Genomic DNA, 121,896 nt, shown 5'->3' on the forward strand with positions numbered 1-121,896 from the left:
CAGCGAAGGACTGAAACAAATGGAAATCCTTAGAGGAGGATTTTGTCGAAAGACAAACTGTTAACGGGAGTTTTAATTTAAGTTAATTTATAGTGTTCTTACATTCTTACCTCTATTGTTATCATTCTATGTTTAGTTAAATAAGTTAAAATCTAAAAGCAATAAAGGTGTTATATATTTATTTATGTTTAACACGACAGGGTATCGAAGCGAATACGGTGAGAGTGAAGAAGTCGGAACTAGAATGTATATTGAACATGCTGGACGCGGAGTCGGATCGGATCATGGACGGCTACGGGGGGACCGGCGTGTTGTACGGCGGCATGCAGGAACAAAAAGATGCCAACGAAAACAGTGACGAAAACATCTCTGTAAGCTTGCTTCAATTAGTTAATGAGGATGCTCATATTTCATTAAAAAAAAGCATACAAGAGCGAGAAATGAGGTTTTTAAATTCAATTAATTAAACATGTTTATTTTATAAACAAGCTTTACATCTATAAGATACACAGATCTACAGATATATTATTTATATGATATGGTGTTGGGTATGGCAGACTTGTTGTCGATGCCGGTTGAATATTTATCATTTCGCCATTAAGTAATCTATTGCTCACTTTAAATATGCTAGTTTAATAAATAAGAATTTAAAAACAAAAAACCCAAGCGTTTAAAATAATAATAAAGATTCTATAAATTTAAAATCGGTCCTCAATATGTGTTTTTTATTTATTTATTTATTTATGTACACACAGAAAACAAGACACAGTACAGAGTAATAGGAAAATTATGTACAAAGGCACTGCTTCAAGTTTCAAATCAATCCGATGTTTTGAAGGAAGTGAAAATCATGTTCCAATATTCCATTACATAGATAGGTACATCCTGAGCTAATAAAAACTTGTTAAAAAGATAATGGAGTTTGCAATGAAAATTTGTTTCTGTGATCGTTTAATTTCGTGAATTGTTTTAAAACACAATTTATGATTATATCGAGGGGTGACACCTATTTGTTTTGGTTTAAGCAACTACATATCGAGGGGTACAATATAAGACGCATGTCTTCGCTCGCCTTTTATGTTATATATTCTATCAACATTGTGTGTAGTAAAATTTGTTTCTAGACGCAAAACGATAAAGGACCTTTGATGACAGAAGAGGAGCTTTTGGACAACTTAGGGAAAATGTTGTTCAAACTGATTGATTCAGACACACTCGAGTGCTTCGGTTGGCCCGACGAGCCAGTTGATGTGGTGAGTCTTTTAACAAATATTTAAGTAAACGTGAAGTGGTTAACTATGATTACATCGTCTCAAACTTTTTCGTCTGTGTGTTGCATGTCGCGTGACGGTCGGCCGCGGATTAGGGGTAAAGTGAAAAGCGCTCGTGAGAGCAGCCAAGGCCAATATGGCGGCGCCTATAGTTCGCAGCAGCTGATCGTGTAGTGTATAGACTATTACTCATTTGTGCCTGTGCTCCACGCTATTTTGTTTGTTTGTCAGTGTTTAATGTAAATTTTGTTTGTCAGAGTTAAATGTCTATAATAATAATGTGAAAAAAAGTTTCACTTTTACCGTGGTTTTATAAAACCACACAATCCTTTTTTTTTTTTTTAATAATTCAGATTGGTTGATTTGCCCGATCAAAGATCGCTAGCGAACGCGGGGTATTGCAGTATTTACGGTGAGCTTGGTAAATGAATCTTTTTCGTTTACGTTATGATAATAGTTTAATTCCGTTGCGAGATCTTCTTGCATTCTGCACAACTTTTAACTTCAACTAAATAGAATTTATTTTTTGTTTAGGTGTTAGAGAAAGTGATCGAGCACTGCGGAGCTAAACCAGCGGATCGCACGATGTGGACGCGCATGCAACGCCTCCGAGAGAACACGAAGCATCTCTTCCTGTACGTGATAGACGACAAGAACATCGCCCGCATGCTGGACACGCACACCATAGACCAGATCGTCAAACATATACTCGCCCAAGTCAGCGACACCGACAAATGATTATGTTCGACTTCAACAGTGTGCCCCTTAACTTATTGAAGTCGCTGGAGAATCCGCGGCACTGTCATACTGTACACGCGCGTGTCTCGTGGTAGGACCTCTTGTGGGTCCGCGCGGGAACACTATCAATCGATAGGTTGTGACTTCAATAGAGCGATTTAGGTTGAAATAACAGATTATTTCAATTTGCATTTTGCTTATAAATTTGAGTATAGTAACACAATTATTTTATGCAGTTGTATATCACATAACAAAACGTGATATGTGAAGTGATATCATAATATTATGTAGTTTAGCTCGGTAATTTATTAAAAGCGGCATAATATACTTGTTTTTTTTTTCCTACCTAAGCTGGTAGCCTGGAGCGGCTATTCCAGCATAAACGTGGCTAGGTATACTTGAGTTGGTGCTTCCCATATTTAGAGAGTAGGTATAGTATCAAAGAACAATGGCAGAAATGTATGGGACAATTGTACCACTATATTCATGTTTTCATATTCATGTATTCACTACTATTTCATGTTTTTTCATATAGGTTTATTTATTTGATAGATAATATTTAGATTGTCGAATGTAATTTTAATTATCAGATTTTTAGAACTTTGGAAACATAGCTATTGTTTTTTTTTTTTTTTTTTTTTATGATTGAAAATTTTCTGGTGGCCCGAAGGCCTTTCCAGTTTCACCAGGACAGGTGGGCGAGCAAAGGCTCAGCCAAGAGGGATGGGATTTGCTAACAACTGCCCGAGCGCCTCCGAAGGAGACCTAACAACTCAAGAGCAATTGTTTCGCGAATGAATCTACTACCGGATCGGAATCGCGACCCGCTGAGAAGATCCGGGAGAAACTCAGCGGGCTGATGCATGGGTTAGGTTGCACGTCGACCTCTTTGTCGAGTTCGACGAGTACGGTTACCGGGGTCTCTAAGCCTGCCCCTAGTATTAGAGCTGAAGGCATCTAATGCAAAGGTTATTGGAACGTGTCTAGGGCGTCGACGGTGACTGGCTCCTGCATGATCAGGATTTGGGGAGTAGTCAGCGGCGGCTACGATAAGGCGATTATCATGACGCATAGCCTTATCGAAGTATCGTTCCGACGCTGACTTCATGTATTTCCGAATTGATTCGAGGCCCAGGTCGTCGTGTAGGTCAACGTTCCTCGCGAACCACGGAGCCCCGACAGCTAACCTGCAAAAGCGGGATTGTAGGGATTGGAGGGTGTCTATGTGTGTGCGGGCCGCGTGAGCGAACACCACACTCGCGTAAGTCATGACGGGATAGCTATTGTGCCTTCATACGTAGTGAGTTTTTAACGGGAACGCAGAAATGTCATGTGACGCTCTTAAATTATATTCAATATTTTAATGTTTTGTGGTGTTATATTAATAAATGATTTTCTTAGCATTTTATGTAATTTACTTTAGTCAAAAACTCAACCACACACATAATTTCAATACCTACAATGTACACACCAGTGTGCTTAGTGCGAGTTTTGTAACGTTCTCACTAGCGAGCCAGTTTGCTCAAATTTGTATGCAATTGGAACAGCGCCCCTAGCGGCAAACGTACTCGGTGTTATTTTGTGAGTGCGAGTTCATATTAACGTTGTGATCTCGTAACCGAGTAATTTTACCGAAATGAGTACTACGAATGACATTTGTGCGAGTGCGTGTTACAAATTAGTGGATTTTAACGTTTCGATCGAGTATTTCTTTAGTAGTTTTATTTTTCCAACTAGAGAGGCAAAAATATCATGCCATAGAGCCTAATCTTTTTTTATGAAAAATGATAATATGGAGTGAAATGGATTTGATTAATTTTAAGCATTAATCAATTGGCATGGAATGAAATGAAATGAGATCAGATAATATGGGATAAAATATAATCTCTGCAAAATGCTGATTATATACTGAGATTTTTTTCAGTGGACCTTTTCGAAGACTTCGAGAAGCTACGTCCAGCGGTTTTGTTTAATTTTTTTAAATTTTCGCACTTTCACAGATACTAAGCAGTTAATAAACCCACGTTACTTTGTTATTGCACAGATGGGTGGACGAGCTCCCGGCCCACCTAATCTTAAGTGGTTACCGGAGCCCATAGACATCTACAACGCAAATGCCGCCTCCCACCTTGAGATATTAGTTCTAAGGTCTCAGTATAGTTACAACGGTTGTCCCACCCTTCAAACCGAAACGCATTACTGCTTCACGGCAAAAATAGGCAGGGTGGTGATACCTACCCGTGCGGACTCACAAGACGTCCTACCACCAGTAATTACAAAAATTAATTTTGCGGGTTTGATTTTTATTACATGATGCTATTCCTTTACAGTGAAAGTCAATCGTAAACATTTGATAAGTACGTATTTCATTAGAAAAATTGAAACCCGCCGGCGGGATTAGAACACCGGTGCATTGCAAGATACGAATACACCGGACGCCTTAACCTTTAGGCCAGGACGGTCTCAAAATTACACTTATACACGAAGAAATATTAAATACGCATTAACTAAGAAACAATAAATAGACAAAATAAAACAATTCACACAATTTAGCTCCTCGCGGTCCCTCCAAAATGTCTTTTCATCTTTTTTTCCTAGTTGTTCAATTGTAAATGAATAAATCAAAATCAAATCGAGTTTACGTTCTATACGGTGAAAAATGAAGAATTGTGAGTGTGAGTTGAGATATGCTACTCGCTTCGCAGGGCGTTTATTCACCGAGAGCAGCAATAATATTATTTCTCGTATATTGGTAGCACGTGATGTTTTGGCATTAGACCGTCTAAATGAAATACAACGCATTTTAACAGCATTTTAATGGGAACCTACTACTTTCAAAATTATTCGGGTAATGTCACGTGTTCAATACTATTTTGTACCTTTAGAATTAAAGTGGCTCAACCCAAAATTCTTAGTTTCTGGTAAACTTCAATATTGTAATACAATAATTGTATTTTTTGAGTTTTTCGGTTTAAACACTTTAAGGCATGCCATTTTATTTGAAAAAGACAGAAAGAGTACTTTGTCCTTTTCTAGACTAAAAGAGACTGTTTAATTTTATAAGCTGATAGAATAATATAGAAAAGAATAATAGGATACCCTCTAATCGTCACATTGGAAAAAGGTATGGCTTTATCATTTTATCATTTAAATTATTTTTTATTGCACTTATAAAACTAATTTAATTTACAATATGTAACTACATATATCTATAACTAATCCGTACTTGTCAAATTCCTCATAAATTGTCAATATTCTTAATAAAATTCCTATTAATAATATACAAGTGCAAATGTTGAGCTGCTTGCCAGAAATGATATAATAGTATTTTGTTTTTTTGTTGTTTCCTTGTAGGCTGCCTGTAATAATCTAAATCTGTGTGAAAGGCAATAAATGATTTTATTATTATCTACTAATGGTAGTCCAGTGGTCGAAATTCGACCATAATTTATTTAAATTTTAAGTTTGAACATTATTATAGTTCTATTGTCACCTTTCTATTATCATCATTTCTATAATAATCATTGCTCTATGTCGCCAAGGCTACATTATAGAAAAATAATATTAAAGACAAAAAATATTAATCTATTCTCAATTTGACCACAGATTGATAAATCAATAAACAAAAAAAGTATAAATGCATGTGTGTGTGTGTGTGTGTCAAATACATGGTAATGTGTGTAAGGTTTTTTTTTATTCATTTAGTTTATTTTTTTATTGTTTATGCACAATTAAAAAAAAAATTAGCAATCTGCACTACTTCTCTATATTCTCTATGAGTGTGGGAAATTTCATACTTCTCCGTCCGCGCAATTTTCGTAAAAAGGAGTCCAACATTTTTGCTGCACGTATTACCTACTTAAAATGTAGGTTCTTAATAATAATACATAAGTGTTTTGAAATATAAAACTAATCTTAAATTTTTTAGTTATACCACTTCCATTCTAAGGGTGCAATTTCGTAAACAAACTTTGCCGTAATGGCGTAACCTTTAAAATACACGAAAACTGCCCAGCATAAACATATTTTTTAGTAACTTTAATAGAAGTATTAGAATTAGAAGTTTATTATAGAATTTATTTAATTGTAATTACATATTTAGATATACTTAACATAATTAATCTTGGAATAGGTAATTATTTCAGCTTTTTTTAATTAAAGAAATTATGTTTTACATAGGTTTAATCTTTTACCCGTTGAACGTTTATAAAATGATTGTATTTACGGTAATAGTGTTGATGATCTTCATTAGGTGGCCCAAATATACTAAAATTATTACGAGCATCCATCCTTATTTATAAATGTGTAAAGAAGCAAAATTATTATTACATTGTTCAAATTTCTATATAATTTATAAATATAAATCTGTACGTATGTACCTGTAAATATGTATATTGCGCGCGTGTGTGTGTGTGTGTGCGCGTGTGTATGTGCGTGTGTGTATATATTTCTATAATAGATAGATACACAGTGTGCAATTCATTTCGAAATTATTCTTGCCCATCTAATGGTTGTCTGGAAGAGATCACTCTTAGCGATAAGACCAAGAAAAAATGTTTCACAATATTTATTCATTTTGTGTACAATAAAGAATACTCTTGCACTGGTGGTAGGACCTCTTGGGAGTCCACACGGGTAGGTACCACCACCCCGCCTATTTCCGCCGTGAAGCAATAATGCGTTTCGGTTCGAAGGGTGGGGTAGCCGTTGTAACTATACTGAGACCTTAGAACTTATATGTCGAGGTGGGTGGCGCATTTACGTTGTAGATGTCTATGGGCTCCAGTAACCACTTAACATCAGGTGGGCTGTGAGCTCGTCCATCCATCTAAGCAATAAAAAAAAAACAACTCTATCTCGCTCTCTCTCTCATCAAACAACTCTTTAAAAAAAAGCAATGATTTAATAAGAATTAAATGAAAAAGCAAAGAATTAATATGTATTTACAACTAGCTAGACGTCTATAAAATTTTCTAACCGAAAAAATATATGTGTATAAACCATTAGAATAGATAAAACCTTAAAAAACAACATTATTATTAAAAACGAAAGAAAAAATCTTGATATTGTATTGGTTTCACGGCAAAATTTTTAGTGACTACTTAACTTGCTTGAAAGTGAAGAAATACTCTCAAAATCCATTAATTTGTAACTCGCACTCGCACATACAATAATCGAGAGGCTCACTTCGGTAAAGCTATTCGATACATGAGACAGCAACATAAACAAACCTTCTCTCTCCCACAAAATGAGATTCATAAGCTTACCACTAGGTGGCACTGATACAAACTCACACAAATTAAACATAACATTAACATCGACTGAGTAATTAAAAAAACTCGCACTAAGCACAGGTACATTACCCATTACCCGACTAATTATAAATATCGTTAGAAAGCTTGGCATTTCAATTAAACGCCTTAAAAAAAACTTGCATGCTACCAATATAAAAGAAAAAATTATTGCTTCTAAAGATGAATAAACGTCCTGCAAATCGAGTAACTCGCACTCAGAGCTGCGCACGTTTCACCGTGAAGAGCGTACACTCGATGCGAGTCATTCGATTCGATTTTTGAAACTCGCACTAAGCCTACAGTACACAGAACTGTTAATGCTATCACCATAGATTATACACTTAATGAGCTATCACTATATTTTTTTAAAACAGTGGAACCGGCACACCATTTTTTTGTCGATTCATCCGTTTGGACAGGCAAAGGATACACAGCCCATACAGCCAAGCCTTCCAATTATTTTTTAGCAAAAAGTCATTTTCATTAAATCTATACTGCTGTAGAGGTAATTTTTGTCTGTCTGTACAGTATCGATTGCATTCTGTTTAGTAAAGCAGTTTCTCCTAACACATGGCAAGTTTCAAAAACTTATAATGCGTTTTGTTATCAATGATCAACATTTAGTTGCTATCTTTTTTTCAAATGTTTTTTTTTTTTTGTTTTTACAGTTTTAAAAATATAATAAATACACGAAAATATTTGGATTATTAAATATACTCTTTACAAATCAGACAACTTTTATAAGGAAACAAAAACTGCCGTTCATCTTTCACGATATCCCAGAAAAGTTTTTTTAATTAATTTTACTACGAACATTTTACACGGTTTTAGAACATACTTCACGGGTATGATAAAATACAAGCATAAGTAAAATTGAATCTCGGTTTCATGAAAAAATCGGATCTAATTTTATTTGTGTGATGTGATAATAATAATTGACACCTCTGGTTTTTATTTTGGCATATCGGAGTAATTGTATTTAGTGATCAGACTGTGCCTTTACTTTAGACAAAAATAAATGTTTTCTGATTAAAAAAGACAGTTTTCTATACTAATATTATAAAGAGGAAATATTTGTTTGTTTGTTTGTTTCGAATAGGCTCCGAAACTACTGGACCGATTTGAAAAATTCTTTTTCCATCAGAAGCCGACATTGTCCCTGATGAACATAGGCTCCTTTTTTATTTATTTTTTATTTTTTTTTTGGTTTCATTTGTGTTTTAATGTTTCCGAAGCGAAGCGAGGGCGGGTCGCTAGTATTTTATATAACTATGGATTCTAAATTTAAAAAAGGAAAATTTGGAATGGTTCGAATTCAGTGACATTGCGTGTGCGAAGTGTAAATAGCTACCGTAATTACATTCGTTCGTTCATAACGTTTCCTATGTTTTCCAACGTAAAGCAACGTTCGTTTTACATGCTGTTTTATGGTCTCTTCTTTATTCATATTAGGTTTTCCATTACTTTGGGTTAGGTTAAATTTCAAGGTTAATAGCATTTTTAAAGTAATACGTCGTTTTTTTTTAAATACAAAATTTGAAGCAACGTTAGTGTAAATGAAATAATATATTAATAATAATTATAGCATAATCATAATTAATATATTTATAATAAAATAAAAAACTCGTGATAGAATGTATGTACACGCCATGCGGTTATTGCTTTTACTGGTGCTAAGGCGAAATGCGAGTCTGCACATGTAGGTACCACTGTTCCGACTATTATTGCATTTTTTTTTTTAATGGAGGGAGAGTAGTTATACAAGTCTCAAGGCCCGTGACAACATTCACTTTGTGATGTAAATGATTTCCGGTACCAACGCTAAGTAAGCGTGTGCAGATATAGAGTACAATAACTACATAGTATAAAACAAAGTCGCTTTCTCTGTCCCTATATTTGTCTGTCCCTATGTAAGCTTAAATCTTTAAAACTACGCAACGGATTTTGACGTGTTTTTTTTTAATAGATAGAGTGATTGAAGAGGAAGTTTTATATGTATAATAGCATCCATTAAATAGTGGAGAAATGCTGTTATGTTTGAGGTTTCTAATGTGATGTAAATAATCAGTAATAAAATTTCATGTTTCCGAAGCGAAGCGAAGGCGGGTCGCTAGTAAATAATAATAGGCCATGAACGAACTCGCGCGGCGCTGAGCAGATTGCGGATTCTAGAAATTGTAGCTTTTTAAACCATTGTAAACACATGTAAAGTATTCCTTAAGATTATCTTATTAAGTAATAAAAGTCAAATATTTTTAATTATTTATTAGTAGGTATACATTTCAATTGGTATGGCGAACATCAATACTAATAGTACCGAAATATAGACTTACTCATCTAAACATCAAAGAGGTAAAATCCCTAAAAATATATTTATCCAAATAAATAATGATAACAATTAAAAACATACAAAGTAAATAAAATAAAAAACTTAATAATATAAACAAATGTAAATGCAATGTAAACAAATATAGTATCTGTCACTGGAAAACTAAAGAAAACAAGCGTTACCATTTTTTCTTACAAACTTGTCTGTAATAAATTTGGTATGACTAATATTAAAATATTTTTTAAATCCACTAACATTTATGAACTACGTTATTATGATTATAGCAGAAATATGTTTGATATACAATAATAATGTGTTTGTTATGACATCTCAAAATTTCAAGATGAAATCTAGTTTTATCTTCTAGCTTATGAATTTCAATGGTTTCTCTGAGTATAATGGAGATTCTTAATAGTAATTCACATAAATTTGTGGCTTTTGCCCGTTAAGATCTTATGTAGTTATATTCTGTGGATTTTCAGTAGGTATATTATTTACCACAGTTTACGTATATTTGTAAAATTTATTTTATTTATAAATATTGTAGGTAAATGTATTGAAGGAATAAATACAGAGATAAATAAAAAAGCAGCAGAAACTATAAATTTCCGTCACAAAAGTATCGTATCATTATTAAAAATAGTATCCTGGAACATTTATAAATATCATTAACATACGTTTTGCATTTAGTTATAAAATGCACAATGCATGCAATGTATAAAATGAGCACTTTATAATTGTGTAAATAATCATGTCATTGACGAACAAATTAGAAACAAACATAAAACATACATACGATAAAATAGTAATGTTCCGAGAAATCTACAATAATATTTATATTATTTAAAACAACATTCAGACACCAGTGTTCGGTTTGTTATCCTCTAAAATACCGAGTGTATCAAATCGAAAAGAGCTATTTAAGATCCGGTTAAGTATTGCCTGCAATCTTGACCTTTGGGATCTTTTGTGAATATTATAATTGTTGATGGTGACGAATTTAAAAGAAGTTATATATAATATAAAATATACCATGAAAAATAGACATGCCCATTTTCTGCAAGCTCTCTGACTTGTCTTGAAGTAAAAATGTATTTATAACCTGCAAAACTCAAAATGGGGGTAGTTGAGATTTTGATTGATGTTTCTCAGTGTGTGTGTAACGGGTACATATCTTTGAATTCATCTTCCCAGTTCTTAAGCAAGTCCTCCAAATTTCTTTAAAAATAAGCCTGTAACGGCTAAGTAGTCTCATCCTCAGTTCTATGAAATTATTTACGAATAAGTTTTAATACCTAAACCCGTTAAGGTTTTAACATTACACGCGTGTTTAGCCAATATCAATACTTAATCTTTAGGTTTATTACACAATGGTATCATGACGTCACACGTTGATTTCGACACAGATCCGTTTATCAGTAATGTTTAAATAAATTATTGATAACTTTAATTGAGCGTATTGTGTATATTGCAGTATGTACTATACCGGTGTTGATGCTATCACCGGTCTTGATTCTAGATCTCTTGATTCATCATATGGAATCTGTGTCATATGTTATAATGATTTTGTTTTTATTACTATAAAGTTGTTTTCATAAAACACCTAAGCCAAAAAGAGGTAAAATGATTATTTAACTTGTTTCTTATTCATTTCTAATGCATTTTTACTTTATAGCTAATATTGAAAACATGGTTGCTTTCATTATACACAACCAGTTTGTGGACTAAAAAACTTATCGCACTTGTTAAAAAATAAAGTAGGAAAGAAAAGTTTCTTATTATGGTGTATTTTGCGTTTTGTATCTGGAATCTAAATGTTGTCTTAATTGTTAGAATAATTGCAATAGTTGCAATAATAAATTCGTAACTAATACTAATTTAATAATAATTCATATCTCCCGATAACATGTCAGACTCTTCAGATTCTTCAGCCATTGTACTTCCATCAAAATTCTGAAATATTCGTGACACTAATTAAAATTCAAACCCCTGATGTCATAAATGAAATTCATATGAGATGCTTATGTACAAAAAAAACCAAAATATCTTATTCAACTGAAATAAAAAGTTTACATTTGAGCTGTTAATTATAAAAAAATATTTACCGTTTCATCAGTGATACCCGGGTTACAATGCTCGGTCTGAAAAACAAAAACCAAACATCACATGACTTCTCTTATCAACACAGCAACAACGCATAGCTACATATATTTATAATAACTACAGTGTGGGTTATTTAATATTGCATTTATACTTTTTTTTGCTGCAAACTTATGTAAGATCATAGTGAGCTAGAGAGTTTTTATATGCCAATTACACAGAAACTAAGAATTACTTAGCCTTGCCTCCCATACTAAACGCAGGGAGACGAAAGTAATCCATGCTAGCACGTACACAAATATGTTTAATCATCATTGATCTAAGCCAGCGGTCGGGGCACTTTTTTAATTATTACCCCAAAATATTTTTGTGTAAGATGATATTATCGCAGGGCGAAGAACAAAAATAAACGAAATCGCTTCTTTTTAGTATCTTTCATATTATAGCCCCCATGATAATTTTGAAAAGAAAACAACAACTAAAAATTTAACGATTCTAAAGAAGTTTCACTTCTATATTTTTTTTTACTCACAAAAGTTTCATTTTTACCCCCTAAAATTTCATTTTACCCCATTTGGGGTAATTTACCCCGGTTCCCCGACCGCTGATCTAAGCAAATTAAATAATGAATAAAAACAATTCGCAGTGCAAAGGTCAAATTCAAACATACATCAATAAGGCTAAGCTTTAAAATTTTATAAAGGCTTTGTTATTACAACAGAAATAGCCGGAGCCGAGATACAAATAGGATTCCATTCAAAGACTGGAGTGGTTTTAACGCTAACTCATGATTACATGCCAGAAAAAAATAGTACCTGTTGGACAGGATATGACTAACAGCACAGTTGCACTAGCGATACGTGCGTCTTATCTGTGTTAGTCCAGGAGTTCATGAAAAAAAATAACGCTTCATTTTATTGCCATAACAGTTCACATATATTTATCAAGTGGACTTTTTTTTTATTGCTTAGATGTGTGGACGGGCTCAGAGCCCACCTCGTGTTAAGTGGTTACTGGAGCCCATAGACATCTACAACGTTAATGCGCCACACACCTTGTGATATAAGTTCTAAGATCTCAGTATAGTTACAACGGCTGCCCCACCCTTCAAACCGAAACGCATTACTGCTTCACGGCAGAAATAGGCAGGGCGGTGGTACCTAACCGTGCGGACTCACAAGAGTTCCTACCACCAGTAATATGTTAGACATGTTAGAACCACTTTTTTAAATTAGTAACTAAACCTAACATATGTTTTTTTTTAGTTGTTGAATTGAAAGAACGGACAGCCTGATGGACACCAGCAATGTCAGGGCAGTATTTTCCTACCTTCAACTACTTTTTACATTTAATTTGAAAATATATTTCCGGCAGCTTTGATGATTTTCAAAAAGGCATATGAAAACTGAGATTGAAAATTTATTGATCAATTCTGACCATGTGAGTGCAGTTAAGTGAGTCTATTTTGTATTGAGACACCTAAGGACCTGGAACTTATTATGTACTAAGACGGATGACACCTTTGTTCCTGTAATTATAGAATCCAGTAATTATTTAAAACAAATTCGCTAGTTAGTTGAGCTATCATCTAAACCGAATGAACAGATACGCACCACAACTTCGACGAGCAGCACAAGTACTTCATTCAATTTAGTGTTCTTTTTAGTTATTTGCCCCACGCGATGATTCAAGTCGTCTGTGTCTTTTATCATTTTCATGATTTTGTTTTTGTTATGCTGGAATCTGATACAAAAAAAAAAACTGACATTCAAAATTTAAACATATAAACAAACAAAATAAATAATAGTTTAAAAAAACTAAAAATTTAAATTTATTAATTAATTTATTTATTTTTTAGTTGAATTTTATATAAAGCGTGTTTTTTAGTTTTTTTTAACTATTATTTATTTTTCATTTTTTAATTGAATTCCAATTTTTCAATTTTTTTTTCTTTTTTTTTTTTAAATATTGAATTGTCATCGATCCTCAATAAATTTACAAAGTTTGAATAAAATCTGGCCGTTTAAAGTGGGTCAAAATCGCATCTAAAGGAGTCAGTTACAAACATACAAATATACAACCATACATAAAGGTGAAGCTAATATAAAGCGTGTAAAAATGGATTTTCTCTAAAATCGGTTTATGGACGATATTTTTGCGTGATAACATCAGTAGCAGAACTATTAACATAGTTAATACACGTAATATGATTTAATAGAACTATTCGTATTGCTAGCGCTGACGTCACGCGAGAAGAGACATAAATTTGTCACAAGCCAACGCTTGGGCCGATCGCGCCCCTCTAGCTTGCATGTTCAGGCTTAGGCGGAACGTTACATTTTTTCGTGCGTGCATTTCATTTTCATCGATTTTACCCTCAGACACAGCCCACTGAGTTTCTCGCCGGATCTTCTCAGCGGGTCGCGTTTCTGATCCGGTGGTAGATTCTGCGAAGCACTGCTCTTGCTAGGGCCAGTGTTAACATCGCTCCGGTTTGAGCCCCTGAGCTCATGTATTAGTTAAGGTTACGCTGAAATAGCCTCTCAAGGCTATCAGCATAGGTAGGCATAGGTATAAAAAAAAAAAAATTCGTTACACAAACGAATTCATTCAAAACATGACATTTCATATTTCATTCAGCACATTCAAAATTCATTCATTCAAATCATTTAACATTTCAAAATACAATCATTTTGATAAAAAATAACCACCATAAATTTTCTTCACACATTGAACACGTGTTACCTGAACTCGTTGACGTCACAGTTTCTGCATTTCTTGGATCCAGCCGTTTCAGCGTACTCTGCGTACTCGTGCGTGGGTTGACTCCCTGGTAAACGAACCAAAAAAAATAATCAAATTTCACTATAGATTTAGACACCATTTATACACAAGTACCCTACAAGATATTATACACAAATAGAAAAAACAATCTAAAAAAATATTTGTGTGAAATTTAAATTAATACACGCAGTCAGCCAAACTGTAACCGTTTTTAACCGATTTAGAAATAAGAAGGAAGTTCTGAGTTCGACTATAACACACTCATATTACACATCAGAATTTTTTTCTAAATGAATGCGATTTTTATGATTCTTTTTTTTTTTGAGAGCTTCGTCTCATGATACCGTTTAAATTTTATCAAGACCCGACCAGTAGTGGCTTTTGAGTGATCCTTTTTTGTATTTTTTTTTGGTTATAGCTTTGTATTATTGGGAAATGTACATAATATGTATATATAATGTGTATTAGTGTGTATAATTATTTGTCACGTTCTACAGCTTAAATCTTCTGACGGATTTCAACTATGTGGTGTGTTTAGATTCATCTTAGCAGTGACGTTGTTTAACATAGTATTTATTAAGAAAATAAATATGCAAAAACAAAAAATAGAATAATAATTATTCATTGCAATCTCTCATATAGAACATGTAACTAAATTATTTAGTTATAATCTGTCTCTAATGAATGTTACTGATTAATAAATTAAAATTAGGATCGTGCGTGAGGAGGTGATACCTACAGAAGGGCTGTCACGACACTCAGCAGTGAAGTAATACAACGCAAGGAGGGGAAGGAGGATAATGGGGGATGAATGTTGCAATGAGTGTGTACCTGCGACACTGCGTCGCTTCACCATCGTCTTCATAACCCAATCTATCCTCTACAGCAAGCGTCGGTTCAAGGCGTAGAAGAGCCTCTGTCCACCGCAGTTAACAAAAAGATTAATTGGCAGTATTCTATGTGTCTAATATCCTTTACCACTTACCGGGTTCTTCCATTTCTGTCCACTGCCTCTTCGTAGGAGACATTACAGTGGCGTATGGATTTTGCACTATAGGCGTATTGGGCGGAGCGTTTGGGTAACCTGTGCTCGTACTGTAGATAAAAAAAATTCAAAGTAGCTACAAAAATGTATCATTTATAATCTGTGCTGCGAGGCTAAGGCTGTCCACTAATGTTAAGTTTGAAATGCTTAAAAAAGTAGATAAGGTTTTAGTGACAAACACAGCCACCATGCCTAAGCTAGACGCCAAGATCTTTTGATCTAATAAAAGAAACTTTGTATACCGACATTCATTGTAACAAGTTAAGCTTCTCGTTTTGGACTTTTTCTTCGATAGTATAGAGTATGCTTTAATGTACACAATTTAGAATTAAAACCAATTAAAAATATGTTTAATGAACAGTTTTGTTCGGGTTTAATAGCGATGATTGTCTTCGTGTCAACTGAAAAGTTTGTTTCTCTATCTTCCAAATAGACTTTCATTGACAGGCAGTTGCCTATATTACTGGAATATTAACAAAAAAAATGCCTCAACGTATGGTCAAATGGCGTTCAACTCACCTGTGAGGATAAGATGGATGCCCACTATAATATGCCATCTCGGGCGACGATTCTGAAAAATAGATTTCCAAGTAATAATAAATAGTTTCATACGAAATAAATGCGAGATATTTTCGTTGTGAGCGAATCGAGAATCGAGTAAAGAGTACTTACTGTCTTCCATTTCCGGCCATTGCTTCTCGTATGGATTTTGCATCATGCTTATATTCGAAGCATTTGTGTACATCGGAACAGAAGTGGTGCTGTAGACAGAGAACGTTTTTATAATTTATGTTTTTTGGGTCTCGAAGGTTAAGCAAGTAAAATTTTTGCTAAGGCAAGATAATATCATTGTTGCTGAAGTTGTTTGTTGCATATCATTGTTGTTGATGAAGGTTAATTGTGGATAATATTATTGTTGGCGTAGACTTGAAAATTATCCAGTTTTGTTTGCAGTCTAATCAGATTAGCAACAAGATTGTGAGCACATAACACTCGTGGGCGGCTTGCCGTAGTATTTTAAAGTGATGTTTTAAATTTGAGCATTCTGAGAGTAACGCGCCCAGTTACTTTTAGTTTTCAGTATAAATTCTTCGATTATTTGAATCTAATTATTTTAATATAGCGTAAAACATACCTATGAGGGTATGTAGTGCCGGTATAATTCGCCGACAGCTCGGATGATGTTTCTGAAAGGGATTTTACGTAACAAGTCATAACAATTTTAAACCACTATTAAGGATATATCGTAAGTCGAAGTGGAAAGATATCCATCGATCTACTAGTAATGGCTGGGGAAGCCGTTCTATAATACAATACCTAATCGGGACCGTGACGTCACACTTCGACTTCGACATTGTGTCTTAAAGGAGGATGGCGGCATTCGTTCGAAGTGAATCAGGAAAAGTGAGGTGATTCTCACTCAGCGTATCTTTTTTTTTATTGTGTAGATTGGTGGACGACCCCACAGCCCACCTGGTGTTAAGTGGTTATTGGAGCTAATAGACATCTACAACGTAAATGCGCCACCCACCTTGAGATATAAGTTCTACGGTCTCAAGTACCTATAGTATCTAGCGTGATCTAGGTTTTTTTTTTCAGGAAATCGAATTCGTCGAACCTACACACGAGACCATTCATAATAACTCTCGAGAACAGACGTTACGAAAACCGGTGACAGAGTGGAGGTGAGAGACAGTACAAAAACGGTGGACTTAATAGCCAACCGAGGAGGTCCTTCAAACGAGGCTTGTGGAGAGTATTAAGCGGTAGGCAGCGACTTGGCTCTGCCCCTGGCATTGCTGAAGTCCATGGGCGACGGTAACCACTCACCATCAGGTGGGCCGTATGCTCGTCTGCCTACAAGGGCAAAAAAAAAAAAAAACCATGTCCACGCCCCCGACGTCTTCCCTTCGATCATGGCGGAACTGAATTGATCGGACTTCTAAAGAGCCTTAAGAATCGAGTTTTCCCCCGCCTTTAGAAGTTCAGTATTTCATTTATATTATAACGTAATATCGTACAGGGTTTTGTCCGGAATATCTTCGTTAGCGTAATCACTCCTTTTAGTCATGAACAAGAACACTGCTGCTCATTCTTCGCTCAATCTTTTAGTCGTATTTTACGACACTTCCCGGTATTACTGTGGTAATCCTATTCGAGATCACTTACAACACGCGCGTAGGGCAGCAAACAATAATATTTTACTGCTTATTTTCTCATTTTAATCCTATTCGAGATCACTTACAAAAGATACAAACACGCACAAAAAGCAAACAATATTTTACTGCTTATTTTCTAATTTGCTTTTTGAAATCGGAGGGTGAGTGACTTAGCATTTGACTTTTATTTGGTTCGCCATACGATCTATAGTGTAATTTTACCGGTAACGATTTTTTTTTAAATACATGTTACCGGATAATATTTATGTTATAAATCTAAATCTTAAAGTATCAGTAATATACTATTATTATGTATATTTAAATACCATCCACCACGATAGTATATAATTTTTTACCTTTGGTTTTAGCTGGAGGTTGGACTGTTTTTTTCTTGATATGGCTCAATGTATTTGGTGGTAAATAGCCCGTTCTGAAGAAATGTTCTTTCTCGTGCACTGTGGCGTGAGCATATGAACATTCTGCACGTGTGCACTTTTTATTTTCAAAATCAATACAGAATCTGTAAACTCCTTTAAGTTGGGAATGTATTATTTTGTGGAGATATCTACATGACGCACCACGATTGCAAGTGTTTCGCACAAAATTACGACACATGGTCTCTTCGACGTCATTAGGCTTTTCATAATTCTCAGTTGGATCTTTCTTGATATTTATGGTTATTGAAGGAGTATCCTCGTCTTCATTGATTTCCTTTTTGAAATTTGCAAGGAGTGGTTCCGGCGGCGGCAGCGGTGGGCGGTTAGGTAATGGTGGATGAACCTTCTCTGTCTGCTCATGTTTCTTTCTTTTCATCGCTTCTGCTTCTGAGATTTCTGCTACTCCATGATATTGGGGCGAGTGACTCTCCTCCCCGAACTTGTATTTTAAGTATTTTTTCATAAGTCTGAAGTTCGGCGATGGCCGAAAATTGACAGAATCTTCATCCCCTATACTCGGGAACTTTGTATTGCCTAAAACGTAACAAATATGTTATTATATATATATTGTTTACTTACCTTTAAGTGCTCTCTAGCCCAGTTAAGAAACGAAAGCGCTTGCGCTTTAAAAAATAAATCTGGCCAATCGTATATTCTATCGTTTCGTATATAATTAGAGGCATTTGAACAATCACATCGCTCGATAAAAAAAGTACAGCGGACTTCTTATCCTTTTGGGGCATAACGACTTCATAAAATAGTATTAATAAAACAAAACTATAAGGTTTTTTTTAATGTTTCGCGTTTCTGTTCTTCATTTAAAAAAAAAAACTGTTTCGATGGCATCTAAATTTCCAAAGTAAATAGATCATGCAATGAGCTGGAGTGCATGTAGTACAATACTAAAACGGATCATCTCCAATCGCAGATATCCGCTCGGCCCTTGTTATCGCATCCGTTTGCGCTAATGGAAAAAGGATGTGGAGCTCGAATCGCCATTCGCTCCGTACTCAAATCTTTGCTGAATCGTGACTAAGGATACTTCAGCTTGTGGGTGACGAAGGTGCTTTCTACGATAATTACTGACACCCTATCAGAAAGAAACCCACAAAGGAGTGCTGGGTTTTTTTATTGCTTAGGTGGGTGGACAAGCTCACAGCCCACCTGGTGTTAAGTGGTTACTGGAGCCCATAGACATCAGCAAAGTAAATGCGCTACCCACCTTGAGATATAAGTTCTGAGGTTTCAGTATAGTTACAACGGCTGCCCCGTTCTTCAAACCGAAACGCATTACTGCTTCACGGCAGAAATAGGCAGGGCGGTGGTACCCACCCGTGCGGCCTCACAAGGGGTCCTACCACCAGTACAGCGTCTGCGACGTGGATTCGGCACAGCATATGTTTGCGATTCTTTTCGCACGGGACGGGCAGCAATGTGTCCTTATCACTAGTACTACAACATTAGTTCGGTTGCAAAAAAAAGTTCCAGCGATAATGTTTAACGGGTCAAAATTCTCCGATACTCGGAGCTTTTTCGTATCTAAGAATGACAGGTAGCCCGCAGGCTTTTCCGATTTCAACAGGACAGATGGACGAACACGGGCACAGCAGGAAAAGGGTTGGGTTTGTTAACATCTGCCCGAGTGCTTCCGGAGGCTTAATAGCTCGAAGGCAGCTGTTTCGCGAATGCACCTAATACCGGATCGGAATCGGAACCGGCTGAGTAGATCCCACGAAAAACTCAGCGGGCTAAAAATAAACAAGATAACAAAGACAAAATTGTGACAATCATATGTCACTGTTTCGTTAAAAATATGCTAATCTCATCAGTATTTGATTACAATGGAAAACACTTTATATCAAACATTTAAAAACTTAATGGTTTTTTTTAGTATCCACAAAATGTACTAATACGTAATTATAACTCATTGTAAACTAAGTATTTTGGGTATATTAATTCTACGTTTAAGAGCGACACTTATACCTACCTCATATGTGCAATTGTCCTGTGTAGTTGCCGTCGTCTAGGAAGCCTTAATTTAAATTTGAGCCAATAAATTTGATATAAATCCGTGTCAGAAACTGAAGTCAGGCGCCCAGGATCGGTAATGCGGCGGCGCAAAGTGATGGGCGTGGCGAAATCGTAGCGTAGGGCGCAGCGATACTGCACATCGTCAATACAGGTAGACTTGATTGCAGAATATCTATATTTGTTGATATAACTAGTGACGTGCATCGCGGTTTTTTATTGAATATTGTACAAATTGTACATTAATGTATTTGGTACGTGATAAACGTAAAAGAAAAACCAATCAATGGTCTAAGTATTTTTTAATGGCACCGAAAGAATATTATTAGAATCTACGCATCGCTTATCGCCAGGCTGTTTGTTGTCGTTTTTTATATAGTCGAGTGAACGAGCTCACAACCTATCGGTGTTAGGTGGTTAGGGCCCATAGACATCAACAAAGTAAACGCCGCCATACACCTAATAAGCTATATCGGCGCAACCCAACCTTCAAATCCGAACGCATTGTTGCGAAGTAATTTTTGAAATGACACAATACAACTTATGTATGGCAGTATGAGATAGACGTCGTATGTCATATAATAATATATGTATGTACTTATAAGTTTGTATATATACGCACGTACATACTTGATGTTTAAATATTTGAATAATCAGATAAAACACAAATGATAGCCTGGACCCCAACTATAATTCTTTGCCGTGTAAAAACAGAGACAAATACACTTACATATTTATATTTTATATAGTTTGAATATAAACAACCGTCAATGATACAGGATTTAAATGTACTAGAGGTCCCGCAGTAGTCGAAATTCGACTATAATTAATTGAAATTGTAAGTTTGTACACTATTATAATCATAATATTTTATACTTCTATAATCACAAATTTCGCCAAGACTACACTATAAAAAATAATAACAAAGACAAACAATATTTAATCTCAATTTGACCACAGACGTCAAGAACAAAAGTTTGACAATAAATAGTATGCTTGCGTGTGTGCGTCAAATACATGGTATGTAGTGTGTGTAATGTTTTCTTTATTGATTTAATGTATCTTTTATGCATTATTTAAAAAAATATTAGCAATGTGCACTTCTTTTCTTTATTCTCTATAAGTGTGGAAAATTTCATAGTCCTCCGTCCGCGCAATTTCCGTAAAAAGGGATACAAAGTTTTTGCTTCACGTATTAATATATAGATAACAAACATAATCAAGACGTTGTAGGTAATGGCCACAATGTTTTGATTACGTTTATTATGAATTTTGTTAAAGAGTCCTAATAATTTTTTTACAGAAATGGTATAGAAATTATATATTTATTTATTTTTTGGTGAATGAGAACAGTTTACACTGTGTTATTTTTATAATGTAGCCATGATATTGCCTTCACGGACTTTTATATTTTATCTTTATTGTAAACAAATAACACAAAGATAAAAATATTAATATTACATGTACAAAGACGAATTTAATTATGTAACAAAGACGAAACAAAGACGGAGCGACAACTATAAAGAAGGGTAACGACAACAGAAATGCAATATTCACTATTTATGTATATATGTACATATATATAAATTAACGGATATTTATGATAACATACATATAGTACAGGATAATAAACACTTAGTGTCCGATCTTTTTAGACTGGGAATGAGTGTAATATATAAACCTACCATAGAGAAATTGGGACAGACAATAAATTACTTGTTATGTGCGAAAAATATAAACGCAGATTTTTTTTTATGACAACACACAAAGACGACCGTTCACTTACGAAAAAGCCTTGACGCTACCGAATCGATAATTACACCAATTCGGCCTGGAAATCCAACAAACGGTCATAAAACCGGAATCGCGATTTTTTTATTGCTTAGATAGTCGGACGAGCTCACGGGCCACCTAGTGTTCAGTGGTTACCAGAGCTCATAGACATCTACAACGTAAAAGCCGTCACCCACTTTGAGACGTGAGTTCCGAGGTCTCACCCTTTTAACAGTACAACGGTTGCCCCACCCTTTAAACGGAAACGCATTACTGATTCACGGCAGAAATAGGCAGGGTGGTGGTACCTACCCTTGCGGACTTACAAAACGTCCTACCAGAAGTAATCACGCAAATTATGACTTTGCGAGTTTGATTTTTATTACACGATGTTATTCCTTCATCGTGGAAGTCAAACATGAACATTTGTTAAACACGTATTTAATTGAAAAAATGATATCTGCCGGTGGGATTCGAGCGCCGATGCATTGCTACATACGAATGCACCGGACGTTTTATCTTTTAGGCCACGACGACTTAGAAAATAAAACCAGACTTTGAAACTTCGAAACTCGAGAACTTCGTAAATTTAAAATAAAACCAGATATACTGATTCTGAAAACGTTCCAGTTTTTTGGGCCGTATGGCAAACCTCCTAAGGGGTCCCGGTCACCCAGGAGGCACGCGGTATATGTAGGACTGCCAAGATGGTGTAGGTCACCTACTACAAAACTCCCCTCAACACTCGTCTTAAATCTGCGTAATTATGGTATAATAATGTTTTACTGGGGTTAGGACCTCTTGTGAGTCCGCGCAGGTAGGTACCCCCACCCTGCCGGGACGCCTCCCTGGGACCTGGAGGCGGAGGCGCTCGCTGCCGATTATGCGTGGCGTTGTGACCTTCGCGACAGGGGGGAACCACGTCCCGGAGAAGGAGCAATTAGAGCGCGGAGGCTCCAATCTCGGCGGTCTGTGTTGGAGGCGTGGTCTCGCCGCTTGGCGGACCCGTCGGCCGGTCTCCGGACTGTCGAGGCGGTGCGCCCGGTCCTCGCGAAATGGGCGAACCGTGACCAAGGGCGTCTCACCTTCCGGTTGACGCAAATGCTTACCGGCCATGGGTGTTTCGGCCGGTACCTGCATCGCGTTGCCCGGAGGGAACCGACGATGGAGTGTCACCACTGTGACTGCGACGAGGACACGGTCGAGCATACGCTCGCATATTGCCCCGCATGGGTGGAGCAACGCCGTGTCCTTGTCTCGCAAATAGGACCGGACTTGTCGCTGCCGACTGTCGTGGCTACGATGCTCGGCAGCGATGAGTCCTGGAAGGCGATGCTCGACTTCTGCGAGTGCACCATCTCGCAGAAGGAGGCGGCGGAACGAGAGAGGGAGAGCTCATCCCTCTCCGCACCTATCCGTCGCCGCCGAGCCGGGGGCCGCAGAAGGGCTTTTGTCCGACTTCGGCCCCTGTAAGAGGCGAACTCCCCCCGGTGAAGGTCAAGGGGCGACCTGAGGGGGTGAGGCCGCGCGGCGCGCTACCAGCACTCTAGCGCGCTGCCATGGAGTAAATAGAGCGACCGGTCGACGGTGTATCGCGTCCCGACCCGGCAGGCTGGTTCTGGTCCAGCGGGGTATTCCGGGACACCAGCGGCACCGTCTGGGCGGCCCGACGGGCTGCCGTACCGAGACGGCCGACGTTTCAGAGCCTTCGATTCGCCTCGAAGGCTCCGTCGGCTGGGCGTCCTTGGGGTGAGCCGCGCCGTCTGGTTGTAGTGTTGACCGCGGTAACCCCCCTACCTCATCCGGGTTCTGACCTCGGAGGGGATCGGACGTCGGGTGTAAGAGTGCAGGGGAGTCGTTTAGTGGGTGGGCCCTAAAATCCTTGGTCCCGCGGTCTGCTCATAACACCATGCAGATCGTAGAGTCTCACATACCCCGCGCGCCCCTTTTGCGCGGGGACCTCGTAGGAGGTTCGGCCCTCTACCCGAAAAAAAAAAAAAAAAAAAAAAAAGGTACCCCCACCCTGCCTATTTTTGCCGTGAAGCAGTAATACGTTTCGGTTTGAAGGGGGGGCAGCCGTTGTAACTATACTGAGACCTTAGAACTGATATCTCAAGGTGGGTGGCGCATTTACGTCGTAGATGTCTATGGGCTCCAGTAACCACTTAACACCAGGTGGGCTATGAGCTCGTCCACCCATCTAAACAATAAAAAATAAAAAAAACACTTTTTTATCTTTTTACAAAACAACTTATCTCTACGAAAACTGTCTGATCTGTTTAGTATATCTTGCATTAATTTTATTTCCAATAGAAAAGCTCTAAAGGGAAAATTCGAATTCAGGATAAAATTGTTGGTTTGTAAATATAGTTACAAAACTATATTTCAATAAATATCGAGGTGATCCTTAAAAAACTTAAATTGCTCCTTGTGGCTATATCGGACTTTGAATCCTGAAGACGTTTTTTTTAATGGATGTTAATTTAATGGATTTTAATTTGCACAATCAAGGAATAAAATATAAAGACAAAAATCTAGATATGGAAAATCACTTGTCTTGACTACCTGCAAGTTACCTTAAGTAGGTACCATTTTCTTGCCTATTTCTGTCCAAAGCATTAATTAGTTTCCAATTTATATAAAGGCTTTATGTGAGTGACCATGTACAATGCTCATTTCCAATGCTCTGTAGGGGTAGATCAGCTGATAAGCTTTCATACTCACAATGTAATTCTAAGCATAGAAAGTGCACAAAGAAATATGCTTTACTCCTATCTTGTATACTGGTAAAACTGACTCATTTGAGAAATCATACAGACTAAAAATATATGTATAATTTTGTTGATTATTGCATATATGGGAGACCTTGTGATTATTGTTACTGGAAAATTCAGAGGTGATCCAATCCACATTAAAAAAACAATGACCAAACCATATGACCTACTACACAAATGTTAGGCATTAAAGAAGGCATATTCACAACTTCATTCACTGGTGGTAGGACTTGTACTGGTGGTAGGACATCTTGTGAGTCCATACGGGTAAGTACCACTACTCTGCCTATTTCTTTACGTAAAGAAGTAAGTCGTTTCGGTTTGTAGAGTGGGGTAGCCGTTGTACTGTAAAAACTGTAATCTTAGAACCAAAACTCAAGATAGGTGATGGTATTTACGTTATAGATCTCTATGGGCTCCGGTAACTACTTAACTTAAGGCACTTAAGCAATAAAAATAAATAAACAAAAGGCAAGTATCTAAAGGTCATTTAAAAAAACTTTAATTGGAGTAGCATAACAGTAGTACTTTTGGGATTTTGAATTTATTTTAAAGAAATCTATATATATTTAAAGATTCTAGACAAAACATGGGGATCGCACACATGTCACATATTTGTTCTATAGCCTTATAATGAGACCCATGATTAAATATGGCACATTGGTAATTGACAACAATAATGGGTAAACTTAACCAGTTTCTAACCTTGTTCGGTTAATACAAGATGTTTAAAAAAATGCCCACAACTGCACTAAAACAAAGTCAAAATATTCGTCTATAGGACTTTTATATTTAAGTACAAACAGCTTGTTAAGCCTTTAAATTGAAGAATGTAGGCTCACGAAGCAAAATCTACAGAATTTCATTACTTTCAAAGGGTAGAGAGACCCAATACAAAACTAAAGCTAAAAGATTGCTAAAGTGAAAAAAACTAAGACATATCTAAGAGTATAATCAAACTGTTATAGCTTACATCTCATCACCCCAATGATGGGCAGTTAGGATCAAGGATCAAAGTTGGGGGCTCCTAAAATGTACCTTCATTCTATACCTAGTTAGTCTAATTCTTTACAAAATATTGACCAACAGATTAGTTAAGCGTATTCTAAGATTTGGTTAAATATCAATATAAACAATCAGTACAGAAGCTCAATTTTTACTTATTAAGAAGTGGTAGGGCGCTTTTAGCTTGCACGAGCAGGACCACTATCGTGCCTATTTCTGCCGCAAAGTACTAACATTAGGTGAGTCGTGAGCTCGTTCTTTCGATATAAGCAATAAAAAATTAAAAACAATAGGGTTTACCTGTTTCTGAAATTTGCATTTATTTCTTTTATCTCTGTAACTTATTATTTTATTGTCTTTCTTTAAATTCACAACAACAACATTATTTACAATTTACATACAGCACAGAATACAGATTAGGCAGGCACTTTGTGGTGGACAATATTAAGTGTATAATCTATGTTGTGGACCATAGATTAAATAGATAATGATGGCTTAATGAATTTGGCCCCCTCTTTTGATTTTCGGTTTTTTTTATTATTTTTAATAGTTTGTTCGTCATTTGTTCGTTAACCGCGATCACGTGCTGCGGACGTCGCAGCGCGGCGACATTCTCGCGGGTCTGCGCATGGCACCACCCCCATGTAGAGGCGGCGCGCCACCTGATCGGGACCCCCAACGATAGGACGAAGCCGGCTGAAGGAGCCGGCCGTCGCCATCAGTCGAGGGCCCAATTTCTCAAAGTGAGCGCGGAAGCTCCACCGACCACGTCAAACCGAACCCTGTGAAGCATTTTTTTTTAATTGTTTTCTCATAATACAGGATATTTTTATTAAAATAATCTTTACATAAAACTTCGCAGTCATACACAAGCACTGTAAAACTTATGTTTTGCACTTCCTTTTTAGTATTTATTTCAATTTTTGGAGTTATGGAAAATACTTAAGTAACTTTTAAAATAGAGACTCTTCTACTAATTATATAAAGTTCAAATTCCGAGCCTAAATATTTTTGTTGATAGTTACTCCTCTGTTGCCCTGAAATTTAATGCTTCCGCAAGATTTTTTACTCTCTCTCAGATCACACTTTTGACCCAGAATTTGAATGATCTGCTAGCAAATATGGACTATTTTGCAGATGAGAGCATATGCCGCCGGCTACCAGTTTGTCTTGGGGCACATATAAAGAGAGACTGCCAAAACCTGGGTTCGAGTTGCCGAATTCTTTATGGCGGGGCTTAATATAGGTTTCATATAAATATAATTTCAGTCATGATTTGAATTTGAACAGTATACGACTCTGTCATTTGTTTAAAATCCCGATTTCACGATTCGTTTAAAATATTATTATTTAGTTCTACGGTGGTATTTTGATGCCCTCTGTGTTTTGTATTGCTTAGTCAAAGATAAATTTCCTGAGACGCAGTTGTGTAGCGATCTTAACTCGCACCCGGGGTACAATACCTTTTTTGCGCTCCCTCTTCCCCCTTTAAAGCGTTGTGGGCTAAAGAATAAGACGTCCATTGCGTTCGTATCTAGCGATGCAACGGTGTTCGAATCCCGCAGGCGGGTACCAATTTTTCTAATGAAATATGTACTTGACAAATGTTCACGATTGACTTCCACGGTGAAGGAATAACATCGTGTAATAAAAATCAAACCTGCAAAATTATAATTTGCGTAATTACTGGTGGCTGGACCTCTAGTGAGTCCGCACGGGTAGCCGGCGAAGGCGGGCCCTGGCGGTACCTGGGTCCCCGCCCAGCAGGAGTGGAGGAGCTCGTTGGGGTTTAGTCGGTAGTCATTATGCTGGGTGGGCTTGGCGAGTACCGAGCTTAGCCCAGCGCGCCTTTCTAAAGGCGTAGTCTCCTATGACTAATTGGACCTCGGTTCGCGATCTCTCCCTCTTTTTCCACTGGAGGCGCGGAGTCCGACATAACCCGGTCCGAACCCCATCGGCAGGGTATCCGTAAAGACTGGGATTCCCCATCGATACCAAAAAAAAAGGCGAACATGTCGTCGTCCGCGCACAGCAGCCAGTGCACCGCTATGCCTTCAGTCAGATCCTACCCGCATCAACTACCGCCCGTTTATGTTTTGCTCCGATAAAGTTGTGTGTGTACCACCTACGGCATTTTCAAGATAATTTTGCGTGTATACAAGTTTGAACACAACAACAAAAACAATATTCGGACTGTCTTCGGTCTACCGAGCGATATCACCTGCTCAGTGGAGGATTTTCCCTCCGTCGTTATACCTCTAAAATTACATTTATTACATTTACACTGGCACTAAATTTAAAATATATTGTAGTCATTAATAATAATAAAAAAAAACAGTAATTTTTTAACTATTGCATAGCTTTTAACACGGGCTTTGAGCGCGGCGACCGAATCAAGAAATTCCGTAACGAAAATAAAAATTAACATCCCCAATTCGCCTACCATATAACTCGTGTTCAACGAATTCACACGTTGCGCTTGTGTAGTGTTTGTAAATAAGCGCGCGGTGTGACGTCGCATTGCATGCGCATCATGAAAATTCTGCCCATCTCTCTCTCGCGCGGTTTAGCTTATGAGTGTGGAAGGGACAGTTAATGTTTTGCTTTTGTTAATGCTTATAAATTAGTGTGGTCTTATTTTATTATTGTTTTAATATTAAATTATTATTGTCTTATTATAATTCTATAAGTTGACAAAAAATGCTATGCAATAGCTTTACCGCGGCAGTCCTCGCGTGCCACACCTGTTTTTTTGTTTTGCGGAACATTTAGCGCCCATTAGTGTGTAGCCCATCATTATCAACTGCAGCAGCATGTATCTATCGTTCTTGAACACGTGGCCGACATATTCTATCTTGCGCTTTTTGATAGAAGGCAACATATTCCGGGACATATGAACGCGCTGAAGCACGGTTTCGTTCCTGACCCTCTGCGTCCAACTAATCCGTAATGGGCAAAGTGGACGGAAAGAGACGTGCTGGGCGAAGAAAGAAGTAATGGCTCCGGAATATCCGGGAGTGGACCGGTATTGCCTCCGTCGAACAGCTGTTCCGGCTGGCTACTGACAGAAAAGAATACAGGAAGCTAACGGCCAACCATCAGGATTGAAGAGGTACTGGAAGAAGAAGAAGTGTGTAGCGTTCGGGGTATGACGCCTTCTTTGACACCCCCCCCCCCCTCTCTTTTTACCTCTTACCATAGGGCACTGAAATGAACATCTATTGTCTTTGTTCAAACTACGTTTGACGCGAATCTTCGTCAGTAAGTAGTGACTTACTTCTGACATTAGTAATATCCACTGTCAGTTGGGTTGTATGATTGTGGCACTATAAGAAAATTAAATTAAAATAAGTGTCAAAATTCACACTTTTAGGCGGGAGCGCAAGGAGCGAAGTTATGTGAATTGTTTTATTTTGTCTATTTATTGTTTCTTTAGGTTTAAATGCGTAATTTCGGTGGTTTAACTGTTTACTGTAACTGTTTAGGATCTATCAAAGTAGACAAATATGGGAAAATGAAACAAAGCCGCTGGACGTAGCTTCTCGGGATCCTCCAAAAAGTCTCAACACCATTTTACTGAGATTATATTGCATCCCATATCATCTCATCTCATAACATTTTATTTAATTTCATGCCAATTGATTAATATGTTTTAAATTATTTCGCCTCTCTTATTGCATTAACAGGGTTCCGTCTTCATGGAAGACTGCCCACGTCCACCCTATCCCCAAGAAGGGTGACCGGTCGGATCCATCGAGCTATAGGCCTGTCGCGATAACTTCCTTGCTTTCCAAGGTGATGGAGCGAATAATAAATATACAACTCCTGAAGTATCTGGAAGATCGCCAGCTGATCAGTGACCGACAGTACGGTTTCCATCACGGTCGCTCAGCTGGCGATCTTCTTGTATACCTTACTCACAGGTGGGCTGAAGCCTTGGAGAGCAAGGGCGAGGCTCTTGCTGTGAGCCTTGATATCGCGAAGGCCTTCGACAGGGTCTGGCATAGGGCACTTCTATCGAAGTTATCATCTTACGGAATCCCCGAGGGTCTCTGCAAGTGGATCGCTAGCTTTTTGGATGGGCGGAGCATCACGGTCGTTGTAGACGGTGACTGTTCTGATACCATGACCATTAACGCTGGCGTTCCACAAGGTTCGGTGCTCTCCCCCACGCTTTTCATCCTGTATATCAATGACATACTGTCTATTGATGGCATGCATTGCTATGTGGATGACAGCACGGGGGATGCGCGATATATCGGCCATCAGAGTCTCTCTCGGAGCGTGGTGCAAGAGAGACCATCAAAACTTGTGTCTGAAGTGGAGAACTCTCTGGGGCGAGTCTCCGAATGGGGTGAATTGAACTTGGTTCAATTCAACCCGATAAAGACACAAGTTTGCGCGTTCACTGCGAAGAAGGACCCCTTTGTCATGGCGCCGCAATTCCAAGGGGTATCCCTGCAAGCTTCCGGGAGTATCGGGATACTTGGGGTCGACATTTGGAGCGATGTCCAATTTCGGAATCATTTGGAAGGCAAAGCCAAGTTGGCGTCCAAAATGCTGGGAGTCCTCAACAGAGCGAAGCGGTTCTTCACGTCTGGACAAAGACTTTTGCTCTATAAAGCACAAGTCCGGCCTCGCGTGGAGTACTGCTCCCATCTCTGGGCCGGGGCTGCCAAATACCAGCTTCTTCCATTTGACTCCATACAGAAGAGAGCCGTTCGGATTGTCGATAATCTCATTCTCACGGATCGTTTGGAGCCTCTGGGTCTGCGGAGGGACTTCGGTTCCCTCTGTATTTTGTACCGCATGTTCCATGGGGAGTGCTCTGAGGAATTGTTCGAGATGATACCAACGTCTCGTTTTTACCATCGGACCGCCCGCCACCGGAGTAGAGTTCATCCATACTACCTGGAGCCACTGCGGTCATCCACAGTGCGTTTCCAGAGATATTTTTTGCCACGTACCATCCGGTCATGGAATGAGCTCCCCTCCACGGTGTTTCCCGAGCGCTATGACATGTCCTTCTTCAAACGAGGCTTGTGGAGAGTATTAAGCGGTAGGCAGCGGCTTGGCTCTGCCCTTAGCATTGCTGAAGTCCATGGGCGATGGTAACCACTCACCATCAGGTGGGCCGTATGCTCGTCTGCCTAGAAAGGCAATAAAAATAAAAAAAAACTTCATTTCATTTCACTTCATATAATTATTTTTAATAAAAAAATTATAAAAGATTAGGACTTATGGTATAATACCATTGCCTTTCCAGTTGGAAAAACTACTAGTCAGTAGTCTGTCAAAATTCTTAATCAAACTATTGAATTTATTGAAATTTTGGTATTAATTTTTTTAAATCTAGCCGAGTATGATCTCGTTTATTCAATAACAATAATATCTTATCTACAAACCGCCTCTCAGCTTATTGACTTTTAAGAATATTTTTCGTTTAAGCGCTGATTCAAGTCCTCATGCAGCATATTTTACGTAGAGGTCCTCTCTATCTATGAACTTTGCTTGTAATGGGAATTATTTTGCGAAAGGAATTCTAAATGTTTGAGTGACCTTTTTGGGGTAAAAGAAATAAATGCGAAGCTCAGACGCAGGTAAGAATAAATTGAATTACACTAGAGGTACAATGTATTGTTTTTATCTAATAACATAATTTTATTTAATAATAATAGCGACCCGCCCTCGCTTCCCTTCGGAAACATTAAATTTTATTATTGATAGTCGAGTCCCGCGATGTTACCCGAAGTTATTGTCGTACCGCGGGTGATGCCGCGGGGCGAAGCTAGTCTAAAAAAATAGCCTAAGTTATTCCTTATATCATCAGTTACCTATCAGTGAAAGTCCCGTCAAAATCGGTCCAGCCGTTCCAGAGATTGGCTAAACTTTCCTTTTGGGTCCGTCGATTTGGAAGTTCACAATATTAGTTGTAGATAGTACTCATAAATAAAAATCTTTTTGCAAAATTTCAAGTTGAGGAGACTCACGGTTCACGAGATATAATTTTTTCAAGTTATCGTAAATATTAGAAAAATCGTTAAGGTAGATGTCACATTTAACGTTTCACGTTCCATTCACGGTAAGCGTGTATTTTGTTAAATTTTACGTCATGTTTTTACCGAAATATATTTTATTATTTTAACATATTCACATAGTAAATTTGTTGTAATTAATGTGTATTGTAACTGTTTCTGTAATAAGCAATTATATTGACTTTTTTACACAAAAAGTAACAAAATTTTGCTTATACTGTAGAACGAAACATGAAATGACGCATTTTTTTAATAGCGTCTTTTTATCTGTCTCTGTAAGAAAATAACTTTTTAAATAAGATTTAAATATTAATCAGTAAATTGCTCGTGTTTTTGGAAATAAAATTACAAAAATATTCGAAAAATATCGAAAACCGAATCAAATCAAATCAAATCAAAAAAGTTTTATTCAACATAAATGAAAGTACATACTTGTTGAACGTCAAAAGAATTACCGCCAATTCACAAGAATTAGCCTCCGTCCTGAGAAGAATTGGCAAGAAACTCAGCGGGCATGTTTTTTTTTTTTTTTTTTTTAATATTAGATTTTTATTTTTATTTTAAATATTATTATTTTTTAAAATATTCATATTACAATAAGTAATTATAACATAACAATTTTACAATATTGAAATTCCCGGAGCGAGCAACTCATTCCCACTTTGTGCAATCTTCTAGATAATCATTGACTTTATAGTAAGCTTTATTGCACAGATGTTCTTTAATAGTTTTCTTAAACCTATGTATATGTAGGTTCTGAACATCTTGTGGGATTTTGTTGTACAGGCGCACAGACAAACACCCGAATGAATTTCGTATCTTATGTAACCTACTCATCGGCACAACAAGCTTGTGTTTGTTCCTAGTATTTTTATTATGTATGTCCGACATCTTAGGAAACTCCTCAATATGTTTACGAACATACATCAAATTTTCAAAGATGTACTGGGATGGCATAGTGAGAACTTTAATTTCTTTAAATTTTTCCCTCAGGGATTCCCTTGAGTGCATGTTATAAATAGCACGTATAGCTCTTTTCTGCAGAATAAATATCATTTCTACATCGGCCGCATTGCCCCATAGCAAAATGCCATAGGACATGACACTGTGGAAGTAACTAAAGTAAACTAAACGAGCCGTGTCCGCATTTGTTAACATTCTAATTTTTTTTACTGCGTATGCTGCAGAGCTAAGCTTACTCGCCAATTTATGAATATGAGGTCCCCACTGCAGTTTGGAGTCCACTGTTATACCAAGAAATACGGTTGACTCAACAAGCTCCAATGATTCCTCAGAAACAATTACATTACTATCTACTTGTCTCACATTTAAAGATGATTTAATACATTTTAAAGTAAATTTAATACATTTCGTTTTCTTACTATTCAATAATAGGTTATTGATACGGAACCAATGAACCACACACGAAATCGCATCATTCACTTCGTCATAGACTTGTAATTGTCGTTTAATTTTAAATAATAAAGATGTATCATCTGCGAATAATACGACCTCGTGTCGGGACTCAATAAAACTAGGCAAATCGTTTATATATATTAGAAATAAAAAAGGACCCAAAATGGAACCCTGAGGTACACCCATTTTCAACGTGGTGCCTGAAGATCTATTTCCTTTCACATCTACTGTTTGTATCCTTCCTGATAAATAGGAAGTAATAAGTTCCAATGCACCATCCCTAATACCATAGTGATGTAGTTTCCTCACCAATGTTTCATGTTCAACACAGTCAAATGCTTTGGATAAGTCACAGAAAATTCCAAGACAATCATGCGATTCCTCCCAAGATTGAAATATATTTTTGATTAGATAAGCACCTGCATCAGTTGTAGAGCGACCCCTTGTAAACCCGAATTGTTTATTATGAAGCAGGTTATTTGAATTGAAATGTTCTAAAAGTTGTGTCAAAATAATTTTTTCAAAGATTTTACTCAACGTAGGGAGTACTGAAATAGGTCTATAGTTAGAGGGGTCATCAGTACTACCAGATTTAAAAAGAGGAATCACTTTACTATGTTTCATTAAGTCAGGAAATACACCACACTTAATACAATCATTAAAAATACTAACAAGATGAGAAGCAATAATGTCTATTACAGACTTCAAAACCTTTACTGATATTCCCCACAAGTCAGCTGTATTTTTTACATTAAGGCTATTAAAACTTTTTATTACATTGTTTGAATTAATTTTCTTAAATTTAAAAATTTCATTGCATTTCTTGACATGGTTATGCAATAATATTTCAGCTGCTGTGGGGGATGAATTTAGAGATGTGGTAGTTGAAACTGGAATGTCAGAGAAAAACTTTTCAAAAGCATTAGCCACATCTTCATGACTAGTTACCAATTTATCGTCTATTTTTAACGAGAATTCTTGATGGCTATTTCTGACTTTTCCACTTTCTCTACCAATGATGTTCCAAGTCATCTTTATCTTGTCAGGGGCATTTTTGATTAAATCACTTAAATGTAAAGATTTTGCCGCTAAACAAACTTTTCTAAATAGTTTGGAATAGTTCCTGACATATTGATGAAATGTTTTATCATTATTATAAGCTTTTTCAGAGTACAGATCATACAATTTTTTTCTACTTTTGTACACTCCGGTGGTGGCCCACTCGCTGAACACCGTTTTGTTTTTTAATGTTACAGTTTTAGGAATAAATACATCAGTAAAGACCATATTAATTCTCTCAAACATATTCTGGTATGATAAATTTGGGTTTTTGTTATAAATAATTTCTGAATGTTCTTGCTTAATATTATTTCTAAACTTCTCAATTCGTTTTTTATTAATAGGAACAATCACAAGAGTATTTTTATCTTTAGAATTCATAATAGATTCAAAAGACACAAATTGTCCACTATGGTCTGATGTTATTTGATTAATAATTTTTTTGTTAATCGGTGTTACATTTGTAAATATGTTATCTAAACATGTTGCCGATGTGGTCGTTGTCCTAGTAGGCTCTAGAAATAAGTTTGGGAGGTTATATGACTTTAACAATGTTCTGAATCTAATAGTGGTATTTGTGTTTTCTAAAAGATTGATATTATAATCACCACATACAAAAATTTGTTTATTAGAGACAAAAAGCTTTAGCAATACATTTTCCAAAATATTTTCAAAAGAATCATATAACGCATCAGGAGGTCTGTACACACTTACAACAATGAATCGCTCAAGCTCTACACAGGCCATTTCAATAATCCGTTCCACAGAGAGGCTCACAATGTCTCTACGTTCCTTACATTTATAATCTTTATTAACAATGATCAGTGAGCCACCTCGTATAGCATTCTCTCTGCAGAAGGAACTCACAACCTGGTGATTTTTAAAATTACAATTTAATTCATATTTTTTAAGCCAATGTTCAGTTACACATAGAACATTGACTTTATTAAAATCTAGGAACAAATCAATTTCAAGTTCTTTACCCATCAAACCTTGTAAGTTCTGATGCACCAGGTTGATCACAGTTGTTTTCAAAGAAACATTATTGGTTGATGGGTTGTGTCCAAATAAATCATGTTTACTGCAAGAGGTAAACTCTGTTGTCTTAGGATTTAATTTAAATTACTTGGAACGGATTCCAAATTAATAAATGTCATATTTTTTTCCTGCTCAAAAGAAGCAGTAGGTTGATTAGCCAAATTCATGGCTAGATAAATATGTAAAAAATAATGTAGCGAGTTTGCTACTTGTCTAAAATTGTAGCTACCTAAATAGTATTTGTTAGGTTTTGTCATAATAATACATTTATTTTTTATCATGCAATTAATGTCAATAGTATAGAATGTATTTTCTGATTTGCATGGTGTCATGACATAATAATTATTTACATTAGAAACTGTTTGCATGAAATCATTAATGCTATGTCTTATTTTATTTTCTGCTGGCATACTCTGAATAAATGGAAATGCAAACATGATGATCTTTTTCACCTGTAGTGTTAATAATTGATTTATTTGATATTTTATATCTCTTATATCTGCATTTCCCCTTCTCCCAATCATTATAATTATTGTTGTGTTAGGGCAATGAGTCACATTTAAAATTTTATTAAGTATGTGGGTACATGAAGCCCCAGGATCCCCTCTTTCCACCTGGTCTTGTCTGCCCTACCCCTAGAGTGTATATAAAAAACCGGAGGCGCGGAGGGAGAGCAGTCCTCGCCTGCTGTGACGGAGCACGGAAATAGTGCGAGGCGGAGCGGCTGAGGTTCAGCCGAAGCTGCGGAGCGGAGCACGAGTGACCGTGCTTCGGCACGCAAGGGCGGAAGGGCTGCTCTTCCCGCAGCGCCGGAGATAAGGCGGATTCAAACTTAAGCTCTCTTGGAATTTAACTAAATAATGCAGTTTTCCTTCCTTTCCTTCCTTCATAGCCATGGGGATCGGCAGCTTGGTGATGGTGCAGTGGTAAGCCCTTACGGGGTGTAACTCCCTCCACAACTCCAAAATAATGGACCATAATTGAAATTTTAACCCTATGTTGACTAAATAGTGCTATTCTAACCTCAAAACATTAACCGTGGATATCTTCATAACCATGGAGTTCCGCGGAGTGGAGATGGTGCAGGGGATTAGCCCTTACTCCCCTCCCTCCCGACTCAAAAATTGATGGACCCTAACCTAAATTTTAACCTTATTTTGACTAAATAGTGCTATTCTAACCTCAAAACATTAACCGTGAATATATTCATAACCATGGGGTTCCGCGGGGTGGGAATGGTGCAGGGGGTAAACCCTGCTTAATATCTTCATTTTTTTTTAATGTTGAGCAAATAATTGCCCGGCACTGCGAATCCTTGATACCTTTTGTGTCCTACGTGCTACAACAATAAGCGGGGTAATTGATTAGTTAATATTTAGTTATCTTACGTTTCAGGCCAGACAAATTTCCAGAGTATAGGGGATGAAGATTCTATTAATTTTCAGCCATCACCGAATTTCAAACATATGAAAAAATACTTAAAATGCAAGTTTGGGGAGGAGAGTCACTCGCCCCAATATCATGCAGTAACAGAATTCCCGGAAGCAGAAGCTATGGAAAAGAAGGGAAATGAGCAGACCGAGAAGGTTGACCCACCTTTACCTAACCGTCCACCGCTGCCGCCGCCGGATCCACTCCTTGCAAATTTAAAAAAGGAAATCGTCAATGAAGAATACATAGACACATCTTCAATAACCATAAATATCAAAACAGATCCAACCGAGAACGATGGAAAGCCTAATGACGTCGAAGAGACTATGTGTCGTAATTTTGTGCGTAACACTTGCAATCGTGGTGCGTCATGTAGATATCTCCACAAAATAATACATTCCCAACTTAAAGGAGTTTACAGATTCTGTATTGATTTTGAAAATAAAAAGTGCACACGTGCAGAATGTTCATATGCTCACGCCACAGTGCACGAGAAAGAACATTTCTTCAGAACGGGCTATTTACCACCAAATACATTGAGCCATATTAAGAAAAAAACAGTCCTACCTCAAGCTAAAACCAAAGGTAAAAAGTTTATATGGAAACCATATTTCATACTTCAAAAAATCTACTATTCTTACTAAGTTTAAGTCCCGCAGCTTCATCTGTGTAGAATTGATAATTCAGAAAGAATGACCCCAATGTAAGGTTTTCTTCTATCACTTCGGTTCGTAAAGTGCGAATTGATTTCAATAACTGAAGACACTGTTTACTTATTCAAAAAATCTACTATTCTTACTAAGTTTAAGTCCCGCAGCTTCATCTGTGTAGAATTGATAATTCAGAAAGAATGACCCCAATGTATGGTTTTCTTCTATCACTTCGGTTCGTAAAGTGCGAATTGATTTCAATAACTGAAGACACTGTTTACTTAATATAGCAGAAATACTTTTTGTTTTCTGACTCATGTTATGTCATGTCCATAATAAAAAGTAATAATACATCTTTTGAAAAAAATCATCAAACTCTGCTCAACTATTTTGGTGTGATTTAGTAACAGACATTAAAAATTTAACATTTAAATTTAAAAAAAAAAAGCATTAACGTTTAAAATGTTAGTCTGGTTCCGAACATAGGTCACGGATAAAATTCTCTTTTAAATCAAAGATAACTTTATTGAGAGCTCTCAGACAATTCAAAACACAAACGTGACCACATGTCTTTCTATATATTTCCTACGAGTATAACACACTAGTTGCATTCTAATTCGCCTTGCATCGTTGTTTGCTTTGATAGTTTTTCTCATTTCGCTGTTTCACATCTCCGTTACCGCGCTCGTTCCCCCTTATACATGCCATACTCTGGGCTCTAGAACGCATTTGTAACTTCCGAATGTTCGGGAAATACTGTCTGTTGTTCGTCCGCCCCTTACTTGTGGTCGCGCTATTTAGGCGGTGGTCTGCGGTGAAGGTCACGGTGCAGCCTAAACCGGGCCGAGACGGCGCGTTACACTACCAGCACGCAAGCTCGTTACCAAGGAGTAATATCATAAGCGCGACCGGTTTGCAGTGTTTCGCACGGCAGGCTGGTTCTGTCCTAACGGATACAGTACCCCACCCCCCTAGACACCAGTGTGGTGGGGTACCGTCGGAGCGAACTGAAGGGCTGTCGTACCTCGGAGACCTGCGTTGTTAGTCGTCGATGATGGCCTCGAGTTCCTTACGATCGAGCGTCTTCGGAGTAGCGCTGCGAGTGCGAGTGTTGACTTCACACTTCGATAAAGCGGCACGACACGAGAACCCTCTCATCGTGGCCGCCGGTAACTACATTCCCGATCCTGTGGAAAGAATGGAAAGCAGTCGACGTCGCCCCAAACACGTCATTTCGGATCCTCCCGATCCACTCGGTCACCGTTCTCAGTAAATTAACCCTCAGACACAGCCCACTGAGTTTCTCGTCGGATCTTCTCAGTGGGTCGCGTTTCCGATCCGGTGGTAGGTTCTGCGAAGCACGGCTCTTGCTAGGGTTCGTGTTAGCAACGTCGTCAGGTTTGAGCCCCGTGAGCTCACCTACTAGTTAAGGTTCCGCTGATATAGCCTCTCAAGGCTATCAGCTTAGGAAAAAAAAATGACTTCAGCACCCCTTGCTCAGCCCGGGTTTGATCCAAGGCGGAGCTCGGACATCGGGTGAGAGAGTGCAAGAGAATTCGTTTGGTTGGTAGGGTCCTAAAAACATCCTTGTGCCTGCGGTCCGCGGATCCACATCCCCTGCGCGTTCACTAGGCGCGGAAACCTTATTCATGAGATTCGGTGACCTGTCCAAAAATAATAATAATAATAATAGGTATTCTGGCATATTTTATGAGTCATCAAAGCTTTGTTGACACATTATGCATTAACGTAATGTCGATAAGTTTTAAAATCTAAAAAAGATTATACCTCTAGTCATTTATGATGATTTCTGTGAATTGTACAAATTAAATTTGTAGATTCTATTCAATATTCATTTTTTTCGGATTTACCGTTTGCAATAATAGTTAGAATACAATCGAAAGTCTGCAAGCTGCATAAAATTACATTGTCTACTAAAATTTATTTTCAGCGACGACACCAAACATGTCGGCGCCTTATAGTGCTGATCAAACATTTCCACTGGGGTATGTTGTTCACTGCTTAGTTTATATTGGTTGTCTACGAAAGCCGATGAGCCTAAAGCCTACTAGCTTGTTAATGGTTATTGTAGTTTACTGACGTCAGCAAATATGTTATGCCTACACGTCAAAACTTTTTAAGAAGAACACAAAGTCAAAGCATAGAAATGAGGCGAAGGTGAATAAACTCATTTAAGATCAGAAATGGTGTCTTGTATCGTACTCTAAGTTTTGATTCTGGGAACTATACCAGCGCTTAGGGCATTGGAATGGGATTCCATAGACAATATGAATGCTGACATCCACTTAGAGACACGTCGAAGTCACACTGCATTGTTTAACGGCTAACCGTGATCTTTGTCTTGTCTTGCTTAGTAAAAAAGAACCTAAATTTCAATTTCAAATAATTATTATTACGAACAACTTTTTACAGTATTAATACTGTTCCCGCCTACCCAAATACAACCAATATGAAGATGATCCAAAATCCATATCCTGGTATGATCTCACCCACGACCAGGCAGTGGCTAGGAATGGAGGAGAGTAAGTTTTAATAGACAAAAAATTAATATCATAATATCATTTAAATGTTATATGTTTCAGCGGTAGGCAGCGGCTTGGCCCTGCCCCTGGCATTGCTGAAGTCCATGGGCGACGGTAACCACTCGCCATCAGGTGGGCCGTGTGCTCGTCTGCCTACAAGGGCAATAAAAAAAAAAGGTGCCTTGTAGAACGGCACTGCGTGATAGTCTCGTGCTATCGATGTTCGATGATTATCCGAAATATATAATGGCGTCTATTCGTAATAGCTGAATTAATATTAAATTGATGTTGAGTGGATGTTGCGTGGTAGCGGTTACCAGAGCTCATATCCATTTAAACCTGAATGCTGCCACCCACCTCGACATATAAGTCGAAGTCTCAACTGTGTTCGATAACATTTGTAAGTAAAAACATGTATTGTAACAACAAAATATATCGAAATCGCCGTGCTGATATGGTGGTCCGAATCGCAGACACTTTGAAGTCGTCGTGGCCTAAAGGATAAGTCGTCCGGTGCATTCGTATCTCGCGATGCACCGGTGTTCAAATCCCGCAGGCGAGCACCTATTTTTCTAATGAAATACGTACTTAATAAATGTTCACGATTGACTTTCACGGCGAAAGAATAACATCGCGTAATAAAAAATCAAACACCCAAAGTTATAATTTGTGTAATTACTGTTGGCAAGGCGTCTTGTGAGTCCGCACGGGTAGGTACCACCGCTCTGCCTATCTCAGCCGTGAAGCAGTAATGTGTTTCGGTTTGAAAGGTGGGGCAGCCGTTGTACTGTAAAAACTGGGACCTTATTACTGGTGGCGGCATTTACGTTGTGGATCTCTATGGGTTCCGGTAACCACTTAACACCGGGTCGCCTATGAGATCGTCCAAACCATCTGAGCAATAAAAAAAAATCTTTCCTACACTATCACTATCATAAAAATCGGAATTCACGACCGCATGTACTTGTTCTAGAACATCTATCCTTCGATTAACAGCCAAAACATCTTAAAATGAAGAATTTAGGATTAGAACAGAATCATATCATATTCTGTTTTACCTTCATATCTCGACTACTCGTACAGAAATACCTTGAAAAGAAATATTGTGAAGATCGCGTGAAATAAATTAAAATTTTATTAAAGCTTGCATCCGATGCTAAATATTTTGAAAGCTGTATTTAAAAAAAAACCCGTTCAATAACTTATTCCAGAAACATCAGAGCTGTCGGCGAACTATAGCGGCACTACGTACCCCCATAGGTATGTTTTGTGTTACATTAAAATAATTATTATAACTTACAATGTATTGGTGTCCGTATTTTATACGTATGTGTCAACCCTAGATCCGTGTTCAGTAGAGCTTTAGACGATGATGAATGTTGTCCGTCCTCATTATAGGGATGTTCCGAATAAAATATAGATATTAAATTAAGAGTTTATAGTCTATTTAGTGTGACATAGCTAAACTAATAGACATCACAATGCCACAAAGTCTCAATCCGTTCCATCCTTTCAAACTGCAAGAGATGGAACAGATTGGTTTGAAGCACATGTCTGCTTCAGGGCAAGAACAAACAGAAGTTTTACGTTAGGTTTTTTTCCGGTTTCGGTTTTATCGTTCGTGAACACACGCTTAAATAAATAGAAAAGATACTATAGCAAATAGGAAATTTGGTACCTGCCTGCGGGATAGTCACATCGCTCCATACGACCACACCGGGCGTCTCGTTTTTGGCCATGACGATTTTTGATTATTAATTAGTATTAACACGTTCAACGTCAAATGAAAAATCGAGTATTTTCATTCAGGCCACGATGTTCACCGGTTAGCCTTATCTTACTGAACCGTTCGGGCGATGAGGGTCGCCCGTGAGCCGCGTGAGGGTTTCAACGTAAACGCTTCCTACAAGCCACAGGTTGCAGCTATCAAACAAAACGCGTATGATCTTCCATGCAAATTTTTTATAAATTTTAGAATGAAAATATGAAGTTAATAAAAATTACTGATTCCCTGATTTTGGCGGCCCGAATGGTATAGTACGCTAGGCCCACCGGTGGGTCGTATAGAGTTCAACGTGTTAATAGTATTTTCTTAGAGAAGCTGTATCTGTTGTAAGAAAAGGAGGAAAAATCTTAACACCACTTTTCCCCGAATCTGTTATTTTACGAAAATTTCACAGCTATAGTACAAACGTGTGCAGTCTCAGAATCTTAGTGAGGTTTTCAACACCAGATATTACAATAGTTCCCTGTCTGCAGTGCTAGCACCATCCCGATGTATACAAACACGCCGAATGTGAACGTGATGCAAAACCCATACGCCAGGCAATGGCCAGAAACTGAAGACAGTAAGTAGTAAGAATTTTTGCCTTTACTCTTCACCTTTATTAACATAAATTTTCACTGAAATTTAAAATAGTACGGCTTACGGCCGATCTGTGTGCATAGTGCGAGTTTTTCAACTTCTCGATCGCGTAAAACTTAACTCTTTGTATGGAGTTGGAACAGCGCCCCTAGCGGCAAAAGTACCCGGTGCTATTTTGCTAGTGCGAGATGTGTGTTGACGTTACGGTCTCGTAATCGAGTAACTTTACCGAAGTGAGTGCCTCGAATGACGTTTGTGCGAGTGATGTGAAGTTGACTTTTTGGTGGGAACGCGAGGAGTGAAGTTGTGTGATTTGTTTTATTTTGTCTATTTAGTGTTTCTTCAGGTTTAAATGTATAATAGCGGTGATTTATTAACTGTTTAATATCTGTGAAAGTTTACAAATGTGGGATAATTAAACAAAGCCGTTGGACGTAACTTCTCGGGATCCTCCAAAAAGTCCACTGAAAAAATCTCAGTAAATGACCACCATTTTACTGTGAATAAATTTCATCCCATATCATCTCATCTCATTTCATTTAATTTCATCCCAGTTGTTCTCAAATTAATCATCTTCATTTCATTTAACTTAATATTATCATTTTTCATAAAAATAAGAATGTAAATTCAAAGAAGATATTACTTAAAGGTCATAGTTACCAGGTCATAAAGTCCCTTAAAAAAAAAAAAGTGAAGTGAAGTGAAGAAGTACTCGATCGAACTGTCAAAATCCACTAATTTTTAACTCACACACACACAAACGTCATTCAAGGTACTCACTTCGGTAAACTTACTTTAAATATGAGACAACAACATTAACAAACCTTCTCGCTCCCACAATTTAGGATTCATAAGTTTACCACTAAGCAGCGTTTTACAATCTCATTTATATTAGAGTTAATATTAACATCGACCAAGTACCTTGTTATAAAAACTCGCACTAATCACAGTGACATTACCCATCACCCTACCAATTAAATATAATAACCAGTCCATATTCAATACCCGTTAGAAAACATTGTATTTCATTTGACTGGTTTGAAGAAAAAACACCACGCGCTACCAATATACTAGGAAAAATTTCGCTGCTCACGGTGAGTAAATGTCATGGTGTCCACTTACAGTCAGAGTTATTTTCATCGTGAAGAAAATACAATCAATTTACGCAGTGGTTAAATTATTTGAATTATTTGACGAGACTCTCAATAAGCACACTGTTATCCAGACGACCCACTTCTGTATGATCAAATAACTGATATTTAAGGTAGGTCCAGAGATCGGAGTACTATAGTAGGAATGCGACATTTATGTTGTTGATGCCTATGGGCTCATGTACCCATTTAACACCATGTGAGTCGCGAGCTCGTCCACCAATCTAAGCAATAAAAACATAATTAGTATGGCAAACCTGTTTTACTCCTGGCGTTAGTCCATGCCATGTATGCGAACCGCTTCAGACGTACATATTACTATTGGTTTTTCCAAAAGACGCTTCAAAAGAAAACTTATGGAAATGTCAAGAAATTTGGTGTATTTTTTGTTCAAAAGCACGAAGCAACACCCGTAACTAACTTTTCAGAATCGTCGACTGTGATGCACAATCCATACGCCAGTGTGATGTCTCCTACGAAGAGGCCGTGGACAGAAATGGAAGAGCCCAGTAAGTAGTAAAGAATATTCTACACATAGAATACTGCCAGGTTATAATTTAGATTCTACATACGGTCTTTTGTCTGCCATACTGCATACCACCAAAAGGCGAATGGTTGCCTTTTGGATGCCACAGCTAAGGGCTCCTTTTAAATCTTATTTGAAGAATGAACACTCGTCCGAAACTGTGGAAAGGAGTTCATACCAGAGCAGAAAGATGCGTGGTAAATGTGAGCACTTGCTTGAATTTAGCAGTTTAATGGGGTAGGGATTAACTCTTGATTAGGACACTCTGTGTCTGTGTAAGTGTGATGGATCGTCTAAATTTATGAGTGGCTTTCGTCTGCATAGATACTTTACATTACTCTACAGACTAAATATTAATTGTCTGCAGAGAGACTATAAAAGTGTGGAGGGATACACTGTCAAACACACGAGTCGCCCGGCAGATATGAAACAATTAAATTTTATCGTAATTTTAGACTGGAATTCAGGTTAATAATAGCTATTGTGTTCGTTTGTAATAAATATTATAGTATTCGAGTATTGCATCTTGATCATTGAATATAATTTAAATTCGAATATATTATTCCTTAATCACTGAGACTTTTGCCTTGCCTTTTGTTGTGACGTTCCGAAAATATGACAATTGACAGTTTAAAAAAATTAACACAACCTCGTCTTTAAAGAAAGTAGGTAGGTATTGTAGGTAATACAAAAATCGACACCAGAGGAGCAAAGCGGCATTGAGCTCTAATGTTTTTATGTTTAAATATCGAAAAATATATTAAATGCACATATGCAGTAACTCATAACACCGTTCAGTGTAAATACATTTGATTGAAGATCTGAGTGCTGCTTGACAATAAACGAAGAGAAGGACGTCGCGACATTAGAAGTACCACTCAAACACGAGTACGTCGGTATACTAAAATCAAAATAACATTACGAATTGTTTTACATTTTCGCAGGCTTTGCGGGTACATTGCGGTACACACGCTAACTACTATTTAACTGGTTCTTACTTGAAGGTATTTTGTCGGGCCAAGTCATCAGAGGGGTTGTATGCTCGTCTGCCTATAGGAACATTAATTCTCAGATTCGATATTGTTTTAATAATTCATCAGTTTTGCAGGATAATTAATACATGTTATCCTATATAAATTGTGCTCCCACTTAACTTGTTCTGCGTACTAATTTAGCTTTAAATAATGTAGCGTTTCTATATTATATTGTTTAAAAATTTATCTATTATATATAAGTAGACTATTAATGTACAAATGTTATATTATTTAAGTTACATTTCGATCTAGTATCATTACAGTTGCCCACCAGGAACTTATTCATATAACCTGTTCATTTATAATAGACGTGACCGTTTATCTTTGGTTTTTATTTTTCAGTGATACAACCCACACGCGAGTACGCAGAGTACGCTGAAGCAACTGAATCTAAGAAATGCAGAAACTGTGATGTCAACGAGTTCAGGTAACACATGTTCTTAAATGAAGAAAATTAATGATATAAAATGTATTTTAACAATGCAAAACAAAATAAGGGCGTCTGTTTTTAATAAATTCAATGATTGCTTACTTTGAAATTACATTGAAAGCCATTGCAAAATTGCAATAATAATGATTATGTATTCTAAAGTTTTTGCAAGTTGTATACATAACATTTGCATGCTGGATAATTTTCGTTACGAACTATTCTTATTTGTCAACATTTTAATATTGTGTGTCAATTTTTCTGTAAAAAATATTACTTGAATTTTATTTATGAAATGTAAAAGTAGTTTTAATTATGACTAGCGACCCGCCCTCGCTTCGCTTCGGAAACATTAAAACACACATGAAACCAAAAAAAAAATTAAAAAATAAATAAAAAAAGTAGCCTATGTTCATCAGGGACAATGTCGGCTTCTAATGGAAAAAGAATTTTTAAAATCGGTCCAGTAGTTTTGGAGCCTATTCGAAACAAACAAACAAACAAATCTTTCCTCTTTATAATATTAGTATATTTTAATTATGATGTAACATCAAAAGCTATATTGTTTCTGTAGTAGGTACATTAAAAAAAAATCGTTTTTTCAACCAGGTTGCAGCATAATAAAAACAAAATCATAAAAATGATGGAAGACGCGGATGATCTGAACAAGCGTGTCGGGCAAATAACTAAGAAGAACAATAAACTAAACGAAGTTCTTGTTCTGCTCATCGAAGCTGTGGTGCGTATCTGTTCCTTACATTGTGTACTGCAGTCAAATGTGTTCTGTATTTTGACTCTAAGTGGATTACTGAAGCCCTTAGTCATTTTAATGCCACTAAGGCCATTAAGGTATGAATTCGAAGTCTCGACTGAATTGGAGTCTATGAAGACTTAAATATTGATCCAATGCAATTAATTATTTTAGTTACAACGGGGTTTCATAAGTGGAATGGTAAACGTTGGGTTTTTTTTTTTCAGTGGTAACACAATAATTAAATGTAAAAAGCAATTTAAGGTAGAGGCTGTACTTTGATATCATTAATGGCCATCATGCTGTCCATACATTTTGGTCACCTACAATGAGTAATTAATTACCTGTTGGACAATGAAAATTTAGCAGATTAGAAAATTAAATATTTGATTAGTTCATTTTAATCATAATAGTAAATATTTGCAACTGTACTTTCTGAAAGCTATGTATGTGTTCTCATGTTCTCTTTGTTCCCAGGCCGAACACTGCAACCCAGAGGCTAGCGATGAAATGGTAGCTATATAAGTTTTCAATATTATTTAAATACTATACCTTTTATTACATTTTTCTTCAAGCGATTCGGTTCTCTTTATCACCCCACCCCATTTTAATATCGCAAAATATTGTACAATGTATTGGCGCCAAAATGAGACAACTCAATGAGCAATCATATAAAAATGACAGATTCCAAATTCAAATGTAATATTTTGTTTATTTTTAATTCTAACAGTATTTATGGCCAGACTAAGTATATTCGGCAAAATAAGTTCACCTTGACGGTCGCCTCTTTTTTTTTTTTTATTGCCCTTGTAGGCAGACGAGCATACGGCCCACCTGATGGTGAGTGGTTACCGTCGCCCATGGACTTCAGCAATGCCAGGGGCAGAGCCAAGCCGCTGCCTACCAAAAAAAAGCGAGTCATAGTCATAAAGCGAAATGACGCCATTCATCATCACATGAGATCTAAATGTTATTTACATTTCAATAAGGACTACCGGAACTTTCAAAGCCAGAAACGACGAATGTTCGTTCGAGTACACAAATGAAACTTGCTTTTCGTGATACTGCGAAATTGGCTTATCTGTGTGCTTAGTGCGCGTTTTTTTTATTGCTTTTTTTATTGCTTAGGCGGACGAGCTCATAGCCCAACTGGTGTTAAGTGGTTAGAGCCCATAGACATCTACAACGTAAATGCGCCACCCACCCCGAGTTAAGTTCTAAGGTCTCAAGTATAGTTACAACGGCTGCCCTTGTAGCTATTACTGCTTCACGGCTGAAATAGGCAGAGTGGTGGTACCTACCCGTGCGGACTCACAAGACGCCTTGCCAACAGTTAAAAACGTTTTTAACGTTCTCGATGTAAAAGTTAAGTTGGAATAGCGCTCCTAGCGGCAAACGTAGGCAAACGTACCAACCAATTCCATATTATCCAAATCTGAGTTAAGTTTTACGCGATCGAGAACGTCAAAAACGCGCATTAAGTACACAGTTATAAAAATGGCAATATAATATTACATAATGTAGTAGCTTAATGTGTACTAAAACCCATGTAATGCAAACAAATACCTGTAAAATTAAAAAAAAAAAATCATTTCCATTACCCTGTACTGTTAACGTTGTTGTTGTTGTGCTGATACGTTTAGGTCGACGCTTACATGCGATGGGTTTTTTATTGTTATCCCGCCGCTTCTGGATAGCATTTAGGTCGGCGGGATATTGATTTTTTGAAGTTATACTTCTTTAGGCGCGTTATGAAAAATTGATGAGAGTGAAATTTTACGATGCGCGCGTACCGTGACACAAAATTAACAGAATGAACTTGCCCACTAAATCGCTCATTACAATACGACCGACGTAACTTGGCGAGTCTGAATATAGCCGCAGGTGAACTTTCCGAACCGTACCGAGAATTACCGAATTTATACGATGTCAAGAAAAGGGATGTCTAATATGCGTGTTTGAGGATGTTGTTTAATCGATTTTTTTTCAAATTAATTAAAATTTAAATTAAAAAAAAGAAATAAATTTAATAAAAATAAAGTATAACTTCTTACGCGCGTACATAAGTACACGCACCCTTTTTTTTTTCATTCATGTCATATGGGTTGGAAAATACAAAACAAATAAATAATATATACAGTCAAAACCGTTTACTGCGACATCGTTTAATACAACATGCCGGTTATAATAACCAAGAACAAAGGTCCCGGCTGAATGCCATATGACCGCCTTATTAAAAATATTGCTTTCTACGACATTGGTAATAACGACATACCTCATAAAACGACCACATTTAACTAATATTTCGGAGAATTAGATCTGTTAGAACGACCGGCTAAGCTGTATTGTAAACAATTTGAATAGGTATCCACATTTGTATTCAATGGCTTTTAAAATCAAGAAAGAAAACAATAGGATTTAGTTTAGTGTAGGGTCTTTTCTAATTCTTAGAAACAAAACACGCGCATGCGGTAGTCAAAGCCCGCTTCTTCATATCTCTTCAGTTAGTTTGTTACTTATCTATACACAAGACGCACCAAAACTTTGTGGAGTTATTCGCGAAACTTTCAAAATGTCGCAAAGAAAAAGAAAACAAATTAATATTGTAAGAAAAATCGCGTATTATGTAAATATATCTTTCCAATAATTCCCTATCGATTTGTTTGTACTTGCACGATACACATTAAACATCACCGGTTGTTACGACTATCGGTTTTTACGACTGAATATGAGCAGTCCCTTCGATGTCGTTATAACAGATTTTGACTGTACGTCCTTTTTACATCTTTGTATGAGATATATTTTGTCGGTTTCAGAGTTTCGAGCATAACGCAGCACAAATAATGAAGAATGTAATGGCTGCAGAACGCGGAGAGTCTAGTATGTCACCGGAAGACATGTTCTATGATTAACTTGTAAGAAGTTACAAATTATTATTGCAATTTGCAATTATTATGACTGTTAAAATGACATCCATTTACAAAACGCGTAATACCACAACAAGGTGGTTTTATTTTATTTTATTTAGTATAAGTTTTTTTTTTACAAAGACAATTTTATTATTTTACTGTCGTTTTATTATCTTATAAACTGACTATGTGTAATCAAAAGTAATCATGTTTTCAGTATTGGTTATTGACTAAAATATTTCACCTATTGTTGTGTAAACTTGCGAATGAAAAAAAACCGAGGCTGGCCTTTGAGGGTTTCTAAAGAAAAATGGATATTTTATAGCACCCAAAATTAACTTCAAAATATTAGATTGCATTATATTGATTGCATGAGTTATGTGTAATTACCTATGTGGTAGGTAATTGGTTTTAGATTATATTTGTTTCTTAGTTTTCTTTGTCAAGATAAAAACTGAATAATATGCTAGAATACATGTTTCCTTATTTTTCATTAGCACATTCCGATTTAAAATCGTATTTTAATTCATGTTATTTTAGCCAGATATCTGATAAATCCTCTACTATATATTATTTAGTTTTTTTGTATTTAAAATATATAACATATTTGTTTATTTATTCGAGCATAAGTCTTACCTAATGACAATAAGCTTCACCTTCACATTGAAGATTATGATCCTATAAATTTTGTACTGTTTCTCCAGCAGTACATAATATAAAAATAAAACAATTTTAAGTGTACCCTGAGTTGATAAACGATATTTTTAAGGACTGGCAATATGTTTGTGTGAATGCCTTTAAAGAATCTCTATGTTAATCGCTAAAAGATAATATTTAGATTTTATCTATGATTTTAGAGTTTTTCGCAAAACTTTAACGTGAATAAGTGTAAACCTTAATGTAGGGGTCGTAGTAACAAGTACTTCATGCATTGATCTTCATGAATTAGTAAAATGTTTGTAGGAAACAAAAAAAAAACAACTATCTCATTCAGGAATTTTAAATGGCATTGCGTTTACACGATTGTGTAGGTATTTTCTTTTGTATTGTTTCACACTAGCTATCATTTAGTTCTTCGATTAATTATATTTTAATTATTTCATGTTTAGATGAGGAAACATTGTATCAGTGATCGCAATAATACAAACGAAATGTAAACACGCAATAAACATAATATAAAAATCAGACTTATTATTTATGCATATAGCAATAATATGTACTAGAATGTAAATAATACGCAAATACATATTTTTTACCATATAGGGAGTTAGTTTCATCCACTCTGGTTTTTTTTTTTTTTTTTTCCTACCTAAGCTGATAGCCTTGAGAGGCTATATCAGCGGAACCTTAACTAGTAGGTGAGCTCACGGGGCTCAAACCTGACGACGTTGCTAACACGAACCCTAGCAAGAGCCGTGCTTCGCAGAACCTGCCACCGGATCGGAAACGCGACCCACTGAGAAGATCCGGCGAGAAACTCAGTGGGCTGTGTCTGAGAGTTAATTTACTCGTCGAGCCCTTCGTCGCAAGCGACGGGCTCGACGAGAACGGTGACCGGTGCTTGAAGTACCTAAAAGCTCCGTTAGTGGATCGGGAGGATCCGAGATGACGTGTTTTGGGCGACGACTGCTTTCCATTCTGTCCGCAGGATCGGGAATGTAGTTACCGGCGGCCACGATGAGAGGGTTCTCGTGTCGTGCCGCTTTATCGAAGTGGCGCATCGACGCCGACTGTAGATACTTACTGATGGACTCTAAGTCCAGGTCGTCATGGAGGTCGACGTTCCTGACGAACCACGGGGCTCCGACGGCTATCCTGCAAAAACGGGATTGAATAATTTGGAATGACTTTAAGTGAGTGCGGGCCGCGTGAGCGAACACTACTCTTGCATAGGTCATGACGGGGCGTATGCAAGTTTTGTAGAGTGTCACCTTATTTCTAAGGGACATTTTACTTCGCCTACATATCATCGGGTAGAGACGTCCTAGAATGAAGGCGGCACGGTCGCGTACCGTCTTAATGTGAGGGCGGAATGTCATCCTACTGTCGAGGGTGACGCCTAAATATTTGACCTTCGGGGCCCACGGTATGGGCTGGTCGAACATCGTGATTGGGCGAATGGCGGGGGCGGAGGTGTTGACGCGCCTAGTCGGGAGGGGGATGCTCAGCGTGGTGTTCGGAGGGCGACCCCTTTTGAAGAGCACCGCTATGCTTTTCGTGGGGTTGATGTCGATGCGCCACTTCCGGAACCACTGTCCCATGGTGGTAGCTGCGGTCTGAAGTCGTCGATGAAGCAACGCCTTCTTCCTACACGAGTAGTAGATGGCGGTGTCATCGGCGAAGAGCGCCAGATGGGTCTCCGGAGACCGGGGTATATCATTGATATACAAACTGAATAGTAACGGGGAGAGGGCGGAGCCTTGCGGGACTCCGGCTGTGACGTGACGGGGCCGGGAACGCGTTCCCTCGACTCGATATCGGAACGAACGGTTCGACAAGTAGTCTCGTATGATGAGCACGAGTCTGTCTGGCACTCCCATGTTATACAGTTTGTATATCAAACCGGTGTGCCAGACTTTGTCGAACGCCTTCGCTATATCGAAGAAGAGGGCTCCTGTCGGAATGGCTGAATATTGTAAATAATGTTTAACTACGACCTGCTGTATCTTTTTTTAAATTTCTCTAAATTAAACCGGTTGTCTGGAGGAGATCGCTTTTAGCGATAAGACCGCCTATTGTACAATTATGCCTGGCTGTTTTTCAATGTTAATTGTATTTTAGTGTGCAATAAAGTAAACTCTCTCTTTAACACGTGAACCAAAAAGGAATTAGCTCCACACGCCATACAAAAGTGTTGACACTGGCATGAATTATAAATATGCTTCTCCATCCATTTAATGTTATCGTATCAGGAAACACAAGAAGTACTGTTTTCGGTATCGTAGCGATTCTCCCATACCTAGTACATTAATATTTAATTTACACCTGATGGGTGTATATTGTTTCCTTTTCTCACATTTGTACACTTTCACAGATGCTAAGCAGTGAATATACCACCGTTATTACGCATCTAAACCCAAAGAACCTTAAATTATACACTTGATATTTGAGACAAAGAACCACTAAGTTAACAAAATAAAACGATTCACACTACTTCGCTTCTCGAGCTCCCGCCAAAAAGTCTGTAATACACTTGGCTATGTTCTGTTAAACACTGCGAGTACAGTAAGGTGCGACGTCAATTTAATAATTTAATTTTTATGAAAGAAGGATTACAGGTGGCCAGTAAGCTTTTCCAGTTTCACCAGGACAGGCAGCTGCTTAGCGAATGAATCTACTACCGGATCGGAATCGCGACCCGCAATGATCGGCGAAAAACTCGCGGGCTGATCTATGGGTTGGATTGCACGTCGAACTCTGTCGAGTTTTTATTTTTTTTTATTGCCTTTTTAGGCAGACGAGCATACGGCCCACCTGATGGTGAGTGGTTACCGTCGCCCATGGACTTCAGCAATGCCAGGGGCAGAGCCAAGCCGCTGCCTACCGTTTAATACTCTCCACAAGCCTCGTTTGAAGGACATGTCATAGCGCTCGGGAAACATCGTGGAGGGGAGCTCATTCCATAGCCGGATGGTACGTGGCAAAAAAGACCTCTGGAATCGCACTGTGGATGACCGCAGTGGCTCCAGGTAGTATGGATGAACTCTACTCCGGTGGCGGGCGGTGTGGTGGTAAAAACGAGATGCCGGTATCATCTCGAACAATTCCTCAGAGCACTCCCCATGGAACATACGGTACAAAATAGAGAGTTCGACGAGTACGATTATCAGTCCCTAAGTCTGCTCTTTGTGTTAGAGCTGAAGGTGTCTAATGCAAGAGTTATTGGATCTGATGGATCCGTAAGGACGTGTTCAATTTAGTATGGAGGGTAATAAGTTTAATTATTTTTGAGTAAATGAAAATCGTTTTTCAAGCAATTTAATGTATGTATATTAACTTAATAATCGAATTATTGAACTGATGTTAAAACGCACGGTAAAAGTGATTACGTGATCAAACCACTTGACCACTTGACCTCGAAAACAATGTTCACAGTAGAAAAATGACGACGATTTATGACGTCGTTACCCTAGGATACAACTTAGGTACTCTCATCCAAAGCGGAACGAACACTAAGAGCACTGAACATTGCGGGTAGTATATTTTTAAATATTAAGTGTAATAACTGCAATTTTTTTTCCTACTTTTTCTAGTAACCTTGGGGGGTCATACTAGATTCGTCGAACGAGTGGTGAGTTCACGGGGCTCTAATCTGGTGACGTTTCTAACACTATTCCTAGCGACTCACTGAGAAGATCCGTGTGCTTAGTGCGAGTTTTTTAACGTTCTCGATAGCGTAAAAGTATATTTGTATGGAATGGGATCGTTTACCTACGTTTGGCGCTAGGGGCGCTGTTCCAACTGCATACAAAATTGGGCTAACTTTCACGCTATCGAGAACGTTAAGAAACTCGCACTAAGCACACCGGCGAGAAACTTAATGGGCTGTGTCTGTGGGTTAATTTACTCGCCGAACCTTTGGTTTGGAACGGTGACCGGCTATGCAGTATAATTCCGAAATTGGTATACTAAGCGCGCTGTAGCATGATGCGGGTGACAGTTGCCTGTATGACGTTGACAACTGTCAGTACCACAGGACTAGGAATGTGACGTTTAGCTTGATCTCAGTGTGTCGCGATTCCGATCCGATCCGGTAGTAGATTCATTCGCGAAGCAATTGCTCTTGAGTTGTTGGGTCTCCTTCAGAGGCTTAATGGTAGTTTTCCAATTACAGAGCATAATGCGACTCAAGCACGCACAATGCCGAATTATGCTGAAGCTTAGTTGAGTATTATGCCGCATAATGCGCTCTTGTGCTGTAATTGGAAAACGGCCATATTGTTCTATACGTACAATTGCTTATATAGCACCCATTTTGAAGGCACACACATAAACATATATCTATCTCGTTCTTACTCGACACTGTAACTCGCAAGAAAACAATATAACAGTATTTCAGTGCGTACATAAAGTGAAACATGAATACGTAAATGTCTAATGAGGCAGAAAATCCGCTAAACATGGCGCACCAAATGTCATTGTCACGTCAGTTCAGCCGTCTGTTTTGGGTTGTACATTATTTATTGACTTTGATATCGATTTAATATGATTGCTTAATAATATTTCTTATTTTATCATGCTACCCCGCTTAAAATATACAAAAATAATAATTAAAACATATTTTATAGGGTCTCAAGATAGTCGATGTCCCAAAATTATTATCTATATATATTTAAATTCATTATGGAGCACTCATCCGAAAAATCGGACACAATTTTTCGGTTGGAATCTATTGATCATGACACTAATCATAAATACCTCTTCATCACTCTCATCCATATCACTCTCAAGTGAGAGTAATTCAAATGGTGCGGCGCACCTACCTTGAGGTGCGTTGCGGTACGGTGCGTAGCGAACGTTTCATAACTACGATTAATACATGTTTGTAAGAGATTGACCCATTTGATAATCGATTAAATACTCTTTTTTAGAGAAGAAATCGATTTTGATTGCAATCGAGACCTCAGTTCAAAGGGAATCAAACTCTTTTAGTCTTTGCTTGGTATTTAATACTATGCTCTAATCATGTCCGCATGTCCGTCATGTTCAACGCGTTCGTAGTTCCTGCATAACAGTACACTTGGAATGGAAATGGAACTGTCTGAACATGTTAATTTTGACAACTCGGATTGAATGATATAGTTCCACATGAGGACATAGTTCCAGGAACTATTTCGGTCCGGAACTACGCATGTCTAGTATTTATTATGTACTGATCTGGGTATTAAAAAATTGCATAAATTATGTAGCACAACCAGCCTATTTCATTATTTTCGATCAGTCCCCTTTCGTAACGTTTGTATAATCTTGTGTTCGGATTATTCTGAATTCAGTGCACTAAAAGCTCAACGTTAAGTATTGATATAATTTTATATTTTAACATAGATTAAACGCATATAATAAAATTAGTCTGTGTAGACTTTAGATCACTAACGTCATTTCCACCAAGGTATAAATTTCGTATAAACTAAATTCTATTATTATTCTGAAATATAATAACAACTAATAATTATGTACGGTAGTGTTCCTTTAATTGTTAGGTTACTAGCTTCGTCAGTATCAGTTGCCAACCGAGCTGGGAAAATCGTTCGCGATGTAATGAGCAAAGGGGAACTTGGTATAGTGGAAAAGGTAAGATGTTAATAGTATTTTATTCGTATTCCAAAATTGAAACCGACAATTGAAGCCCAGCACACAAATCTTACTAGGTGCCCATGCTTATGGTTCTGGGAGAGCTAATATGTATGAACGGTGGTGACTACTTACCGTCAAGTAGTTCTCTAACGTCCCTAATAAAAGAAGGGAAACATTTTTTGCAATACTGAATTATGATATGTTTAGTTCTCTAACATTCCTAATAAAAGGAGGGATTTTTTGCAATACTTAATTATGATATGTTTTAGGGTAAAGATGACTATCAAACAGAAGCAGATAGGTCTGCTCAACGCTGTATTGTTGCATCACTTGCAGCTCAATATCCTAACTTAAAAATAATAGGTGAAGAAGATAGTCTGGAGGATGAGGTAATTCATTTGAATAATATTGTTATGAGTAATATAGCTACTGAATAATATTTGTAATACAATAATGACTGAATGTGGCCTTGTATTACCTTTGATCACTTATAGAAAAAATATCCTTTCTCTTAATGAAGGTAATATTTGTTTGTATTTAATTTGACATTGAATATACAATTAAATTGTAATAAAACTATTGTAGTCTATTAATGTAATTAAAATTTGAAAATTCAATCAATTTCAGGGTGAAGTTGTGAGTGATTGGTTAGTGAATGAAATAGATAAGGAAATATTAAAATTACAATGTCCTCCAAATCTTCAAGAAGTCAAGGAAGAGGATATTGTAGTGTGGGTGGATCCACTTGATGGAACTTCAGAATATACTCAAGGTATACAATTTAAAATGTGTTATGGTTGTACATTTGTAAAAGAAAATAGAAAAGAAAGTCCCCTTCTCTTTGATTTCATGATATAGAAAGTGTTTTATTACATTATGTAAACAATTCTAGGTGCCCTAATGTTGAAGAGAGATCCATGGGAAAGATGGAAAATGTACTTAACACATCCATTTATTAGTATGAAGTGGTATTTAAGCTTACTACAAAACAATTATGGTAATAAATTAAGAGATTAATCGAAACTGGATTATGTAATCATGTATATAATATAGAAATTTCAGAACAGAAGGTCATTTTACTTTTTATATTAAATTCTATGCTATGCAAAAAGTAAAGTACTTATTGTAAATAGCGTAATGATTGCTGTTATACTGTTATTAACAAGGTTTGAATAGTTAAAATTACAAACATTTTCTTTGTGTTTTCCTATCAAAATTATGCATGCCATATTTAATTTTAATAGTTTTGTCCTAAACAATCTTTGTAGTAATTGTTGTTGTTTTTTACCAGTGGAATTATTGAAACATTAATGTTGTAATTATTATTTGTTGCAGGATTCTTAGAACATGTGACTGTACTAATTGGTATAGCTGTGAATGAGACACCAGTTGCTGGTGTCATCCATCAACCATACTATAAAAATATAGTTGAAGGTGACAAGAAAATTGGTAGGACAATTTGGGGACTGCATGGTGTGGGTGTAGGTGGATTTACCCCGGCTCCTCCTCCTGAATCCATCGTAATTACAACTACTAGAAGCCATTCGAATCCTGTTGTGGAGGAGGCACTAAAAGTTATGAATGCTTCAAAGGTGCTTAGGGTTGGTGGAGCTGGTTACAAGGTATCTATACTACTGTGAGATTCCTTTGAACTAATAAGACACTCAAAACTATGTTAAAATAAGAAAAGTTAGTATATATATAGTTAAAAACACAGCCACTTGAACTATGTTATGGTTCAAAGGTCAATCAAATACTTCAAAGCAATTCAGAATTCTGATGTCTGTGGTTTACACTAACAGCCATCAAGCTGTTGTAGGGTAACACTGATATAGCCTCTCACAACTATCAGCATAGGTAGGAAAAAAACGAAATAAAAATAATCATAAAAACACAATGGGTGAGAATACAAACAAACCATGTCATAAATAATAGTAATAAAAGATGTAAACTGACTATTCCTACAATAAAATATGTACTATTGTATGTTTGTTTAAAAAAAACAAAAAACAAATGGGTAATTAATGGAACATTTACTAATTTTTATCTCAATGTTACTAAATTTTAGCCTTTTAATTCTTATGAAACTGAGGTTTTAAATGTACTCTAATACTTCATGACAAACCAAAGTTTACTTTCAATTGGTTCATGCGTGTAATATTGTTTCCAATCTTTGTCAAATGATTCTTTGCCAAATGATACTTTAAATTGATGAAACTCGAAAATTGCATTTCCAACATAAAAATAGACATTTTTCGTTTTTTGGAGATTCGTCTTTGTAATATTTGTATTGTTCTAGGTCCTGCAGTTATTAGAAGGAAATGCATCAATATATGTTTTTGCTAGTCCCGGCTGTAAGAAATGGGATACTTGCGCACCTGAAGCGATTCTTTCCGCAGCAGGAGGGAAATTGACTGATATACTTGGTAACTTTTACAAATATGGAGCAAATGTTACTAAACCAAATAAAACTGGTGTGTTAGCTGCAGTTAATAACGAACTACACAGTTACGCTTTAGAAAGAATACCTGAAAAACTACAAGAAACTTTAGCAAATAAGTAGGTTTGTACATAATTGTATGACAATTAATGAAAATCATAAATGTTTATTATAAAATTGTATTTAACAAACAAATGAAAAGATAACATTGTGAATAAATTATGGTTCAAAACTATTACATGGCACTTAGTTTTTTTTTTTTAATACTAAATGTTACAGTTTGCTCTTTTGCTTACTTAACATGGTCCTCAGCTCACGACGCAGTATTTTCCCTGAAGCATTTTTTGGTATTTCGTTGATAAATATTACACCTCCTCTTAAATGTTTGGCTGGTGATAGCTGTTATTAAAAATATATATCATATCATTTTCACTTTACGAGCTTAATAAATCGGTACACTTTAATTAAAATAAGGTACTGAGATTGTTTAAAAGATAAATAACTTTTGAATATATATTTTTATCTACCTATCTTAGTAACCTTGAGGGGTTATACTAGGTTCGCCGTATGTGTAGGCGAGCTCACTGGGTTCTGCCTAGCGAATTTGCTAACACTAGTACTAGTAAGGGCATTGCTTCTCTGAATCTACCACCAAATCGGAATCTTAAGAAGATATGGGCGAGAAATTCAGTGGGCTGTGTCTGTGGATTATTTTTCACGTTGAACCTTTCATCGCATTCGACGGGTTCAACGAGGGCAGTGACCAGTGTTTCAAAGGCCCAAAAGCACCGATAGTGATTACGGGAGGATCCGAAATGAAGCCCACTGAGTTTCTCGCCGGATCTTTTCAATGCACTGCTCTTACTAGGGCTAGTGTTAGCAACGTCATTAGGTTAGAGCCCCCTGAATTCACCTACTCGCCCGGTGAATCTAGTATGACCCCCCGAGGTCACTAGAATAGGTAGGGAAAAAAAATGACGTGTTTTGGACGACGCAAGATAGGGTAAGTAGTTACTTGCGGCCACGATAAGAGGATGAATTAAATAAAGCCGTTCTGTTCATATAGGGGCACTGACAAATGCTGCATCGAGATGCGAGAGTTTATAGAAAAAATACAAAAATTAAATGAAAAAAGCTAAGTATTTAAGTTTCGTCATGCTTTATGGATTTTGTAGATGGTCAGTCAAAATTTTCTCCTGGCGCGTATTGGCTAGGCTAGGAGGTGATAGAAGTTAAGGTTCGAGTAGTCAGCAGACAATTTCAATAGTTATTCATGCTGTCAACAATATCGATAAATTGTTAGTTCGGTAATATACCTTTGAAGCAACATATTCTATTAGCTCCTTCTCGGTCACGTTTGAGTTAGGCTGTGGCACAACGAAGGCAATGGGCAGTTCTCCCGCGAGCTCGTCCGGTAGACCCACTACACCGGCGTCGGCGACTCCGCTATGTTGTAGCAATAAGGCCTCCAATTCAGCCGGAGCTACCTATAACATTCAGTTTTTGAGTGTTTTATTTTTTCAATCATTATTTTTAATGATTGAACCATCTTTTGATTTCAACATCAAAACATTACCTGGTGGTAGGACCTCTTGTGAGTCCGCGCGGGTAGGTACCACCACCCCGCCTATTTCTGCCGTGAAGCAGCAATGCGTTTCGGTTTGAAGGGTGGGGCAGCCGTCGTAACTATACTTGAGACCTTAGAACTTATATTTCAAGGTGGGTTTCGCATTTATGTTCACCCATCTAAGCAATAAAAAAATAAATATTACCTGGAATCCCTTATATTTGATAAGTTCTTTTAACCTATCGACAATATAAAAAAATCCATCTTTGTCATAGTATCCAATGTCGCCAGTCCTGACGTAGCCTTCGGCATCGAACAGGGCGTCGCTCGCAGCTTTGTCGCCCATGTATCCCTTCATGCGTAACGGCGTCTTGATCCATAATTCGCCTTCTTGCTCCACACCTAATTTCTCTCCACTCTCTATGTCTAGAACCTGGTATGTATAAAATGTAAAATTATCTATTTATCGGTGTTATATGTATTTATGTATATTGATAACTGTAAAGCCTGAATTTTCTAGAAAAGCGGCATATTGTGATAGATTGGACTTAGACATTAATCATTTTAACGGTAAATGCAAATGGAAAGTTCGAGACTGAAGGTTGTGTTTTACAGATTGCAGAACATTTTGTAATAAAACCGAATGATCAATATTTACAATACCGTAGCGCCTGTCGGATGTCTTTGCAGCACATTGAGAATTCACTGAACACAAAATAATTGAAACTATATACATGTTTTTTGTTTAACCCAGCAGTTGAATAATGTTTTCCGTTTATTTTAAAACATAGGATAGATAGTGTTACTTTACTCTATATTCAACAAAGCGGTCCCTATTCCACAACACTTTTTAGACAGCATCAAAAATATTTACAAAAAATTATACAATTACAATATATTTTAGGTGAATAACGTTCCAAATTACCGATATTAATGCTATTTGTCTATTTGTTTATTCGTTAGTTTGAGTTTATGCAGAAAATACCAATTTAATGAAACTCTTTCTGGTCAGAGCTTATGGTTCGATGCTTAACCGATACAAAACCCTGCATAAGGTTTTTTGTCGTTACAATTTTGGAGCCCTCCATAATTGTTACATTGAATCAAACCGGAAATATGCCAATGAAAACAGATTTTAATAATCAAGGACAACCGGTATAACTCAGCTTTACTTTTTGGTTATATTCCATTTTATTTATTTTATTCCAAATTTAGAATGGGTGGAATCGCGGTAGGTACCTATTTGTGAGCCAGGACATGTCAAGGCGGTTTTCCGTTTTAAAGGTAGGATACCATTACTAGCCAATGCTGTCTTTGGTAGTCTATTAATGAAACGGGCAGAGAGTTTAAGCAATTTATTCTTTATTAATTTTTTACGAGGTATCATAGCTTAGTAGCTGTTAACATTTCAGAATTATTATCTTGTAGTTTTGAAAGAAATCCTAGTTGGACTATATATATTTTTTAATTCTTATACCTTAATTTTCATGCCAGGGGCAGGTGTACCACATGATCCTACTTTTTCACCACTGGTTAAATCAACACAACAAGCCATTGTTGCCTCGGTTAAGCCATAACCCTGTTTAATGAAGTCAATACCCGTCCTGTAATCATGTTAGAACTAAAAAAAACTGTAAGAATAGTTATCGGCACGAGTCGTGAGCTCTGACCTAGACATGCGCAGAAGTGCATTTTTGGGTCTGGTCGGTCTGGTCACAAGTACATTTATGTATTATTTGAAACTTTTTAGTAAAAGTCGGTTTTTTGTTTTTTTTTTCTTGGACATTGATCAATATTCGTAATAAAAGATAACATAAAGGAATTGTTTATATGTCCCATAGTTCTTGTCTAAAGCAGCTATAACATTGTCCTATAAGTTTATCAATTAGACATAGGTTTAGGTATATTATTCAAATGGTTTCCTTGGCACCAGATAAATCAATAAGCATCGTCTATAGCTTAACAATATTGTATATCTTCCATACCCGTCAGCACATTGGAAAAGCAAATTAGCGGTAGAAACTTGACAACATATCTGTTCTACAAAAAAAAACCCAGGATGAATTGATGACTTTTTGAAAGTCGTTAAAAATAGGATTATTTCTGACCATAATACGAGCTAAATCCCGAGAAAAACGATTATAAAATTATTAATACATTTTTAAATCCTAAATGAAACGCAGTTAATTTAATTATAAAAAAGGTAATGCAAAAGTGAACCATTTAATTTTACCCTAAGTGTACCCTAAGGTAGTAACTTGCGCAGACGCCTCGCCCTATTTTATCAAGAGCTCACGACTCGTGCCGATTACTGTACGTAATTAAAACTCCATTCAAGATTTAATTTCGCATTTTTTATTGTCATTAAGCTATTTCGGATGTTCGTAGTCAAAGATTAAGGTCACGTGATCAATATAAACTCTTGAGATTAAACTGCAAAAGGAGTTTTAATTATGTCTACGGCTAGCCAAAACCGGTAGAAAATGCAAGTACATGTTCATAAATATTATAAATAAACTCAACACACTCTTTAAGCATAATATACTTAAATATATATAACATATATAAATATATATAACACTTAAAATAGATGCATTGTTAAATTATAATTGAGTTCTTTAGAACCTGGTAATTTTATACATTATACAGTTTCACATTATGTTATTAGTAAACACAAATCCAATAAATTGAGGTTGCGAATAAAATACCTTTTGGTGACAGCTTTTTGTATTTCACTTGAAAGTGGAGCTGCTCCACACCACACTTCATGCAAAGAAGACAAATCATATTTAAGTACCAGTGGATGTTTTGCTAGGAAAACTGCCAATGGAGGTACAATTGTGGTCATGTTTATCTGAAATAAATAAACAAATAAAGTTAAGCTCTTTAACACAATCAACAAATTATAGATAATTTAATTTTTAGGAATAGAAAAGAAAATGGAATATATAGTCAATTATAAAGATTTAGATACACAGATCATCATTTAATTGTATCTTTTAATACGTAAGTAATATGTAGTTATATAATTCCACCGTCATAGAGGCACAAGTGTGAGAAGAAACAGTTGAGACATGTCATCTAAGTCTTAATTGTATTGTCTGTCTCATGCCTAAAACCTGAATCTCGCAGCAGAAATGGCCAGGAAGTAGTACCTACACACGTGGGTTTATTACACCCTACGAAGACCAAATGCCGCTTGGCCGCACTGAGCTTGATACAGCCATTGATAATTTGACAGGCAGATTAGTATACAGTAGTGGTAAGTATACCCACAACACTATTTGTAATGAGTAAAAATAATGTGCATATAAGTTATTAATTGTTGGTCATATTATATCACAAAGAAAAATAATTTTAATAGTATTTGCTGTAATGCATAGTAGAATAATCTTCAAAATGAATATGAACACAGTTTGTTAAATATAGGTTGATATGTCGGATAAAATAAATGTAGATTTTTTATTAGAAATTTCATCAAATGGAATGTTGAAAATAAACACATTTAAACAACTTTCAGTAAGACTTTTCGAGAAAGACCTAACCCTAGAAATATCACTGAATTGTTCTTAGTATCAAGCTATTTTAAATCAACTAAGACGATGGTATGATTTTAGACATTATTTTACAACAATGTCCAGTGTTTACAATATTCTGATAGTCCCTCTTACTATTATATAGAATAAATTAATGTTTTATGACCTAATTCAACTAAAGCCATGTAGCTTTTTTAACCTTATAATTTTGAATTGTTTCCAAAAACTGTTCACCCTCAAACCGAATTAGAAAGACAATTTTGATTTTCATTGCCATTAGAGCAAATGTAGTTATGAAACCATATGCATGGAACCAAGGTATCAGTGCTAAACCAGTCACTATTGGAACTTTCTTCTTCTCTTGCACAGAATCAAAATAATACCTGATAAGAAGAAAATAATAATTATTAAGAAGTTATTTGCATTTTGAATTAGAATTAAAAAAAAAAAAAATATTACTTATTGTTTTTGGACTTACTTATAATGAGCACATAATGTCAGAAAGTTGACATGTGTGAGCATAACACCCTTAGGCAAGCCGGTTGTGCCTGATGAGCACATGACTGCAACAGTATCCTCGACTCCATTTACATCAACTAATGAGAAATCTTCCACATTATTATGTTCCTTCTTCATTAAGTCATTGTACATAAGGCCTGGGATTACATCAAAGTCTCCAAATGTAATGATGTGTTTCACATATGATAGATCTTTACAACTATCATACACATTCTGAGCTGTGATTGGCGAAGTAAATACAAACTTAGGCTTTGTTATGTTAAGAATATGAATAATTTCACCTGAAAGTTTTAGGATATTTTTTAACTTGAAATTATGTCCGAAGAATTGCCACATAACTTAATAAATAAGTAGACTGACAAGAATTGAAGCCAGATTCTTTGATCTAGTGGTCACTGTACCCATCGACATCCACAAAGAAACACTCAAAAATATTATCTGTATATGTAAGAAGATAAGTTAGAAATTCATGAACAAATTAACTGACCTGGTGAATATGTTATATTAAGTGTAGAGAGAACACCTCCGCAGTATATAACGGCTAGGGAAGTTACAATAAATTCAAATCGGTTTTCACTGCTTAGGGAGACTACATCACCTTTCTTTAATCCCAATTCTTGGAGAGTCAGTGCTAGATTAACACTATTTTGTAAAAAAAAATTGTAACTTTTAGATTCTCCAGTTTCTGCACTCACCTAGAGAAAATTATAAACATAAAAAGAACTTATTTCACACTTATTTATATCTAGATGATAAATAATAAGATTACCAGCGCTGCACGGTCTCCACCTTTTTTTAGTTGATCAAACAAATATTGACCAAATGATAAATGAGCTGGAATGGGCCTTTCTTCTGGACCTGATACGATGTTGTTATGCACGGTTGTCATTGTTAATAGTTCTAATTCTAACTTAAATAAAACCTACACTCTTCGATTTACAAAAACAAATTAGTAAGTAGTCTCTAATATATTAAGTGTATAATCTATGGTAAGTAGGACTTTGGCAGTTTTGCAAGTTTAATTTAAGATAACGTGATAAATATTCATTCGATTTTAATTTTATCAGTTATTAGGCATGTTTTACGATGATTCGGTCGAAAAAAACATTGTTATCTATTGGGTTTTAAGAACTATAAATTTGTTTATTTTTAAAACGTCCGACTTAGGTTAGCCATTGCTTGTGTGTATTTTTCACAGACCTATATAGTAGGGACACGACATATTGTTCTATACGTACAATTGCTTATATAAATAGCACCCATTTTGAAGGCACACACATAAACATATATCTATCTCGTTCTTACTCAGCACTTTAACTCGCAGGAAAACAATATAACAGTATTTCAGTGCGTACATAAAATGAAACATGAATATACGTAAATGTCTCCGTTTCCGTCTAATGAGGCCGAAAATCCGCCATGTTTAGCGCGCCAAATGTCATTGTCACGTCAGTTCGGCCGTCTGTTTTGGGTTGTACATTATTTATTGACTTTGATATCGATTTAATATGATTGCTTATATAAAATTTCTTATTTTATCATGCTTAAAACATACAAAAATAATAATTAAAACATATTTTATAGGATCTCAAGAAGGTCGATGCCCCAAAACTATTATCTATATATATTTAAATTCATTATGGAGCCCTCATCCGAAACATTGATTATACACTTAATAATATATTTGAATCCGAATCTCATCAGGTTTGAGCCCCGTGAGCTCACCTACAAACGTTAGGGTTACGCTGAAATAGCCTCTCAAGGCTCTCAGCTTAGGTAGAAAAAAAAAAAAAAAACCGAAATATCGGACACCATTTTTCGGTCGGAATCTATTCATTATGACACTAATCATAAATACCCCTTTAAAATATGTCATCAAAACATATTTAGACATTCTGTTTAGATATTTCGGGAAAAAGGCTACTGACAAAATCTCTTCGGAACTATTTAAATAAAATAGTTTTATTCTGCAGTGAGTAAAACACTATTGTAAATTCGTTAAATATTTATTAATTAAGTGATTTTAGAGAGGAAGTCACAAGGAATGACGTTTGTAATTTCATTAACGAATAAATGTTCTGTAGGTGTTTTTTTTTATCAGGCGGTCCCTTGATAAGTTTAAAATTTGAATCACTCTCAAGTGAGAGTGATTCAAATGGTGCGGTGCACCTTCCTTGAGGTGCGCTGCGGTAGTCTGTTACGGACTTTAGAGTCAGCAAAACAATTAAAATAGATTGTAATAGTCTAAGAAAAACACGTACTCAAAATACGATAACATTCAGCATGCTAGAAATGGGCTGATGGCACTGTACTATGCCATATCTTTATGTTTTGCGGCAAACGACAACTTTATAAAATCAGTGTAGCAAATTTTAAAAATCGTCATATCGTTTACTTGGAAAATTTGAAGCACGAACTCGTCTTAGATTTTACATAATATCTAAATCACATCATCTTTGCACATAATAATATACTTAATACCTATTAAAGTATAAATTCTACAAATACATTCATACTCAACAATATTTAAAATAAAATAAGCCAAGAACGTTTATCGATAAAATCTACTAACATTAAAATCTTCTGGGCAGCACTAAAACCGCCATGTTTTGTGGCCAGATGACGTCACAGTGGCACGAATTTTTCGTTGACGTTTCATTTCCATAGGTTTCCTACTTCAGTGATATAAATCACCTTTTTTTTAGCATTGAAGGATTACTTGTGGCCCAGAGGCCTTTTTATTTTCACCAGGACAGGTGGGCGAGCAAAGACAGCCAAGAGGGGTGGGATTTACTAACAGCTGCTCGAGCGCCTCCGAATTAGATCTAACAACTCAAGAGCAGCTGCTTCGCGAATGAATCTACTACCGGATCGGAATCGCAACCCGCTGAGAAAATCCGGCGAGAAACTCAGCGAGCTGATTCGTGGGTTAGATTGCACGTCGAACCCTTTGCCGAGTTCGATGAGTAGGACGGTTACCGGAGTCCCTAAGCCTCCACCTAGTTATAGAGCTGAAGGCGTCTAATGCTTCTTGCATTATTGAATCTGGTGGATCCGTTGGGACTAAAGAAAGATGATGTAGTCTCCCTAAGCAGTGAAAACCGATTTGAATTTATTGTAACTTCTCTAGCCGTTATATACTGCGGTGATGTTCTCTCTAAACTTAATCTAACATATTCACCAGGTCTAGGGCGTCGATGGTGATTAGCCCCTGCTTGGGCAGGATTCGGGGAGTAGTCATGACGCATAGCTTAATGAAGTACTGTTCCGACGTATGTCGTATTCCGACGATGACTTCATGTGTTTTCGGATCGATTCGAAGCCCAGGTCATCGTGTAAGTCGACGTCTGAAACCAGCGTGAGTCCTTCTAAATTAAATCTTGGACTTCAGCGACGCGAAGCTGTACGTCGCGTTATAGGGCACGCATTCGAATACGATTTTCCTCGGTAGGATAGCTATCGTAACTGCGGATCGAGGCGTTTTTTGCTCTAAGGAGTTCCCTAACATCCTCGGGCAATTTGAAGCGGTGAAGGAAGTCCTCTACTACAACTATCGTTTAACACCAGCTGGTGGGCCGTGAGGTCGTCCACAAACCTAAACAATAAAAAATAAAAACTACTTTCGCGTGATCTTCTCTTTGGGTCGCAATTCCGAACTGGTGGTAGACGCAGCGAAGCACTGCTCATGCTAGGTTTAGTGTTACCAAATTCTCTCAGGTTGAGTCAATGAGCTCACATAACAGTCCGTGTGTAACTACTGACAAGTGGGCCGTATAGTCACCGGCTATGGTTGCAACTATTCAAAGAGTTCAAGGTTTTCCTTTCAATTCGGCTAATTTGAGCTATTTGAAGTCGTCGTGGCCTAACGGATAAGACGTCCGATGCCTTCGTGTTGAGCGATGCGCCGGTGTTTGAATCTCAGGCGGGTACCAATTTTTCTAATGAAATACGTACTCAACAAATGTTCACGATTGACTTCCACGGTGAAGGAATAACATTGTGTAATAAAAATGAAACCCGCAAAATTATAATTTGCGTAATTACTGGTGGTAGGACCTCTTGTGAGTCCGCGCGGGTGGGTACCACAACCCTGCCTATTTCTGCCGTGAAGCAATAATGCGTTTCGGTTTGAAGGGTGGGGCAGCCGTTGTAACTATACTTGAGACCTTAGAACTTATATCTCAAGGTGGGTGGCGCATTTACGTCGTAAATGTCTATGGGCTCCAGTAACCACTTAACACCAGGTGGGCTGTGAGCTCGTCCACTCATCTAGCAATAAAAAAAAAAAATTTGGTTCTACGCATAAATTACAAATAGCAAAAAAAATCCTAACGAAGATAATTTCAAGCTACGTGTCTACCAGCCTAATAAGAGGATATGAGCTAAAATACATGCTTATCAATTACTGTTAACAAAAACAGTCCGCGAATTTTATCATATAATCTATTCTAGATAGTCTTAATCATTTCTATGTTAACTTACGAGTAATAAGAGAATTAGTGCAATCAGTAGTCAGTACTGTCAGTAGTCTCAGCCCAGTATCAGTACGCGGTGACGCGGCTTTAGAAGTGATTGTGTACAAAATATTTTCATCGAATATCAAGAATTGTATTTTAACAATGATTAAAAATAATGTGGTTTACGGAGGACCGGTCCTTAAGGTGGACGCCCATTTGTCTTTCGGACAATATATTATAGACAGGTTACAAGATAACAGTCAAGAAGAAGACGCAGTAGCACTGGTGATTGTATTTTTATATGTAAATAACTAACCTAAACAGTAAACGAGTGTCAAGGACAAAAAAAATGTTGTAGATCTTACATTTTAATGCAATAAAATAAGTTATTTGACTCTTCTTGTGCACAAAAAAGGAATTCAATAATAATTATTAGGTATATTCCATATGTAGGTACCTATGAAGAAGATTTTTATGATCTAAGATAAATCGTTCGGAAATTCTTAAATTCCGAACGCTTACTACATTTAAAATATTACACTTCTAAGTAGGAAACTAAATGATGACCGTTTTTCTTTTTGATAACGCCATCTTGTTGTGTATTTAAAGCGGTTAGTTGCTCTCAATTAAGAAAAATAGTATTATTATTCGCCAATAGATGTCGGAAAGAGTCATAAAGTTGATTATTGAAAACACGAAACAATTTAAGATAACAGATAAGGTGTGATTGTTGTTTTTTTGGCGAGGGAACTTCGATCGTGGCGGGTGTCTTTTTTTTCTTGTTTTAATTTAATTTGATAATTTTTGTGTAAATAGATTAGGAAAGTTTGTTTAAGCTGTAAATACTTTTATTTATATTTAGATTTTAGTTTTTGTATATATATATTTCTTTATAGGGTAAGTTTTTAGTAGAATTTAAAAAACTAGGAGGTTAAAAGTTAAAAAACTATAGATGGTAATACTGTGTTTAATGATACAGAGACGGTGGTCATTACATTTGATGGACAAATTTTACCAACTAGGATATATATGTGCTATACAGCATTGTCTGTAGATTTATATATTTACCCAACCATACAATGCTATAATTGTTGCCGGTATGGTCATATTAAGAGCCAGTGTAGATCTAAGCCACGCTGCTTTAAGTGTGGACAGGAACACTCTGGAGATTCATGTACTGTTGATGATGATTTGATTCAGTGCTTACACTGTTCATCAAGTTCACATACAGCTATAAGTAAGAGCTGCCCCGAACATGCAAGACAACGCTCTATTAAAGAATCCATGGCCAAAAGTTCGATTTCATATACTGAATCTGCAAAATTACATCCACCTATCAATCGATCTTATTCTTCTGTAGTATCGTCTCCTTCTACTTTGAAAAATAATCTGATTGATTCTTCTTACAACCTTCCCAATCAATCTTCACCACTAAGATCATATAAAAAACAGTCGTCATAAAGCCAAAATCTCCTTCTAATAGGGTCACAAAAGGATACGATAGAAAGTCACATGAATCCTTAATAAGAGATTACAATCCACCAGAGCCCTCTAATGGATGTGCTTTGGATCCCGAAATGAATACTCAATCTATAGCAGATATTATTAATTTATTGATAAAATTACTTTCACAGTTTAACAATTTTACATCTTCTTCGTCTTCTTCACCATCCAACGTTGCCCCTATTTTTGATATTCTAAATAACATTATTAATAACCATGGCCAAGGTGGTTCATTGGAATTGCCGCAGCGTTGTCAGCAAAAAACCTGATCTAATTTATTTGACAAATAAATTAGATCCCATCATTGTTTGTCTTCAAGAAACCTGGCTTAAGCAAGGTTTTCCAATTAAAATTCGTGGCTTCTCTATTGTAAGAGAAGACAGGTCAGATGGGTATGCTGGTGTAGGCATACTCATTAAGTCTCATCTTCCTTTTTCAATAATTTCTGTCCCTTTACATAGTGATTCTTTTTCTATTACTGCAGTTAAAGTTAATAATATCTGTTATGCTTCTATATATATCCCTTACCCTTCCTTAGCTACTCTTCATGAAGTTTCTTCTATTCTAGAGAGAATAGAAGAAACTTCTATTCTCTAAGAGGTTGAGCATCTACCTCAACCTTTCCTCCTAATGGGTGACTTCAACTGCAGTCACATGTTTTGGGGCAGCCCATCTAATAATTACTATGGCAGTGAATTACTGGAAATTATTGATTACCATAATTTATGTGTTTTGAATTCTGGGTCTCCCACCACACGTTCTAGAGCGAGTTCAAATGTTCTAGATCTGTCTATTTGTTCGGCTAATTTAGCTTCATCTCTTAACTGGTCTACCTTCTCGTCGACGCTTAGTAGTGATCATTACCCTATTATAATAAATTTTCCTTTTAAAAATATTAATACGAATACTCAAAAACCTCCAATGAAATATAGTATCAGAAACAACGACTGGGATGTATTTAGACAAAATGTAGATATGAAAATTAACCAGATGCAGTCTGATTATTGTTCTGCTGACAGCTTCACTCAAATATTGATTGAAGCAGCGGATGAATCATTTCCAGTTAAGAGGGTCTCTAAGGGGAAAATCCCCTCCCCACCTTGGTGGGACAATGAATGTTCTGAGGCCATTAAAAGTAGAAAGGAAGCTGAAATGAATTATTTAGCATATACTAGTTTTGAAAATTTCGATTTACTCTCAAAATCTATCACTGAGACCCGTAATCTTTTTAAGAAAAAAAAGTTTGACAGCTGGAGAAAGTTTTGTTCTGAAACTTCGCCTGATATTCAGCCTAGTGCTGTTTGGCAGAAAATCCATCGCTTTACAAAGAATCTAAATCTACTGTACTTCCTTACACTATAGCAAATGAGTTTTTAAGTAAGTTATCTCCTCCTTCAGTACAATTTCACAACATTCCTCTTCCAATATCAGATTACTCAGAATTGAATTCTCTTTTCTCCTTTAACGAGCTGCAGGGTGTTCTCTCGGTTGTTCGGGACTCAGCTCCGGGGCCGGACGGTATTCCTTATTCTTTTCTCTCAAATTTGACTGACAATGCGATAACTTATTTTTTAGACATTATTAATCATATTATGGTTTCCGGTTCTGTTCCAATGTTTTGGAAAGAACAAATAATTATTCCAATTTTAAAACCGAATAAATCGTCTGATAACGCACTATCATATCGCCCAATTGCTCTTTTATCAGTTTTATTGAAAATAATTGAACATTTAGTAAAAAATCGACTTGAATTCTTTGTCGAAAGTAATTGCTTATTGGCAAAATTGGTAAAAAATCGACTTGAATTCTTTGTCGAAAGTAATTGCTTATTGGCTGAAAGTCAATATGGCTTTAGGCGAGGGAAGAGTGCGCTTGATGGTATCAGTATATTTACTACGGATATTAGACTTGCTTTTAGCGAAAATAAATCAATCCTTTCTGCTTTTTAAGATATACAGTCAGCATATGACAATGTTGTAATTTCTGTACTTAAACATAAGTTGCTTACCATTAAAACACCTCCGTTACTTATTAATATTATCATTAATTTACTCCTTGATAGATCTTTAACGGTCGATGATAACTCTGTAGTTTCTAGGATCTTGACTAAGGGCCTTCCTCAAGGCTCAGTATTGAGTCCTATTCTCTACAATATTTATATCCACGACTTGGAATCTTCTTTTAATGGTAGTATAAGTGTTTTTTAATATGCTGATGATTTACTTTTATATAATGCCAGTCAGTCAGTACAAGAAGCTAGTGTAGCTATAACATCTAATTTGTGCCTTTTAAAAAAATGGCTGGATAGTAATGGTTTGGATTTGTCTGCGTCCAAAAGTAGTGTTGTTCTTTTTAGTCGAATGCGACGTCCAGCAGAACCTAATGTTTTTTATGAGAACCTTAAAATCCCTGTAAAAAAAGAAGTAAAATTTCTTGGTGTTGTTTTAGACTCAAAACTCACAGGCATTCCTCATTGTAATTACGTAGTTTCGAAATGTGAACGCAGCTTGAACATTTTGCGTTGTCTTTCGGGCGTTTGGTGGGGTGCTCACCCATTTTGTCTAAAGCTACTTTACAATGCATTGATTAGGAGTGTTCTTGATTACGGTACTTTTATTTTAGAGCCTGGCAATATTTCTGCCTTTAAAAAACTTGATTTAATACAGTCAAAATCTTTAAGAATTGTATGCGGTGCTATGAAGTCAAGCCCCATAAATGCTTTACAAGTAGAATGTAATGACCCGCCTCTGTATTTACGCAGACAATATTTATCGGATAGATATCTATTCCGTTCGTTTCAATTTTCTAATCACCCATTGAGATCAAAGTTGAATTATCTTTGTGAACATATAAACACATCTCCATATTGGAAACATAAGCAGCCTCCCCTTCTTGTAGTAAGCTATAGAAAATTCTTATCATTAGAGTCTCCTACCCACTGTTCTAATTATCTTCCTCTATTTTGTTTTAGTTATGACTCTTTAATTTTGAATCTGAATGTTAATTTAAATTTCCTTAGTTCAAATCGTCATCAATCTAATTCTGAATTCAAATCCCTTGTGAACGAAAACTGGCAAGGATATCATTCTATTTTCACCGATGCATCTAAAATAAAAAACAGTTGTGTTGGTATTGGTGTATATCATCCCCAATACAAGATTGTTCAAAAAGTGAAGTTCCCTAAAGAAACATCTGTATTTACGGGAATGTGTGGGTTTATTAAAAGCTGTAGAATACATTTTACTATCTAAATTGAACCAAACAATAGTTTTTTCTGATTTTAATAGCGCTCTGCAGGCTATAATGAGATTCCCATTTAAATCTCGTAATTCGAATCCCGTAATCCTAGAAATAAGAAATATAATTTTTCAGTGCATGAATCTCAATTTAAAGATCAGCTTTGCTTGGATTCCAAGTCATTGTGGAATTAAAGGTAATGAAATAGCTGATACCTTAGCCAAGGAAGCTATAACTAGTGGGGATGTTTTCCCTTTTAAAAATTATACATGTGATTTGGCGAACTTGTCTCAAGATTTCCTTCATTCTAGTTGGCAGAGTAGCTGGACTGAATCAAGCCAGTCAAAAGGGAAATCTTATAGTACTATTCAACCCGCAATACCCTCAAAGCCGTGGTTTTTCAAAATTCATTTCGCTAAACGTGTAACAACATGTCTCATTCGCATGCGATTGGGACATGTTTCCACTCCAGCCTATCTTTTTAAATTCAAAATTGTTGATAGTCCAGCCTGTGATTGCGGTGCTGAAGTCTGTGACGTTAATCACATTTTCTTTTCTTGCTCTCTAAATGATTGCTCTTCTTTCTATTTAAATTTGATTTCATTACGTATTCCTTTTCCTACTTCCATTATGTGTCTTTTATCTACGAATTCTCCTAATGTATACAGTTTATTGTCTTTATTTATATTATCTAATGATGTACATATTTAATTTAATCTTATTTATATATGTATTTTCATATATTCTCTAACTTTCCTAATCACTCCCTTGCGAATTCGTCAAAAAAAAAAAAAATTTTTTTTTATTACGTAGTTCACAAGCTTTTATTTTGCTTTGTGGCAAATGCGCAAGCCGCGCGAACCAAAATCAAACAGAAGAAGAAGAAAACACGAAAACACAGTAACCAGTGTTGAGACGAGAACTATTTTTTCTACTTTAGTAGCTTTATAATTTTGGTAATCCGATAAGTATTAAGAAATCCAGCGAAATTGCTTATTCTTAATATTGATAATTGGCAGCTCAAATTTATAAACTTTTTATTTAATAATAACCAAATTTATTGTAACGAAAATCACAAAAGTTTCGATTTGTCATTTATTCTTCATTTGTACGCTCGTTGTTTTAGTTGAATCTCTATTATGAAGCACCTCGGTATCTTTCATACTAAGTTTCTCTTACCAGATGATGGCTGCCACCATATTGAGAAATAAAAAATAAAATAAAATAGATGACGCATTAGAAATGATAATAATAACTATGTGGTAATTTTTTATTAAAGTATTTTTTTTATTGCCCTTGCAGGCAGACGATCATACGGCCCACCTGATGGTGAGTGGTTACCGTCGCCCATGGACTTCAGCAATGCCAGGGGCAGAGCTAAGCCTCTGCCTACCGCTTAATACTCTCCACAAGCCTCGTTTGAAGAAGGACATGTCATAGCGCTCAGGACACCGTGGAGGGGAGCTCATTCCATAGCCGGATGGTACGTGGCAAAAAATATCTCTGGAAACGCACTGTGGATGACCGCAGTGGCTCCAGGTAGTATGGATGAACTCTACTCCGGTGGCGGGCGGTGCGATGGTAAAAACGAGATACCGGTATTATTTCGAACAATTCCTCAGAGCACTCCCCATGGAACATACGATACAAAATACAGAGGGAACCGAAGTCCCTCCGCAGACCCAGACGATTTAAACCAAAGCCTAAAGCCCTGTCAGTCCCGTGTTTTAGGCGACCGACTAAGCTTCCCGAAGCGTTCCTCTGAGATCGCAAGGCAGAACTCACTTAACAAAGGTAAATATACGCGGTGTACCTAGTCAGGTCATAAATTCTGTCACATGTTTAATGTAAAATAATTGAAACAAGTTTATTCATTATGTAACCATTCATATACCAAAATGAACTTAACAAAACATAGATTCTTATGACACTAAAGTTTATTCAAAATGACTTCCGTGATTTTGAATACAGGCCTTCAATCTGCGCGGCCAGTCGTCTATCGCAGCACGAACGAGGTCCATGTCAATATCGGCGGCTGCCTTAATCAAGGATGTCTTGAGTGACTCCAAATTGGGATGAGGCTTTGAGCACGCCTTTTCCTCCAAGTGTTGCCATATCTTGTAATCTAACGGATTCAAATCTGGACTGGAGGAGGGCCAGTCTTCGTGCCGCATGAAGTCGATTTCACGCGCCGCCAGCCAGTCTTGTGTGCTCTTCGCTCTATGAGCTGGCGCCGAATCTTGTTGGAATACCCAGTGCCTGTTATTGAACATGGTATGAGAAATAGGTTCCACAAGGTTCGTCAGGACTGTATTTTGATACACAACTGCATTCGTTTTTACACCTTTCTCACAAAAATGTACCTCTGTTAAGCCCCAATAAGAAACTCCCAACCATACCATGAGCGAGGATGGAAAATGACCTCGTTGGACACGCGGAATACGGTTGCTCGCTTCTTCACTACTGTGTGCGTACACCTTATCATCTTGTTTGTTGTAGCTCTCTTCTACGGTAAAAACTTTTTCATCCGAAAAAAGAATTTCCCGATATTTTTTTCCCGCGTACCGCTTCAACAAAGCGCGGCATCTCTTCAGTCTCAGGTCCATTAGACGAGCATTCAAACGATGTCCTGTTTTTCTTCAATATGCCCGAAGCCCTAAGTCTTCATTTAACACCCTTTTCACCGTGGTTCTGCTTAACCCCATCTGAAGGACCAACAGTTTCTGCTTACGTTTGGGATTTCTTTGAATTCGCGCCTTCACAGCTTTTATCACTGCTGGAGTCCTAACAGACCGAGGACGACCACTTCTTGACCTGTCATCTACACTAGAGTCTTCATTGTATCGTTTGATGGTACGATAAACGAATCTTTTGGTTATATTCAAATTTTTCAGTATGTTAAAAATTTGAATTGGCGCGTAACCGCAACGATGCAACGCAATCACTGCAACACGGTCTTCTTTAAGCGTCCACTCCATATTTAAAAATGAGTAAAATTCTAAAAGTATACATTTTTATTTTCATGAACAATTCGAAGTTCGAATTCAATAAACTTTTTTGTGGCCAGCATTCTAAAAGAAAAGTTTTTACTGTGTGACAATACTTATGACCTGACTAGTTATATTACTATCGACCCATTGCCGTGGCACACATTAGTAAGTTCCTATGCAGCGGGATATGTAGTTAATCTATAGATATATGTTACGGTAAACGTACACTCTTGGGAAATGTACACTTTTACTTTTACTTTTGCGATTTCGTATTTTGTATGCCATGCTCACATTTACCAAAACGATATTGTCATTGTGAATTCAAGGTACATTTTCCTTCTTTGAATTTGTAAATTTTAGTTGAATGCACATTAGCCAAACGAGTAGGTAAATGTGCACATTTACCGGAAAATGTGTACATTTGCTGCAATATCTACTTTTACCGTAACATACCTATATATAAATGAATTGTTGTTCGTTAGTCTCGCTAAAACTCGAGAAAGGCTGGATCGATCTGGCTAATTTTGGTCTTGAATTGTTTGTGGAAGTCCAGAGAAGATTTAAAAGGTAGATAAATATGAAAATGCTCAGAATTAAATAAAAATAACAATTTTGTTTTCCCCTTGATGTGTCCCCCGTCGGACGGATTCCTTTTGTTTGTTTTAAGTTTATTTTGTACAAAAGTTTAGGTCTTTTATTTATCGATTGAGGCACTACGAAGTCTGCCGGATCAGCTAGTAGAAAATAAATCACCCACTACACGTGACTTGACCACAACCCGCACCTTTGATGGAATGACGTATCTTGAAATGTTTATATCATTTATCATAGCGTGCTACAAATGCGCCTCGTGTGTAAACGATGGGCAGACGACGGAAAGAAGAGATAATGCCTTGCAATTTACATTTACATATATATATATAGAGTACACTGGAAATATATCTCGACTTCAGTGAGATCAACAAATTATGTTTCGTTCATATGCACACAAGCATATCGGATTCCCTTGAATATTTGCTGTATCGTGCTCGCCGCTGGGTCTTGTAGCAGTATAGTAAAGAGGCGGTTTTAGATTTTAGATTGAACCTTTCTTATAACTTGTGCCTTCGGAAGATGACACTTTACAAACTTGCATAAGACCCGTCATGACATACGCGAGTGTTACTATACTACTCGCTAATTCGTGCTCGCGCAGCAGCCAGTAAAAGTCGACGCCCAAGACACATCCTTACGAATCTATCAGATCCAATAACTTTTGCATTAGATGCCTTTAGCTCTAACAATAGGAGCAGGCTTAGGAACCGTACTCGTTGAATTCCGCAGTGTTCGATGTGCAACCTAACCCATACATCAGCCCCCGAGTTTCTCGCCGGATCATCTCAGCGGGTCGTGATTTCGATCCGGTAGATTAATTCGCGAAGCAGCTTTTCTTGAATTGTTAGGTTTCCTATGAAGGCGCCCGGGCAGCTGTTAGACGACCCCACCATTCCTCGCTGAGTCTTTGCTCACCCACCTGTCCTGGTGAAACTGGAAAGGCTACCGGGCCACCAGTAATCCTTCCTTGCAAAAAAATAAACTAAATTGTGAATATGTACAATATTATTTTCTACTCAATTTGAATTTCAGTTCTAGTCTGTAAACTAGCGTAGTACGTAGATATTTTTAACTATTTTACTATACGTTTATCTTATTTTCTTTTCACATTTGAATTATAGATTAACGGTGAAACAGGACACAAAACAACATTTAAAGAAATACTCCAAGAAACCGTTAACGCTGCATCCGGAATGAAAAAAATTGGGGTGAAGCGTGGAGATGTCATAGCATTCTGTGGCGAAAATATAAATGAATTCTTTATAGGTATCTTGAGCACTATTTGCTGTGGTGCCACTGTTACAACATTGAATGTAATGTACTCGGAAGGTAAAAATAATGTATAGCAGTTTTTTAAATTTATAAATTATATTTTTCTTTCGTTGTTTTATTTAGATTTTATTCAATAAAATTATTTTGCAGATGAAATCAATCACGTTTTGAACATATCAAAACCAAGTATGATATTTGGTTCTGAAATAGCATTCAAAAGAAATTTGGGTGTTTTCAAATCACTACCCTTCATCAAAAATTTTGTACAATTGAACGGCAGTCCAGTGGAGCGGGGAATCCAGACATTCAGCTCGTTATTGCTGCCAACCGATCCTAATATGTACGAGCCGGAACTAGAGGCCCGTGGCGATGACACAGCATTCATTCTATATTCTTCAGGCACAACTGGTCTGCCTAAAGGAGTAATGCTAACACATCTCAACGTTTTGTATACTTCAGAAGTTTTTGAGTAAGTTTGATGAAAATTAGAGTTAATACAAAATAATAAATACGATTTATGCCATACCTATGTTATATTACTGGTAAGCTGGTAATTATTGTATTTTAATAGGTTTTTATTAGATTCAGACGTATCTATGTTTGTAACGGAATAATTGAACATGAATTTGACTCCCTTCAAAATGTCGGATTAACTCGAAATTTGGTATACTTATGCGGGACCGATGACAATTCAATATTAAAAAAAAATTTGAAATTCACCTAAAAAATGAAAAATAAATGCGTTGCCGGCGGCTCGAATTAAGAAAATAAGCAACTCTTTTAGGTGGCTGGGTGTACAACTTTTCAACAAGATCCCACAAAACGTTCAACTATATATATATACTACTATCTGTTCATAGATTTAAAAAAACTGTCAAGGGACGTTTGTGCAACAAGGCATATTATAAAGTTAAGGATTGTTTACTAGATGGCACTACGCGGGAATGAGGCGTTCGCTCCTGGCCTTTTCATTTTTCATTACTACTATTATTTATTTGAATTGTATTTTTTGACTTGTTTTTTCGTATACTGTAAATATTTTTACTTATTTAAAAAAAAAAAAAATATTTGAGAAAAAAAAAGGACGCTGAGTTTGTTTCGCCGGTTCTTCTCAGGACTGTGGCTTTTTTTTGGAACTGATGGTAGAATTAACATTTTCATTTATATTTTGACATTCAACAAGTGTGTTATGCTGACATCCAAGTTGAACTAAATGATTTTGAATTTGAATTTGAATTTGAAACAAGAGTTTAAAAAAACTAACAAAATACGCTTTTATAGAAAATCCAACTAAAAAATAGAAAATAAATTTTAATAAATTTGAATTAAAAATAGTGTAAAAATGGTATCAGTAATTATAAATATTTTATGAGCAGATATGAGTACTTAGAAGGGTTATTTTGATAATATGCTGAAAAGAATATCCTGAGAAGAATATACCTAGTCAGGTCATAAGTATTGTCACACAGTAAAAACTTTTCTTTTAGAATGCTGGTCACAAAAAAGTTTATTGAATTCGAATTTCGAATAGTTCATGAAAATAAAAATGTATACTTTTAGAATTTTACTCATTTTTAAATATGGAGTGGACGCTTAAAGAAGACCGTGTTGCAGTGATTGCGTTGCATCGTTGCGGTTACGCGCCAATTCAAATTTTTAACATACTGAAAAATTTGAATATAACCAAAAGATTCGTTTATCGTACCATCAAACGATACAATGAAGACTCTAGTGTAGATGACAGGTCAAGAAGTGGTCGCCCTCGGTCTGTTAGGACTCCAGTAGTGATAAAAGCTGTGAAGGCGCGAATTCAAAGAAATCCCAAACGTAAGCAGAAACTGTTGGTCCTTCAGATGGGGTTAACCAGAACCACGGTGAAAAGGGTGTTAAATGAAGACTTAGGGCTTCGGGCATATTGAAGAAAAACAGGACATCGTTTGAATGCTCGTCTAATGGACCTGAGACTGAAGAGATGCCGCGCTTTGTTGAAGCGGTACGCGGGAAAAAAATATCGGGAAATTCTTTTTTCGGATGAAAAAGTTTTTACCGTAGAAGAGAGCTACAACAAACAAAATGATAAGGTGTACGCACACAGTAGTGAAGAAGCGAGCAACCGTATTCCGCGTGTCCAACGAGGTCATTTTCCATCCTCGCTCATGGTATGGTTGGGAGTTTCTTATTGGGGCTTAACAGAGGTACATTTTTGTGAGAAAGGTGTAAAAACGAATGCAGTTGTGTATCAAAATACAGTCCTGACGAACCTTGTGGAACCTATTTCTCATACCATGTTCAATAACAGGCACTGGGTATTCCAACAAGATTCGGCGCCAGCTCATAGAGCGAAGAACACACACAAGCCTGGCTGGCGGCGCGTGAAATCGACTTCATCCGGCACGAAGACTGGCCCTCCTCCAGTCCAGATTTGAATCCGTTAGATTACAAGATATGGCAACACTTGGAGGAAAAGCCGTGCTTAAAGCCTCATCCCAATATTTGGAGTCACTCAAGACATCCTTGATTAAGGCAGCCGCCGATATTGACATGGACCTCGTTCGTGCTGCGATAGACGACTGGCCGCGCAGATTGAAGGCCTGTATTCAAAATCACGGAGGTCATTTTGAACAAACTTTAATGTCATAAGAATCTATGTTTTGTTAAGTTCATTTTGGTATGTGAATGGTTACATAATGAATAAACTTGTTTCAATTATTTTACATTAAACATGTGACAGAATTTATGACCTGACTAGGTATATATTGTAAAACAGCGTGGGGATATTTTTTCTTACACTATTTTAAATTTACTAAAATTCGTTTTCTATTTCTTAGTTCTATAAAAGCGTATTTTGTTAGTTTTATTATTTATTATATATATTTATTATTATTTATTATATAATGTATATTAATTACAATTTCGGAAGTTATGAATATTTAATATAAATGTTAAAATATTTTTCATTTCAATCTCTTATTTCAGGCACGGTGAATTGAATGCTGTTGATAAACGTTGTTACACTTTGCTTACCATCGTGCCATGGTATCATGCGTATGGATTGATGTCAACTATAAATAATGTACTTTTAAAGAATACTTCGGTTTATTTGTCTGGTTTTAATCCTTTGCAGTACTTGAAGTGTATTCAAGATTATAAGGTAAATTACAAATCTTATTTTGACAACTATGATTTTGTTCTTTCCTTGAAACAGAAAGGTGTCATGACACTCACGTTGGGTATTTGCTGCTAATTTCTATCAATTCTGCCCACTTTTATATGAATATAATGACGGTCCAGTCGATTGAACTTAAAGGTATTTCATAATTTTAATATTATGAAGAGAAATATGAGCTATGCAGAGTAAATAGTTTCGTGAAGAGTGGTCTACGAACTTCTATAATAGCCCCAGATTGTGCTCCAATTTTTATTACAAAACACGTCTAAAATTTATCTTTTTTCGATTGCATCTTTGAAATTATCATTGGAAGCTATGACTTAATATTTTTGACGTGACAACGTCTTATAATTCGATGGAGCCGGCTTCACGCACGAAAAAACATGACTCATGCGGCGTTACCTCGCTCTGAGGCGTTCCATTTAAGGCTTGAAGTGCAAGCGAGAGCGCGCAACGAGCGACAAAGAGGCACAATCGACCTCCGCGTTCGGCAGCGCTCGACAACTGTTTCTCTCCTACTTGAGTGAGTGATGCATCCGCGTGGACAGCTGCTATACAATAATACATTTACATGTTTTCGTCAAGTATGAAGTTCAGTGAAAAGTGAATGTGGTGTCAATTGTCCATACAAAATATCTAACAAACAAATAAAATTAAAATTTTCTTTTGAAAAATGAAACCATTCCATCAGTATTTTCTTATGACGTTGTCACGTTCAACTATCGTCAGTAAACAGACTTTACAGATAACCGATTTTTTTGGCCTTTATATTATATTATATATATTAAAGAAAATTAATTTCCTTTAATACGTAATGCTATTGCAAGATCGACGATAAGTTTCTAGTATGTATTTCATACAATTACGTCCGTGAAACTATAGGAATTTAATTGGACTAGCATTGTGTGTGATTTTATTTCCAAAGTTAAACTATGACGATACCTTTTCATTGGTAATAATCTAAGCGATGGTTGCATTTAAACTTTAAATCGATGCGATAGCTCAAACATGGTGCTGGTTAAAATTAAGTATTGTGTGAAATATCGAATGGAGAGTAAATGAAATGAGTTTCTCAAAGGGGGTACAAGAGAGTTGAAATGAATTGTTTTGTCGCCCTCTATGTGCAGAGCGTCTTATCACCAATTCGATTATTAAATTTATTATCTTTAAGGCGAAAATTAACGGGATAGTATCACATGGATGAATGGCAGATCGCAGTTTTGATTGCATTGTTTAACTCTTGTGAACCCGAAATGCATGCTGTTTCGTGACACAAATAGGCAAAAATGTAGTACTTACCCGTGCGTACCTTATAGACTATAAGTTTTCAATCTGATGTCTTATTTAAATTTTCTTTTTCAAAGCTGTCCAATTTATATTGGTAAAAAACCAGCTATGAAGAGGCAAATACTTAGTGAGAGTATTTAATATTTAATTTAAATTAATGTTAAAAATTATCTTTTCTTGTAGGTCAATGTTTTATTAGTTGTTCCGCCTATAGTCGTGTTTTTAGCGAAGGCTCCAATTGTAGGAAAATTTGATTTATCTTCAGTTAACCAAATATGGTGTGGTGCCGCTCCTCTTAATTCGGAAACTATTAATGAAACTCTGAAAAGGTACGAATAATAAATGCTAAATAGTATTATATATTGCACTCCATTTCATTCCAAAATAATGCAGTATTAAATGAGTGTAAGACAATGAAGACTTTCTTGTCACGCATTAGGAGGAGATATATTATCACCGATCACCCTCTTCGGCCAACCTATACCCTGGGCCAGGAAGGTCAAGTACCTGGGAGTCACCCTGGATGCATCTATGACATTCCGCCCGCATATAAAAACAGTCCGCGACCGTGCCGCATTTATTCTCGGCAGACTCTATCCCATGATCTGTAAGCGGAGTAAAATGTTCGGAACAAGGTGACACTTTACAAAACTTGCATAAGGCCCGTCATGACTTACGCAAGTGTGGTGTTCGCTCACGCGGCCCGCACACACATAGACATCCTCCAATCCCTACAATCCCGCTTTTGCAGGTTAGCCGTCGGGGCTCCGTGGTTCGTGAGGAACGTTGACCTACACGACGACCTGGGCCTCGAATCAATCCGGAAATACATGAAGTCAGCGTCGGAACGGTACTTCGATAAGACTTTGCGTCATGATAGTCGCCTTATCGTTGCTGCCGCTGACTACTCCCCGAATCCTGATCATGCAGGAGCCAGTCACCGTCGAAGCCCTAGACACGTCCTTACGGATCCATCAGATCCAATAACCTTTGCATTAGACGCCTTCAGCTCTAATCCTAGGAGCAGGCTTAGGGACCCCAGTAACCGTACTCGTCGAACTCGACAAAGAGGTCTAACCTAACCTAACCTAACCCATGTATCAGCCCGCTGAGTTTCTCGCCGGATCTTCTCAGCGGGTTGCGATTCCGATCCGGTAGTAGATTCATTCGCGAAGCAATTGCTCTTGAGTTGTTAGGTCTCCTTCAGAGGCGCTCGGGCAGTTGTTAGCAAATCCCACCCCTCCTGGCTGAGCCTTTGCTCGCCCACCTATCCTGGTGAAACTGGAAAGGCCTTCGGGACACCAGTAATCTTTCAATCATAAAAAAAAAAAACTTTCTTGTTCTCGGTTTAATATATACATTTAATATTAACATGAAGAGATGTCATTTTGAATCTTCGAAAAGTAGAGTATGTCTTTTTCAAGGACGACGATGGTAGCTACCCGGTTGGATTCAGTTATATCTATTTTTAATATTATTAACAGTCAACTCAAAGTATAGTAACCAATGGTCATTTTAAATTTATAATTTACAGATTGCCAAACTGTGAAGGAATTTTCCAAGGATACGGTATGACGGAGACTTCTGTCGCGGCGACAAAAGATATAAACAAAGATGGTGTTGTGCGCAAGCCTGGCAGTGGAGGTTATGTTCTGCCGGGCCTTCGTGCCAAGGTACCTACTGCGCTTTTATGATCTTTCGCGTATTACTTTGCTGATACGAAATCTCGATGCACACTCGCGCGTTGCACAGTCCTACTAAAATCCTTAAAGGCCATAAACAAGGCTGACAACAAAGAGATCTGAAATGTATGATGACCCAGGAATTACTAAAATCTAGAAATACTCGACGGCAACATCGGTAGTGCAAAACATGAAAAATACGAAAAAAATATTTGGATGTTAACGTACGTCAAAACCGTTTACTGCGACATCGTTTACTTACTTACTTACTGACTTAACTTTACGATGAATGATGATGATTAAATAACATTGTGTAATATATAAATGAAACCCGCAAAATAAAACTTACTTATTTACTATACAATCGAAGCTTAAACCTCAAGTCTCTAGATGGTGGCAGCGTTCATGTTGTTGATGTCTATGGACATGGATATTTTTTACTGGTGTTAGGACATATTGTGAGTCCGCACGGGTAGGTACCACCACCCTGCCTATTTCTGCCGTGAAGCAGTAATGCGTTTCGGTTTGAAAGGCGGGGCAGCTGTTGTACTATGTCTCAAGGTGTGTGGCGGCATTTACGCTGTAGATGTCTATGGGCTCCCGTAACCACTTAACACCAGGTGGGCCGTGAGCTCGTCCACCCATATAAGCAATAAAAGAAAATTAAAAAAAGCTCCGGCTACCAGTTAATACCAGGCGAGCAGTGGGCTAGTTTAATACAACATCTAACAAAAAAAAGGTAGACATGTTATTGATATTGTAAGATAATAGAACAAGTCAAATATTTAGTAACTTAACGCTATTTAAATATTATTGTACACAGAGTTTTCAGTGATAAAAGCTTTTGTAAAAATTCAAGGTGGTAAATATAGAAACCCGTGAAAGATTGGGACCGTATTGCGAAGGTGAAATTTGCTTCAAAGGACCGGTTATAATGAAAGGCTATGCAAATAATGAAAAAGCAACTGCTGAAATAACTGACGATGAAGGGTATCTAAATACTGGAGACATCGGATACTACGATGATGACGGCTGCTTCTTCGTTGTGGATCGACTGAAAGAACTCATCAAATACAAAGGACACCAGGTAGGTAACTGTTATCTATTTGCGTACACAGCTAGACAAGGCCCGCCCGACAAGAAGTGGCCATAAGAGTTTATTTATCGCATTATACTTATGAAAACGCATTATGCTTGTAACTATACTGAGATCTTAGAACTTATATCTCAAGGTGGGTGGCGCATTTACGTTGTAGATGTCCATATGGATGGGCTGTAGTAACCACTTAACACCAGGTGGGCTGTGAGCTCGTCCACCCATCTAAGCAATAAACAAAAAAAATTGAAGATTTGTAGTTGATTGAGGTTCAAAAATATAGCGTAAAAATAGAGCTATTATTTTATGATGGAAAAACATGTTTAAGACGTCCGCAGAATAGTCGTAATTGATATGCAATTGAATATGATATGCGAGATATATGTGTGTCTGTATGTTCACTTAAAATTACCTCACGTATTTAGCTTTCTGAATCGTATTATGGCTTTTGTGTTTTAATAGTCGTCGTGGCCTAAAGGATAAGACGTCCGGTGCATTCGTGTTGAAGCGATGCACCGGTGTTCGAATCCCGCAGGCGGGTACCAATTTTTCTAATGAAATATGTACTCAACAAATGTTCACGATTGACTTCCACGGTGAAGGAATTAACATCGTGTAATAAAAATCAAACCCGCAAAATTATAATTTGCGTAATTACTGGTGGTAGGACCTCTTGTAAGTCCGCGCGGATAGGTACCACCGCCCTGCTTATTTCTGCCGTGAAGCAGTAATGCGTTTCGGTTTGAAGGGTGGGGTAGCCGTTGTAACTATACTGAGATTTTAGAACTTGTATCTCAAGGTGGGTGGCGCGTCTACGTTGTAGATGTCTATGGGCTCCAGTAACCACTTAACATCAGGTGGGCTGTGAGCTCGTCCACCCATCTAAGCAATAAAAAAAAATAAAAAAATAATAATATAAAATTGCATTTTGTTGGGAGCAAAACTACGGTCGCAGCTAGTATTATATAGATGACTAGCTGACCCGGCAGACTTCGTAGTGCCTCAATCGATTAATGAAAGACACATCAAGGGGACACATCAAAGGAAAAACAAAATTGTTTGTTTTTATATAATTCCGAGCTTTTTTATATTTTCTCACCTTTTAAAACCTTCCCTGGACTTCCACGAATAATTCAAGACCTAAATTATCCAAATTGGTTCAGCCGTTCTCGAGTTTTAGCGAGACTAACGAACAGAAATTCATTTTTATATATATAGATATGATATAATCATATCCTCTCTCACAAACTAAACGAAGTCGCTCATAATGTACCTTTCGACTCCGATACGGATGAGTCCGTAGTTCATATGACATTATTATACGAGCTTGCACGGTCTGTTTGTTTATTTATTTATTTCTTGCTTAGTGGTGTAGACGAGCTCACAGCCCACCTGGTGTTAAGTGGTTACTGGAGCCCATAGACATCTACAACGTAAATGCGCCACACACCTGGAGATATAAGTTCTAAGATCTCAATATAGTCACAACGGCTGCCCCACCCTTCAAACCGAAACGCATTACTGCTTCAGGGCGGAAATAGGCGGGGTGGTGGTACCTACCCGCGCGGACTCACAAGAGGTCCTACCACCAGTAAAAAGTTGTTCACGGTTGTTACTACTGTTTGCTGCTGCTGAGAAGTGGCCCACTTTTCGATTTGCAAGGTGGGACGGTCGTTATACAACAGTATTATTGAGACTTCGACATCATGTACCTTTTCGTTTCACAGTATACGGCACTTATGTCAATAAAAATGTAGGTATCATCTTTTTTTTAACTTAAAACTAATGCGGTAATTCATTCTATCACGTAAATTCATTCTATCACGTAAAATGTGAGCATATTATACCTAGTCAGGTCATAAATTCTGTCACATGTTTAATGTAAAATAATTGAAACAAGTTTATTCATTATGTAACCATTCATATACCAAAATGAACTTAACAAAACATAGATTCTTATGACACTAAAGTTTATTCAAAATGACCTCCGTGATTTTGAATACAGGCCTTCAATCTGCGCGGCCAGTCGTCTATCGCAGCACGAACGAGGTCCATGTCAATATCGGCGGCTGCCTTAATCAAGGATATCTTGAGTGACTCCAAATTGGGATGAGGCTTTGAGCACGCCTTTTCCTCCAAGTGTTGCCATATCTTGTAATCTAACGGATTCAAAACTGGAGGAGGGCCAGTCTTCGTGCCGGATGAAGTCGATTTCACGCGCCGCCAGCCAGTCTTGTGTGCTCTTCGCTCTATGAGCTGGCGCCGAATCTTGTTGGAATACCCAGTGCCTGTTATTGAACATGGTATGAGAAACAAGTTCCACAAGGTTCGTCAGGACTGTATTTTGATACACAACTGCATTCGTTTTTACACCTTTCTCACAAAAATGTACCTCTGTTAAGCCCTAATAAGAAACTCCCAACCATACCATGAGCGAGGATGGAAAATGACCTCGTTGGACACGCGGAATACGGTTGCTCGCTTCTTCACTACTGTGTGCGTACACCTTATCATTTTGTTTGCTGTAGCTCTCTTCTACGGTAAAAATTTTTTCATCCGAAAAAAGAATTTCCCGATATTTTTTTCCCGCGTACCGCTTCAACAAAGCGCGGCATCTCTTCAGTCTCAGGTCCATTAGACGAACATTCAAACGATGTCCTGTTTTTCTTCGATATGCCCGAAGCCCTAAGTCTTCATTTAACACCCTTTTCACCGTGGTTCTGCTTAACCCCATCTGCAGGGCTAACAGTTTCTGCTTACGTTTGGGATTTCTTTGAATTCGCGCCTTCACAGCTTTTATCACTGCTGGAGTCCTAACAGACCGAGGGCGACCACTTCTTGACCTGTCATCTATACTAGAGTCTTCATTGTATCGTTTGATGGTACGATAAACGAATCTTTTGGAATATATTCAAATTTTTCATTATGTTAAAAATTTGAATTGGCGCGTAACCGCAACGATGCAACGCAATAACTGCAACACGGTCTTCTTTAAGCGTCCACTCCATATTTAAAAATGAGTAAAATTCTAAAAGTATACATTTTTATTTTCATGAACAATTCGAAATTCGAATTCAATAAACTTTTTTGTGGCCAGCATTCTAAAAGAAAAGTTTTTACTGTGTGACAATACTTATGACCTGACTAGTTATACTATTTATATAATACTTTATCTAAAGTCCATTATCATTAGATATCAACAAATAATTTACAAAGCAATGTTATCGAGCAGGTAAATAATTATCTCATTGTTTGGAAAATACGTTATAGGCTCAGTTAAAACAATGCCTATAATTTTCACCTGCCGACTGATTTACTTATTTTGGAACTTGGTCGTTATTGCCTTTTTTAGAGTCAACTTTTTTTATATAGTATATGAAATGTTTCCGTAATGTTAGCCGAAGACAGGATGAGATGGAACAACATCGTGAGGACGGAACTTTTACACGGAGGTGATCATGATCATTAGACTGATAAACAAGACTAGAGAATCACCAAAAGAGAAAATTCGATACACGAAACGAATATAATTGTCTCTAGGAATCTAGTAAGCCTAACGCAGTGATGATTATCGAAAAATCTGGCGAACACTAGTAATCTATACTAATATCATAAAGAGGAAAGATTTGTTTGTTTGTTTGTATTGAATAGGCTCCGAAACTACTGAACCGATTTAAAAAATTCTTTCACTGTTGGAAAGCTACGCTATCCCCGGGTGACATAGGCTATATTTATTATAATATATTTTCAAAAAATTAGGGATCCCTACTGAAACTCCAATAATGTAATTCAATGTGTAAAAAAATTACCTAAAATTCTTTACATCGCGTACGCTACTTCCCAAGCGAAGCCGGGGCGGGCCGCTAGTGATACATTAAAACCTAAGCCTGTACGTAAATCTATCACAGAATTTCTTAAAACGTAAAAGTTAGAATAATTTATCTTTTATCTACACTATACGTGATATACGTGTAACTATACTTGAGACCTTAGAACTTATATCTCAAGGTGGGTGGCGCATTTACGTTGGATGTCTATGGGCTCCGGTAACCACTTAACACCAGGTGGGCTGTGAGCTCGTCCATCCATCTATCTCAATATTTTTATATTAAGATCATAAATGGTTAACAATTACTGGCTCCATTTTTTTAAGTTAATCTTTGATATCTCTTTGTTAGATCATTAACCTCTTTGCACCCAAATAATAATTGTTGAGCAGTCGCCTGGCCTTGGATAATGATAAGTGGGCCTCAACTTTCCTTTATTTATAATTAAGGAGCTCATTATCACTAATGCTTTAAGTTAACCTTCGAAACTTTTATCGGAAAACATGTCTTTTCGGATGCGCTCTCAGTGATTTTAGGCTCACTAAGCACTAGTCACCGCTCTCGTGAGAAAAGAGTTCGACATGCAACCTACACACAACCCGTTGAGTTTTTCGTCGGATCTTCTTAGTGAGTCGTAATACCGAACCAGTGTTAGATTCTGCGAAGCACTGTTCTTGCTAGGGCTTGTGTTTTGCTAAATTCCCCCAGGTTGAGCTCGTGAGCTCATTAAAGCGTAAGTAAAGGCAGCGTTGTAGGAGTAATCTCGTTTAACGCACCCGTTTAGCCCCATGTAACCGGTTATATGCAATTGATTCACATTGAACTTTTTTCGTTAAAATGGGTTTAAATCGAATGTTAAGGAAAACAATATCGTGTACTATAAATAAATATATATTTACCAACGATCACGCCACGTTAACTGGTCCCGTGCTAAGTTCGTAAAGAGCTTGTGTCACAGGTACCAGATAACGGAAATAAATGTATGATTTTTATTACACACTTACATATATATAATATACATCCATAACCCTGGAAAATACATTTTATATTTATCATAAAAATATCTTCCCTTGGCTTAGAACAAATATGCGGGAAATCCCTGCGTTAAATGAGTCGTAAATGAAGGTTATGAAATCGCGTAATATTAAAGTGCATTTTAAGAATACGGCGTTATAGAGGGGATTACTGTATTTACATATTTTATATAAACATATCAATGTAACCAGTGTCCGTCCAATCATAGAAATTCGTACGTGACCGTTGTTGTATCACATTTTCTCTTTTGTGTTACTTAAAACCTTAATGCTAAATATTTTTTTTGTAAAACTACAATGAACACACACAATTACAGCTCAACATTTTTACCAAAATTACATGGTAAAGTAAAATTGTGTTAATCTGATTTAATTTAATATGTTAGGTAGCCCCGGCAATGATAGAGCGCGTACTGCTGCAGCACAGCGACGTGTTGGAGTGTGGAGTGGTGGGAGCGCCCGACGAGTTGGCTGGCGAGCTGCCCACCGCCTTCGTAGTGCCCAAGCCTGACGTCACGCTTACAGAAAGAGAACTGCTAGACTTTACTAATGAACGGGTCAGTAACATAATTTGACTTAGCATTGCAGCTTACTACAGCTGCTGTGGTGGAATATTATGGATATTTTATAGTACATTGTGCACCAAGGGAGGAAATGTCCAACTTTTGTCCCGCGGTGCACATACTATTTTTTCTCCTACCAGGCCGAAAGCTCGTGGAGTAGCGAGTCGGGGTCCGGGGGCGGGGGGTAGTGGGGCCGGAGCCCCCCCATACTCATAAAAAAAAACAATTTAACGGTTTTTTAATTTTTAAATAAACTACTACTAGTTGAATAAGAACTGTCTGATGAACTCATATTTGTTTAATACTTCAATATTAAATTTCATTGCCTTTTGTTTATTTCACTTTTACACTAAACACAATATTGCAAATTACCCGAGCACAACAATGGCGGAGAATCTTAGAGTGCGTGAGAGCAGAGGGAGACACTAACGCGCATGCGCACTTGTACCCAGGGAGAAAAAGTTACACTTTCTTCCCTGTACAGCGGGACGAAAACCGAACTTTCGGCGTAGGTAGGAGAAAAAAGTATTATGGTAACATGAGATTGTAAGGCGTTGAAGGGTATAATATATGTATAATGATAACGATAATCTTGAACCTCAGTACCTAAAAGCAAATTATTTTCACTCTTGATAGTGAAAATGAAACAGTCTTGGAGTGGCAACAGAAGACAGACTATTTTTAATTAGTTTATAGATATTAATTTAGCTAAGTAAGCGTGCTCCCTGCTCACTCATGTTGTGTGATTATGAAAGTTGGCAGCCTGAGAACGTCACAATATGAATGCTTATTGCCCACCTTGAAATAAGGTTAATACCCCAGCTTGCATGCAGTTGCAGCTTGCAACGATTGTCAAACCTTTGGATTGGAAGGCACGATTGCGTACAAGAAATAGGTTGAATAGTGCTAGCCTCTTGTACGGGCTCGCAACCCTCCATACTACCGATGCTAAATATAGATATTTGGGATTAAGCAATTTGTGAGAAAAATAATTGATAATGCTACCGCTACTACGGGCAGGAAAGTAATAAGCCAGCAGAACAATGTACCTGTATTTCCTAATTGTAAGCCGGACATATTATTTGCATTTAGGTCATCTGACCATGGATAAGTCCGATAGTTCAAATGGACCGATCTATAAACAGGATTTTTTTGGTTCTAAAACAAAAAATTAAAAGTACCCGCTTTTGCTTATTGTTAATGAGAAGGTGAACTTTCGAGCGTTGGGCTAGACATTTAAAAAACTCGCACTAAGCACACTGAAATTTAGGTTTTATTATAAGGCCATTAAAATAGAAAGTGCAATTTTTGTTCAATATCATTATGGGGTTTTTATGGAATATGTGCTTGTAGAAGCAGCCGTAGTTAAGCTGCTTCAACTAGCTAGATTTTTTAGGCGCTGGCATGAAGGATAAGTAGCATAGAGAGAATAAATATTTGTTATGTCGTTTATGTAACGTTTAATGTATATAGCAGGGGTGGCCAACTTAATTAGAACCAAGATCTACTGACAAAACACTGCGATCTGCCAATGACCTTTCTTGATAATGAAACAAATAAGTAGCATGTTTTCTTTTATTAAAAATATTAAAATAAACCTGAAATTATATAATAAAAGAGAACTATTGTGTACAAGATAGGATAAATAATGTGACGTAATGGTCGTTGACAAATGATACAAGATGAAGATGATGCGTGCAGCAATTGGTGATTACGTTGCGCAGTCTGTTCTATGTATTTATATTTTTATCTTGCCACGATCGACTGAACTAATAGCCACGATCGACCGGTCGATCGCGATCTACCGGTTGGCCTCCCCTGGTATATAGGATGGGGTACAATATAGGTAGATTTTTTTATTTATTGCTTAGGTGGGTGGACAAGCTCACAGCCTACCTGATGTTAAGTGGTTACTGGAGCTATATAGACATCTACAACGTAAATGCGCCACCCACCTTGAGATATGAGTTCTAAGTAAATTAACTAAGTAATCTAACTTAAATAACTCAATATAAAGGTAAGTGAAAAATAGCGCACAGCACGGTAAACTGTTTAGCGAATGATTGGGCTACAATCATAAGCGACAGGCGTAAGGCGGTTGCCCAAATACACGGTCCCTTTCGACTGTAAGCTTTGCTTTGACATAGCTACGTCACTCTTTAAGTTTATCTGGTATATTGAGGATGGTTTTCTCGATGGCTAAAAAATCCCTCAGTTACCAAATGCTCACTAATTTGCATACGAATAACATCTATTTTTTATTTTGCAATTATTTCATGTTTATATGCAAATAGCTGTACAAATAAGCTACAAAAATAGATTTCTTATCTGTTTTAGTTGTCATCTACATCAAGACTCCACGGTGGTATTATATTCGTCAAAGAAATACCAAAAAACGCGTCTGGAAAAATACTGCGGCGTGTACTCAAACAAAGAATTGCAGAAATGAAGAAAAGCAAATTATAATTGAAGTCACTTCAGTGGTCAATGTTATTCTGTAATATAATTTGTGGACTATCTTCTCTCTGATCAAAAGGATATAAAAACTATTATTAATCTCTTCAGTGAAATTGGCCCAAATTATTTATATTTTTATCTCTACGCTAAATGGCCACATATTATTATGTGGACATAATTTTTCTAATCAATATTCACTATTTCTATTTTTTTTCTACTTATTGAATTGTTTACCTATAAAGTGAAAAATCTCCATAAAGAATAAATTAAACTCATTATTATTTTATTTTACAAAAATTCGTCCCCGAAGAGATTAAACTTGCTGTAGTTAAATCTACTAACACTTTTCCTGTAACGCATTGCAAGCACCGCAAGCCTCTCGGGCAAAACATACTTTGTGAGTGCAACTTTTACATTAATGAATTAGACTTTGAGGCTGATTTAATTATTGTATTACTAATATAATAATTATATATTATATATATACCTAACGGCGGGCCGGGAATATTTAGAATTTTTAGAAACCGTGACGTTAGTGGGGCTGACGTCACCTCTTTCGCCGCTGGGCTCACTCATTGCAAAAACGAACACACCAAATTGATTTCAGCAATGTTTGTCCGTATTAGTAATACAATAATTGAATCTGCCTTAAAGTCTAAATCATTAATGTAAAAGTTGCACTCACAAAGTATGTTTTGCCCGAGATGCTTGCGATGCTTGCAATGCGTTAGATATACCGTCTGAACCGGGAGCCTTGTGAGGACGTAGGTCTTTGATTAGGTCCGTCGGGGTAACGGGTGGTAGCGCGTTCGAGGGTGGCCAGGTGGCTCTACGTTCGATCTCACTGTCTACTATTTCTACATGAACAGGGTCCGCGGATTGAGTGTTGGGCGTGCATGGAGTAAGCACTGTATCGGCCAGTAGCTCTGCTTTTTCGTCGTCATCGAACGTCGCGAGTCGGCCTGACGACTACGAGCCTCGGCCTACGAGCGGAGGCATAGTTACTGTCGTATGCGATTTGAGAGTTCGAGCTAAGCGGTACTAAGACCGTTGGGAGGGTGCGAGTCCTTCTAAGAAATCAGACCATCTGGCATCTCCGACTTCGGCGATGCGAGATTTTACGTCGCGTTGTAGGCCACACATTCGAATTCGATTTTCCTCGTTAGGATACCTATCGTACGCGCGGATCGAGGCGTTTTTGGCTCTAAGGAGTTCTCTAACATCGTCGGCAAATTTAAAGCGGTGAAGGAAGTCCTCCGCTACAACTTGCTTCGATGACCTATCTAATGTCGAGGTGATGTGTGACGTTACGATGTCTATGGCTTCAGCAGTATCTTGAGGGGACGGGGTGGAGTCCGGACTGAATGGGAGCGATGGTGGATCAGATTTATCCAGGCTCATGCCCAGCGTATACCAATCCACCACAGTCCTCGTGACGGGAACGGAATTGGGAGCGCGACCGAACTTCATAACGACGGGACGGGGGTCAACGTGCATACGCAGAGTTACGTTTTTTAGTAATGCTATATCGAGTATATCTGGGCGATGTACTACAAAGTACCCACCCAACTTAGGGGATTGAAGAAGGACAAATGCAAGTTGCCGAAGAACAGAAAGAGATGCGTTGGTGTCTATTTAATTTATAAACAAAAGGTAGTGGCTTGGCTCTGCCCCTGGCATTGCTGAAGTCCATGGGCGACGGTAACCACTCACCATCAGATGGGCCGTATGCTCCTCTGCCTACAGGGGCAATAAAAAAATAATACATAAATTAAGGTATTGGATATTCCCCAAGCGCCATGACATGTCTTTCCTCAAACGAGGCTTGCAGGGTAGTCAGCGGTAGGCAGCGACTTGGCTGTGCTCCTGGCATTGCTGAGGTCCATGAGCAACGGTAACCGCTTGCGGTCAGGTGGGCCGTAAGCTCGTCAACCTAAAAAGGTAATAAACAAAGTCTTCTGTTTAGCCAAAATGAGGTTATATTTCGTAACAGGATTCGATCGCCTTTATGAGTATTAATCAAGTTATTAAAAACTAGCGACCCGCCCTCGCTTCGCTTCGGAAACATTAAAACACACATGAAACCAAAATAAAAAAAATTTAAAAAAATTAAAAAAAGTAGCCTATGTTCATCAGGGACAATGTCGACTTCTAATGGAAAAAGAATTTTTCAAATCGGTCCAGTAGTTTCGGAGCCTATTCGAAACAAACAAACAAACAAACAAATCTTTCCTCTTTATAATATTAGTATAGAAGTATAGAAAACATATTTTTATATGACGCGAGCCGTAAAGTATTCGACGTGTCGGAAAACGTGAAATGAAAATAATAAACACCAGATTTATTAACTTTTGGGAGTATCTACATTATTATAAAGATTGCGCTTGCGACCACCACCACCCCGCCTATTTCAGCCGTGAAGCAGTAATGCGTATTGGTTTGAAGGGTGGGGCAGCCGTCGTAACTATACTGAGACCTTAAAACTTATATCTCGAGGTGGATGGCGCATTTACGTTATAGATGTCTATGGGCTCCAGTAACCACTTAACATCAGATGGGTGAGCTCGTCCACCCATCTAAGCAATAAATAAAATAAAAAAATACTGCGTTGAAATATCATGAGCTCACTAGCATCGCAATAAGAATGCATATGATTATGGTATTTAAAATACAAGCTTATGATGGGATTCATTTGTAAGCATCACATGTCTGTTTTTATCAAGTCGGAGAGGGTGAAGGTAAAGAAGAAAAGCCAAAAGAACCTGTGCCTCCCAAGCTGCCTCCAGAGCCCGTGTCTACTTGGCAGCCGCCTCCCGAGATACCAGTCGAGAGACCCGGTCAAGGTGTTAATAAGAAGGTAATTGAGTTTTTAACACTAATTACACCAACACTTACTGATACCGATTTCTACCATAGCGGGTAGATAAAGGTATACGACAGGTATTGGGTACCCAAAAAAACAAAAAAATTGTATAATAACTGTAGATTAATTGGTAAAAAAAGTCATGAAGTCAAATGTGCAAAAGCAAAGACTGTGCAAAAAATAATATGACACGTGCATTTTCAATGCAAAAGTTCGAATTGGTTCATTAGACCCGTTATGGTATGTTTAGTGTTAAAGAAAGTCTCAGTCTTAACAGTCTCAAACAAAACTAAACCATTAAATAGCAACAAGTTAAAATGTTCTCGTAAGTCGACACTGGAAGATGTATGGTCCTGAAGAGTTTGTTGTTATAATTGGGTTAAGAATTCTTAAAAAAAAAAGAAACTGCACAGTTCTAAGTCGCTTTTTTTATTGCTTACATTGGTGGACGAGCTCACAGCGCACCTGATGTTAAGTGGTTACTGGAGTCCATAGACATGTACAACGTTAATGCATCACCCACCTTGAGATATGAGTTCTAAAGTCTTAGTATAGTTACAACGGCTGCTCCACCCTTGAAACCGAAACGCATTACTGTTTCACGGCAGATATAGGCAGGGTTACTCATGCGGACTCACAAGACGTCCTACCACCAGTAAAAAAGGTCTCAAGTCAAAAAGTCTCAAAAAGTCTCAGGTATAGGTACAATGGCTCAGGATTTTCTTTGAGGTGCTTCAGCTCCGGTAGTCGTCCGAGAACGACCAACGACTGCAATTAAACGTCCATGTTGTGTTTGTTACCTTAGTTTGTAAACTTAGTTACCTTTTTTTTTTCCTACCTAAGCTGATAGCCTTGAGAGGCTATTTCAGCGTAACCTTAACTAGTAGGTGAGCTCACGAGGCTCAAACCGGAGTGTTGCTAACACTGGCCCTAGCAAGAGCAGTGCTTCGCAGAATCTACCACCAATATCCATCTACCACTGAGAAGATCCGGCGAGAAACTCAGTGGGCAAGTTACCTTTGGTGTTCATTAAAATCAGATAATTTTATGCGTTATTTGAAGGTGTTCTGGGTATGTAATCATCCGGGCGAACAGTGGATCTGTCTCCCGGATGTAACTCCTGATCAGATCAGAGTGGCCCGCCTCACTGTGCGTTGTATGACCGGAAATCTAGACGCGGAGGTGAGAAAATCGACTATTTTAAAAGTGAAACAAGTCAATTGTTGTAATTTCTACTTCACGATTAATCTCTTTTAATTGTCATATTTTTATGTATACAAAGATTATTGGTTCCAACTTTTGTACTATCTTTCTTATTTTAATATCAAGAGTTTTTAACTAAACTTATTAAATCATGTTGGAACTGGGGAGGATTTGTCTTTAGTGTGGGGTTTTGTGTCGTCCATATATTTGATATGCCACCCCTAATATATTACCTAAGGAAAACGTCATTTTTCTTTATAACTGGAAGTACTGGTTTTAAGTTTTAAAGCTAAATGGAATAATATTGTTCGAATTTTAAGTGAGAGGGACATTTGTATCAAGAACATATTAATTTCGGTATCCACAAGGCCGTCCACAGAAATAAAGGCAACATTTTTGGTTTCTGAGAGACCCTTTCAGGCTGTGCAAGTGCTCTTGGCTATGGGTTTAGAACTACTATTACTAAACAACATGGTACGCGTGCATTGTTTGTTCACCCACTTTGTCGTATTTAAATAATAACTTGGATAGTTTTATAGAATTTATTAAACGTAACTTTTTAGAGACAAACAATCTGTATAAATTTTGCAGCAGTAATGGAGGGAAAAATACAATGACACAGATTATACCTATAACATAGATTACCCAACTCAACATACCGCCCCCCCAAAAACGAAGTTTTTGAGAAACATACAGTAAACAATAGCAAAATTGTTCATTCTGATAAGCTCCAAGAGTTGAACCAAACAAATTACTAGAATTTACAATATCAAACATAAATCAGATTTTAAAATACAAATCAGAAAGTACAAAACAACCTATAATAAATAGGTGAATTTTATGAACATTAGGTCATTCTTAATGTATCATTAACTTTACATGAATAAATATTTATATTTTTTAAAACATCCTTCTTTACCAATCCTTTAACCATTATTGCCAATTAAATGTTAACTATTTGTATTAAATATATTTATAGATTTACTTAAATTTAATTTAGTAAAAAACAAAACAATAAAGTTTACAAAGTAACCAAATTTTAAGTTTAATGAAAGTTATTCATTAATTGGCAATTTACACAGTCTACTAATGGATCTCTTAATCAATTTACCACAACATTTTAAGCTGTAAACTCTACAGATGTTATCAGAGCCAGGATATTTTTCAACTATGCGACCTAAGGCCCATTTACCCGGAGGAAGGTGATCTTCCTTAATCAGAACCACTTCTCCAATTTTAAACTCATCCTTTAAAGTTAACCATTTAGGTCTTTGTTGTAAACGTGTGAGATATTCCGTCTTCCATTTATGCCAAAAGTTTTGAAGTATCCTCTGAGTATGTTGCCATCTAGACAGTCTGTTTACATTCACTTGGCTAAGATCTGGTTCAGGTACATTGATTGGAGCTTCTCCAATGAGCAAGTGTCCAGGAGTAAGTACATCTAAATTGTCAATATCATTGTGATCTATTGGACATAATGGCCGTGAGTTTAAGCAGGCTTCAATCTGGCACAGTGTAGTGGACATCTCTTCAAAGGTAAGTGTTCTATCAAGAATTCTTCTTAGCAGCAGTAATGGAGGAAAAAATGCAATGACACAGATTATACCTATAACATAGATTACCCAACTCAACATGCATCATGCTGCAGGTGAAAGAACTGAAACTTCTTTTGTGGTGTGTAGTATTGTGCTTTTCTTCGTTTTCCATCCTTAAATCAAATTAATATTATAATAGCGAATGCTGTGTATAAGAGAAACGACCTAGTTCTCTTCGTCCATTCCCTCTCTCCGAGGTCGAGTGGTTCGCGAGACGTTCTGTTTATTTTCTCACTCTCGCTCATTCTAAATTGTATCTTTTCTCTCTAGCCATAACGAATTAAATAGGGTTACCGTGGTTAATACCATTCTAACGGACGTCTGTTCCATTATATTAAGACGTTGTTTGATTTGATTATTATTATAATAAGTGGATGATACTGTCTCCACTCAAGGTTCAATCGTTTCCGCCGTTTGAGGGAACAGAGCGGAATTATCTGCGCGCTCAATTAGCTCGGATCCAAGCCGGCACGTCCGTGTCTCCTCAGGGTTTCTACACTTTTGGTTCTGGTGAAGAAGAAGATATTGATTTGGAGGAAGGCGGCGGTCGGTAACAGTGAATACCTACTGTATATTAATCATAAGCGCTTAAGTAGCCTAACCTTTTTTTCTAAGCAAAATGGAAACCAATGGCATCTAGAGGTTATACGGACATATGACTTAAACTAGTAAAAGCCCTAAAGCGCTCCTTAGCATTTTGCTAATAAGCGACAGTCCCTGCAAAATACGAGGCTCTTTCTCATGGTAAAAGCCGACACTTAATGATAAATATGCTATTATAAACACCAGTGGAAACGAATGTTTTGTTATGTTTAGGAGATTTAAATTTCAACCCCAATCCGTTTTACCACGGCCACTCGATGAAGGACCTGCTGGACTCGAGCCTCACGTACTGGGTGCATCATGGACGACATATACTGAAGCAGGGTAGGACTCTCTGGTGGAATCCTAATGCTGGAATGGTTAGTTTCGTCGGTTTGATAAAAGTAAAATGTGGTGCGATCATACGAACGCAAGATATTTGACAGATGCTTGAATCTCGCTTACGATATTTTCAAGATAAGCTTGCATATGTACAAGTTCCGAACAACATTCGGGCCGTCGGTCTACCGAACAATATCACCCGCTCGGTGGAAGATCTTACCTTTGTCGTTATAGCCTACATTAGGTACTGTTAGGCCCTTTAACATCTTCGGGCACCGTGTCCAATATAGAGAGGAAGCTTCTTAGGAGTTTCTGTACTCTAGAACGGCTATGAGTAAGAAAATAACCTATGCCAAGCCACTAGCGAGGCAGTTAGAGAAGGCAGCGTCAATAATTATGAAGGAAGAAGAAGCCAATGCCGGAAATACGTGTCTTGTTACGAAAATCCCTTTTTACGTACAAAAACTACAGTGGAGACATTTATGTCGTTTTTTCTTTCTCGTGGAGATACTTATCATGTTGTCTGTCGTGTAGGTCACCGGTACCCTATGTGGCGCACTCGCGAACTTAGTCTTTTAGGTCTCTCAGTAAAAAAATAATTAAAATTAAAAACTTTTATTTCAAGACATCATAAGTCTCGTAGTGTGTTAGTATTACAACTAACTTAAGAACTATGTTAGTATTTAAGCAAATCTATCAACTCCGTTCGTGACAGACTCATCAAGCAGCTTGATAAATCTACCCAGGATCGATCCATCCAGTCTTTCTGCTAATAACCTAATACTAATAATTCGTGTCTCAGTGTCTTCGGATTCGTCTTTCCCAGAGCCTAATAGATGCTTCGGCGCCTTAGTAAGAACATCAAACAGAGAAATCGACATAATTACTTCAGTGCACCGGTGACCTACATGGCAATCAACGTGTTAAAGGCCTTTTCTGTGACGTAGGAAGAAGGTGAAGAAGAGGAAGAAGACGAAGGTCCTCCCCCGCTGGAGCCTGAAAGTGGTCCCCCACTCTTTACCTCGCTGTCCGAAGACTCTAGACTCGAAGGTGAGTTGCGTGTTAACTGGACGACCCACCTTGCACAGCATAATAAGAATGACGTCACCCGTCTTGAGGTCTGCTGTCAGAAATAGGCAAAGACAACAGCGGTACCTAATCGCCCGTGCTTGTGTGATTGCGTAAATTTGTATTTTTTTTAATTGCTTACGTTGGTGGACGAGCTCAGAAGTTAAGTGGTTTCCGGAGACCACAGACAGCTACAACGTAAATGCACCCATCTACTAGTATATTTGGCGGGTTTGATTTTTATTAAACGATTGTCTATTCCTTTACCCTAGAAGTCGTCTGTTAACACGTGTTAGAAAAGGTTAATGTATAGTTCTATACAATAAAACGGGTTCATTCTTTTTTTTTCTTTTTTTTTTGTTGGATTTAATTTATGAATGGATTGTAACCGGCAGGTATGACGGCGTGGAGTGTCCGCAGCAGTTCGTCGCTGACGCCTGAGCGAGCGGTCGCCGCGCTCAGGAGCAACCTGTGGCCCGGAGCCGCCGCCTTCGCCACGTCCGGACAGTACGCATATCATTCGATAGTACAGATTTAATTCTATTTTGTGGCGCAAACTGCAATATTCGGCCGAGTGACGTCATTTGAGGCCAAATAAACGACAAGCCTAATTGCTTATTTCTGCCGTGAAGCAGTAATGCGTTTCGGTTTGAAGGGCGGGGCAGCCGTTGTAACTATACTGCGACCTTTAGAACTTATATCTCAAGGTGGGTTTGGTGGTACGTTGTAGATGTCTATGGGCGCCGGTAACTTAACACCAGGTGGGCTGTGAGCTCGTCCACCCACCTAAGCAATAAATAAAGCCGATAACAGGAAAACTATACTATGGAAACATAAAAATATTGACTAGGAAAGATTTAAAACGAGTAGAGTGGAAAGAAATGAAGGAGGCCTTTGCCAAACTTGGGCAAAAAAAACGAAGTTGTCGATGTGATCGACTCGGCAGAGTCGTTAAGTTTATTATTTGTAAATATCCTTTTTGCGTCTGAATAAAGGCTTTTATTAACGAAAAGAAGTCAAAATAATTCAAAATATATTTAGATATAATAGCGTTTACATATTAGTACTATATGTTTAGGAAGTCTGAATGTATGTACATCGGTTGGGGCTTGAAGTTCGATCCGCCGAACTACGGGCCGGCTCAGTTGCCGCGGCCGCAAGACGAGTACCCCATCGGGCCGGAGGTCATGGAGATGGCGGACCCCACCTTCGCCGACGAAGAGGTCCGACTCATTGCACTTTTTTTTTTGTAGTTTATGGCCTGGTATCTAGACCATTAGGCCAAGTCTTGAGTATTTTTATTCGATTTATTATAATTTCCTCACTGTATTTTTGATGAATTTATATAGAGGCATGTAATAGGATCTATTTTTTAACATATCACTCAGGCGGCGGGAGAGATCTTGCACTGTCACTTGATTTTGCACTATGTCACTAATTTCACTGAAAAGAATCAATCTGTCTCATTGCACATTTATCAATACTAGTGATCCCCCAGTAGTCGAGATTCGAATATAATTAATTGAAATTATAAGTTTGAACATTATTATGGTTCTATTGTCAAATATCAGTAATATAGTTCTTTAATCAGAAATTTCGCCAAGACTATATATACACTATAGACCAGGGGTGGCCAACCGGTAGATCGCTATCGACCAGTCGATCGTGGCAAGACAAAAAATATAAATACATAGAACAGACTGCGCAACATAATCACCAACTCCTGCCCGCATCATCATCTTGTATCATTTGTTAATGACCAATACGTCACATTATTTATCTATTTATTTATAATTTCAGGTTTATTTTAATCTTTTTAATAAAAGTAAATATGCTATTTATTTGTATACTGAACTACATTGTTTCATCAAATTTCAAGAAAGGTCATTGGTAGTTCGCGGAGACTTTCGTCAGAAGACAGTAGATCTTGGTTCTAATCAAGTTGGCCACCCCTGCTGGACCCCTGCTATAGACAAATAATATTAAAGACAGACAATCTTAATCTGCTTTCAATTTGACCACAGACTTTAAATAATAACAGAAGTTTGATAATAAACAAAGTTTTTAAATATATTTACCTAATTTAGGTTAATATTTTACTGTTGGTAGGACCTCTTGTAAGTCCGCACGGGTAGGTGCCACCACCCTGCCTATTAAATGTGAAATTATGTGAAAATGAATTATGTACATAATGACTTTGTTGATTATTTGCAGGCCTACCGTATTGCGCACTTACCCCCTCCGCCTCCGCCTGTGTTGGAGGGAGAGGGAGAGGAATTCGGAGAAGAAGAAGATGAAGAGGATTAGCATAACGGAGGCCGATTAAGTGGTCATTGAAGAAAGTTATTCTTAAATCATTAACAAGTCAATTACCTTTTATTTTTTGTAAGTATTCTTATTATTTTATAGACGTCCATATTTATTAATTTCAATTATAGGAACAGCCCCCCTAGTGGCAAACGTAGGCAAACATTCAAACTCCATACAAATTTGAGTTAACTTTTACGCTATCGAGAACGTTAAAACACTCGCACTGAGCACATTGATCGAAATTCGAATGGAATCGATTTCTTGAATCCACAGGATATGACTATTCAGATTTCGATTTGAGCCGATAAAAAAGTTGATTGCTTCACACAAATTTGATTTTAATTCAGTCTTATGGCGAGTAAATAAAACGTACTGATAATTACTGGTGGTAGGACGTCGTGTGAGTCTGCACGGGTAGGTACCACCGCCCTGCCTATTTCTGCCGTGAAGCAGTAATGCGTTTCGGTTCGAAGGGTGGGGCAGCCGTTGTAACTATACTGAGACCTTAGAACTCATATCTCAAGATAGATGGCGCCATTTACGTTGTAGATGTCTATGGACTCCGGTAACCACTTATCATCAGGTGGGCCGTGAGCTCGTCCATTCACCTAAGCAATAAAAAACAAAAATTACACATCTTTCGTCTTCTGAGTTACGGTAACTACCCTCATTTCTCCTCTCGCGTAAAATAAAACTGTGTGTCGAACATTCGTCGTCTCTCTTACCTTCGAACACGACATCTGCTATCTTTCTCACTCAGTCATGCTCCACATCTCTTCCTACATATATATGATTTTGAGTGTTCGTAATTGACACGTGGACTTTTTGGCGGGAACGCGAGGAGTGAAGTTGTGTGATTTGTTTTATTTTGTCTATTTAGTGTTTCTTCAGGTTTAAATGTGTAATAACGGTGGTTTATTAACTGTTTAATATCTGTGAAAGTGCACAAATGTGGGAAAATGAAACAAAGCGCTGGACGTAATTTCTCGGGATCCTCCAAAAAGTCCACTGAAAAAATCTCAGTAAATGACCACCATTTTACTGAGATTATATTTCATCCCATATCATCTCATTTCATTTAATTTTATCCCAGTTGATTAATGTCTCAAATTAATCATCTTCATTTCATTTCACTCCATATAATTACAAAAAAAAGAATGAAAATTAAAATAAGACATGACTTAAAGGTCTTAGTTACCGTTACCGGGTCATAAAAATCTACGACACGTTCGTATACGGTTTCTGTTGGGGTACCGCACCGCAGAGCGCGGCGCCAAGTTTCGACGGTCACAAATAAAAAACATTTAGATATTTAGATAATTTCCCATGTTTATTCGCTTCAATCCTTAACTGTTTTAGACGCAAATTAAGCCCATCGCAATGCACCAAGTTTAGGCGAAGACCTCATCGCAACGAAATGTTCGTAGTGAAAAATTTACGCAATTAATTACAATTAACATTGGTTCGATGCGATACAGCCATATGAAAATTTAAACTAAATATTCGTGTACGCCGCCCGCCTGCAATTTATTTTGTATACAACAATATGTTTGTTAGTTTTTATATATAACTGTTTTTCTTTGACCTTCTTTGTAATTAATTTTTTTTATGGCTGTTCGGTTGGACTCTGTGGTCTTTAGGTATATGTATAATAATTGCAAAAGTTCCACTACAAAGAAGAATGCGAGTCGAGATCCTAGAATGAATGCAAATCAAAGACATTATCAAAAAAAATAATTTAACTACTAGTTGACAGCGCGCAATGTAAAAAGGTCAACGCCCTCACAGTGAACCACATGACTTTGCTTTAGATTGCGGATTGACGAAATACAAACTTACTCAATAGACGTATTGCACTTAATATATAAAAAACGTTTTCCTCTCGTATATCGTTCTGCTCCGGAAGCAATGATCTTGCGTTTCTCCTTACTTCTTGTGTCGGTGTAGTTGCGGCGCTGACAGCTTGACCTTCCCGGGGAAGTTCCTGGCGACGTCCTCATCGCGCACGGCCTTCAGCAGGTCCCTCTCGCGCGGAGTCCCCGTCGGCTCCTTGAGGAACACCTGGATGGCGGTCTTCGCGGCCTTGCCTCGCTTGCTGGTACCGGGCGTCAGCTTCACTTTGTACCTGAAGGAAGTTGCACCTTCATTGCTTAAAAGGTCACCATAAGCTGGTACTCTTGAGAGGCAATGCCAGCGTAAGGTAACCTGGGGGCGTTGCTAATATTAGCCCTAGCAAGAGCAGTGCTTTGCTGAATCTACCACCGGATCGGAAACGCGACCCACTGAGAAGATCCGGCGAGAAACTCAGTGGGCTGTGTCTGAGAGTTAATTTACTCGTCGAGTCCTTCGTCGCAAGCGACGGGTTCGACGAGGTTCCTAAAACTAGTACCTTTAGTGGATCAGGAGGATCCGTAATGACGTGCTTTAGGCGACGTCGACAGTTTACCATTCGGTCTACAGGATCGGGTATGTAGTTACCGGCGGCCACGATGAGAGGGTTCTCATGTCGTGCCACCTTCTCGAAGTGGGTCTCGCCGTCCCGCCAATATGTCCAACCAGTGTTATGGATCGGTACATTTTTACATTTTATTTGCCGTGAGATAATCTTGCATTTTACAGGTAGCATAGTCGTTTTTGTACATGGCCCAAGACTGTGGACAGGTGGTTTTTTTTTTGCCCTTGTAGGCAGACGAGCGCACGGCCCACCTGATGGCGAGTGGTTACCGTCGCCCATGGACCGTGGTACCGCTGGTGTAAGAGGATACGACAATGTAGCGTCCGGGTAGGGTCGGGTCGGCAGTTACTTGTAGTGGTTGAGCGCGGAGTAGGGAGCCACCACGGGCACCGCGAATAGGAGCTCGTCGTCTGCGAAGGGACTCCCGGTGAGCTGCTGCAGCATCTCCGAGTCGGCGTCCGGCCCCGGCTGCTGCTCGCCCTGGAAGCAACACCACTCACATCTTCAATGCTGTATTTATTAACAGAACTCAGATAAGAAGGATTTGTGGCGTATTTACGTTGTAGACGTTTTTTTTTTTTTTTTTATTGCCTTTGTAGGCAGACGGGCATACGGCCCACCTGATGGTGAGTGGTTACCGTCGCCCATGGACTTCAGCAATGCCAGGGGCAGAGCCAAGCCGCTGCCTACCGCTTAATACTCTCCATAAGCCTCGTTTGAAGAAGGACATGTCATAGCGCTCGGGAAACACCGTGGAGGGGAGCTCATTCCATAGCCGGATGGTGCGTGGCAAAAAAGATCTCTGGAAACGCACTGTGGATGACCGCAGTGGCTCCAGGTAGTATGGATGAACTCTACTCCGGTGGCGGGCGGTGCGATGTCTATGGGCTCCAGTAACCATTTAACAACAGGTGGACTGTGAGCTCGTCCACCCATCTACGGAATAAAAAAGGAGGTTTTCAATATGAACCGCATGTCCTATTATCCTTTAGATTTTACTTATTAAAAAAAATAAAAAAACCTAAAAAAGAGATAGGGTGTCTTAAGGACGTTCGGTTGGAGACTTTTGCCATATTTTTTTGGTCTTTGTATTTAAGTAATTATTAAATAAAAAATACGGTGTCAGTACCTACAAAATGCTTTAAAGAATAATAAAATGTGAAAAGTATGAATAAAATTTGGTATTCCAAATAAAATTTTGGGGAATATTAATGTAGAAATAAATCGCTATTTTATTAATATTTATTCTCTACATCTGTAGTTTTCAAAAATTAATTAATAATTTGATTTGTATTAAATCACTCTTTCCCAAAGTGGGCGATAACGCCCCCTTGTGGGTGCTGCAGGCCTAAAGGGGGGCGATAAGAGACCCAGATGTAATTTTTATCTAGGAGGACTCTTAGCTTAGAGACCGACTGAGCTTTCGATACAGTGGTTTTTAAGTAGGTTAAATTTTTTCAGAGCGCTAAAAATAATTTATTCTCAAAGTGGGCAGTAGACAAAATACGTTTAGGAGCCCCTGAATTAAATGAATATCTATTAATTTGCTCTGGTGCTCGGCCACTAGTTCGTTCCCACGCGGTGCGACGGGGACTCACCTCTTGGTCCGGCTCGAGTTCTTCCTCCGACTCCGCCTCCAGTATGAGCGGCGCCGGGAGGGGGATCTTGTTGGCGCGCTGCTGGCTCTTACTCTTGCCGGGTTTCTCTGCCTTCTTCTGCGCTTTTTTCGATTCCTTCATTTTGCTCGCCGCCTGAGGGAAATGGATCGTTTAAAGCACTGACTGTTAGCACGCAGCCTAGCGACGAGCGCGCCCTCTGTCGCACCCCGCCAGTACTATACGAGACACAGAAGGCGCCCGAGGTACCTTCGAGCGAGTGTACCTGCAACAATCCCATTTTGTACAGTCTCTCGTCTTCGTCCTGGTCCTTATATTTCTCTTTTATCTTCTTTAGCTTCCCTCTCTGTCCTCGTTTCGGTCCGTCTTTCTTATCTTCCTTCTTCTCTTCTTCCTTTACCTTTACTTCTTTCTTCTGTGGTTTCTTCCCGCCCTTTTTGGGGAGGGCCGGAAAAGAGGGTAGTTTGTCTTCGGCTAAAATATTATGTTGCTTTATAAATCAACGCCTTAGTGATTTGGTGGTCGGCGAGCTTGACCAGCGAACCGAATTATGAATATTCTTAAAGATATCATTTTAAGCAATATTATATTTTAATCGTGCCGATTTAAAATCAGAACTTACGCGTCTCCGATATTTCCGATGTCGTCCGTGAGAGCATGACTTGTCCCGTTCCGTGATCGACCTGATTTATGAAAGAAAAAAATGTATGATATTAAAAAAAATTTTACTATCGCACTCATAAATCTCTGATGTATTATGGCTACAGGAGAGATAATAAACCCAGAACTCTACTAGATGGCGTTGTACAACAAACTTTATTGCACTGTATTTTTGTATCGATGTCACTTAAATTTAAGAAGCTTCGGCAATAACATTTTTTTAAAAGGTTTTTATGACCTGGTAACTAAGACCTTTAGGTCAAGTCTTATTTTATTTTCTTATTTTTTATGGAAAATGATATTATGGAGTGAAATGAAATGAAGATGATTAATTTGAGACATTAATCAAGTGTGATGAAATGAAATGAGGTGAGATGAAATATAACCTCAGTAAAATGATGGTCATATACTGACTTTTCAGTGGACTTTATGGAGGATCCCGAGGAGTTACGTCCAGCGGCTTTGTTTTATTTTCCAATATTTGTGCACTTTCACAGATACTGAATAGTTAATAAACCACCGTTATTACGCATTTAAATATTACGCAACCGAAACGCATTTCTGCCGTGAAGCAGTAATGCGTTTCGGTTTGAAGGGCGGGGCAACCGTTGTAACTATACTGAGATCTTAGAACTTACATCTCAAGGTGGGTGGCACATTTACGTTGTAGATGTCTATGGGCTCCAGTAACCATTTAACACCAGGTGGGCTGTGAGCTCGTCCACCCATCTAAGCAATAAAAAAAAAGAAAAATAAAAAAAAATACGTGTGGTACTCGGGGACTGCCGCGGTAAAGCTATTGCAAAGCATTTTTTATCAACTTATGCAATTGCAATTAGACAATAATAATTAAATTTTAAAACAATAATAAAAATAAGACCACGTTATATTTATAAACAAAAGCAAAACATTAACTGTCCCCTTCACACTCATAAGCTAGACCGCGTGAGAGAGAGATGGGCAGACTTTTCATGATGCTCATGCAGTGCGACGTCACGCCGCGCGCTTATTCACAAACACTACACTAGCGAGCTACATAGTAGGCGTAGTGGGGGTGTCAGGTTATTTTCGTTACGGAATTTCTTGATTCAGTCGCCGCGCTCAAGGCCCGCGATAAAAGCTATGCAATAGCTTAAAATTAAACCTGAAGAAACAGTAAATAGACAAAATAAAACAAACACACAACTTCACTCCTCGCGTTCCCGCCAAAAAATCCCTACAATAAGCTGGTAACCAGGCACAGGGGCGGCGCGCGGGTACCTTTATGTGCGTGTCGGGGAGGTCGTCCCCCGAGTCGCTGTCGGTGTCGCCGTCCCGCTCGTTCTGTATCGCCGTCTCGCTCGCACGCGCGTCCGGCGGGTCGGTCGCGCGTGGCTCTTCTGCGATGGTTTCCAGTTTACCTTCCGCTGCTTTAGTGTCCTCCTTGTCCGACGGCTCGTCTGCTCCAAGCCAAGAAATCATAAGCCTTGAAACATACAAATTTCTAGGAAAAAATAAGGAAAAAGAAAATTGTTAGCAGTCAAAAAGCTGACCGTCATCAGACACGACTATCTCCTGGTCTTCCGGGTCGTCCCCGGGAGCGGCGGGCGACTCCTCGTCTGCTCCCAGGGGCTGGCGCTCGCCGCGGTGACGCTCTATGCAGCCGTCTTCGACCTGAAATGACGGCAGATTATTCTAAGGTCTCAAGTATAGTTACAACGGCTGCCCCACCCTTCGAACCGAAACACATTACTGCTTCACGGCAGAAATACGCAATCAGGCTTGTCGTTTACAAGGCCTGAAATGACGTCACTCGTGCGTGCATTGTTGCTTGACGGCAGAAATAGGCAGGGTGGTGGTACCTACCCGTGTGGACTCGCAAGATGTCCTACCACCAGTATGTGTGCTCAACTGTATGGTTTTTGCCCATTTAAATGTAAATTTTAAAGCGCGCACAAACTCTGGTTGCCCGTAGTTATTATACTTCTATAATCACATACTTCGCCAAGACTATAAATCTATTCTCAATTTGACCACCGACTTTAAACAATAACAAAAGATTAACAATGCGTGTATGTATATGATGTGTGTAATATATGCAGCCGTCTTCGACCTGAAAGGACGGCAAATTATTATAATTTTTTTTTATGTGTGGACGAGCTCACAGCCTACCTGGTGTTAAGTAGTTACTGAAGCCCATAGACATCTACAACGTAAATGCGCCACCCACCTTGAGATATAAGTTCTAAGGTCTCAGTATAGTTACAACGGCTGCCCTACCCTTCAAACCGAAACGCATTACTGCTTCCCGGCAGAAATAGGCAGGGTGGTGGTATCTACCCGCGCGGACTCACAAGAGGTCCTATCACTAGTAAAAAGTGTCTTCTAGTCATTAGACAGCGTGGATCCCTTCCCCTACATTTAACTGATGTGTTGTAATTGCATGGTCCACACGGGTAACCGCCTTTTACGATTGACAAAAACAAATTTGTTTTTTCTTACAGGTGTTTGCTCAACAGGCGAAATTCGATCATATTTACTGACAAATTAAAATTTAGATTCTTTTGTGTTTTTCTCTTCTGTTTTACTACTAAATATTATCTTTCCGAGGCGGGACAAGAACTGTTACCAAACTATTTTAATTTATTACACTCATGCGCGTAACTAACTCAATTAAAAAACAAAAGGTTCACAAACTGAGGAGAAATATGGACCAAACTATTTTTTCTCTTCTTATTTCCTTATAGATAATATATTATCTAACTTACTGGTTATGTTGCAATTTCAACAAATGCAAATAGTGTTGGGTTATTAGTAGCTCGACATTTATTATAGAAGGATCACTTCTCTCTCTCTCTCTCTCCTCCTCACTATTTAATGACACGTCAAAACCTCACCCGGAACATGAAACTGAAGCCGAACTGTAGATGCTCCGGCAGCAAATAGTTCTTCTTCCCCCGGATCATGAAGGAGCCGGTGGTGAGGAACTCGCCGGAGGGCGCGGTCTTGCTGACCTGCGAGGCCTGCACCCACCACGACCGGGTCAGCACCTTGGCCTCCCAAGCCACGCTGGGGACCAAAACCTAATGTAGCAGCAGTGGCGGATTAAAGGTCCAGAGTGTCCTAGGCAATCACTTTATCGGCGCCCCTGTACCAGCCATAAATGCCCATCATAATACTATAAATTTTAACTAGTTGTTTTTGCAATTACGATAACGTTGCATCATCAAACCCTAGACTTTATTAGACCAGGACATTTAGTTCAGGCATTTAGTTCTTAATCGTCGATTTGTTATTTTCTTTACGTGCAGGAGCAGGTTCGTTCCTCGTCGTATTAGCGATTTTGAAATGAAAATAGGCCGTTTTTATAATAGTAATCCCCTTTAATCTTCCTTTGATACATTACGTAAAATTTTTAATCGCATTGTGTCGTTGAAAACCTTTTTTGTTTTTTGTTTTTTTTGGCGCATTCGATTATTTTAAAATGATGGAATTAAGCAGTCTGTTCCAGTTGACCAATAGATGGCGCTGTTTTTAAATTCAGACTTGACTTGACTAGGACCAATAGATGGCGTAAACACTTTATTTATTTAATAATTCTGAGCTCGCGTGCCCCTTGTAACTTACACGCCCCTAGGCACGTGCCTAGTTTGCCTTACGGATAATCCGCCTCTGTGTAGCAGACTGTTGTAAGTGGATTCAAAAGAGTATCGTGGAAAGAGATAAGAGCTATAGCTATTAATGACCAGCACTACAGCTCTAAATCTTCAAACATGCGCGTGCAACTTAATGGACGTGAAAGAAGTGTAACTTCTTTTGCGGTGCGTAGTATTGTGGTTTTCATCATCTTTCATACTTAAATCAAATTTCTCTTTTAATAGGGAATGAGGTGTAAAGAGAAATTCTTAGCTCTTTTTGTTCTTTCCCTCTCTCCAAGATAGAGTGGTTCGCGAGATCCTCAGTCTATTTTCTCACTCTCGCTCATCTTAAATTGCATCTTTTCTCTCTAGCCATAACGAACCTGTCGCGAGTTAAGTTTTACTCTCAACGCGCCTAAAGAAGTTTAACTTCGATAATGAATGAGTCATTGTTATTACTTAATTAAAACTCGTTATAATTGTCTTGTAAATTGCTTTTTATATTGAGTACCTCGTTGCTGTTGTGCGGTGTGCTTAGTGCGAGTTTTTTAACGTTCTCGATAGCGTAAAAGTTAGCTCATATTTGTATGGAATGGGATCGTTTGCCTACGTTTGCCGCTAGGGGCGCTGTTCCAATTGCGTACCAACTTGAGTTAACTTTTACGCTATCGAGAACGTTAAGAAACTTGCACTAAGCACACTGCTCGCTGAGGAATCTAATGGATGTGCATGAGATATACCTGCTACATTCCATACCCGGCCTTATAAGTTGTGGGTGCCGCTAAATACCCGGTCCATAAACCCGGTATCAAAATACCTACAGGTATGTGCTAATGCGGTGGAATTGAAGGCAAAAACCCATTGATATATATTTTTTTATTAGGAGCCCATAGACATCTACACTGGGTTTCTAGACCTGAACCAGTATATACCCCTCATCCCTAGATGTACTGTACCTGTAGGCCACCGCGGCCTGCCCGGCCTCGGACAGGGTGCGGGGCGGGACGGTCCCACCCCTGGGGTTCTTGATGATGACGGACGAGGCGCCGGACAGGTCGGCGTGCACGTACACGTCGCCGGCCCTCATGTACCTCTTCACCAGGAGCTCGTTCTGCTGCTGGTCGCGGCCGGCTATCACCTGGAACCACACGGGCTAATCAAGTCTTAGTCCACGTGGACGAGACCTTAAGACCTTAGGTATGTGAGCCACCTTATCGTGCGCGCGGAACTAGTTGGCCGCGCCTTAGGTATGTGAGCGGGGGGACGGAGAGGCGGGGGCACTTGCTGTCATTACTGATATGAGATTTGACACTATGACGGACGAAATCATTATAAACTTTCGAGATGATTCTGAAACAAGTTCAGAGTGTTCTGAATCAACAGATTCAAAGGATATGCCAGAGTGATTTCATATATCATTAAAATATGTCAGAATAATTTCATATACTTAATTTGTTTTTGGTTTATTTTATTATTAATTACAATATAGTTAGTTAGATAGGTACAATATAAACTTTTAAAAGTTCAATTGTTTTTTATTTATTTATTATTTCATTTATTCATTTATTTTTTTAGTTTAGTCATTACTGTGTAATCTCATGTGCGTTACGAGCAGTAAGCAACCCGCCCCCTCACCCCTGTCGCCACCAACTAGTTCCGCGCTCACTATAATAACATCAAGCAATACAGAGGGGTGAAGTCTGGGTAATGATGATCATAAGTAATGCTATCCTGAACTATTTTTTATATTGGAAGCCAGCAGTTACTCATCCATAGGAGTGCTTAGACCACAGACCGTGGCAAATTCACAAATTAAGTGAATTTTATTGTCTCCTAAATTGGTATTTATTATTGTACATGGAGAGGTTTGTGGCAACGGGTGGTTTTTATTGCTCAGATAGGTGAACGAGTTCAAGGCCTACCTGGAGTTAAGTGGTTACCGCAGCAGCCCATACATATCAATAGCATAAATATCGACATATACCTTATTATTATTATGAGTTCTCTGTCTCAGTCGTATACGGCTATTCCATACGAACATTATTAAATACCAAATATTTAATTAAAATAATCTGAATTGTAGTTGTTTGATCGTACGCCCAAGTCTCATAGAACTCACCACGTAATTATCAGACGATATAAACCAGTAGAACTTTTCGAACCAGTAAGTTTTCCGAGCTTTTATAATGTTGCTGATCGTGTGAGCTTCCTTCAAAGTTTGCTTCGTCTTCTTTTCGGCGCTTTTAAGAGCTTTTCCCGAGGATTCGATTGTCTTTTGCTGCTTTTTGGCCGCGTTTCGCTTTTGGTCGTAGTACCTGAATAGTTTTTTATATTTGAAAAGTGGGTAGAACGAAGATTCGGATTAGGTTGAACGAATTAATTGGTAAAATTGAAGCCAAATGAATCTGCAGACCCCTTCCTAGCAAATAAATGATATTTGGAATGGCAGGACTACAGTCGAGCCAAGGAAACTGATCACACATTACTGAAAACAAATCATCACTGCAGATGGCCAAACCGACTCCTCAAACAGTTCTGATGAATTTTTTTATGCTAGAGACGGATGATGAAATAAGTATTTTTTTTATTACATTTACTTTAGATTTCGCATCCATATTACATTCATTAATTTATTCACATAGTATACCAGAATTAAATAAAAAAATAACTACACTTTCGGAATAAAATAAAAATAATAATAATAATAAATAATTAATTATAGAATAAACAAATTTCTCATCATCAAGATGAGGATACCAACGAATACTTTCTAAAGCAACATCACCTCCTAGCATTAGCAAAAGCTGTCAATGACAAGTCAATGTCGATCATCATTGGTTCCGGCTTCTCGTCGTGAAGGTAGGGGTCGGAGAGCAGCAGCGTAATGTGGTTGGTGTTGAGCTTGAGATGCTTGATGCAGGACGCCACCGGGTCCTTGTTCTCCTGGGCCGTCTTTACCAGCAGTTGAATGTCATCCCATGACAGCTGAGAGTAGATGAACTTTTTTTTTTTTTTAAATCCATATCAGTAATAATATCAGTCAGAATCAGTAATTCAGTAATAAGAACAATGAAAATTCTTTGCAAATTGCAATACTAGTTTTCTTTTCCAAAATGTCAATGTAACTTAAGATGTATTGTTCACGTATTGCATTAATTGAATCTAAATTTTGCGGTGTCGCCGATTACGGTTGAAATTCGGTTGCACCACCTTAACCATAAAAAAAATGATGTTAGTTTACTATTTAGTCTGCACGGGTAGGTACCGCCTATTTCTGCCGTGAAGCGTTTCGGTTTGAAGGGTCGGACAGCCATTGTAACTATACTGAGACCTTAGAACTTATATATCAAGGTGGGTGACGCATTTACGTTGTAGATGTCTATGGGCTCCAGTAACTATTTAACACCAGGTGGGCTGTGAGCTCGTCCACCCATCTATGCAATAAAAAAAAAATTATATATATACACATATATGCTTAGTGCGTGTTTTTTAACGTTCTCGATTGCGTAAAAGTTAACTCAAATTTGTATGCACTTGGAACGTTTGCCTGCGTTAGCCACTAGGGGCGCTGTTCCAACTGCGTAAAAATTACAATACACGAGGATTTGGGCCTCGAACCAACGATTCCGATCCTGTAGTAGATTCATTCGCGAAGCAGCTGCCTTTGAATTGTTAGGTCTCCTTTGGAGGCGCTCGGGTAGCTGTTAGCAAATCCCACCCCTCCTGACTGAGCCCGTGCTCTCCCACTTGTCCTGATGAAACTGGAAAGGGCTCCGGGCCACCAAAGCATTACTTTGTAGGGACACAGTTTGTTACAAAATTGTTCGTAGTCACAACATGCGGCGGCGCCCGCAAGCTTCGTTACTTTTTACTTTTTAAGTTGAGTCGCGAATAAACGCTCCGATTAACCAATTCTTGTTATTTAATTATCTCACTTCCAATAACGCTCTGAACCATTATTGACCACTACCAAAATAACTCCTAAAGCTTCAATCATAAAAAAGTTTGCAGAGTAGGGACCTGGCTTTTTTTATATATTTTTTATTGCCCTTTTTGAGTAGTTACCGTCGCCCATGAATTTCAGCAATTCCAGGAGCAGAGCCAAGCCGCTGCCTACCTGGTTGGCGAGCGCCGTCTGTATGGCGGCCCGCGCGCGCTCCACGAGCGGCTCGTTGCTGGCGATGAGCTCGGCGGCGCGCTTGTCCCGGGTCTGCGCGCGCTCCAGCTCCGTCACGCGCCTCTCGTGGTCTCTGCGCACGTTCTGCAGCTTCTTCAGAGCTTCGCGTTCTAGTTGTACGGTCTGGAAATTATCTATTGTTTTATGTATGTACCGAGAAGTGCATAATAAAAAATATGGTTTTATAATGTCTTAGGTTTGATTTTAAAAAATTATGTTGATTTTTGTTTTGTGATGTCTGATTTGTTGGTCACTGTTGAAATCTGAAAAAAGCATTTCGTTTCCACCACTTTAACCCTTTTCCTTGAACCGAGGAAGTCGTGGGTAGTAACTAGAAATGTATTCACATTAACAAAAAAGAAAAAACAGAATCATTTTGTTTTTTTTTTGTTTTTTAATTGAGACTCTTAATTGAGACTTGAGTGGAACTCTATGTTCGTCAGTAAATATGTAGGCTCTCCTTCCGGATTAGGGCGCTCTTCTTTCTTCTGAGTTATGTAACCCTGATATAAAAATTCAGTCAAGAATATGTTTTACTTTCAGCCAGGTTTCGAATTGGGTAATCTATGTGAGCATGTTGTCGTTCAGACTAAACAGTTCTCCACCAAAAAGTTCGATCGCCATATCGAAACATAACACGGAAGGGAATATCAAGCATTCTTAAAGAACTTTGGAACAAATCATCTACAACGTAAATGCGCCACCCACCTTGAGTTATAAGTTCTAAGGTCTCAGTATAGTTACAGAAGAGATCTTGCTAGTTCATAACATGAGGATTATATTGATCAGGTTGTCAAATAGTATAACAGAGCAGTCATATTATTATTTCAAATCATTAGACGAAGTTTGTTGTTCGCTTCGTGATACCAAGAAATATTATCCAATTTTACATGAAATTCAAGCAAAGACTGTTCCTCTGAAATCCCTTTTGAATTAATTTGCTGTAGGTGGCTAGGATTTGAATTTTAAATTGTTGTTATATCTCTTTGTAATTGCAAATGAAAGAGGAGACGTGTTCCACATAAAACTGAGACAAAACTTAGTATTTAAATGAATAAGGCACACGGATTTCAATTTAGTCAGTATATTTATTTATATTTGTTACTGGCTGACCCGGCAGACTTCGTAGTGCCTCAATCGATAAATAAAAGACCTACACTTTTGTATCAAATAAACTTAAAACAAACAAAAGGAATCCGTCCGATGGGGGACACATAAAAGGAAAAACAAAATTGTTATTTAATTCCGAGCATTTTCATATTTATCTACCTTTAAATCTTTTCTGGACTTCCACAAATAACTCAAGATCAAAATTAGCCAAATCGGTCCAGTCGTTCTCGAGTTTTAGCGAGACTAACGAACAGCAATTCATTTTTATATATGTATATAGATTTGGGTTTTAGTGTACTTCTTCTTCATGTTCAGGCAATCATAATTCAGAAAACAATACTTAAAGCTATTAACCGAATTAATATTTCAAAAGATGTTATTACAAAAGTAGAATTTTACACAGGATTTTAAAGAGTCAACAAGAGCTTATCACAGATCTGAAATCAGTGCCATCACTTTGAAAAATTTACTTGTTCTTTCCCAAATAGAATAAAGCTACAACTTTATAATACACTGTAGGTAAGGACCTAAAATAATTATAATTAGAAAGAATCTTGGTTACTATATTACTGAGCACTGACCAGAGACAATGTGGAGTGCTCGTATACTTATTTTCAAATCTGGTAACATATTTATCGAAAACGAACCTATAATCCCAAATGCATTAAAAATTAGTGAAATAGTATCACTTTAAGGTGTTTCAAGTATAATTATGATAAAAAATATGTTTCAACAAACCAAAATCACTATATATATATAACTGTTAAAATCGTCCCATTGAACAGCTATTTGTCAAAATAAATTCTTCTACTGGTTCAAAAGTCCTACAGGTCAAGCTCACGACCAAGCTACGTGTCCCGACAGTAATTTTATTAATATTACCAACGGAAACATGTCACGCCCGGATTCACCAACCGTATATCGTAACAGTCGGGAAAAAATATGATTTATTGTAAGAACGAGAGGAAGAAAAATAATACACAGCGCTGCAGGGCATGAATATACTGCAAATGGTTGTGTGCATTACTATATCTTGATTGCTTGTTGTATAGTTGGGTAAAATGCAATTATTAGTTCTATTAACGTTGGAACTACAGCAGCTATTTTGATGTAACACGATGGCTGAAAGATGGGACTTGATGTTCATAAACAGTCGCGGTATCTGAACATGAAGAGTTTGTTCGGTTTAACCTTTTGATGTCCATTGTCCATGCGTATTGGACATATATTCTTACATTACATTAGTATTAGGACCGCAAAGGGTTAAGAGCAAGAAGACCAAACTGTTATACTACTTAATATTTATATCGTACGATAACGCAAACAATGCGATGGATTCAAAGATATAGCAAAAAAAAGCACTTTACAACCCACCTTACGATAATTGTAAATAGACATGCTTAAACAAAAATCGACTTCAAATAGAAAAAAAAAGATATTCCAAAACAAATTTATATACACTAAAAACAATAATCATCGAAATCGGTTGGCGTGATATTGAGTTATTGAGATATTCATCTATTTGTCGCGCACGTACTCAATGCAAATTTAAGACTTATATGATTTTCTCTTGGCTACCATTATCAGAACTGGACTAAATTGAAATGGGACCACACGGAAAGCGGCAGTTTCCTAATAAAAAAGAATCATTCACCTAGTCAAAAGCTATGAGGTAACAAACATAAAAAAAAATACAGTCGAATTGATAACCTCCTCTTTTTTTGAAGTCGTTTACAAATTAAGAGTTCGCCGTCATCTATGATGTCACGATGCGCGGTGGCATTAACATTACGATATCTATGAGTTCTGGTAACCACACTATAAGGTACATTCTCACTGATCTGCCTAACAAAAAAAAAAAACAAATTTGCAGAAGAAATTAACATAAGATCCCAGCACAGTTTATCAAAAAACACTCATCAGCAATTTACTTTTGTTTCTGTTTGTCCACTTTCAGTCGCCTATATGAAAATTAGATAAAATTATAACTAATTTGTTTACCTGGTCAACTGATAAGTTTATGTTATTGTTTCCTCTGTATATGTGCCTTTATTTTCCGTTCACCCTCTTCGGTCAACTCACACTCTGAGCCAGGAAGCTCAAGCACCTAAGAGTCACCCCAGATGCATCCATGATATTCCACCCGCATATAAAATCAGTCCGCGACCGTGCCGCGTTTATTATCGGCAGACTCTACCCCATGATCTTTAAGCGGAGTTAAATGTGCCTTCTTAACGAGGTGACACTTTATAAAACTTGCATAAGGCCCGTCATGACTTACGCGAGTGTGGTGTTCGCTCACGCGGCCCGCACACATACAGACACCCTCCAATTGCTACAAATTCGTTCCTGCAGGCTACCCGTCATAGCTCCGTCTTCTTTTTTTTTTATTACTTAGATGGGTGGACGAGCTCACAGCCCACCTGGTGTTATGTGGTTACTGGAGCCCATAGACATCTACAACGTAAATGCGCCACCCACCTTGAGATATAAGTTCTAAGGTCTCAGTATAGTTACAACGGCTGCCCCATCTTCCAAACCGAAACGCATTACTGCTTCACAGCAGAAATAGGCAGGGTGGTGGTACCTACCCGTGCGGACTCACAAGAGGTCCTACCATCAGTACTTCACCCCAATGCACGGAGCTCGCACGTCATCGATTGCAAAATAATGTTCAATTTATTTTCAATTGTTGGTTGACAAATGTATCTTTAAATGATTCTTCATAAGAATACAAATAATATAATTATAACAACAACAAAAAAAAAAAAAACTACAATTTTAATCAAGCTACAGGCCGCTAACAGCGCTGCATTTTACGCCTTATGCAAACTAAGTTGTATCTACTTAGCTCGCAGTCGTGACCAACTACTTACCAAGTTATCAGTTTGACAACCACTTAACGTTCCACTAAAGTCTCCTCGAATTTTATTTGAAAGTTGAATTCTGAAAACTGCTCATTTCACCTTTTAATTTTGTATGAATCGGAATCGATTAACATTTGAAACTAAAAAGTAACTCTAGTTATGAATAGTAGATTATGAAATCGAATTGGAATTAATATAAATTTAGAAAAAATAAGAAAAACGCAATAAGAAATCCAGATACTTATGCAATTAAATAGATTTTTGCGGAATAATTTTCGTATCTAATTGCAATACGGAGTGAAAGTAATTAGCATGCTAAGTTTGGAATTAAAATATCAGGAAACACTTCAATAGAAACAAAAGATTAAATCAAACGATTATTAACAGGCAGTTCAACCATTTCTATTATACCGATTACGTATATATTCTGCGATATTTGCTAAGACGTATGTAATACATAAAATACAACAAGTATCAGCCAACAATTAAGGAATTCATGATCAATCTGATTATATTACAGTACACGCACAAGATAGCGTTAATAGCGTCAACAACGCCTTTCAAATCCCTCCAAGAGATCATGACCAAAATCTCAGGTGCATTAAAACAACAATCATTCGATTCTTGAAACTGTGTCGCTCGAAAAGTTTGCGACATAAAAACATAGGTCTTTCTTCCCTTACCTAGTAGTCTAAGGGGCTATTCCAACTTCACGTGGACCGACAGGTGAGGGGACCTGAGAAAATTACTAACACTAGCCCTAGCAAGAGCAGTGCTTCGCTGAATCTACTACCGGATCAGAATCGCGACCCACTGAGAAGATCCGGCGAAAAACTCAGTGGGTTAACACCGATGTTACAACCAATATTTAATACAGAAAATAATTTATAGGATAATAATAAGATTAGGGATACCACTAAAACATATAAACGGATGGTAGCAAAGCAGTATGTGCAATAAATGTCCTCAATGCTGACACAGCTGCCAATTTAAACAAAACAAAAGAAATTGCTTCCATAAAGGACCAGAAATTTGACGATAGCACCAATTTACGTAAACAACGTTTAAAAATCACCACGAAATCGCGTTTCGTGCCGCGGCCCCACCACTCACAGCACACATTCGGCACCACAGTAATGAGTGCAGTAATACTTTAGTGCCCTCCAGCACGACACGAGCGCCCACATTAACCTCCCATTACACGACCTAACCCCCAATCTAATATAATTCATATTTCCGATACATTATGCGTGACATTCGACATCGATGCTCAACAGCTTTATTGTGGAATTATTCTAAATAAAAAAATAAAAACAGCTTACGAAAAGGGTCGCCCCGATTTGGAATTTCATTACAGTGCCCCATCTACACGCCATTAGAAACGTCAGTTGTTCGGTAATATTACTTTTGCTTTAGCTGTGTCCTCGACAAAGGAATATTGTGATAATAGAATAAAACCAGCCTTTGTATATAAACAGGCAAAGGCACAACAGTTAAGTACAATTTTCTTCTCTATTTATCAACCAATTTTCTTTTTTTATAACTGTTCGATTTTCTTTTTTTTCTGTTTTCAAATTGAACCTAAATTGAGGGATCGTGGTTTTAGTTAAACTTCTATAATTGTGCGCACACTCGTACAAGTAATCATGGATCTAGTACAAATTAAGGGATATTTTTTAAATCCTACCTTAGCTGATGGTCTTGAGAGACCATATCAGCGTCACCGGCCGAGTAGGTGAGCACACGGGGCTCAAAGCTGACGTTTTTGCTAACACGAACCCTAGCAAGAGTCGTGCTTCGCAGAATCTACCACCGAATTGGAAACGCGACCCACTGAGAAGTGAGAAGATTTGGCGAGAAACTCAGTGGGCTTTAAGGGAAGGAAAAAAAAAACTTTCTTTTATACACAAGTTTGATTTCGTTATTAATTTTACTGCATTTGCCCGGCCTTAGTTTCTAAGGTCGCAACGTGTCTTGAATGAAGACGCTTAGCCACACAACCACAGAATTCGATGATTGATAGTTAGTTTTATTGAACATAAAATATTCTAATCGAAGACCTCCAAAAGCTGTCTGTGTCTGTGTCTGTCAGGGAACACAATTTTTTTCGTTTCTATTATTATTTATCGTTAAATTTTTATTATCGTTTTATCTGCTTGTACATTTTTGATTACCATTTACCACAATGATGGAGACAGTTCGACTTTGGTTGTCAAGGAATTATTGTGTTTTTCTTCTACAAGCTTGGGCTAAGATAAGCAATATTAACTTATGTTGATATTAACTGTTAGTTAACAACTATGTTAGCTCAGAATTAATGTAGAATTTCCTCTCTTGCCTATTTAAAATGAGATTTAATCTTACGATTAAAATGTTTTAGCGAGGAAACTTTCAGTATGAAAGAATATTAATAAAAGTTATGATATCAAACTTGAAACAAAATGACTTACATTTGGCTTATGAACTCTGACTTCAGAGCAAACACGACCTATTCAGCAGGACTCGAATGAAAATTTCGTTCATAGTTCATAAACTCTGTCAAAACGAACATGAGCCCAGATGCGTACGATTATGTGTATATATTTTTTATACTTTGCCATATAAGTATCCATAAACCTTCGGAACGTTCAAGGCAAAATTCATGCGCTTTATACGCGAATTGTTGAGGGTCACGTAAAAATTCTTACATAATCTAACATAATATTGTCGCCACACAATACCGAGGAGAGCCTTACACTAAATTGATATATTGGCTAGTTGCGTAAGGCCGGTAATCCGTCATTATTAGTGGTAGTCTTCACAGCCAGTAAATTGAAAATACCTTCTAAGTATGAC

At 37.7% G+C, this 121,896-nt stretch overlaps 8 protein-coding genes and 1 long non-coding RNA gene across 25 annotated transcripts in view; 5 read left to right on the forward strand and 4 right to left on the reverse strand.

The window, feature by feature from the left end:
- Nucleotides 1-2,334, forward strand: part of LOC114245823 (zinc finger Y-chromosomal protein 1-like) — a 10,082-nt gene extending 7,748 nt beyond the window's left edge. For all 3 annotated transcript variants that reach the window (XM_089738596.1, XM_028178117.2, XM_028178119.2), the window contains 3 exons: nucleotides 201-371; nucleotides 1,125-1,253; nucleotides 1,806-2,334. In XM_089738596.1, coding sequence (XP_089594722.1) covers nucleotides 201-371; nucleotides 1,125-1,253; nucleotides 1,806-2,009 — 504 coding nt within the window. In that variant the 3' untranslated portion in view covers nucleotides 2,010-2,334. The remainder of the gene's footprint in view (nucleotides 1-200; nucleotides 372-1,124; nucleotides 1,254-1,805) is intronic.
- Nucleotides 2,335-9,553: 7,219 nt separating this feature from the next.
- Nucleotides 9,554-26,216, reverse strand: LOC114245735 (uncharacterized). Of its 7 annotated transcripts, none has more exons than XR_016325411.1 (12): nucleotides 26,038-26,216; nucleotides 20,145-20,360; nucleotides 18,077-18,691; nucleotides 16,697-16,748; nucleotides 16,234-16,322; nucleotides 16,081-16,132; nucleotides 15,502-15,611; nucleotides 14,478-14,562; nucleotides 13,346-13,475; nucleotides 12,548-12,603; nucleotides 11,738-11,773; nucleotides 9,554-11,585 (listed from the first exon to the last, which is right to left on the reverse strand). XR_016325411.1 is itself a non-coding variant. In XM_028177999.2 (11 exons), exons 3-11 carry the CDS (start codon nucleotides 18,618-18,620, stop codon nucleotides 11,511-11,513), a joined length of 1,173 nt encoding a protein of 390 aa, XP_028033800.2. In that variant the 5' UTR covers nucleotides 18,621-18,691; nucleotides 20,145-20,360; nucleotides 26,038-26,216; the 3' UTR covers nucleotides 9,554-11,510. The 7 variants fall into 7 exon arrangements, 4 of the variants coding, with proteins under 4 accessions (XP_028033800.2, XP_089594729.1, XP_028033803.2 ...); XR_016325412.1 differs by having other exon boundaries at nucleotides 20,145-20,320; nucleotides 26,038-26,144; XR_003624791.2 differs by lacking the exon at nucleotides 20,145-20,360 and having other exon boundaries at nucleotides 26,038-26,141.
- Nucleotides 26,217-30,996: 4,780 nt separating this feature from the next.
- Nucleotides 30,997-50,254, forward strand: LOC114245796 (uncharacterized). 5 transcript variants are annotated; one of them, XM_089738606.1, is made up of 12 exons: nucleotides 30,997-31,097; nucleotides 31,186-31,337; nucleotides 36,681-37,301; nucleotides 39,318-39,372; nucleotides 39,800-39,909; nucleotides 41,121-41,169; nucleotides 42,169-42,257; nucleotides 43,854-43,934; nucleotides 45,328-45,412; nucleotides 46,022-46,151; nucleotides 46,641-46,676; nucleotides 48,980-50,254. In XM_089738606.1, exons 2-12 carry the CDS (start codon nucleotides 31,319-31,321, stop codon nucleotides 49,073-49,075), a joined length of 1,371 nt encoding a protein of 456 aa, XP_089594732.1. In that variant the 5' UTR covers nucleotides 30,997-31,097; nucleotides 31,186-31,318; the 3' UTR covers nucleotides 49,076-50,254. The 5 variants fall into 5 exon arrangements, with proteins under 5 accessions (XP_089594732.1, XP_089594730.1, XP_089594734.1 ...); XM_089738608.1 differs by adding an exon at nucleotides 35,925-36,211 and having other exon boundaries at nucleotides 31,019-31,337; nucleotides 36,731-37,301; XM_089738607.1 differs by having other exon boundaries at nucleotides 31,023-31,071.
- Nucleotides 50,255-54,778: 4,524 nt separating this feature from the next.
- Nucleotides 54,779-58,051, forward strand: LOC114241034 (3'(2'),5'-bisphosphate nucleotidase 1). Of its 2 annotated transcripts, XM_089738611.1 has the most exons (6): nucleotides 54,780-55,363; nucleotides 55,636-55,755; nucleotides 55,994-56,138; nucleotides 56,259-56,363; nucleotides 56,702-56,988; nucleotides 57,666-58,051. In XM_089738611.1, exons 1-6 carry the CDS (start codon nucleotides 55,244-55,246, stop codon nucleotides 57,927-57,929), a joined length of 1,041 nt encoding a protein of 346 aa, XP_089594737.1. In that variant the 5' UTR covers nucleotides 54,780-55,243; the 3' UTR covers nucleotides 57,930-58,051. The 2 variants fall into 2 exon arrangements, with proteins under 2 accessions (XP_089594738.1, XP_089594737.1); XM_089738612.1 differs by lacking the exon at nucleotides 56,259-56,363 and having other exon boundaries at nucleotides 54,779-55,363.
- LOC114245754 (luciferin 4-monooxygenase-like) lies at nucleotides 57,970-64,629 on the reverse strand. Its single transcript, XM_028178027.2, has 9 exons — nucleotides 64,198-64,629; nucleotides 63,916-64,123; nucleotides 63,388-63,709; nucleotides 63,109-63,292; nucleotides 62,082-62,227; nucleotides 60,851-60,977; nucleotides 59,579-59,806; nucleotides 59,123-59,293; nucleotides 57,970-58,205 (listed from the first exon to the last, which is right to left on the reverse strand). The coding sequence occupies exons 1-9, from the start codon at nucleotides 64,315-64,317 to the stop codon at nucleotides 58,080-58,082; spliced, it is 1,632 nt and encodes a 543-aa protein (XP_028033828.2). The 5' UTR covers nucleotides 64,318-64,629; the 3' UTR covers nucleotides 57,970-58,079.
- Nucleotides 64,630-67,930: 3,301 nt separating this feature from the next.
- LOC114245781 (luciferin 4-monooxygenase-like) lies at nucleotides 67,931-92,871 on the forward strand. Its single transcript, XM_089738610.1, has 9 exons — nucleotides 67,931-68,170; nucleotides 77,331-77,538; nucleotides 77,632-77,950; nucleotides 80,458-80,632; nucleotides 82,121-82,266; nucleotides 83,472-83,610; nucleotides 84,479-84,706; nucleotides 89,963-90,133; nucleotides 92,477-92,871. Exons 1-9 carry the CDS (start codon nucleotides 68,048-68,050, stop codon nucleotides 92,603-92,605), a joined length of 1,638 nt encoding a protein of 545 aa, XP_089594736.1. The 5' UTR covers nucleotides 67,931-68,047; the 3' UTR covers nucleotides 92,606-92,871.
- On the reverse strand, nucleotides 68,837-72,009 carry LOC149499842 (uncharacterized). 2 transcript variants are annotated; one of them, XR_016325413.1, is made up of 5 exons: nucleotides 71,872-72,009; nucleotides 71,612-71,797; nucleotides 71,397-71,534; nucleotides 70,744-70,936; nucleotides 70,115-70,253 (listed from the first exon to the last, which is right to left on the reverse strand). It is a non-coding gene; the product is annotated as an uncharacterized LOC149499842 (long non-coding RNA). The 2 variants fall into 2 exon arrangements; XR_016325414.1 differs by lacking the exons at nucleotides 70,115-70,253; nucleotides 70,744-70,936 and adding an exon at nucleotides 68,837-69,200.
- Nucleotides 92,872-94,151: 1,280 nt separating the features above from the next.
- Nucleotides 94,152-102,636, forward strand: LOC149499843 (radial spoke head protein 6 homolog A-like). 3 transcript variants are annotated; one of them, XM_089738613.1, is made up of 9 exons: nucleotides 94,155-94,219; nucleotides 95,320-95,453; nucleotides 96,522-96,641; nucleotides 98,653-98,803; nucleotides 99,074-99,219; nucleotides 100,129-100,231; nucleotides 100,645-100,756; nucleotides 101,328-101,472; nucleotides 102,464-102,626. In XM_089738613.1, exons 1-9 carry the CDS (start codon nucleotides 94,189-94,191, stop codon nucleotides 102,554-102,556), a joined length of 1,035 nt encoding a protein of 344 aa, XP_089594739.1. In that variant the 5' UTR covers nucleotides 94,155-94,188; the 3' UTR covers nucleotides 102,557-102,626. The 3 variants fall into 3 exon arrangements, with proteins under 3 accessions (XP_089594741.1, XP_089594740.1, XP_089594739.1); XM_089738614.1 differs by lacking the exon at nucleotides 96,522-96,641 and having other exon boundaries at nucleotides 94,154-94,219; nucleotides 102,464-102,628; XM_089738615.1 differs by lacking the exons at nucleotides 98,653-98,803; nucleotides 99,074-99,219 and having other exon boundaries at nucleotides 94,152-94,219; nucleotides 102,464-102,636.
- Nucleotides 102,637-103,876: 1,240 nt separating this feature from the next.
- Nucleotides 103,877-118,327, reverse strand: LOC149499844 (ribosome quality control complex subunit NEMF homolog). The gene is made up of 13 exons (XM_089738557.1): nucleotides 118,277-118,327; nucleotides 115,025-115,207; nucleotides 113,693-113,892; nucleotides 113,027-113,222; nucleotides 111,864-112,045; nucleotides 110,167-110,338; nucleotides 108,823-108,943; nucleotides 108,551-108,729; nucleotides 107,253-107,313; nucleotides 106,896-107,104; nucleotides 106,613-106,765; nucleotides 105,364-105,494; nucleotides 103,877-104,684 (listed from the first exon to the last, which is right to left on the reverse strand). The coding sequence occupies exons 1-13, from the start codon at nucleotides 118,325-118,327 to the stop codon at nucleotides 104,486-104,488; spliced, it is 2,037 nt and encodes a 678-aa protein (XP_089594683.1). The 3' UTR covers nucleotides 103,877-104,485.
- Between the last annotated feature and the right edge of the window lie 3,569 nt (nucleotides 118,328-121,896).

This window comes from Bombyx mandarina, chromosome 25, assembly GCF_030267445.1.
Source record: "Bombyx mandarina strain Sakado chromosome 25, ASM3026744v2".
Lineage (NCBI taxonomy): Eukaryota > Metazoa > Arthropoda > Insecta > Lepidoptera > Bombycidae > Bombyx > Bombyx mandarina.

Excerpts from the sequence above, each read along its gene's own strand:
- LOC114245754 (XM_028178027.2), bottom strand. The coding sequence starts at position 64,317 with ATGACAACCGTGCATAACAACATCGTATCAGGTCCAGAAGAAAGGCCC. Across the intron at positions 63,293-63,387 it reads ACATTATGTGCTCATTATAA|GTATTATTTTGATTCTGTGC; the intron begins GTAAGTCCAAAA and ends TCTTCTTATCAG. Across the intron at positions 62,228-63,108 it reads AAACAATTCAAAATTATAAG|ATAAACATGACCACAATTGT; the intron begins GTTAAAAAAGCT and ends TATTTATTTCAG.
- LOC114241034 (XM_089738611.1), top strand. The coding sequence starts at position 55,244 with ATGTACGGTAGTGTTCCTTTAATTGTTAGGTTACTAGCTTCGTCAGTA. Across the intron at positions 55,756-55,993 it reads AAGATAGTCTGGAGGATGAG|GGTGAAGTTGTGAGTGATTG; the intron begins GTAATTCATTTG and ends AATCAATTTCAG. Across the intron at positions 56,989-57,665 it reads TTGGTGGAGCTGGTTACAAG|GTCCTGCAGTTATTAGAAGG; the intron begins GTATCTATACTA and ends GTATTGTTCTAG.
- LOC149499844 (XM_089738557.1), bottom strand. The coding sequence starts at position 118,327 with ATGGATGCATCTGGGGTGACTCTTAGGTGCTTGAGCTTCCTGGCTCAG. Across the intron at positions 113,893-115,024 it reads AGACGGCGCTCGCCAACCAG|CTGTCATGGGATGACATTCA; the intron begins GTAGGCAGCGGC and ends ATCTACTCTCAG. Across the intron at positions 104,685-105,363 it reads TCCGCGCTCAACCACTACAA|GTACAAAGTGAAGCTGACGC; the intron begins GTAACTGCCGAC and ends AACTTCCTTCAG.
- LOC114245781 (XM_089738610.1), top strand. The coding sequence starts at position 68,048 with ATGATTAAAAATAATGTGGTTTACGGAGGACCGGTCCTTAAGGTGGAC. Across the intron at positions 77,951-80,457 it reads TATACTTCAGAAGTTTTTGA|GCACGGTGAATTGAATGCTG; the intron begins GTAAGTTTGATG and ends CTCTTATTTCAG. Across the intron at positions 84,707-89,962 it reads TCAAATACAAAGGACACCAG|GTAGCCCCGGCAATGATAGA; the intron begins GTAGGTAACTGT and ends TTAATATGTTAG.
- LOC114245735 (XM_028177998.2), bottom strand. Across the intron at positions 13,476-14,477 it reads TGTGACGTCAACGAGTTCAG|ATTCCAGCATAACAAAAACA; the intron begins GTAACACGTGTT and ends TTTTTGTATCAG. Across the intron at positions 11,774-13,345 it reads TGCTGCTCGTCGAAGTTGTG|ACCGAGCATTGTAACCCGGG; the intron begins GTGCGTATCTGT and ends TTTGTTTTTCAG.
- LOC114245796 (XM_089738606.1), top strand. Across the intron at positions 41,170-42,168 it reads GGCACTACGTACCCCCATAG|TGCTAGCACCATCCCGATGT; the intron begins GTATGTTTTGTG and ends CCCTGTCTGCAG. Across the intron at positions 42,258-43,853 it reads ATGGCCAGAAACTGAAGACA|AATCGTCGACTGTGATGCAC; the intron begins GTAAGTAGTAAG and ends CTAACTTTTCAG.
- LOC149499843 (XM_089738613.1), top strand. The coding sequence starts at position 94,189 with ATGCAAGTTGCCGAAGAACAGAAAGAGATGC. Across the intron at positions 94,220-95,319 it reads CGAAGAACAGAAAGAGATGC|TCGGAGAGGGTGAAGGTAAA; the intron begins GTTGGTGTCTAT and ends GTTTTTATCAAG. Across the intron at positions 100,232-100,644 it reads CGAAGACTCTAGACTCGAAG|GTATGACGGCGTGGAGTGTC; the intron begins GTGAGTTGCGTG and ends TGTAACCGGCAG.